Source organism: Sturnira hondurensis, unplaced genomic scaffold (genome assembly GCF_014824575.4).
Source record: "Sturnira hondurensis isolate 20B ecotype Veracruz unplaced genomic scaffold, ASM1482457v3 Scaffold0000880, whole genome shotgun sequence".
Classification (NCBI taxonomy): Eukaryota; Metazoa; Chordata; class Mammalia; order Chiroptera; family Phyllostomidae; genus Sturnira; species Sturnira hondurensis.
This window is the reverse complement of record NW_028073511.1, coordinates 8197992-8342170: the sequence shown is the minus strand read 5'-3', so window position 1 is coordinate 8342170 and position 144179 is coordinate 8197992. Positions and strand designations below refer to the sequence as shown.

At 39.4% G+C, this 144179-nt stretch overlaps 4 protein-coding genes, 1 long non-coding RNA gene and 1 pseudogene across 11 annotated transcripts; 3 read left to right on the top strand and 3 right to left on the bottom strand.

The window, feature by feature from the left end:
- Positions 1-42592: 42592 nt before the first annotated feature.
- Positions 42593-43035, top strand: LOC118993597 (60S ribosomal protein L34-like). Its single transcript, XM_037056093.1, has one exon. It carries the CDS (start codon positions 42632-42634, stop codon positions 42983-42985), a length of 354 nt encoding a protein of 117 aa, XP_036911988.1. The 5' UTR covers positions 42593-42631; the 3' UTR covers positions 42986-43035.
- Positions 43036-50880: 7845 nt separating this feature from the next.
- On the bottom strand, positions 50881-88111 carry MMUT (methylmalonyl-CoA mutase). Of its 3 annotated transcripts, none has more exons than XR_005067649.1 (13): positions 84204-84588; positions 82845-83212; positions 79436-79593; positions 75481-75652; positions 74101-74349; positions 71099-71210; positions 69448-69563; positions 66282-66397; positions 64154-64285; positions 62873-63020; positions 55930-56097; positions 51155-51483; positions 50881-51052 (listed from the first exon to the last, which is right to left on the bottom strand). XR_005067649.1 is itself a non-coding variant. In XM_037054513.1 (13 exons), exons 2-13 carry the CDS (start codon positions 84586-84588, stop codon positions 51355-51357), a joined length of 2253 nt encoding a protein of 750 aa, XP_036910408.1. In that variant the 5' UTR covers positions 84589-84628; positions 88004-88111; the 3' UTR covers positions 51125-51354. The 3 variants fall into 3 exon arrangements, 2 of the variants coding, with proteins under 2 accessions (XP_036910408.1, XP_036910418.1); XM_037054513.1 differs by lacking the exon at positions 50881-51052 and adding an exon at positions 88004-88111 and having other exon boundaries at positions 51125-51483; positions 84204-84628; XM_037054523.1 differs by lacking the exon at positions 50881-51052 and adding an exon at positions 87999-88099 and having other exon boundaries at positions 51125-51483; positions 84204-84628.
- A 129-nt stretch (positions 88112-88240) lies between these two features.
- On the top strand, positions 88241-107758 carry CENPQ (centromere protein Q). Of its 3 annotated transcripts, none has more exons than XM_037054547.1 (9): positions 88241-88323; positions 94268-94375; positions 95325-95379; positions 96411-96537; positions 97133-97201; positions 100086-100215; positions 104004-104123; positions 104260-104337; positions 107404-107758. In XM_037054547.1, exons 2-9 carry the CDS (start codon positions 94274-94276, stop codon positions 107533-107535), a joined length of 813 nt encoding a protein of 270 aa, XP_036910442.1. In that variant the 5' UTR covers positions 88241-88323; positions 94268-94273; the 3' UTR covers positions 107536-107758. The 3 variants fall into 3 exon arrangements, with proteins under 3 accessions (XP_036910442.1, XP_036910451.1, XP_036910432.1); XM_037054556.1 differs by having other exon boundaries at positions 94233-94375; positions 104004-104114; XM_037054537.1 differs by having other exon boundaries at positions 94233-94375.
- On the bottom strand, positions 94689-113493 carry LOC118992592 (uncharacterized). The gene is made up of 4 exons (XR_005067653.1): positions 113143-113493; positions 110735-110743; positions 100437-100443; positions 94689-94699 (listed from the first exon to the last, which is right to left on the bottom strand). It is a non-coding gene; the product is annotated as an uncharacterized LOC118992592 (long non-coding RNA).
- A 524-nt stretch (positions 113494-114017) lies between these two features.
- On the bottom strand, positions 114018-114771 carry LOC118993972 (tropomyosin alpha-3 chain-like; annotated as a pseudogene).
- A 1027-nt stretch (positions 114772-115798) lies between these two features.
- Positions 115799-133565, top strand: GLYATL3 (glycine-N-acyltransferase like 3). 3 transcript variants are annotated; one of them, XM_037054490.1, is made up of 6 exons: positions 115799-115848; positions 120200-120305; positions 124995-125102; positions 125844-125970; positions 128596-128722; positions 131982-133557. In XM_037054490.1, the coding sequence occupies exons 2-6, from the start codon at positions 120228-120230 to the stop codon at positions 132406-132408; spliced, it is 867 nt and encodes a 288-aa protein (XP_036910385.1). In that variant the 5' UTR covers positions 115799-115848; positions 120200-120227; the 3' UTR covers positions 132409-133557. The 3 variants fall into 3 exon arrangements, with proteins under 3 accessions (XP_036910385.1, XP_036910377.1, XP_036910393.1); XM_037054482.1 differs by lacking the exon at positions 115799-115848 and having other exon boundaries at positions 120190-120305; XM_037054498.1 differs by lacking the exons at positions 115799-115848; positions 120200-120305 and adding an exon at positions 120378-120528 and having other exon boundaries at positions 131982-133565.
- The last annotated feature ends 10614 nt before the right edge of the window (positions 133566-144179 follow it).

The following is a 144179-nucleotide window of genomic DNA, read 5'->3' as shown; positions in this document are numbered from 1 at the left end:
GGCAGCTCTCTAATTCAGTTTTGCTGATTCCACAAATCCACCAGGGCAGAAATGCCTATCGTAAAAGACATTCTGTGTAAAAATTCTTGTTATCATGCACTTATCTAGGCAAACATGGAATGTTTTCATTCTAAGAGAGGCCTGGAGAGCTCATTAAAGTAGATATATGTTTACTTGGAGAAAATTAAATTTCTCCCTTGCTGCCTCTAACCAAGAAAATTTTTAAGCCTCCTTTATATGAAAAGCGCTGAGGTACAAACCAGAAAAAAAAGGTCCAGAGATTAGTGGTTCAGCTGTTCTTCACAATCATGGCCCTCAGATATGTCAACTATGTCAACTGTACCATTTGGATTAGGTTTGTAAAGAATAGAGAGGAACTTTTCCAGGCTTGGAAAACATTTGTCAATTAAAGAGGTTTTCTTTCTAATTACTCTCTAAAAACTGGCCAACTTTTTAAAAAAGATTTTATTTATTTATTTTTAGAGAGAGGGGAAGGGAGAAAGACAGAGAGAGAAACATAAATGCATGGTTGCCTCTCAGAGGCCCCCTCCTGGGGACCAGGCCCACAACCCAGGCATGTGCCCTAGACTGGGAATCGAACCAACAACTCTTTGGTCTGCAGGCCTGTGCTCAATCCACTGAGCTACACCAGCCAGGGCAAAACTGGCCAACTTTTTAATGATATGATTTCAATCAATACTTCATAATATTTTGGCAGTTTTATAGACTTCATAATACTTTTGCCTACTTCATAAGGCAAAGTAGTGCCTCATTTGAAACTTATTAAATTATATTTCTGCAAAGCAAAAGAAAATAGAATTTCTTTTAAAAACTTGCCAGCTTTATAGAGTTTTACTGAAATGGCAACTAATCCCTTTTCATAGTTAATATATTCGATCTTATACAACGTACATAGTAATTGTTGTTGAAGTGTTTGTTCCATTATTGTGCATGAAACAATGAAAATATAAGAAATTCTTTGATGTATATTCTATTTTTCTTCTATTCTATTGATAAACTCTAGTGCACAGCTGGCCCCCAGGAATATGGAAAAAGTCCACCACATCCAAAGGTCAACAAGTCAAACTCCAGCATCTCAACAAGAGCTTTTCATACTTGTGGGTCCAGCAAAATACTCAGAGATGAGGCCTACCTGTTGTATATCTGGTGTTAGACAGGCAACTGGGATGATCTGGGGAGCTGAGAACTTTGGGGCCAAATATCTCCCCACTAGAGGTCATTCGCATTAGTGAGCTCAAACTGGTGACTCCAGCTCAAATCTGTGCTTTATTTGGCTGCCAAAGTGTTTTGCTTTGAACTTGAATGCCTGTATGATGACCCCTCTTCTTCATTTTCATACAACACCCACTACTTCTTATTGCCTTCTATCCAAATCCAAACAGTGACCTGCCTCCTGGACTCTCAAAGCAATTAACTTTATGCAGAAGATACTTCATATTTCAAGGACTCTCTGTCATAACCTAAAAGATTAATGATATCTAGCTTTGGCAAGTGTGCAGAAAAAAAGTCATCTTTCTACATTTTAGCTAAGAGAAAGCCTATTTGGAGACAAATGCAGGTTGGTTATTAATAACTATCAAATTTTAAAACTTTGTACAATGGACTTTTTAATTCCAAAGCCAAAAGATTTTTTTTCTAAATACATAAGTACAAAACTTTTATGTGCAACAATGTATCTGGCTACATTATTCAAAGTGGCAAAATCTTAAAAGCAATCTAGATGTGCTTTAATAGGAGAATAGTTATGAAAATTATGATTTAGACTTTATACATGTATGTGTACATATCATGTTATATATTATATATGTGAACATAATGAACACATAAAATAGGTGAGTTTGTGTACTATATCTAATGGCAAGAAAAGCTCTGGAAGCATACTGTTCAGTGAAAGAAACAAGCTGCCGTTGAATGTGCGTAGTATGAAACCATTCTGTAAAAACTAAAAGTAACAGCATATATGCACATATATAAAGTATATGTAAAAAATTCATTTAAAAATGTTGTGATCATTATGTATTTATTACCATTTTATTGTTCATAGTTTTTTTGTAAATATATTTTATTGATTATGCCATTACAGTTGTCCTATTCCCTCCCTTCATTTCCCTCCACCCTGCACACTCCCTCCCCCACCATTCTCCCCCCCTTAGTTTATAACCACGTGTCTCAAGTTCTTTAGATTCTATATTTCCCCTACTATTCTTGCCCTCCCCCCTATCTATTTTCTACCTACCATCTATGCTATTTTCTGTGCCTTCTCCCCCCTTCTCCTCCTCCCACTCTCCTGTTTCTAACCCTCCATGTGATCTTCATTTCTATGGTTCCACTCCTGATCTAGCTGTCCTCTTGGTTTGCTTTTGTTTTAGATGTGGTTGTTAATAACTGTGAGTTTGCTGTCCTTTCACTGTTCATATTTTTCATCTTCTTTTTCTTATATAAGTCCCTTTAGCATTTCATATAATAAGGGCTTGGTGATGATGAACTCCTTGAACTTGACCTTATCTGAGAAGCACTTTATCTGTCCTTCCATTCTAAATGAAAGTTTTGCTGGATAAAGCAATCTTGGCTGTAGGTCTTTGGATTTCATGACTTGGAATACTTCTTTCCAGCCCCTTCTTGCCTGTAAGGTCTCTTTTGAGAAATCCGCTGACAGTCTGATGGGTACTCCTTTGTAGGTGACTGTCCCCTTATCCCTTGCTGCTTCTAGGATTCTCTCCTTCATTTTAGTCTTGGCTAATGTAATTATGATGTGCCTTGGTGTGTTCCTTCTTGGGTCCAACTTCTTTGGGACTCTCTGAGCTTCCTGGATTTCCTGGAAGTCTATTTCCTTTGCCAGACTGGGGAAGTTCTCCTTTATTATTTGTTCAAATAAGTTTTCCACTCGTGGCTGTTTCTTTCCCCCTTCTGGTACCCCTATAATTCGGATGTTGGAATGTTTAAAGATGTCCTGGAGGTTCCTAAGCCTCTCCTCATTGTTTTGAATTCTCATTTCTTCATTCCTTTCTGGTTGGATTTTTCGTTCTTCTTTCTGGTCCATTCCATTGATTTGAGTCCCAGTTTCCTTTCCATCGCTATTGGTTTCCTGGACATCTCCCTTCATTTCAATTAGTTTAGCCTTCATATGTTCCTCTAATTTGTGACTATAATCAACCAGTTTTGTGAGCATCCTGATAAGCAGTGTCTTGAACTGTGCATCTGAGAGGCTGGCTATTTCTTGGTCGCTGAGAGTTATCGGCTCTGGGACTTTGAGTTCTTCTTGCACCATCTTTCGGACTGTTCGTTCCTGTTCAGGATCAGAGCCCTAAGGTGTTCACTAGAGCAGGGCAACTAAGTCGCTGGGTTGTGACATTATATGTGGGGGCGGGGTCAACGAGCAACTATGGCGTCCTGTCTGCCGCCTCCCCCTCGGCCCCCACAGTTGCTGCAGTTGCCACTGTCACTGGGCCCGAGCGTTTCATCCCATTGCACGCGAGTGTGCCACTGCCGTCAGCCCTCGCCCCCTGGGGCCTGTGTGGTCCGTCTCACTGTGTGCGAATGTGCGACCGCGGTCAGTCCGCTCCACACCCTAACTGGGTCCGGGCTGCTTGCCTACCTAGGTCTGAAGATCTTTCTTGCCCGACCCTGCTCCGCTGCTGGCTCTGACCCTCTTACCATCCCCGTTGAATGGTTAGTGGTTGTCAGACTTTCGTATAATTCAATTTTCTGTTTTTTGTTGTGTCTTTGTTCTCCAAACCTTTGTTGTGCTCAAATTTGGTTGTGGGAGAAGGCACAGTGTTTCCACCTATGCCTCCATCTTGGTGGAAGTCCTCTATTGTTCATAGTTTTGATCTTTTTCTTAAATAAGTCCCTTTAACATATCATATAATAATGGTTTGATAATAAGAAACTCCTTTAGTTTTATCTTGTCTGGGAAGAACATTATTTGCCCTTTGATTCTAAATGATAGTTTTGCTGGATAGAGTAATCTAGGTGATACATCCCTGCTTTTCATCACTCTGAATACTTGTTGCCAATCCCTTCTAGCATGCAACATTTCTTTTGAGGAATCAGCTGAAAGTCTTATGAGAACTCCTTTGTAGGTAACTCCCTGCTTTTCTCTTGCTGCTTTTAAGATTCTCTCTTTATTTTTAATCTTTGGCATTTTAATTATAATGTGTCTTGGTGTGGACTTCTTCATATACATCTTGTTTGGGATTCTCTGTGCTTCCTGAACTTGCACGTCTATTTCCTTCACTAAATTAGGGAAGTTTTTTATTAGTTTTTTAAATAGGTTTCTAATTTCTTGCTCTTTCTCTCCTCCTCCTGGCACCCCTATGATGCAAATGTTGGAGCATTTGAAGTTGTTCCAGATACTCTTTACATTATCCTTGATATTTTGGAATCTTTTTTCTTCTTGCTGCACTGATTGGAAGTCTTTCTTCCTTATATTCCAAATCATTACTTTGATTCTTGGTTTCATCGGCTTTACTGTTGATTCCCTGTAAATTGTACTTTATTTCATACTATGTCCTTCATTTCTACCTGGGTCTTTTTTATTCTGTTGAAGTACTCAATGAGTTCCTTGAGCAACCTGACAACCAATATTTTGAACTCTGCATCTGATAGATTGTTTGCCTCCACTTTGTTTAGTTCTTTTTTCTGGTATTTTGTTCTATTATTTCATTTGGGCCATATTTCTTTGTTTCCTCATTTTGGCAGCTTCCCTGTGTTTGTTTCTATGTATGAGGTAGAGCTGCGATGACTCCCTGTCTTGGTAGCATGGCTTAATGTAGCAGATATCCCATAGGGTCCAGTGGCACAACCTCCCCTATCACCCAAGCTGGGTACTTAAGATGCTTTCCCCATGCGTGCTGAGTACTCCCTCCTCTTGTCGATGAGTCTTGATTGTTGTCACCAGGTCAATGAGAGGAATTTACCCAATCCAGATAGTTAGTAGGACTGGCTGGACCCCTAAGTGGCAACCATGCCCCACCATGGCTTGTGGAAGTGTTTGGGTGGTGCTCTGATGTGATCTGTAACCCTCTGGTGAGTGCATAGGCTCTGGGGTTTCCTAGGTGATGCAGGCCAAAGTCAGTGTTCTGTGTTCTGTCTGGGGCCACTTGGTATAAGTATAAAGTGCTCTGAAAATAACTGCTGCTAGTGCCAGGCCTGGGGTCATTCAGTTAGAGGTATAGGGGCTGGGCTCAGCTGTTGCCTGTCTGAGTGGATTTAGGAAGGTCTGAAGCCTGCTCCTAGCTCAGCCCTTCACATGGAAAAGCCACTGTTACCAGGGGGGAGGATTGCTTATGTAGGCCTGTAAGTTGGATGGGATGAACCCTTGGGTAATCATTAGGGCTGGCTTACTGTGTGAGCCTTGTTGGTGGAGATTCAGATATGGTGCCACAACTCTGCGGCTCTGTGTGGGGGAGGGCTCTAAAATGATGCAATGGCTACTGTCTGCAGTTCTGTCTGGGAGGAAGCCGTCCCCCAGCTCTCACCAAAGTGTCTGGTGCCAGACACTTTGATTCCTCCCTGTGTGCTACTGCTACCCTTCCAGATACTACTCTAGTGCTTGAGCCCAAATGGAGTAAGTCTGAGTAACCTCATGTGTAGTGTAAGGACTGTTAAGAGGAGAGGCTGAGAATCCTGCAGTTTCTACTGCCAACCCAACCTCTACTGGTTTTTATAGCCAGAAGTTATGGGGACTTATTTTCCTGGCACTGGAACCCTGGGCTGAGTGGTCTAGTGTGGGACTTGGATGGCTCGCTTCTGAAATATGCCTCCATTTTATATCCACCACACGAGTTTGGGACCAGCTGGTTTTGCAACTCTGTGTCCCCACACCTCAGTCCCTCCTACCTGTCTGGATAAATGGGTCACTTTCATTCCTTAGTTGTTGGACTTCCATACAGCTCAGTTTTCCGATAGTTCTGAATGATGGTTGTTCTATATTTTAGTTGTAATATTGCTATAGTTGTGCAAGGAGGCAAGCTGCTTCCCCCTATGCTTCCATCGTGACCAGAAGTCAAATTAATAAAAACTTAATAATAATTACATTTTGGAAAATAACAGAGTAATTTTTTGAATTTTAATGTATATAATTCTAAGTTGCTTGAATTATTTATAATTAGAAAAAATTAATAAATTTCTATATGATCATAATAATAAAGACAATGGGCTATCTCTGATAAAATAAAGAAAATCTGAAAATAGTCATAGACTTCTGGTTAAGATGACAGCATAGGTCAACATGACTTGTCTCCTTGCACAACCACATCAAAATTACAATTAAATTATAGAGCAACCATCACTCAGAACCATCAAAAATTGAGTTGAATGGAAGTAAAACAACTACAGAATTAAAGAAACCACATCTATTCAGACTTGTAAGAGAGGTGGAGGTGGAACAATATGGTCCCACATCCACATGTGGTAAATAAAAATTTGGCAGGGATATCTCAGGATCCAGGAGTCCCAGCCCCATACCAGGCCCCATAGCCCAGGGTTCCAGTGCCAGGAAGATAAGTCCTCATAACTTCTGGCTGCAAAAAACAGCAGTGACTGAGTCAGTAGAAGAAACATCAGGAGTCCCTAGCGGTTCCTCTTAAAGAACCCACACATGAACTTACTCAGACTCACTCCCTCTGAGCTCCAGCAACAGGGTAGCAGCTTGAAAGGCACCAGTGGCATACAGAAAGAATCACAAGTGTCTGCAACAAAGCAAGAGCTGGGAGATGGCTTTCTCCCAGACATAAAGGCAGCAAGAGCCACAAAGCCAGCAAGTGTGTGCCTTATTTGAGACTCCATCAACCTAGCTAACACTGTTTACCCTACCCTGGAGATACCCTGAGGCTCCATCCCACCCAACCACCAGCTGTTAGCAATGGCTTTTCCACATGAATGGCTGGTCGCAGATCATGTTTCACAGCTTCCTAAGTCCTTTCAAACAAGCAACAGCTAGCCTCAGTGAGTCCCCAGCCCCTGTACCTCTTGCTAAGTGGCCCCAGGCATGGCATTAGCAACAGCCAGCCTAGACTCACAGCTTGCCTTCACCTGGAAATCTCCAAGCCCTGCACAGTAGCATCCATCTCAGATTGCTCCATAGCTCAGGCAGGGTGCCACCAGGCAAAACACTGGAGAGGACTGACCTTGGCCTCCACCACCTGGAAAACCCAAGAGCCTGTGCACCCAGTGCACAACTATAGACCATGCCAGAGCACCACCACCCTTCCCCTGCACAACTCACCTTCCACAGATGGTGGGGGTTGGTGGTCAGTGGCCATAGCCAATCCTTGCAGCTGACTGGCCTGGGTAAATTCCTCCCATTGATCTGCCAACAGCCACCAAGGCTCAACTACAAGAGGAGGGTTTACTCAGCCCTTGTGAATGGAACAACTTGAGTGCCCAGCTTGGGTGATAAGGGTGGCTGTGCCACTGGACCATAGAGGACACCTGTAGGCCATGCTACCAAGACAGGGAGTCATAGCAGCTGAACCTAATACAGAGAAACAAAACCAGGGAAGCAGCCAAAATGAGGAAACAAAGAAAGATGGCCCAAATGAAAAACAGATCAAAATTCCAGAAAAAAGAACTAAACAAAATAGAAATAAGCAATGTATCAGACATCGAAATTAAAACACTGGTTATTTGGACGCTCAAGGAATTTAGTAAGGACCTCAATAGCATAAACAAGACCCAGTCAGAAATGAAGGATACACTAATTGAAATGAAGGACACTGTACAGGGAAACAAGAGTAGGATGAACTAAGCCAAGAATCAAATCAATGATTTGGAACACAAGAAAACAAAAAACAACCAATAAGAACAAGAAGAAAAAAGAATCCAAAAATGAGTACAGTACAAGAAGCCTCTGGGACTACTCCAAGAGGTCTATGTTCACATTATTGGAGGGCCAGAAGGAAAAGAGTAAGAAACTGGAATCTATTTGATAAATAATGAAAGAAAACTTCCATAATTTGGTGAAGGAAATAGACATGCAAATCCAAGAAGCACAGAGAGTCCCAAACCAGATGGATGCAAAGAGGCCCACTCCAAGACACATCATAATTAAAATGTCAAAGGTTAAAGATAAAGAGAGAACTTAAAAGCAGCAAGAGAGAATCAATTAATTACCTACAGGGAAATTCCCATAAGACTGCCAGATGATTTTTTAAAAAGACATTTTATAGGCTAGAAGGGACTGGCAAGAAATATTCAAACTCATGAAAAAGAGGGACCTACAGCCAAGATTGCTCTACCCAGCAAAACTATCATTTAGAATCAATGGGCAGATAGAGAGCTTCCCAAACAAGAAAAACTGAAGGAGTTCATCATCACCAAACCATTATTATATGAAATGTTAAAGAGACTTATTTTTTAAAAAATAAAATAAAATAAAAAATAAAGGAACTTATTTAAGAAAAAGAAGACCAAAACTATGAACAATAAAATGGCAATAGATACATATCTATCAACAATTGAATCTAAAATACAAACTAAGCAAACAAGAAGAACAAAGACAGAATCGTGGTTACAGAGAGAATTTGATACTTGCCAGATGAGAGGGGTTTGTGAGAGAGTGGTGAGGAGGTGAGGGGATTCAGAATTACAAACAGGTAGTTACTGAATAGCCATGGGGGCACAGTATAGAAAATGGAGTCGCCAAAGAACTTGTACGTATGACCCATGGACATGATCAATGGTGTGGGGATGGCCTGAGGGAGTAGAGGGTGCTGGGTAGAGGGGGAGCCAAGGGGAAAAAAATGGGACAACTGTAATAGCACAATCAATAAAATGTAATTTTAAACAATAAATAAATATATAAAAGTAAAAAAAAAAGAAAATTCTTGTCGGAGTACATTACCCATTAACCACCAATATCTTTTTTTATTCTATTTATTGGGGTGACCATGGTTAACAGGATCATATAGATTTCAAGTGTACATTTCTTTGATACAAGCTCTGTATATTCCATTGTGTGGCCACCACCAACCGTCAGGTCATCTTCCATCACCAAATATTGGCCCCCTGTCCTCTGGTAACCACCACAGTTTTATCTTTCTTTGTCTATGAGCTTAAGTTTTATATCCCACATATGAGTGAAATCATGTGACTCTTTGCTTTTTCTGGCTGACTTATTTTGCTTAACATAACGTTCTCAAGGTCCATCCATGTTATCACAAATGGTAATACATCATCTCTTCTTATGAGTAGTATTCCATCGTATATATGTATATTTTCTTCATCCAATCCTCTATTAAAGGATACTTTGGTTGTCTCAATGTCTTGGCTGCCATAAATAATGCTCCAATGACCATAGGGGTATATATATATATCTTTGCAAATGAATGTTTTCAAGTTTCTTGGGCACATTCCCAGAAGAGGGGGTGCTGGGCCATATGGTAACTCTATTCTTAATATATTTAGGACCTGCCAGACTGTTTTCCATTGGAACGGTACCAGTCTACATCCCCAGCAGCAGTGGATGAGGGTCTCCCTTTCCCTGCACCTCTCCAACACTTATTCCATGTCTGGTTGAAAATAGCTATTCCTACAGGTGTGAAGTGGTATCTCGTCATAGTTTTGGTTTGCTTCTCCATAATAGTGAAACTGAACATCTTTTCATATATCTGTTGGTCGTTTGTATGCCTTCTTGGGAAAAGTGTCTGTCCTGGTCCTCTGCCCCTTTATTAACTGGATGGTTTGTTTGGTGTGAATTGTATGAGCTCTTCATATACTTTGGATATTAATCCCTTATCAGATGATAACCCCCTGTTATTTGCAATTATCTTCTCCCATTCGGGGAGTTGCCTTTTGGGGTTTTTTGTCAGTTTCTTTTGCTGTGCAGAAGCTTTTTAGTTTGACTTAGTCCATTTATTTTTGCCTTTACTTCCCTTGCCTTTGAGGTTAGATTCATAAAATGTTCTCCATGACCAAAGTCCATAAGTTTTTTAACATGCTTCTCAGCCCACACTGTCTGTTCCACCCTCCTGAAACACTGCTTAAATCATTACCCCATGCATGCCTCCCCATCTAATTATTATCTGCTAGTTTTTTAGGTCTCACTCAAATACCATCTTTTCACAATAGAATTCTCTAGTCAACCCAGTCATATGCTTTCAGAAAAATCATATTCCATCATAATTCATTTCACTGATTATAATTATATTTTCATTTGGAAAATTAAGTGTTTTTTATCCATATCCTCAAATAAGCTGTGAGGTCTATGAGATCAGGGACCAAATTTATTTGGCTCACCAATATATGTCTAACACCAAGGACAATGTCAGGTATGTGGTAGATAATAAATATATATATATATGTTTTATTTATATATAAAATATAAATAAATCATGAGGAATTTATTGCTTAGCTGCTATCATATGAAAACTTAGGATAAATCTGATTTTTTTATCCTCACCAAGGACATGTTTATTGATTTTAGAAAAGAGAAGGGAGGAAGAGAAAGAAAGAGAGGGAGAGAAACATCAGTTGGCTGCCTCTCGTATGTACCCTCACTGAGAACTGAACCCAAAACATAGGTATGTGCCCTGACAGGAAATTGAACCCATGGCTTTTTGGTTTATGAGACAATGTTCCAACCAACTGAGTCACACTGGCCAGGGCAGGATAAATCTGATTTTAAAAGACACATGAGACAAATGAGAAGAAAATAAGATTTGGGGAGAAAAAGGGATAGAAAGCCTAAAGACTTCAGCTAGTTTGAAATTTCACAGGCTTTGATCATCTAACCCTCATAGATATTCAAAATTATCTCTCTGTATAGAGACTTGGCATAATTTATTCATTCATTTCATTCATTAATACTCATTTGTTAAGCTCTCAGTCTTTTCAGACAGAGAAAATCATTCAAGCAGTCTTAAAGTCATTGAAGTGTTTCTTGTTTAGTTCATCATCAGCTGCGTAAACAGAAAAAACCTCTTTTTTTCTCCTCAGCTTTTAAAACTGTGCATTCCAGTTCTTATGAGCCTCATTTACATTCTCATCTTCTTGGGTTTTCCCACTAATAGCTCTACTCAATCCAAAAGGTGTTTTACTCAGCACGTGTCTGATTTTATTTGCCCAATTTTATCCTTTTTAAAGCTGTTTACTCCGAGATTTTGTTTATCCATTTTCAAACCAACTTTTTATTGCTATTTTCCTGTCCTCGGGTCTCTTTGAGGATTTAAGAAGTTTGTGTCAATAGATAATAGTTAAGTTCTTACCTATTTTCCTGGTCAATCTTAGGAAATGTGGTACCATTTTATAATTATTACATCTCATGTCACTCAGGTCAATGCATGAACTCAGGCAAGGTCACTAGATTCTTCTGAGGCAGAATCTCCCACTAGGCCCACCTCCCAAGTAGAGCTCACCCATATGTCTGGAATGTTGAATGGCTCTACTTATTAAAGAGGATGTGGCCCAAGGGTCCTATTTTCAGAGAATTAGTTTGTGCCCAATGTTCTGAGTTATCCCACTGTTTTAATTTTAGGAATGTGGTAAATGGTAATTCTCATTTTCTATTACTTTGCATGTAGATTCTTTGTCAATAATAATCTTTTGTTTTACAATTGCTGAACTGATTATGTAGGCATCTTATACTTACAAAGCTCTTCATGATTTGTAAAGTCCTTTAACTTCTGACTTGTGTCATAACCTTTCACCTCTGATTTAGTTTGATAGTTCAATTACATAAAGCAATCATGTGATGGGGAACTCCTAGATTTAAGCCCTATACCAACTCTTCTGAGATTTACAATAATGAAATAGTCTTTTCACTTGCAAACCCTTAGAAACTTCAGACTGATTATTTGAAACAAAGAGAAAAAGCTATCAAAACACAAGACACTCCAACAGTGTAAGGAAGCCAAACTCTGATATTGATATTCGGTGCCAAAGGTGATTAAGAAGGATAGATTTGTATTTGGCTGGAATTAATAGTAAGTGCTAACCAAATGAATGTGACTATCTTGACTTTTAGCTCTAGCCCCAGCTATTTTCTTGAATTATATTTGTGATTGTTGTACTTAATTTTTGCCCAAGATTCTGCTTCCACTTGAATGCACTCACTAGCTTGGGTCATAATATCTATTTTTAATATCTCCCTTTCATATCTGAATCCCAAATTTCTCACTTGGCTCATAATGCTTAGTGTGTGATGTGCAGAATAATATAGCACAAGAATACAGTGCTGGTAATATTTTTCCAGGCAATAATTATTTCTTTATCAACACAAAATATGGTACAAAACATGAAAGATTAAAAAATAATCTGGAGAATTCCACCAAGATGGAGGCGTAGGTGGAAACACTGTGCCTTCTCCCACAACCAAGTTTGAATACAACAAAGTTTTAGTAAACCAAAACGCAGCCAAAACACAGAAAATTGAACTACACAAAAGTCTAACAACAATGAACCTTCCAGCCAGACCGGTAAGAGGGGAGGAGCCAGCAACGGAGCAGGGCAGGAAAGATCCTCCAACCCAGGCACACAGGCAGCCGTGGCGCAGACCTCAGGTGTGGGGTAGCAATGGGCGGACCCAGTGAGGGCGCTAGGCAGCAGGCTGACCAAGGTCACACATTCACGCGCAGATAAACCAGCAAAGGAGCAAGCAGTGAGACAGACCATGCAGGACCCAGCAGTGGGAAGCAGCAGAGGGACCACCAATGCCCCTCTTTGACCCTGCCCCCACATACAGCCTCACAATGCAGCAACTGAGTTGCCCTGCCCTGGTGAACACCTAGGGCTCCGATCCTCATACATAACAGGCACAAACAGTCCAAAATATGGCTCAAGAACTCAAAGCCCCAAAGCCGATAACTCTAAGCGACCAAGAAATAGGCAACCTATCAGATGCATAGTGCAAAACACTGGTGATCAGGATGCTCACAGAACTGGTTGATTTTAGTCACAAATTAGAGGAACATATGAAGGCTAAACTAAGTGAAATGAAGGGATATGCACAGGGAACCAATAGTGAAGGAAAGGAAACTGGGAATAAAATCAATCAAGTGGACCAGAAGGAACAAAAAAATGACCAAACAGAAAAGAATGAAGAAACAACAATTCAAAAAAATGAGGAGAGGCTTAGGAGCCTCCAGGACATCTTTAAAATGTTCCAACATCCGAATTATAGGGGTACCAGAAGGGGGAAAGAAAGAGCAACAAGTGGAAAACTTATTTGAACAAATAATAAAGGAGAACTTCCCCAATCTGGCAAAGGAAATAGACTTCCAGGAAATCCAGGAAGCTCAGAGAGTCCCAAAGAAGCTGGACCCAAGAAGGAACACACCAAGGCACATCAGAATTACATTAGCCAATATTAAAATGAAGGAGAGACTTCTAGAAGCAGCAAGAGATAAGGGGACAGTCACCTACAAGGGAGTTCCCATCAGACTGTCAGCTGATTTCTCAAAAGAGACCTTACAGGCAAGAAGGGGCTGGAAAGAAGTATTCCAAGTCATGAAAGGCAGGGACCTACAACCAAGATTGCTCTATCCAGCAAAGCTTTCATTTAGAATGGAAGGGCAGATAAAGTGCTTCTCAGATAAGGTCAAGTTCAAGGAGTTCATCATCACCAAGCCCTTATTCTATGAAATGTTAAAGGGACTTATCTAAGAAAAAGAAGATAAAAAATAGGAACAGTGAATGGACAGCATACTCACAATTATTAACCGCACCTAGAACAAAGCAAAGTGAACAGCTAGATCAGGAGCAGAGCCACAGAAATGGAGATCACATGGAGGGTTAGCAACAGGGGAGTGGGAGGAGGAGAAGAGGGGAGAAGGTACAGAGAATAAATAGCATAGACAGTAGGTAGAAAATAAATAGGGGGGAGGGCAAGAATAGTGTGGGAAATATAGAATCTAAAGAACTTGTGACACATGGACATAAACTAAATGAGGGGAATGGTGGGGGAGGGGTGTGCTGGGTGGAGAGGAATGAAGGAAGGGAATGGGACAATAGTAATGGCATAACCAATAAAATATGTTTTTTAAAAAAGACCGAAGTTGATTAAATTTATACAAGTCAAAGAAAGAAGCCCTGGCTGCTGTGGCTCAGTGGATTGAGTGCTGGCCGGTGAACCAAAGGGTTGCTGGTTCAATTTCCCAGTCAGGGCACATGCCTGGGTTGCAGACCAGGTCCCCAGTAGGGAGTGCACAAGAGGCAACCACACACTGATGTTTTGCTCTCTCTCTCTCTCTCTCCCTCCCATCCTCTCTTTCTCAAGTTAAATAAATAAATAAATCTTAAAAGAAAAAATAGAAAATTTCTAACAATCCTATATCTGTTAAAGAAATTGAATATGTAAATAAAAACCTTTCCACGGAGATGATTCCAGTCCTGATGCTTCACTGGTAAATTCTATATCTAATATTTAGGAAAAAAATAATTTTAATCCTAAACAAGTGCTTACAAAAAATAGAGAAGAAAAAAAATACTTACAAACTCATTGTGTGAAGCCAGAATAATACTGATTTCAACACTTAAAGTGGATATTACAAGAAAAGAAAATGAACAGCAACATTACTCATAACAAAATATTAGAAGTAAACTCCAACAATGTTTATTTAAATAATTACTAAATAAGGTTAGGTAATCCCAAGAAGGGAAAGTTGGTTTAACATTTGAAAATGTTAATCTATGTAAATCACCATATTAACAGAACAAAGGGTAAGAATACTACCTTTGTCACAATACATGTTAAAAAAAGTCTTCAAAAAGCTAGAAAAAGAAGATTCCTCTATCTGGTAGGAAAAAATCCTCAAATAAGTGAGATTTAATGCCAACTAAAGGTAGAAATACTGAAATAATTCTCCCTAGAATCAGAGATAAGATAAAAATGTCTATTTTCCTCAATTTTATTCTGGATGTTGGAGATCGAAATTACCTCTTTTTATGGTTCTAGCTTTTGGTATTCTATCTGACAATAACAAATCTTTCCTTAGTGTATGGTCATAATTTATTTGTGGGCTTTCTTCTACAAGTTTGCTACTTTGGGATATTACATTTAGGTTTATGATCTATTTGGGGTAATTATAAGATATGGATTGAGTTTTGGTTTTTATTTGTTAGGTTTTTGTCTTATTTATTTTGAGGTTCTTTTTAAAGATTAATTTATTCATTTGTTTGTTTATGGATTGATTGATTTTTAGAGAGAGGGGAAGGGGAGGAGAAAGAGAGGGAGAGAAACATAGATCCGTTGCTGGGACTGACCCAGCAACTCAGGCTTGTGCCCTGACCAGGAATCAAACTGGCAACCTTTCACTTTACAAGATAATGCCCAACCAACTGAGCCACACTGGTGAGGGCTCTTTCAGGGCTTTTGTTTTTACGCACAATATCCAATGGCTCCAGCATCATTTGTTTAAAAGGTTGTTCTTTCTCTGTTGAATTGCCTTAACACTTCTGTCAACAATTAATTGGCCCTATATACATAGTTGTATTTCTGGATTCTTCATCTTCTGTTACTAATGTATGAGCAAGAGAGAAGATTTGGGTAAGACCATTGATTTATTAAATTGTTTTTGTTAAACCACATTCTATTGAATACTGTAACATTACATAAAGCCTTGAAATGTAGAAATATGAGTCATTCAAGTATTTTTCACTAAAAAATTTGTTTTGAGTATTCTAGGCCATGTGCTTCTGATAATAAACTTTACAGTCAGCTTGAAGATTTCTAGTAGCAATCCTTCTGGGATTTTTATTTCCAATTTTTATGTGTTTACTCTCTCTCTCTCTTTTCTTATATTTCTTTTTTCTTTTTCCTTCTTTTTTTTCTTATTGAATTGACCAAGACCTACAGTATTGAATAGTATTGAATAAACGTGGTAAAAGTAGACATCCTTGTCTTATTCCAGATCCTCAGGAAAATTATTTTAATATTTCTATATAGAATATGACATCAGCTATAGGTTTTTTTTATAGACTTCTTTTATCAGATTGAGTAATCTGCTTCTTCTTTAGTTAAGGTATCATTCAATTCAAGCACAAGGCTTGACTTTTTCCTTAAAGATCATACTCATGGCACAACTTTACAGGTGATACTAATGGCATAATTTTAATTATTCCACAAAGCCTGTGGGACTGCGTTCACCCCATGGTTTTCGTTGCTGTGCTGCCACAGAGGGCCTCTCCAGTGATTCGTCAGCTCTTTCACCGCTGCCCAGTCTCCTCTGACTGCTGTGTTATTCACGCACCACTGCGATACTTCACTGCCAGATGAAAGAGGGTGTCAAAGGGAAGAAACGAGGCTCTGTCCCTAAAAATCACCTGGACCTTCATTTGAAAAATCAGGAAACTAGCCCTAATAAAACATTATAGAAGACCCAAATTGGACAGCCTCTATATCACCTAGAGCACCTCCCCAGAACAGAAACCTCTTCTACAATTTATTTAAGAGCTAGTTACTCAGCTCTCACCTGGATATATCAGCAAGGGAGAACATACTTGTTAATGATATGCATTATTCTCTCTATATATCTTAAACAATTGCTCATGGTATATTTTATATTTTATTCATTTGTTTTATCTGTGAGGGAATCAAAGAGACTTCAGTGACTTTCCTTGTTTGCTCTCTGGTCTTCAGTGGCCTTTAGAGTTATGTACGATACAAAACAATATTCTCTTTGACATGGAAAACTTTGGGTTGTCAATCAGCACTTTCAACCAAAATATATTGAACTCTCCTGAGCAAAAGGCACAGTCAAGAGAAACAAAAGGAAAAAAGATCAAAGGAGTAGATCCTGGCTTCCAAAGAACCTCCTATTCCAAGCACGACAGGCCAGGAACAAGACAATGGCATTAACAAGATAAGGGCAAGCAAAGAGAATCCCAGGAAAGAAGAGATAGAAACAGACCAGGAAAGACCCTCTTCCATCTCCCACTACTAGGGAGACAGAAAGAATGGTTGCATTTGCCAATAAAAACAAAAGTGATGTGGCAATAAGGTTACTTAGGAAGGAGGGACAACTTGAAGCAACTTTGTTGATTACTTGAACAGCTCTATAAAATAACCGGGGAAAAAATTAGAAAATAAGCTATTTAAATTCAGTGTCTGAAATATCCCTGGTAATCAAAGTCAGGAAAGGGAATTATCTACCTTTATCCCTAAACCCCACTTTCCCCAGGCTCCTTCCTTCCTCCCTCCCTTCCTCCCTTCCTTCCTTCCTTCCTTCCTCCCTCCCTCCCTCCCTCCCTCCCTCCCTCCCTCCCTTCCTTCCTTTCTTGTGATAAGAACCTTTGGTAGAAGATCCACCACTTAAACACAGTCTTTATTGTGAACCACAGGCTCCATGTTGTACAGCAGATCTCTAGAATTTATTCATATTGCACAACTGAAATTTTATATGCATTGAACAACAGCCCAGGTCTTATGAATAAACTTAGCACTTCAGATCTTGCTAGCATGTTTCCTCTCTATTACGTCTAGCAGACCTTAAGCTCACCAGCAGGGAGAGAAGAGCCCTAATGGGAAGGACAGCCCTAATCCTTTGTCCCCACTGACTCCATCTGCTTTGACCTTGAAAGAGAAGCGATCCCTGAAGCATCTAGAAAAGCAGCATCGGGAATACGCAGCTCCACCGAAGACCTTTGCACTCCACGCTGTCTCTCCAGCTCACTCTGCATGGAAATCAGAGTGACTTTATTGAAAGCAGACACATGAGGTGGGAAACTAGAGTGCCCAAAATATATGTGTATAAATGATGTTTCGGTACATAATGTACCTGAAAGACAGAAAAATAATTTTCTTTACAAGAATCTAAACTATCTCTCTCGGGGCATGTTTATGTTATTCATTTTCTCTGTAAAAAATGTTTTGCACAGACTATGAAAAAGAAAACTCCAGACCTGCTTCTGTCTGAATTAGTTTAGAATATAAGCCGGTAGAGTCAGTTCAAGAGAATTTTTTAAGTGGTAGCTTAAAAAGGTCACATGTTCTTTTCACTTTGTTCTTTCTTAAGTGCTTTAGTACAAAGGAGAGTGGAGAAGTGGTAGAGTAAAGAATAATCTTGTCCAATATTTAGGGTTTTATGGCAAAGCTCTAACAACACAGCAGAACTTAAAAGTAACATTTAAAATTCTGGGAACTAAACTGGATGGCACGATGGTGCCATAATAGTCCACAGCCAAACACTGGCGAGAATTACCTCTGTAGAGAGAATAGTGACTTTCCCCTGGAGGGTCTTAAAAAAGGAAACAGAAACACTAAAATTGAGGATGAGAATATCTAAAATTTGGAGTGTTAAATACCCAAAACAAAGGTGCTTAAAAACTGTGGCTCTGGCCCTGACTGGTGTGGCTCAGTGGACCAAGCGCGGACCTGGGAACTGAAAGGTCGCCAATTCAAATCCAGGTAAGGGCACATGCCTGGGTTGTTGGCCAGGTTCTCGGTTGGAGGTATGCAAGAGGCAACCAATTGTACATCGATATTTCTCTCCCTCCCTTCCCCTCTCTCTGAAAATACATAAATAAAAATCTTAAAAAACAAAACAAAACAAAACTGTGGCTCTGGAAAGCAAGTCATGGTCCATTGTTGAAGGAAAGAGTAAGGTTACAGAATGCTGTAATGTGAGCTTTTTACTGACAAATACATGATATATAGATATGGACATAACATATAAATATAGCACACACAAGAAATATAGCTGAAAGTAAATACTATAAGGTGTCAATGGTGCTTAGAGTGGAGTATGATTTCCTTTTGCCTCTGCCTGATAATTAAGGCGGGTCTGCCAAACCCTCCATGTACATAAAGCCTTGCACTGTGTGTACAGCTCCCTAACACACTCAGCATCATACTAGTCAGGGCTGGTCATCTCTTTTCTTCAGTGAACAGAGCAACCTGAAGTCAGGAACAGGATCTTGTATTTCTGGATACCCAATTCCAAAAACAGAAAAGTGATACAGTTAATGTGTCTGTACTTGCCAAACTTAATTATTATAACAACTCTGTAATCTTTATCGCCCCTAATTGTACAGATGAGAAACTGAAGCTTAGAGATATTAACGCAGCTAATGACCTTCAGTTAAGAAGGGCCTGTGCTAAAATTCAAGAGCATATCTGTGTCACACTGCACTAATGTTGGTGTCAAGAATTTGATGTCAATGGATGGAACTGGAAAGCATTATGCTGAGTGAAATAAGCCAGGTGTTGAAGGACAAATACCATATGATCTCACCTCTAACAGGAAGCNACAGGATCTTATATTTCTGGATACCCAATTCCAAAAACAGAAAAGTGATACAGTTAATGTGTCTGTACTTGCCAAACTTAATTATTATAACAACTCTGTAATCTTTATCGCCCCTAATTGTACATATGAGAAACTGAAGCTTAGAGATATTAACGCAGCTAATGACCTTCAGTTAAGAAGGGCCTGTGCTAAAATTCAGGAGCATATCTGTGTCACACTGCACTAATGTTGGTGTCAAGAATTTGATGTCAAATGGAAGAGAGGAAGGAAGATGGACAAGCCATGTAGACTTGAGAAAAGGTTAAAGCTATCATGTTCATCAATAAACAGGATATAGAAAAAAGTATACAGCAAGCAATTATTTTTAATGTTGACAGAAAATATGCCTGCCACAAGCAAGCGTGCTCTCCCTCACTGATACACACAAGTGAGAGCCCAGTAACTAGCTCTTGAGAAAGTTGCAGCAGAGATTTCTGTCCTGGGGAAGATGTTCTTAGGTGATATCAGGGCCTGTCCAACTTTGTTTCCTATCCCATTTTGTTAGGGCCAGTCTCCAGATTTTCTCATAAAGGCCACGTAATTTTTAGGGACAGAGCCTCGTTTCTTCCCTTTGACACCCTCTTTCATCTGTCAGGGAAGCATCACAGTGGTGCGTGAATAAAACAGCAGTCAGAGGAGACTGGGCAGCGGTGAAAGAGCTGACGAATCACTGGAGAGGCCCTCTGTGGCAGCGCAGCAACGAAAACCATGGGGTGAACGCAGTCCCACGGGCTTTGTGGAGTTTCTTAATAATTAAAAGTCATGCCAGTAGTAATACCTATGAGGCATTATGCTTGACATTTATGATATCTTTAATTAAAGAAGATATACCCATTGGTAAATGCTGGGGCATACTAAGGAAGTAGAGCAGGCTCGGGTTATCCAAAATGTGGGTGGAGTAGTTGATTTCTTCTCTGGGACTTACATTTAGAGTAAGTTGGGTAAAACCAGTTACCAAGTACCTCAAGAATGTGGGTATGAATTAGGGAGATATAACAAATATTGCAATTGTCTAAGAACATAGTCGTTGTTGCCCTGACTTGGAGTTAAGTCCTAAAATATGAAGGTTGGAATGAAAAGTGAGAGACTCCAAGTTGTTCATTCTTTGAATATTCTTCAGGCATATGGCTAAAGAAAACTGTTCCATTCAAAGTCTGAAACTTGATCTTCTTTGCTACCCTACAGTTACATGGGCAATAATATTAGAAATACTACTTATACCTGGCTGCTGTAGCTCAGTGGATTGAGTGTGGGCCTGCAAAGGAAAGGGTTGCCGGTTCAATTCCCAGTCAGGGCACATGCCTGGGAAGGTCCCCAGTAGGGGGCACGTGACAGACAACCACACATTATGTTTCTCTCCCTCTCTTTTTCTTTCCCTTCCTCTCTCTCTAAAAATAAATAAATAAAATATTTTTTAAAAAAGAAATACTACTTATATATAGTATTTAACAAAGAGATATACCATTATGTGATGACAATAAATTTTGGCATTTCATAGTAAAACAAAGATCTTAGCTTCTCATAATGTAAATCTATAAAAACTAGCATTTTTTCACCTATTTTATTTTTTCCCTGTTCTCTCATTTCTTACCTAGATTCTTAAAGCCTGTAATCCTACCTACAAGTAGCACAAAACAAATATGTCTGACAGAGTGTAACAGTTATCAGGTTCAAAAAGTTCTGCCAAAATGAGGCAGTGAGGTGCTTCTCTCCTGAGAAGTCTTTTGGGAAACAGTAAAAAGGATTGATTACAGTGATATTCCAGGTACTCTGCACACAAAGATGAACAAATAGCTCTGATCACAAGGAACTTATCACTGATGGAGAGTGAAGACCCACAAATAGCTAAGTTTCATCATACCCATAAATAAAACTTTGAAGTAGGTATACTGAGGGAAACACACAGAGTGTTGTAGGTGCACTGGGAAGCCACCCCTAACTCAGGCCACTGGGGATATGGAAGGGCTTCCGGAATACGACCTGAGTGGAGATGGAGATGTTCAAGATGTTACCCAGGCAACAGGGCAGGGGCTGCGTGAAGTGGAGCAGGGAAGGATGTGCCCAGGCAGAAGTGGTGACACAGAGAAGAGCAAAACAGAGAGAAAGTATGATGGGGAACTAAGGATAGCTCTAAATTGCCAGACTGTAAATTATAATGCAGAGACTGAACTGCTACAGAGCTATAGAGTTAGTCAAGGAATAGATCATAGATGAGAATATTTGCACATAAAGGAGTTTTTCCTTGGAGAGTTACTGAAAGATTTAAAGCAATCAAGCGGTATTTTCAAATAAATTTCAGATGGATCCTTTTGGTAGTCACATGGACAATGTATGTACAAGCTAAGAGTTGCAGGTTGAGTGGGAAATTTTGGGAAGGAGGGATTTGTTTAAAGAAATGCAAAAAAAGGAACCCACAAGGAAGGCCACGGGAATAGGCAGAGAAGTAGCAAGAAAAACTGCAGACAGTTGTTATGACTGTCAAAGGAGCAGAATGTTGTTTTGAAAAGTCAGGAAGATCAATAGTAGCACAGGAAAGACAGCAAGCCCAGAAGGCAATTACTGAAAAATGTCCAGTGGAACTCTNTATAGAGTTAGTCAAGGAATAGATCATAGATGAGAATATTTGCACATAAAGGAGTTTTTCCTTGGAGAGTTACTGAAAGATTTAAAGCAATCAAGCAGTATTTTCAAATAAATTTCAGATGGATCCTTTTGGTAGTCACATGGACAATGTATGTACAAGCTAAGAGTTGCAGGTTGAGTGGGAAATTTTGGGAAGGAGGGATTTCTTCAAAGAAATGCAAAAAAAGGAACCCACAAGGAAGGCCACGGGAATAGGCAGAGAAGTAGCAAGAAAAACTGCAGACAGTTGTTATGACTGTCAAAGAAGCAGAATGTTGTTTTGAAAAGTCAGGAAGATCAATAGTAGTACAGGAAAGACAGCAACCCCAGAAGGCAATTACTTAAAAATGTCCAGTGGAACTCTAATCAGGAAACCAGTAACGCCTTGAATAAGAGCAGTTCGCTTGAGCAGGAAGGGCAGCAGCAGAGTGCCCTGGGTTACGGTGCAAGTGAAAGGAGAGGAAGAACTGGTGATAGAGGGGGATACGATTTGGGGACGTTTGTGTCAGAAGGGAAGAACTATGGAAGGACAGAGAAAGGTCTGTCAGCAAAAGCGTGAATACAGGCCAAGTGAAGCAAGACAGAAGAGGGAAAAGTTAGAGACAGAAAGGAGAAGAGATGACTTAAAAGATCATGCCCCAGGGGGAGGTATGAGAAGATGAGATCTTAAAAGACAGAAGAGGTGACACAAATAAAAGGATTGACCTGATGTCAAAGATCACCTTGGTTTGCCTGTGCTGTTCATCTTTATAAAACAAAATAGTAGGCTGGCATGAGAAAGTAGTGTTAACAGTTTCAAAGAGCATCAGCCTCTTACCGCTAACGTAGCATACCTTTATCTGAAGTCTGAATATGCACCTTCTCTATGGAAATGTACTCACCAAGTTCAATACAAATACACACCCTTGGCCACCGGACCTTTATGAACCCTTGAATCCATGTGCAGTCATCTCCTGTATGAAGAAGGCTCGACATAGTCAGCAAGACTGCGACAAAGGGTCATGTCAGGTGTTCCCTCCTCAAGGGCACTGTTAGAAAGAACAGTCTGTTCTTATTGAATTAGCATTCATTTTCTCAAAACTGTTACTCTCAAGTCATAATATTTTTTTAATTGCCTGAGATGAAAAAACACTTCATTTGGTGAGTTTTGTAAAAGGACCACTCTTTCTAATATCTTCTGTTAATTGAAGATTTTGCTCCTTGTATATATCTTATTCATTTTTTGTCTAGATATGAATATTTTCCTCATTAACAGAAAACACTGATGAGTAATATCCAATTAATAATAGGGGTAAAGGGTAGTATCGTTATTAAAATCGAGTCTCTCCAACTGGTAGATGCATACATCATGCAACCACCAGACACCTCACACCTTCGCTCAGTTCCAGGATAAGGCTAGCCACAAACACACCCCGTGGATACACAGACCACAAATGGCTCTAAATTACACATGATGAAACAGGCCATTTCTATATTTAAACACTCTCTCCACAGACGTCCCAGGCTCCCACTGCTCTGCCTGGAGCAGCGCTGTGGGCTCTGACTGCTGATGCTCCTCAGGCAGACGGTTCGACCCCACCCCGCTCTGCAGCAGCCCAGGGTCATCCTCAGGGAGACACTGGGGAGGCCAAAGGTCACTGGATTTTGGATTCTTCCCTCCTAAGAAGTCTAGTAATAAGCAATGTTCACATATCTTTTTCCTGCCTCAATACCACAACTTTGGGGGGATCTGTAGACTCATTTGAGGTCTTTTTTTTTCTGGGTTACAAGCACTGTCCTAAAGGATTTACATTCAACTCTCACAACAGAGCTATGATGTATTTGTTATTAGTCATATTCTGCAGAGAACAAGGAGGTTTATTTTTACTCAAGCATCTGTAACTAGTTAGAAGCCCAATGACCAGCTAATTAAAGGCAGAGCCAAATAAAACTGGAGATCCTGACTGGCAGGATAGTGCCACTCCCATCAGCAACAGTGGGCTCAAATATCCAATCCCCTGACAGACATCAAATTGAAAATCTCCAAAGAGCATCCTTGGCAGTGATTAAAACCAATGTTTTCAATACTGACAATGAGCCCTTTCTTCTCTGGAGACTGAACAAGCTTCAATGTGAAAATGATCAAACACCGGGGGTGTCTGTCAGGATGAACCTGAGCAATTACTGCAGTACCCCCCAACTCTCTGGCCAATAAATAAACACTGCGCCTACCCTGCTGAAAAGACGGATCCTTTCCCTTGTTCAGGTTTCACTTCAAAATATTTTCCGTCACCTCAGGAATGCTAACACGTCTCACCTGGAGAATACAAATGCCTCAGCAGCTTTGACTGTTTCTTATGGTGACTTCCTTCCCAGACTCCTCAGTGCATGTGTTCTCACAGAATCAGTGCTGCACCAGTGTCAGCTGTTGCTCTGCTGTCTTCTCGGGACCTGGCTGTCTCCATAGCAATAGTCTTTGGCTATTGACCCTTGTCCCGAGTCCAGTTCTCTAGTTTCATCTTTCTCTCTCTCTCTCTGTTTCTGTCTCTCTATCTTCTGGCACAGGAACTGAATTGGTCTCTTTCTTCCTCCTCCCACGGGCGAGGGGAGGTGATGCACAAAGCACATGAAATGTAAGAGTTTCAAATACACTCAACCCACCTCCACAGCAGTGTGTGCCGCACCTGCCAGGCTTTCTTTTCACTTATAGTGACTTCTTTAAATCCTCATCCAGTGAGGTTTATTGATCTCAGAGAGAGAAGGAGGGAGAGAGAGAACAGAAATATCGATGTGAGAGAGGAACATGGATCAGTTAGTTGACTTCAGTACGTGCAACGACCAGGGATCGAACCTGCAACTTAGATGTGTGCCCTGACCAGGAATTGAACCACAGCCTCCTGGCATACCACCTCAGTTGGTTGGAGTTCACCAACCAACTGAGCCACACAGCCCGGACACTTATAGTAACTTCTATGGTGACTTTTTCCCCTCATTTTCCCCATAACTCATCTTTCTGTTATGGCTCAATTAGGAGTCCATAACATTTAGGGTTTTTTCAGGTACAAACAAATACCGGTAAATAAATGTATACAGCTGAATATATAATTCAGTCTGAGGTCAGTTAAATTCCTAGATCCCTAAATATCATCACTACTCTAGACTATTGTTAAATTCTTATGTAAAGTTTGTATCTAGTAGCAATGAGACATCTTTCCATTTTGTAGCCAATACTTTAAAATTTGTTAAAGGCAGGTGTATCCAGCCTGTAAAGAAATGAGACTCAGCAACTCTTCTGTGCGTGTGTTTCTGGATCGCACTGCCTCTTTGGTCAAACTAATACTTCCGGCAAGACAGGATGTTGTGTCCAGAGCACTTAAATATCGGCTCACGGCCAGTCTTCCCACTCTCGCTTTTGGCACCGTGAAACCTCTCACCCAAAGGAATGAGCAAATCATAAGATGATTTTCCTCCAAATATTTCAATTGCTTATCAAAATTCTAGGTCAAACCTAAGGAATTTCATCAATTTATGGGAACTGCGCATGAAATCGAAACATGCTACTTGCTCACCTCGGCCTGTTCACATCTCCTCTGAGCTCACCAGCTTCAATTCAGAAAGGAGCTGTCCCTTAGACTAAATTAGTGGGAGGTACACCCTTATCACCAGCAAGTGTCTCCAGATAACACATGCATCTGAATCCAGTATCAAAGAGGCACATATTTCCTGCTCAGCTTATCACAGGGCATATCACACAACACCTGTGAGTCCATGCAGGTAAATCTCAAGTCCAAGTGGCACTGCAGACCCTGCCCAATTACAAGTGAGACAAAATGGTGTAGTAGAAGGGAAGCAGGTTTTCGAATCAGACAGACCCGAGTCCTCTGAATGCTACATCTGCCTTTTGCGCGCTGGGCTGGGAAAGTTTTCAACTTCTCTCAGTATCAGTGTCATCACCTATAGAAAGGCGATGATTAAGACACACTTCTTACAGTGATCATCAGCATTAAATAAGGTAAAAAGTAAAATGCATCAGCTAGATGCTGACTGAATGCTGATTCCCTGTCAGTGCCCCCATTTGAGTACTTGCCGTCCTCAACATCAACAGGGACATTGTACTGATCTGATAGGACATCTCTTGATCGGATAGGATGAAAATGACCCTTTACTTCTGTAGTGTTCCTCCCAAACACATATATAACCCCACGGCCATCATGAGAAAAATACCGGACAAGTCCCAGTTGAGGGACATTCTTCTGTAGCCCTCAAAACTGTCAAGCATATCAAAAAGAGGGACAGTGAGAAACTGTCACAGTCCTGAGGAGCAGAAGGAGACCTGATAACGAATGCAGTGTGCTGGCCCGGCGGGACCCCAGAAAAGGGAAAAGGCATTCAGTGAAAACTAATGAAATATGAACAAATATGGATTTTAGCTAATGATTCTGTATCCATATGGGTTCATCGGGAGTAACAAGTGTACCTTAGAAGGTGATTAATAATAGAGAAACTATGGGAAAGCTTTGTTTTATCCTTTCAGATTTTTCTATAAATCTAAAACTGCTCTAAAACTAAAAAAAAAAGTTAGGTGACTCACCAGCGCAGGTGGTTGCACATACCTCATAAAGTTAAAAAAATATTTAAAGATGCATTTAAAGAAAACACCTGTAATTTTGAAACAGGGATGTTAAACAAGTTCTCTGAAGCTTTCTCTCTCCTCCTCCAAATTTAATTGCTGAGACCATACTGCCCCTTAGAAGCCGTAAGGCTAGGACGAGAATTTCCCAAGTCCATTGAGAAGGATCCACAACGGAGGAGCATGCCAAGTTTATGCACAAGAAGAAACACGGAAGCCATTACGGAGAAGCAATTCCCAGCAAAGCGGTAAATAGCTCTCATACCATGTGCTGGGTACTGTGCTCGGTACCACATACATTATCTTTGTATATTTGTTATCATAGTATTGATATAGATACTCATATCATTTTGCAGAGGAGGCTTACTTGGTCGCGCATGATCCCACAGCTCACAGGAACCGGAGTCTGGTTCCACACTCCAAATCCCCTGGCCTTAACTGCTGCACATACTGCCTGCCAAGGCCACAGTAATATGATCAGCTTGCCTTTGGGGACCTCCCTCTCTCATTTTGTATACGCCCGTCTCTCCAGGTGTCCAGGAATCTCTCTCGCCCACTAGGCCATCCAGCTACACCTCTTCCTTTCTCCACAAAGAAAAATGTAGCAAGAGAGAGTGAAAGAGTGTGAGGGAAATGAGAAGGGAGAAAGAGAGCTAAGATTCGTGGAGCAGCTGCTATACGCCAAGACACGTAGTAGGTACTTTACTCACTTGACTTACTTAACCTCTCACAGTATTTTCATTAGAACATAATTTCCATGTTTAGGCTCATGGTTACTCAGTGCTCTCACCTCAGCTGTCATAAAGGAGAGCTCTTCCTTTTTACCACTCCGCACACTATTCCATTACTCACGGCTCACCCCTCACCCCATCTGTGCTTGCCTCCGCTGTGTCCTCCCTGTACTTGCTGGCTCCCTACTTCATCTTGTTCTAATCTCCCTGGTTTTTATGTCCCACTGGCCAAAGTTCAAGTGTCCATGTGCTAAGGGGGGTTTATTTGCTTATGTTTGTGTTCTCTCCTCTGAGCGTTAGCAAGTACTGTTCCCTCTGCCCTCCCTGACTTTGTTCAGCTGACTCCCCCTCTATATCGAATCTTTGCTTATTGGTCCATTTGAAGGACAGGCCTTTCCCAACAGCCCTGACTAGACAGAGCCAGCTCATCCCCCTATTTAAAGCAGCCTGTTTTCTTTAGCTGGGGCAGACATATGCATTGTGACTATGCATGCAGCGATGGTTTCATTCACTTTATTTCTGTCCCTGATCTGGACTGCAAGTGCCATGGAGAAATAGGCTATGATCATTTTTTCACATGTACACAGCACAGTGCCTGGCACATATGGCTCAATAAATATTTATTAAGTATAGTTTTTAAGTTAATAAATAGGTATAATCATAAAGAAAAGTTCTTCCTTCCTGAAATATTACTTTACTTTTTTCAAAGACTGGGTTACTACGTATGGGCCTTAAATGAAAGTTATTTATACACGTGCATTATTTTCTTACCTAGCTGTTGAGCTGTGAAGTGGAACAGTTCTGTGATTTTCCTACATAACCTCTATTCCACACACACCCCAAGAGAATCCTACGTGGTAGATGCCAAATGCAGATGGTNTGTACACAGCACAGTGCCTGGCACATATGGCTCAATAAATATTTATTAAGTATAGTTTTTAAGTTAATAAATAGGTATAATCATAAAGAAAAGTTCTTCCTTCCTGAAATATTACTTTACTTTTTTCAAAGACTGGGTTACTACGTATGGGCCTTAAATGAAAGTTATTTATACATGTGCATTATTTTCTTACCTAGCTGTTGAGCTGTGAAGTGGAACAGTTCTGTGATTTTCCTACGTAACCTCTATTCCACACACACCCCAAGAAAATCCTATGTGGTAGATGCCAAATGCAGATGGTAGGTTAGGGGAAGTAAGCTTGTTGAGTTAAGTGGAGCAAAGCTGACGGTGGTGTCACATGCCCTCTAGGTGGCACTGTTTGAACCGGAAAAGAGCATTACTGAAGAGTTATGCCTGAACCCCACGAAATGGCTCCAAATGGTGTACTAGAATCACTGATGATAAACTAGTAGCGTTTCACAGAGTTCAGAAACCGTCTTTCACTCTTCAAATCCCATGCCATAAATAGGCTCCTATTGGCCTAAAAGCGAATGTGGCTCTGTTTGCAAACGGGAGGGAGGAGCGGGGACTGGATGAAAGGCGGGGAAGGTATCAGCCAAAGATCATACCCGCGTGACCCACGGGCACAGACAACTGTGGGGGCGGGGGCTGCGTGGGGGTGGGCAAAGGGGGCGGGGGAAATGGGGACAAGTGTAATAGTGTCAACCATAAAAATAAAGTAAAAAAAAACTGTAAATGACCTCTAAAGTGTTTTTACAGTCTCCCACCTCCCTACCTTTCATGCAGAATGAGACCATGCACACAGATCCCTCCACTTGTCCCTAGAGGGATGTGTCTCGATCAACATCTCCCAGCTGCCGAAAGCAGCGTCTGGCTCAGTCACAGCCCCTTTCCCTGTTCCATCTTGATGATGAAATCCTTGTCTGATGTCCCTCCAGCAAGGTTCAGAAGCATTTCCTCTGTCAAATAAACAATCATCCTATCGTTTTAAGCTAATTTCCGAGGAAAAAAACAGCAGGATTTAATTTAAAGTGTAACAGCATGTTCATCTGGCATTCCTCCGTAATCAGAGAATGAGCTCATTCCCTCTGAATAGCACTCTGGGAGCCCGGCTGGATGTTAAGTAACATCATACTGTCACCAAAAGATTAATGTGTCCAATTATCAGCGATGTCTTGCCCTCGGTAGAGTTAAACTGAAGGGACAGTGCCAGGGCTGGTGGTTTTGTAACCTCAACTCGAAAGTGAATTCTGCTCAGCACAGTATGAATGTCCTGCTTTTTCCCTAGTGCACTGGGGATCTTGGAGCTGAAGATAAGCACAGGGCTTAAGATAGTCAATTCACAAGCATTCATTAGGCAGCTCAATGGGTGATTTCTCACTGTGGAGGAAGAGCTAGGGTCTGGTGCTTCCCTCTCTGACTCAGCACCCTGCCCCACGCCAGGGTTGCTGGGTCTCCACCCTTGCTTTGCCAGTACCCTCGGGTCTGTGGGTTGAGAGGGGAATGATGGTGTGAAGGGGAAGAATTAATACAGAAGCATGCAAACCGAGTGGGAATAAAAGAGGACCAGTGACATTCCTGAGATGGGGTGCTAATCTGTTCACCCAGATTAACAGAAACTGGCAATGGCTTTGAGAATTGAAGTAGAGCGCAAGACTCTTTAGTACTTGAAATATATTCACTTTACCAAAAATCACTTTATATTCTACTGCTAGCACCTGCACTTTATTATTTTTATTTTTTAATTGTATTTTTCCCATTATCATTTAGCCCCTTATACTCCCCTCCCCCCAGCAATCACCACACTGCCCATGACCATGAGTCCTCTTTCCCTTTCACTCCATCTCAGCGCCCCTTAACCCTGCCCTCAGAGCTGTCGGCCTGCTCTCTATCTCAGGTCCGTCTCTATTTCACCTGTCAGTCGGTTTGTTCATCAGATTCCACAGATGCGTGAGATCATATGGCATCTGCACTTTGGATACGATGCCTCTCCCACGCCTACACCGTCAGCCCGGCAGCACTGAAGGGGCTCCACGCCAAAGTGAAAATGTAAAACAGGGCATGATTCATTTAGTTCATGAAACGAAATAGACCTGCCCTTTCACGTATGCTTATAAATATGAACACAAATACATAACACAAAACAATGACTTCCAAAATGTGCATGTTTGTATGGAGTGGCATGGTGAACACTGTCGACTTTCAAGTATCTAGTGTACACACGTCTTTCTACTTGAGGGCCCTCTCAAAGTAGATATGGGGTTCCATCTCTTACCGCCTTAAAAAAAAAAAGAGAGGACTTCCACCAAGATGCAGACATAGGTGGAAACACTGTGCCTTCTCCCACAACCAAGTTTGAATACAACAAAGGTTTGGAGAACAAAGACACAGCCACAAAACAGAAATTGAATTATACGGAAGTCCGACAACCACTAACCATTCAACGGGACGGTAAGAGAGGCGGAGCCAGCAGCAGAGCAGGGTCGGGCAGGAAAGATCCTCAGACCTAGGCGTGAAACTGGCCCGGACCCAGTCAGGGTGTGGGGCGGACTGACCGCGGTCGCACATTCTCGCACAGTGAGATGGACCACGCAGGCCCCAGGGGGCGAGGGCTGACGGCAGTGGCACACTCGCGTGCAGTGGGACGAAACCCATGGGCCTGGTGACGGTGGCAGCTGCCCCACCTGTGGGGGCCAAGGCAGGAGATGGCAGACGGGACACCATTGCTCCTCTCTGACCCTGCCCCCACATACAGCGTCACAACCCAGCGACTGAGTTGCCCTGCTCTGGTGAACACCTAGGGCTCCCATCCTGCTACATAACAGGCACCAACACCCCAAAAGATGGCGCAAGAAGAACTCAAAGTCCCAGAGCTGATAACTCTCAGCAACCGGGAAATTGCCAGCCTCTCAGAAGCACAGTTCAAGACACTGTTTATCAGGATGCTTACAAAACTGGTTGATTATAGTCACAAATTAGAGGAACATATGAAGGCTAAACTAATTGAAATGAAGGGAGATGTCCAGGAAACCAATAGCGATGGAAAGGAAACTGGGACTCAAATCAATGGGATGGACCAGAAGGAAGAACAAAACATCCAACCAAAAAGGAATGAAGAAATGAGAATTCAAAAAAATGAGGAGAGGCTTAGGAACCTCCAGGACATCTTTAAACGTTCCAACATCCGAATTATAGGGGTACCAGAAGGGGGAAAGAAAGAGCCACGAGTGGAAAACTTATTTGAACAAATAATAAAGGAGAACTTCCCCAGTCTGGCAAAGGAAATAGACTTCCAGGAAATCCAGGAAGCTCAGAGAGTCCCAAAGAAGTTGGACCCAAGAAGGAACACACCAAGGCACATCATAATTACATTAGCCAAGACTAAAATGAAGGAGAGAATCCTAGAAGCAGCAAGGGATAAGGGGACAGTCACCTACAAAGGAGTTCCCATCAGACTGTCAGCGGATTTCTCAAAAGAGACCTTACAGGCAAGAAGGGGCTGGAAAGAAGTATTCCAAGTCATGAAATCCAAAGACCTACAGCCAAGATTGCTTTATCCAGCAAAACTTTCATTTAGAATGGAAGGACAGATAAAGTGCTTCTCAGATAAGGTCAAGTTCAAGGAGTTCATCATCACCAAGCCCTTATTATATGAAATGCTAAAGGGACTTATATAAGAAAAAGAAGATGAAAAATATGAACAGTGAAAGGACAGCAAACACACAGTTATTAACAACCACACCTAAAACAAAAGCAAACCAAGAGGACAGCTAGATCAGGAGTGGAACCATAGAAATGAAGAACACATGGAGGGTTAGAAACAGGGGAGTGGGAGGAGGAGAAGGGGGGAGAAGGCACAGAAAATAGCATAGATGGTAGGTAGAAAATAGATAGGGGGAGGGCGAGAATAGTGGGGGTAATATAGAATCTAAAGAACTTGAGACACGTGGTTATAAACTAAGGTGGGGAGAATGGTGGGGGAGGGAGTGTGAGGGTGGAGGGGAATGAAGAGGGGGGAATAGAACAACTGTAATGGCATAATCAATAAAATATATTTTAAAAAAAGAAAGAGAGAGAGATCATCTTTCCAAGCTTTTCGGCAGCTGGGGCATGCCTGTCAAATGGAGTATCAGCCAACAGATAACCTGATTGAGAATCTGAATCTTTGAACTTTGAGAGACTAATGCAAAAATAATTAAGAAGAAAATTAAGACCTCAGTAAAATACTAGCAAACAGAATCAACAAAAAATAAAAAGAATTGTAAACCAAGTACGTCGGCATCTGAAAATCAATGTGCTAGACCATATCAGTAGAATAAAGGCCCCAAACCACGTGGTGATCTCAATAAATGTAGAAGAAAACATTTCACAAAACTCAATACCCCTTCATGATAAAAACACTTGAAAAACTAGAATGAAAAGAAACTTTCTCAAGCTGAAAAGAAACAGCCTAAATGGAAAAGCTAAATTAATATTGTATTCACGGGGAAAGACTTAATGCTTTTGCACTAAGCAGGAAAAAGATGAATACGTCCACTCTTGCCACTTTTATTCAACAATGTATTGGAGCTTCCAGTCAGGGCAATTAGGCAAGTAAATGGAATAAAAATAAACCAGATTGTAAAAGAATAAGTAAAACTTTCTCCATTTTCAGATAACATGATCTTACACATAGGAAATCCTAAGGAATCCACTAAAATCTAATAAACACATTCATCAGATTTGCAAGGTACAAGATTAATGTACAAAAACCAACTGTATTTCTAACAATGAACAGTGAGTGACATTAAGAAAACAGAGCATTGATAATAGCATCATAAAAATAAAGCATTTGAGAATAAATTTAAGATAAGTGTGAAATGTGGCCTCTAAGAGCTATAAAACATCATTGAAAGAAATCGAAGAATTAGTGTTTGCTCAGAGCAGCTGTGGTGAAGTTGAACGCTCAGCCACAGCTGAGTGTCTGAGGATGAAAATGCTGGTGTTAATAAGGACTGGTGTCCTGGTGCCCGGCTTCCAATAATCATGGAGCAAGAGACACTACCAGCAAACTCTTGGTAGGGTAGGATTCCGGCCACGTCATAGCTCCAGAGTCTGCTCTACTCAGGAAGTCTATTTCCTCAGCCCCACCTTAAGCTCAGAGATCTATGTAGTGTCCTCTCAGTAAATTCCTTTTAGTCAGAATCAGTTTCTATTTTTTGTGAGCAAGAACCCTACCTGGGGCAGGTAGTACCACTTAGTTTCCCTCCAGTTATAATGATTTTGGTTTAAAAAGGAAAATTTCTTTTAACTCTAATAGTACAGTTTTTAGAACTTTCTAAGCACCATTGCTTTCCCAATGTTTAATTTATTTCCTCAATAATCTTCAAACTTAATAATGTAGTACTAATCTTATTTTTGTATGTGAGAAAACTAGGACAGGTTGGCCTGCTCTTGGAAATCCAGATCAGCTGGGCACAGATCCTAGGCAGTTTCTACTATCCTAAGCTGCTTCCTGGATTTTCTGTCCTCAAAACACAGAAAGCAGGTTAGCTTGCCTCTGCCTATGGAGGAAGGGCTTGAGGTCAAGTAGACACCACTCCAAACAATATTAAAAGCTCAACAATTACTCCTGAATTACTTATACCAAGTTAATAAAATAGGAAGCAGTCCTTAACAGTTCTGTTTTCCAAAGGTGTTTAATTACAAAGTGTGTAATATTTGTTGGAAATTTTATGATAATAAGAAACTAATCTAATCATGTTTTGTGTGTCTCTGTCTTGTATGTGTGGGTAGCAGATGGACACATATAAATATTCTGTAAATTTCTAGTCATTAACAACAGAAAGATAAGGAGGGGAAAATCATATAAATTTCAAGGCGAAATAGGGGTAGTAAGAGACAGGCAGTTATAGAGAAAATAAGTAGCTCTCGTCTTGGCCACAGAGGAAAAGTCAGGGCTCATGGAAATCCTACCATACTCACTAAGAGCCTATTGCATTCTCAAGTGCCTGAGAGAAAACCATTTTTCCTTTCTGTGTCAGAGATTCCTATCATCTTCTTTTTTTTTAAATTGAAATCATTGGGGTGACATTGGTTCACAAAACCACGCTGGTTTCAATGTACAGCTCAACAAAATATCCTCTGTAAACTGCACCGTGCACCCATGACCCAAAGCAAAGGCCTTCTCCATCCCTGTTTATCCCCTCTTTGCTCACCTGCACCTACCTCCATCAGAATTTCCCTCTGGCTTTCTTTCCCAAATAGCCAAGTAGTACTGCCAAATCCTCCTGAGTGCTGTCCTCTCCTGGTCATTTCTGGTATTACAACTACTCCAACTGTAGCCCACTTAACACTGAGGCAGCTTTTCATTGTTACAAGATGAACTGAAATGACAGAGATGCTGGAAAGGCTAACAGTGTTTGGAACCCACTGCCAACAATCTCCCCTTGATGTCAGTCTTGCCGTTATGCAGATCCAAGTTCACAGTGGGAGGGCATTCTTAAGAGCTCTCTCCCCACCCAACCCCAGGGCACTGGAGATTTCCCGACTGTGGACAAGCTCCTGAGTCAGGCAGTTTTGGCAGACTGGGATTCCATCACAAAAGTGTGTGTTATCACCTGCGTTCCCTGGTTCCACACCCTTCGACTCACGCCCTTGTCCTCCCTCTGCCTAACTGAACAGTATGACTCACTTCAGTAATCATGGGTCTGCACACTAGACAATAAACTACTGAATTTGGCAGCAATGTTAATTATGAGACAGGGAAAGCTGGGCCCTTGGACATCTGAAGTTCCATCAGTCACTTTGGGGAGCTTTTGACGTTAGCAGCTCTGTTCTAAAATCTGAAAGGAGGCCCCAGAGATTCCTGCTGTGGTTGGAAACAGAACCTCCATTTGGGGCACTTCCTGTGGACAATCACAACACCACTAAGCAATTTTGAGGGTCATAAAGCTATTGTCGCCACTAATGGCAGCTAGGTCTCCTGCCATCGATGTGGCCAACCCAGTACAATCACTTGATAAGGGCATTTGTCAGTCATTGAAGCAGTATTTTCTCTTCATGCTGAGACAAGCACTGGCTAGGATAGAATGAGAAAGCAAAACAATGAAGATTATTTAACTGGTAAAAATGTATTCAATGCAATTTATATTACGATTGTAGCCTGATTTTTAAAAATTTGCATGAATTATTTTAGGTGACACAGGTTTTCAATAATAGCATTGGGATTTTCTCAGGATAGTTCCCTTAGAAAGCACATACTCCAAGTATTTCTGAGCATGTGTGCAGTGAGTCTTTCTGAATTTAAATTATTATGTAGCCCTAAATCTGATATACTAACTGCAGGAATGAGAAAGAAGGGAAGAAAGAAGTAGAGAAGAACTGAGCAGTCACCACAATAAAGCAAGTGCTGGGCCGTCCCAGCAAGAGGCTGTGAAGCACAGCATTTCCTGACTGCGTGCGGAGCCACAGTCAGAAGCACTGGCTGGATCGGGTTTCGTTTGCCATGAATCTTTGTATCTTGTCGACAGCATGTCTGCTTTTGATGTAAGTCTGGTTATTTTAGGCCCTGGGCCTCGTGGAGTCCTACTAATGACATGGCCATGTAATCTGAACAATCAGTCTTTGTTTTCCTGGGTTCAGTTTCTTTGCTTTTGCAAGGAGTCTAAGAACACAAGTACCCACTTCACACAAATATGTGATGAAGATAAATATAATTGTAATCAAACAGTAAGTATTTAAGAACCTAACTTGGTCTTGACACGGTGAAAGATACAATAGAATTATGTGTTAGTGTACGGCAAAAGTAGGTTTACAGTTGTTCATATGGGAAATACTATGATGATTAATAAATAATAACACAAGAATAAACTCTGTTTCAAGTATTCACAACTGCAAACCTACTTTTGCCCCGCCCTGTATTAGTTACAATTCACTGGGTGCAACAAACATATTCTAGGCAGCTGAAACTGGTTTAATGGGTAAGACGGTTATTCCCCCCCATGACAAAGTTCTGGAGGCAAGGCCATTCCAGGGTCTATCTAGTCACTTCAACAATAGGATCAGAGACCATGTTCCTTACGGCTTTGCACTCTGCCACTCAGGTTCCCGGCTCTCATTTTTGGCTTTTCTCATTTGGGTAACAAGATAGCCATCACAGCTCCCAGCAAAGCACAAAACAGGGAATTTTATTTTCATGCATTTTTTTAAATCAGGGAGTTTAATATTTCCCAGAAACCATAGAATCTGCTTCCATTCAGGTCTCGGTGGCTAGAATTGGGCTCACTGCCCAAGTTCGAGCTACTGGAGATGAGGCCAAATGAGTATTTAGGCATTTTTAAGCATATTTTGTTGATTATGGTATTACAGTTGTCCCATTTTTTCCTCCCCTTTATTCCTCTCCACTCTGTACCTGCCCACACACCAGCATTTCTCCCCTCCTTAATTCATGTGCCTGGGTCATACATACTAGTTTTTTGGCTTCTCCATTTCCTATACTATTCTTAACTTCCCCCTATTTTGTACCTACTAATTATGCTTCTTATTCCCTGTGCCTTTCCCCCCATTCTTCCCCTGCCCCCTCCCCGCTGATAACCCTCCATGTGATCTCCATTTCTGTGACTCTATTCCTGTTCTAATTCTTTGCTTAGTTCATTTTGGGGTTTAGGTTCATTTTGTTTTTAGGTTCAGTTGTTGATAGTTGTGAGTTGTCATTTTACTGTTCATAGTTTTGATCATCTTCTTCTTCTTAGACCCTTTAACATTTCATATAATAAGGGCTTGGTGATGATGAACTCTTTGAACTTGGCCTTATCTGGGAAGCACTTTATCTGGCCTTCCATTCTAAATGAAAGCTTTGCTGGATAGAGCAATCTTGGATGGAGGTCTTTGGATTTCATGACTTGGAATACTTCTTTCCAACCCCTTCTTGCCTGTAAGGTCTCTTTTGAGAAATCAGCTGACAGTCTGATGGGAAGTCCTTTGTAGGTGACTGTCCCCTTATCTCTTGCTGTGTCTGGGATTCTCTCCTTCATTTTAGTCTTGGCTAATGTAATTATGATGTGCCTTGGTGTGGTCCTCCTTGGGTCCAACTTCTTTGGGATTCTCTGAGCTTCCTGTACTTCATGGAAGTTTATTTTCTTCACAAGATTGGGAAGTTCTCCTTTGTTATTTGTTCAAATAAGTTTTCAATTTCTTGCTTTTCCTCTTCTCCTTCTGGAACCCCTATGATTCAGATGTTGGGATGTGTAAAGTTGTCCCAAAGGTTCCTAAGCCTCTCCCCCTTTTTTTTGTTAAATTCTTGTTTCTTCATTCTGTTCTGGTTGCTTATTTATTTCTATCTTCTGTTCCAAATCGTTGATTACAGTCCCAATTCCCTTCCCTTCACTGTTGGTTCCCTGTATATTTTTATTTTATTTTTTCCTCTATTTTGACCATACTCAATGATTTTCTGTAAGCATCCTGATTACCAATGTTTTGAACTCTGCAGCTGATAGGTTGGCTATCTCTTCATTGCTTAGTTCTATTTTTGAAGTTTTGATATGCTCTATCATTTGATTCGCATTTCTTTGTCTCAGTGTACCTGTTATGTTTTAAGGGGAGAAGCCTTAGGTACTTGCCAGGGTGGGACAACCAACATCTCTGTGTTGTGGTGCTGTGTGTTGGGGAGGGGTCAGAAAGGGAACAATGCTGTGTATTTAACTCTTGGCAGGCTTTCAGTCACTTCTCCTGCTACTCACAAGCAAATTGGGCTCTTCTGGTGCTGATTCCCAGGTGGGTGGGTTTGTTTGCATTCTAGGACCCTGTGGGTTTCTCCAATGACTCTCCTGTGAGGCTGAGAGTTTCTCCTGCCACCACAACCCTCACAGTTTTTGCAGTCAGAGATTTTGAGGCTTTCTTTTCCCGAGCTGGAATGATGGGTTGCTCCGTCTGTCTCACACACAATTGTGGGACCACCCGTTTCTCCAGCTGCCACCTTGGCATGCTTCCTATCTGCTCCAGCTGTCCATCTCCACCCCTCCTATGGGTTTGGATGAATATTTCTTCATTAACTCCTTGGTTGTTGGATTTCCATACAATTCGGTTTTCTGGCAGTTCTGGTTAATTTTGTTTTTTACCTTTTTTTGCCCTTCTTTTGGTTGTGCAAAGAGGCAAAGCATATCTACCTATGCCTCCATCTTGGCCAAAGGTCCAACTAGGTTTTTTTGGTCAAGAAAGTATGAGGGAACTTGTAGGGTAAAGAGAGCTGGTACTTGAGCAAGCAATACAATCTGTCACACAGTATAAGGTACATTTCACACACACAGAAACTCCAACTACTATTAATAACATCACTTTGTGTGGCGATTGAGTTCACAAAGCACTTTCTAGTGAATTACTTCACTTTACCTTCACACTACCTTGCAAATAGATTAAATCACTTCATATTTTTAATGAAGAAAGTGAGCCTCAGTATGGAAAAAGACTAATAATGATGTACAAGTTAAGCCTTCTTTGACTTCCTAAGTCCAGTAGTGTACGAACTTAGAAGTCATGGACATCAGGTAGAACTGAAATGAAGATATTTAGACCAGAATCTGAGTCAGGGAAACTAGGCACTACACAGCCAGATCACTACCAAAAATTAACTCATGGTCTAGGAAAAGAGGAAATGATTGAACAAGGATATAATCACCATATTCTGCCATGTATGATGTGCTCCCATGTATAATGTTCACCCAAATTTTTGGCCCAAACTTTTAGAGAAAAAAAAATTTTGTTTTATTTATTTATTTATTTGTTTATTTTAAGATTTTATTTATTTATCTTTAGAGGGGAAGGGAAGGAGAGAGGGAGAGAAATATCAATGTACGGTTGCCTCTCATGTGTCCCCCGCTGGGAACTGGCCCACAACCCAGGCATGTGCCCTGACTGGGAATCAAACCATGATCCCTTAGTTCACAGGCCTGCGCTCAATCCACTGAACTACACCAGCCCGGGCTAAATTTTTATTTATTTATATTTAGAAATAAAACTGAGTATTGTATTCCAGGGTATTATTTTGCATATAGATATCATTATTGGTTTCTAGAGTTATACATTTAATGCAAAGCGTAAATAAAAGAATTAAAAATATTATATAAATATGGAATTATTACTACCCATGTATAGTGAGCATCCTTATTTTCCCCTCAAAAATTTGAGCAAAAAAGTGCAAATTACACATGGCAAAATACAGTAGCAGCCAATAAATGAGTAAATACTAAGACGGGCAGCTGAGGATTTTAATTCCACAGTATTTATTAGGCACCTACTTACTCTGTTTAGACTTTGGAGAAAATCAATGAGAATCAAACTTAGTCTCTACCTTCTAAGAGCAGAGTCACATAATACCAATTAGTAAATGCTTAGTAGAATACAAAGCTCAATATTCCAGGAATACATGGGGACAGACCAAGCATATAGCCAGACTGTAGGGAGGAGGGAGTACCCTCCCTTCACCCTGAAGAGAGAATAGCAAACAAGAAAAATGTGTGCTACAGGCGGAGGCAAGAAATTAGCAGATATAATAATAGAGACCGGAGTGTAAGGAAGAGTAAAACAGGGACACTAACAGGACAGGTAGAATGTTTGGCAAGGGAGAACTTGATGGATGAGAGAGGGTGGAGAATGGCATCTTGTGTGTGGCATCAAAAATTTCAGTTAGTAATTTTCTTGAAATTAAGAAACCTCTGGCCAAGGGGAGCAATTACAGGGTGCAAAACATGCAAAAGAGGCAGCCAAACAGGAATGGGGCTTTTACACATACCTGGCTCTGTGGCCGAGAGCTGACCCCTAGGAGTTGGACTCTGCTGGGCTGCAGGCCACTCTGCACTGCGGGACCTGCCAATCTGCTCAAACCACGTGCCTCTCACCTTGCACTTACCTTCTGAAAGATGCCTCTGATTGGAGAGCTCTGCTGTCTCCTGTGAAATAAAATCTCCAGGGCAAGCCCTAAACATCATGAGTAAATCATCTTGGAGTTTTGGGAGATTCTTGCCCAAATATCAGGAACACTAGACTCTCTTATTTTGGTCAAGTCTTGCTACTTTACTTATTGTCTCAATAAGGCAGAGAATGAGCGTGGCAGAACTCCCAAAGACAAATAGCCAACCAAAGTGTGTTTCCGAAATAATCCCTCTTTTGTTCCCAATTCAAGGTAGTATTATCGAATAATTATGTTCTTGTACTTCAGAGTTCTAGGCAGTGGAGACTCTCTCTTCGGAGAGGTGAACACAGATAATGCCATCTGAGAGAATGCTTTGGGGACTTTACCTGGTTACTGCTCACCTGGAGCAAGGCCACCTCACTCACTCTTTTATGACCAAGATGAGTGACCAGGCTGGCATACTATCACAGCTGTTCCCTTCAAATCTTGAGCACTGAGAGGAAGCTTCTGTTACTTAATAGAGCAATGAGTATTAGTGCTAAAAAGCATTGAACCAACGATCCCAGTTCTGGGAGTCAATTTGAAACAAGCTTGAAGATAGGTACATGCGCTGAAGCAACCCAAATGTTCATCCATAAAAAGATTGTTCTATAACCACAGTTCTGAATGCCATGGAGAATTTAAAAGAATGAGATAGATCTATTTGTACTAACACAACACATATTAAATTTTTATAAAATGCAATTTGAAGAACCATACATACAGAATTGTGTCAGTTATGTAAAAACATACATAAATTATTCACATATAATGTTTAATAGTGACTATAGCTGAAGACTGGGATAAAAAAAAGGATTTCTTCACACTTTTGGTAAACGTTTCCCTATTGTGCAACTTGAGAGAAAGGTTTCGCATCTGTACATAAGTGGTGACATGCAGGACTGACCCAGAGGGCCATGTCCAAGAGTCGCTTCTCTGAAAACAGAGAGGGCAGCCTGAATGGGAAGACTAGGGAGAGATGGAAGACAGCTAATGGAGAATTTCCTAGGGGAAATAGAAGACACAGGTGAGTTCTGGCCCCAGGGCAGAGCAGAGACTGTGGACAATTTATTCTGTCCTACACTGTCAGCTCAATACAGGCAGCTGAGGGCTTAATCACTGCTCACCACAACTTGCCTGTGGAACTTTCAGAAAGTTACTTCTAAGTGTCAGTTTCCTCATCAGTTAGAAAAGGAGAGGGGAGAGGATGGACTATGGGAAAGGTCACCGTCCTCAGTAAAGTTGAACACGAGGGAGCTGTGCTTGTCCATCCATTTCAGGTCCGTGGCTCCATCTGCTGCTGTGGCCCCATCCACAGCAACCTGAGTGGCCAACTAGATTTTCCTGTATTCTAAAGATACTCAGAGTGTCCTGGGCCTTCTGCACTGTTGTTTCAGTCAGTTCCTTGTATCTCCTGGACTATCCCCCTGTTGGAGGGGGTTACTAAGAGAACGTGACCACCAGTTGACCCGAGAACCCAATTCAGGCACTCGGAGACTCCCCACCCCACCCGATGTCCTTGGAATGTGCATTCTGCCCGCTGTCCCACAGCTGAAGCTGTTTCAAGGGCTCAGCCTCTGGAGAGTGAGATGTTGTTGAGACTGAACAGCGTATGTGCCTGAGCCCAGTAAAGGCCTCTATATAAACTTTTAAGATTCTAGTGGGCAGGTCTATAGATCTAACTTGTCTTATAGCTGCCCAAGAAAAGCCTAGTATGTAAGTTCCCTTGCAATATTACAACTGCCACCTACCAATTGGGACTGAGCTGCCTCTTTCTTCCTGCCCTCCACGGACGGGGGCCAAGTCCAGATTTCACCTGCGAAGTTCCCGAGATTTCAAACCAACATTCCCTGGCCTTCAGATAAATAGAGCAAACCCAGATTTGTAGCCACATGAACTATGTCACACACATGCATTTCAGCACATATTTCAAGGAACACCCCTCCAGGCATCATCTAGTATCTCAGGTAACACTGATTGCCCATCACATATAAAAGTGAAAATTCCCACAGTGTGTGCAGCCGATGGAGAATAGAAGCAGCCTCCTCAGCAGCTAATAAAAGGCCATCTGGAGACACCCTTCAACACTGACAGTACATTTCATTTTTTTAATGCACTAGAGATTGCATGGGAAATTAAGTTTTCTGAAAGCTAGCAAAGTGGCATGTCTGTTGCCTTTCCTTGGGACTTTGTCATTTATATTTATGATATTGTTCTTAAACTGACAAGGTGACTCAAATCAAATCCATTTGCAGAACTTATTTTGAATGTGCTGCTATAGATTTCTATGTCACAAATCCACACCTTGGCAACAGACTAAATAAACATCATACCTTATGTACTAGTGTCCTCTGATACCTATAGTAGTCAAGGTAAAATAGACAATCATTTTTTTTACTTTATCTTAACTGAGTGAAAAATTTTGTTCACTGTCTGATTGCATAACCCATACATTTTTCCCTCTCCCTAAGGGAAGTAAACCTAATATTCTTCAGTGTTTACTCTGACACACAATTTAAATAAAAAAAAACATTCAAGGAGGGAATTAAAGTATTAAGAAGTCTGCTCTTCCGGGGACAGTGTCATTAGGTATTCACAATGGTCCAGCGTTTGACATACCGTCGGAGGCTGTCCTACAACACAGTCTCCAACAAAACGAGGCTGTCCCGAACCCCTGGCAATAGAATTGTTTACCTTTATACCAAAAAGGTTGGGAAAGCACCAAAATCTGCATGTGGCGTGTGCCCAGGCCGACTTCATGGAGTTCGTGCCGTGAGACCTAAAGTTCTAATGAGGTTGTCTAAAACGAAAAAACATGTCAGCAGAGCCTATGGTGGATCCATGTGTGCTAAATGTGTCCGCGACAGGATCAAGCGTGCTTTCGTTATTGAGGAGCAGAAAATTGTTGTGAAAGTACTGAAGGCACAAGCACAGAGTCAGAAAGCTAAATAAAAATGAAGCTTTTTGAGTAATAAAAATGATTAAAAGGCAAAAAAAAAAAAGAAGTCTGAAACTTTGCAGGACAAATAGATAACTTGCCCCACATCCAACATCTGATAAAGGGCCAAAACAGAACTAGACCCTGGATCAGTCTCATGTCCAAGTCCTGGCTCTTTCCACAGTTCACTGGGATTGAGGTGAGACACTACATGCTTCCTGCACAACCATAAAAGCCTAGAGTGGAAGCCTGATCAGGTGGACAGAAAGCAGAAAAGGGAAGTGTATTTCCAAAGCGAAATCAGAATCTTAAAAATAGAAAGCCTTATACCCATCAATACCCACCATCAGGTTGCTTCTGCACCACTTGCACATTTTTGCTACCATTTATAGGACCCATGGCAATGACATAGAGTGAAAATGTTTTCTTTTAGCCCTGCATGCCTGCTTGAGTGCGCACACAGGCAAATACACACCTGTTAAAATACGTTATTGTATTTCATGGAAATGGAGATTTTGACAGCAAAAACACGTCTATACAGAGGAGCATATCCATGCAGCATTCCTTAGCTTGCCATTTTCTGTCCACTCTTGGTTCCCCATGGAAAGCACCGTTCCTGTCGACATCCACAGGAGGTGTTCACGACATGTGTGTTGGGCTCTTTTTGTTCTCGAACCAAACCTGGGCTCTGTGAAGCCATACCAGGGCAATGAAAGCATGAGCTGTACACAGATGATTGAAAAAAAAAAAAGCTTTGCTGCTGATTTTACATTGTTCAGAAAAATCCCATTTTTCTATGCCATAATCTTCCCTTCTCCTCTGCCCCTTCCCCTACTTCTATTATTTATCTTCTATTCATCGATTATTACACACCCTTAGCTCCTTCATAATCTCTCCCAGATTAAAATGGATGTGTGTAAAAAGAGCAGTGAGGATTGTCAACAGTCTCTCAGAGTTATTTATGGTTTACTCGCAATTCTAACTGGAATTAAAGATGCTGTCTACTGTTAAGAGAATTTCCAGCTCCACTGTATATGGAAGAAAGTATATTTGGGACAGAATGTTTGAAATCATACATGTAGATTATTTTCCTCTTGATCTACAAATCTGTCATCTAACTGAATAGAGACATTGATGAGTCAGAAAACTTGACTGAATAAAATGCCACATCCTCCTCAAAATGATGGAGGAAAGACATTTCACAGAATCATTTTCAGTCCACTGAAGACTGATTCATACCCAGCAATTGGCTAATGATTAGATGTTTAAAGAACCCTTAGCTGGATTCCTAGCAAATGGAAGTCTAGAATTATCTCAAATGCCTTCTATAATAAGGTCTGGCATTTTGGAGAACAGAAAGGTCACTTTGACTCTTGAAACAAACAAACAAAAAATCCCTTTCTGCTCCTGGTTCTTTGCTTGATGATCATAATAAGTTCTCTAGTCCTCTAGTCCCCTAGATTTGGGGAGAAATGCCTCTTTGTTTAGGCAAGCCAAAATAGCAAGTGATTGAATTCTCTCACCTGAAAAGGCAGTGAACACAGCTTGTCTTAGTTGTTTGGCCTATTGCAGACACCATCTCCGAGCCATTTTATGAATGATTGCTGCCAATTCAAGCATAGCAGGTCCTTAAATAACACTCGTTCACTCAACCTTGTTTCATTATAAGTTGATGAGGGGAAAAAATCAATTCCTGGCCATGGCCACTGCTCGAGTGGAGTTTCCACACTCTCCCTGTGTCTTTTCTCCAGGTCCAATTTCCTCCCACATTCCACAGATGTGCACATCAGGCAAAGTAACGTGTCCCAGCTGATTAATGTGAGGCAGGCAGGGTGCATGAGAAGCCCTATGGTGGAAGGGCATCCTGTCCAGGGTGTCCAGCTTTGCACCCTGAGCTGCCGGGATGGGCTCCACCACCCACAGCCCTGAACTGAAATAGCAGGTTGGAAAATACTTACCTTGTTTTCATTAACCTGTCTTAAATTGGGTGTATATCACACACTTATTTCAATGTTTAATATTAGATGTGTTTTGGGTCTTTATTTAGAAGTTTGATGATGGTTTAGTGACCAGAAATATGACACAAGAACTTAACTGTAGTTTAAATCAATTAGTCTGTGCTAAAATTGGTTTCATCATACATCGTTTTGCTTTAAGTTGCAGTTTCCAAGAATTTTTTAACAATGTTAAATGCCTAAAAATTTTGTCTTCCCCCCAAACAATGCAATGATTTTCCAGTAATCCGTTAGCAGATTTCTATGTAACCCATAATATACTTAGTACAGTGGCCCTGGGTTTGAGTGTGGGGTTTGCAGTGGGTTGAAAGGAAGGGGTCTATTCTGAGCCACACTGCATTTTTGGTAAGCAGTCATAAAGCGGGCCATCGGCCACAGTTTGAGAAATCCCTCCCCAATCTCAGAAGCCTTGGCCAACCTCAGGCAAAAGACAAGGAAATGGCAAAATTTCTCCGTGTCCCTGCTTTCACTGGCGTTCAAGGAAGCTGCTACCAATCACAAAGGCCTTAGTTACGGAAAGCACATGAGGAAAAATAAAAAGTCGTATAGCTCAGAGTACTTTTAAAGGCGATAATAGAGAATTATTTTTCTACTTCTATAATAGACGAATATCTCCTAGTTGAAATCAGCGAGCTACCTGGAGAAAATCAACTGTAAAAAGAATTCACATGAAGATGTTAATAAATGATAAAATCCATATCCTACATCTCAAGCTTATCATGAATTTCATGCTTCAAGCTCATCTACTGCTCCCGTTTCCCTGATGCTGTTGACTGATGCCTCTGTTACAAATCCTCGTACCTCTGCCCACTTACACTCTGTTGTCATATTAGGCCCCAGGTGTTGGCTCCTCTATGTACCTGTCCTTTCTCCCACAGGAGAAAATCAGCAACTCCATGTGTTCCCACAGCACTATGTGGAGACCTCCTTTACAACACGTCACAGTCTTCTTAGGAATTCATTGTCTGCAAACTGGATACCAGCTGCTTGAGAAGAACCATGTATGCATGTATTATTTTTATTTCCATAGCATCAAATATAATAATTGTGATAGAAAACATTTACTGGTCTTCTACTGCATGTTGCACAGTTCAAAGCAGGTTCCATGCATTGTTAACATTTAATCCTTACAGCCAACATTTTATGTGGGCTCTATCAACACCCTCGTTTAAGAGGCAGAACTGTGGCACAGCGCAAGCAAAGCTGCGACAGTGCGTGGCTACAGAGGCAGCGGCTTTCCGGGCTGTGCAGTGCACAACCTGTGTAGTTACCAGTGGCCTCTCACTCGTGGCTTTTAGAATAAACTTAAATGTTCCATTTGACATTATGCTTTTAGCAGACATACTTGCGATTTTAAAGAATATTTTTACAGGTCTTGATGCCTTTCACCAAAAAAACATGTTAGGGGCAAAAAGGGCCATCTACCTGGAGTCCTTCAAAACTTGCTGTCTAGATAAGCATTCATTCTGACAGAAAATTGTCATTAAAGTTGGTCTGATGACCATGCAGTCTAATGAGAATGACAAAACTAAAGGAGAAAATAGGACAGACTGAGGTCTTATTAAAGACAGTCTAGAAAACAGCAGAATGTCATCCCTGTTACTTTACTCTTCTACCCCTAACAAGGCTCAGTCTAAGCCCCAGTCACAGGAAGAACTGAGTAAGAAAAAGTCTCTTTTGCTATAGACATATTTAATGCTTATTGGCCATGTGAAGCTTTGCTAAAACAATAAAATCTTCTATGTTTTCATTTTCCAAAAGTAATAGCATATTAGAATTTAACAAATGATATTCAGTCAATAAAAATATAACATCATTTCATGGTATTTATCTAAATTAATATTTTGTCCATGACCTTAGAATCAAATTATTAGAATCATCCTGAAAGAAGTCATTAAATTCTGCATGTCTTTTTTATTTTTATTTACTTTTATCCTCACCCGAGGACATTTTCTCATTGCTCTTAGGCAGCAAGGGAGGGAAAAAGGAACTGAAGAGAAACACCGATGGGAGAGAGAAGGATCAACTGGTTGCCTTCAGTATGTGCCGGGATGGGGATCAAACCTGCAACTTAGGTACGTGCCCTTACTGGGAATCAAACCTGCAACCCTTCGATCACAGGACAACGCTCCAACCAACTGAGCCACATAAGCCAGGCTGCATTTCTCTTTTTTTAAAAGGACTTCAGGGGAATATGTGTATCATCTTACGTGTAAATTACTTTTATCACGCCTGACTTCATGGTGAATGGAAGAGAAAGAAGGTCACTGTAGCAGTAAGATGTTTGAATGCAGAGGGAGGAAATAGGCCATGAAGAATTACTAAGAAAATGAGTCAATTTGAATTATGGTTGAACTTACTGAATAATATTCAATAATAATATCATATCCAAGGTCATATTCTAGCTCCATTGCTAATGAACTAACCATTTTAAGACAAATGCAGCTCAGCTCATGAACAGTGATCAACACGGAGCTTCGCTGACCATAGATCATCATTACAAAGGATGACATTAGGTGCATCTGAGCAGATTTTTAAAGAGATGTGCTTTTTCTGAGAGTGTTTATAGCACCTACGAGTCTCTAGGATGGGCATCTTTTCAAACAGTGTTTCAAGGGTATGGAATAATCCTGGACTTAGGGAGACACCTATAGGTAAAATAGAAAAAAGTAAAAGAAGAATCTGAGAACAAGAAAAACTTAGCATTATGTTTAATGAGGAAAATCAAAATGATTTTTCTTCAAAAGTATCTTTAAATGCTCAGAGCATTTTTCACAATGTAAGCACAGATTAGACAATACTTCAATAATAAACATGTAGATATAATTATATAGATTTTTAAAATTTTGTCACCTTTAGCCTACTTGAAAAATCATGCTTTGTATAATGGCCTAAAGGATGATCCATTATTCTTTTTAAAAGAGGCAGAAATGCCCTGAATGGTGTGGTTCAGTGGACTGAATACCAGCCTGCGAACCAAGGGGTTGCTGGTTCAATTCCCAGTCAGGGCATATGCCTGAGTTGTGGACCTGAATTATGGGCCAGGTCCCCAACTGGGGGCACGTGAGAGGCAACTGATGGATGTATCTCTAGCACATCAATGTTTCTCTTCCTCTTTCTCCCTCCCTTCCCCTCTCTCTAAAAATAAAATCTTTTTTTTAAAAAAGAGGCAGAATTAACCTATTAGTAGAAATAATATTAGATCCTTTATTTTTAAAAGGGGGACTTTCTGAGTAGTGCGAAGAGGGTAGGAATGTAAAGGTGCTAGAGGAGGCATGATCGGGTCTGTGGATAGAGCTAGAGTTCTTCACCCCTTCCTCTCTCCTCTCCATCACATGCATCCCCCTCCCTGAAGTGGAAATCAGGAGACTTCATTACTATATCTCTCCTACTTCCGTGCAGATTTTGCTCAGAAAGGGTGCCTCATCACACTTCTCTACTTCCTATACCACTATTATATTTGCATAACACTTACATTTCCAATAAGCTTCAGGGAAAGAATTTTGATGTCTTCAGAGAACCCTAAAGATATCATTCCAGTCTACTTCCAAAGCCAGAAAAGTTTCCAGAGCTCTAGTATTGTCAAAAGATCATTGGAAAACAAGTCCCATAACTTTACCTTTTCCTGCTTTTGACTTTATTCCTGTGTATCGAGTCATAAAATCACTGCACATCCAAAAGGTCCACAAGCTGCTGCTGCCACCGAGGTGAAGAGAGCCCGGAGCCTCAGGGTGTCTGGGCCAAGGCGCCAGTGCTGGTCACGTCCTTTACCACTGGGGCCTCACCATAGTTCTGCCCCCATTCAGTTCCCACACCAAGTATGCCGCCATGATCAACCAGGTCACACCCTACAACTACCCTGTGCCTATCCCATAGGATGGGAACAAGCCTGACATGCCCAGCCATCCCCAGGACTCCCAGGGTCCAAGCTTGGAGTGGCTGAGAAAACTGAACACCTCCACTGACTGGGAGGAAGTCCCCTCCCAAATGCCCCCAATAAAAATGTGAAAACCAGAAAGAAAAAAAAAAGCCCGCAAAAGAACAACCAAAATAGGTGAGGGAACATAGCAGATTCCACACAGCAAATACCTAAAAATCAGGAGCACTTTTTCTGTTAAAGATTAAATCTGAATTCTGTCAATTCAATCTTCCAAAAGAAGATCATATCCTCTCCATCTTAGCCATCTCTGGGAAGCACCTAAGCAGATAAGTGTAATATTATACTTAGAATTTCTCCATTGCATTACTGTAAGTCTCGGAACTCTTGTCTCCAGTCTTGCCCCCATTCAAAGGCATCGTTCCCATAGCTATGGTGCTAAAAACACAAATCTTATCAGATTCTTTCTGTGGTTAAAACCCTTACATAATTCTCTGTCTCTATCTACAGGATAAAGTCCAAATCCCTAACTGTACAAGCCTCTATATGTGACCTGGCCCATCTGCCTTCCCAGCTTTATGCCTTAATGATAGTAATAACAATAATATTAGCAATTAATTCTTATATAACATGGAGCATGCCAAGACTGTCCTAAATACTTTTTACTGTGGTCCAATATACATAGCACTTACCTTATTAACCATTTTTAAGGGAACAGTTCTGTGTTTTAAGTACACTTCCATTGCTGTACAGCCATCACCACTGTCCATCTTGGAGCTCTTTGCCCACTGAACCCCCACACCCACTGAACACTAATTCCCCATTCCTTCCTCTCCCCAGGCCATGGCACCACCATCCTACTTTCTGTCTCTATAAATAGGACTATTCTAGGTACCTCGTGTAACTGAAATCGTATTTGTCCTTTTGTGACTGGCTTATTTCACTTGAACGTCTTCAAGGTTCATCTATGATGTTGTTGCATGTGCCCAATAAGGAAGAATTTCCTTCCTTAGGAAGACTGAATAGTATTCATATTGTAAGTATATACATTTTATTTACCCATTCATCTGTCCCTAGACCCTATGCTGCTATGGAAATAGATGTACAAATATCTGTTTGAGTCCCTGCTTTCAATTTTTTTGGATGTATACCCCAAAGTGGAATTGCTGGGCCATTTGGTAATTGGTTGGGTTTTTGTTTTTGTTTTTTTAATCTTATCATTTTCCACAGCAGCAGCATTGTACATTCTCACCAGCAATGTACAAGGGCTCTGTTGGGTCATTTTATGTGTCAAGCTGAGTGGTCACAGGGTATCTACATTAAGTCCCATTTCTGGGTGTGCCCATTAGGGCGTTTCTAAATGCAACTAGCAGTTGAATTAGTGGACTTAGTAAAGTAGACTGCCCGCCCCAATGTGGCCAGGCATGATCCAATCTGTTGAGGGCCTGAATAGGACAAGGCAAAGGAAGGAGGAATTCATCCCCTTTTTTCCAGCCTCACTGGGATATATACCACAGTCTCCTTTCGTTGTCAGGCCTTCAGACTTAGACTGAATTCTGTCTCTGCCTTTTCCAGATACAGATACTGTAGCCCTTCTACACTCCCAGCTTACATCGTCACTCTGGGGGAAGCCATACTCACAACCAAAGCACTTTCAGCTTAGGGACTACTAAGAGGTGTCCACTCTCCAGGACCTGGAGCCAAGCCCAGCACTAACAAGGTCACACACTCATGCCCAGGAGGAAAGTAGTCAGATCAGAAAAAGCATCCTGCTGTTTCCCTCCTGTTCCAACTTTCGGGTCCAATTTAATACTCCTACCAAAGTAATCCTGATAGAATTTGGCTGAAAACTATAACCACAACATATTATTCTACATTAACACCCCCCATTTTTTCCAAGATAGATGTAATTATTTTATTCATATATGGACTTTACCTTCTGGTACTCAAGTCAGTATAATGCTAAACTGAAAATGGAACTACACAGATTATTTAAAGGTATACTTTAATTCTTAAAATAGAAAGTAAATAGATTTACAAACAGAAATCATGATTTTTTTCCCAGAAAAATCATGTTTTTGAAAATAATACCTATGCCTACAGTTTCTGATAAAGTATTGAGCATGTGTTATTGAGTTTTTGAGGAAATATTTTTTTTAATTTTAACATGAAGACGTTTTATTTCAGTTCTTAAAAATACATAATACAATCTGCCCCTCATAACATGATGTTGATTTTAGGGTTTTTAAATGATTTTTTAAAATTTTACCGTGAAGACTTTTTATTCCAGTTTTAAAAATACATGAGAATAATCTTTCTGAGTGAAGCTGTACTCACACACTTATACAGCATGACAACATCTTATAAGTCAGGTATTTTAACATTAAGCTTTCAGGAAAGCATGTAGCAGGCACTGAATTAAACTGAAAATATCTTCTTTCATGACCACTGAAAGAGTATTTTAGGGAAAAGCTAAAACAAAAACAGGATGTTACATCACTTGCTGCTTCTTTTCCAAACACTTCTCAATATCATCAAGTACTTGAACAGCAGCCTTTGGAATTCGAGTCCCAGGACCAAACACATTGGAAACACCAACTTCAAACAGAAATTCATAATCCTGTTGAAAGAATCAGTTTAATTAATAGAAACAATACTACTTTTAATTTCAATAAAATGAAATAAAAATACAATACTTGCTTCTCTTTCTTCTTCATCCCCAGTGCCCCAGACTTTCTCAACCGGTACACTAGTGGCATTTGCACCGAAAATTCTTCCTTGACTGAAACTGCTAAGAGCCACCAGCACCATCCTTACACTCTGAGTCATTACAAGAACAAAACACGTTCTGCCCATTTTCCAAACACCCCAGTGTGTTGTTCATGGTGAGAGCTGTATGCCCCACAGCTTGAGAAGATCTGAGCCCTAGACCAAAATTGTCTCTCATCTAAATTCTCCCTATGTATCATTATTTGTGTTAAACTTAGTATCATATTATAGCTTTGAGTTTACAAGACCAGTTACATTCTCCAAGGTGTTTTATCTGCATCTAGTGAACAGTTATACTTTGAATTTGGCTTCATGAGTTAGATTTTTATAAATGAAGATTAGCTCATTTTTTAAAAATTCTCTGTTGTTGATGCTGCTGTTTATTAGTTTATTTTAAACATAGTCCAAGTTTGAGTGAAAATATTCCCAGGACACAAATACACATCCAGGCTTTAGGCTGCTTCAATGCTGGAATATTTATAGCTATGACAGGTAGTTTAGGACACGCTTTAAAGCCCTGACCCTCAGTCACTAGCCGGTTATATACGCCAGGACATTCTAGTTTGTGCTTACTGTGGCAGCAGCTTTTCTCTTTTCTCATGAGCTTTTTCTTTCATTGAGGTATAAGTGACATACAACATTATCTCAGTTTCAGGTACATAAACAATGATGTTTGTATATATTACAAAATGATCACCACAGTATGTCCAGCTAACACCCATCATTACACAGAGTTAGAGAATCGTGTGTGTTGAGAACTTTTAAGATTCATTCTCTTAGCAACCTCTTAGTAACAAATATGCAATATAGTATATTATTAGCCACAGTTGCCATGCCACACACTGTATCTCCATATATAAACACACTTATTTACTCATTTACTTATTTTGGCTTATTTATTTTATAACTGGAAGGTTCTTGTACCTTTTGATTCCCCCTTCACCCATTTCACCCACCCTCCACCCTCTGGCAATCACCAGTCTGTTCTTCCACATATAAGTGAGATCATATTGTATTTGTCTTTCTCTGTCTGAGTTGTTTCACTTAGCAGAATACCCTCAAGTGTTGTCACAAATAGCAAGATTTCATTGTTTTCATGGCTGAATAATATTCCATTAGGTGTATGTACCCCATTTTCATGGAGGTGCATGTTTTCATTTTCTTCAGATAAATGCCCAGAAGTGGAATTACAGGATCATATGGTAGTCCTATTTTTTATTATTTTTTAAGAACATCCACACTGATCCACAGTGGCTGTACCAATATACATTCCCACCAAAGTGTACAAGGTTCCCATTTCTCCACATCCTTGCCAACACCTGTTATTTCTTGTCCTTTCACAACAGCTATTCTAACAGGTGTGAGGGGGTATCTCGTGGTTTTGATTTGCATTTAATTGATGACTAATGATGCTGAGTGTCTTTTCAGGTACCTGTTGACCATTTGTATGTTTTCTTTGGAAATATGTCTATTCAGGTACTCCAACCATTTTTTAATCACTCTTTGGTTTTTGCAGTGCCCTTTTTAATAGCACCCATTTTTATTCTAAAAAGTGATCATATTTGGGTGATAAGTTACATCATAATGCTAATTATCCCCCAACTATTTCTTTTATATTCTATTATTTCCTTATAATATTCTCTTAATACTATAATTCTGCAGTGGCACTTAACACATCTTATTGAACTTTTCTCCTTCTAGTCTATGAACTCCTAAGGACAGAGATAATGTCCACTCATCTTTACATCCTCAGCATAAGGCATCTAAGGGCGCTCAAAATATGTCCTTGTTCTTGGGCAGGTGCTCTAGATTTAAGAGTTCCCAAGAAAAATTGCTAAAACATGTAATAACAATTACCTGCAAATTGGGGATGATCAAATTGATATGTTATCTTCTGTTTTTCCTAATAATGCTGTATACCATTTGTTCTGACATCTGAGTTATGGATTTGGGATCGAGGACTCAACTAGGAGAGGCCTGTGACATGTTGCAGCTGCAGAAAGGGTCCTTGGCTTATGTAAGCCTTACATAAGCCTTGTCAAAGGTATTCTGATGAGAGGATAAAATGTCAGAAACAAGGGAATCTGTGTAAAGGGTATGCTGGTGTTCTCTGTACTATCTGCATTTTGTACCTCACCTATTAGTTCGAAATTATTTCTAAATAAAAGGTCATTATTGTACAATGTCCTCCACTGAGCTGGACCAGGCCTGTCACACTGCCTACCTAATGATGGAAGTAGGCACCATGAGGCTGCTAACCTTGCCTGAAATACAATACTTGGATGCTGCTGTCATTTAAAGGGTTAGAAGGTCCTGATGGTAGTTACACGTGCTAGTGAGGCCAAACCACAAGTAGCTAATCAGGCTACAGAAACTACAAGCTGCACAATGGCAGTGGCTGAATCTGTTTGACTGACTACCATATATTAGTGCTATCTAATTTAAAGTCTAAGTGTCTTTCAGTCAAATAATATTTTATATATTTACAGCCAACAAATAACAAGGAAAATGCATGGATATTGACTGCTATAATTATATTATAAAGAATATCCATATTAACACTCAAGTGTGTCATCACAGAAAATGATCCTTAGGTTTCAAATTCATGGGGAAAAGAAGCACAGTAAACACCTACAGATGTTCTAAGTGATTCAAATATCCAGAGAGTTAATATAATTTGTGTGAAATGTATTTCTTGAAAATGGCAGCTTACTCATATAACAGTCCTGTTTTATTCTCAACTCATATTTCAATTCCATTATTTTGTGCTGCCTAATTATTTTGGTTCTTAAATTTTAATATCATGCCCAGGAGCTTAGATATTATAGTCTCTAAAACTGCAATACAGATAGAAGTATTCCACTGATAGATAGCAATAAAGAATAAAATCCCTTCATATTCCCAAGCAGTAAACTATATTTATGGAAAAAAAATAGGCAAGTATGCTAACAAAAGCAATTTTGTGTTGACTATATCACCTATAAGTACTGTGTTGCTAGAAAGGAAAAATAATATGGTTTGTTTACTAGCCCCACATTATTACTAATCTCATAACCTCACACATATGTATTTTCTCATTTCATAAGTATGTAAGGTCACTATTTTATATTCTGAGTTGTAATGGAGGAAAAAAAAACTGTGAACCTGAACAAAAAATCCCATTTCAATGACAGATTCCTGCTATACTGGTGGGGCCTTTGTAGCATTTATAAGTCACTTACTTCCTTGGCAGAGTAGCTCAGTTAGTTAGAGCATCATCCTGATATATACCACGGTTGCAGCTTTAATTCCCAGTCAGGGCACATACAGAAATAAACCAATGAATGCATGTGGAACAACAGATCAATGACTTTCTCTCTCTCTCTCTCAAAATCAGTAAGTAATTTAAAAAACTTACTTGCAGCAATCTCATATATAGTTTTTCTATCTTAATATTTTTTCTATTCTCAATAAAAAATAGAACTTATAGGACTTGATAATTAAAAAGTGGATTATAAACAGACCCAATTTATGTCTTAACTAATTATTTTACTGATAGGTAAGGTAATATGGAAGGTATCCCCCACCTCACTAGTAAATTAACTGACATCACTGATTATTACCAAGCATCCAATTCTCCTTTCCTACCTGCTCCGTATTTTTGTTCCAGAGAATTCATCTCTTCCCCATCCAGCCAAAAATTTTCAGGACAGGCTGATTGATTCCATTTATATATGAAAGATTATATTTTGGGCTAAAATAAAATTGTACTCCAAGGAAATCAGCTTTAGTAAAAACAGGGTTTTATCAGACCATGTTACTGCTACAGGTCTGATTTAGGGCTATACTGAGGGATGGGAACACGGAGGAAGTGGACAAGGTGGCTACTCCAAAACATGAGCAAACACTGCCGACTAGCTAACGTACAGCTTATTATACCTCTGGTTAACATATGCACAGTATGTTTAGGATTCTTCTCTATTCCAGTTGTGAGATTTTATTACTTTATCTTGTTTACTGAATGCAAAGAAAGTAGATCTCAATTTGGGTTACTAGTTTACCAGGAGATAATTCTACACAGAAGCTCTGTAAATTGTTAAATTATACATAATAAGTTATACACAGCTGGAATAGAAAACACCACTGCCCCCTTTTGGACTTTGTAGAACTTAGTAAATTCACCAGAAAATAATTTAGCTCAAAATCTACAACAAACTTCTCTTCAGGAAAGGTGTACAATAAATGAAAGAACTACATACAAGCTATTGTACTCATGATTCCCATCATAATACTAGAAAAATACAGGAGTTGAAAATACCTGTGGTGGTATCACCCCTCCACACATAACAAGAATATCTGGCCGTCCAAGGGCAGTTAGTTGTTTGATGAGCTCGGGAACAAGGGTTCTGTGACCAGCAGCGAGTGTGCTCACGCCCACAGCGTGCACATCTGCGTCCACAGCCTGCTGGGCCACTTCAAGGGGAGTCTAAACAATTAGAAAGTAAAGAGACAAATCATCATTTATTCCAAAAGTGTTTCAAGTGTTATCTACTTAATCTATATTCCAAGATTTTACTCATTAAAAATGTTAAATATAATTTCATATTTCATCATTCTCAAATCATTAACACTAACTCAGCCAATTGATGCAATAAATACCACTGCCATAATTGCTTCTAGTGCTAGAATTTATCAGATTCAAGTTACACTAAAATATATTATCTCTTTACTATAACTTTTTAAAAAATATGTTGTCTTCATTATCAATATGTATTGAGTTGTTGTGAAGTACAAGGCATAACCTGCTGTATAAGACATAATGTGCTGTGAAGTACAAGTATAACCTGCTGTAATATCTATAAAGAAGTGGAAAACTAAACATAAAATGCAACGTTAAAAGTGAGTCTTAGATTTTCAAACAGAATGGGAAAGAGTGAAGCTCCAGGACCTGCATCCCCCCTGGAGACAGCAAATATGGGGACCAAAATAATGTTATAAGAACTCTAGTTTTAACCAGTTTAGGCCACAAAAATCATAAAGAACATTTTCAAGTACTCATTTATTAATTGAGTTACCCAAGATCATATCCACTTTCTGTAATGAGTCCGTGACATTGCTTTCATAATGTACATGTATTAAACCTTTTCATATAAAAGATACCTAAGAGTGCCTCATTGCAAATATAATGTAAATTGAGAAATTTGGGAAGGATAAGGCCACCTCAGAAACTACAGCACAATTAGTGCAAAAAATTATCAAAACTTGTGAATTTTCTAAGTTTGGCAAGATTTTAAGGCTCATAAATTTAATGTGGAAACAAAAGATTCTACACCCTCAGTAATGGAGCCACATTCAAAAAGATCTCTAGGTTAGTCGCACAGCATATAGATCAAATTTTGAATCGGTGAAAAAATGTTAACATACAAAACTAAAACCTTTAAAGAAAATGTGCATACTATTGTCATTGATCTCTGAAAGATAAGAAATTGATTTAAGTATGATTTGTCATTCACATTATCCATGCCACCTAATTTATCAGGTTAAAAAATTCCATTTAAGGACTTCCGCCAAGATGGAGGTGTAGGTGGAAACACTGTGCCTTCTCCCACAACCAAGTTTGAATACAACAAAGGTTTAGTAAACAAAGACACAGCCAAAGAACAGAAAACTGAACTATACGAAGTCTGACAACAACAAACCATTCAACCGGGACCAGTAAGAGAGGTGGAGCCAGCAGTGGAGCAGGGTCAGACAGGAAGGATGCCCCGGCACAGGCAACCCAGGGGACCCAGGCATGCAGGCAGCCAGGGTAGCATCTCGGACCCAGTGAGGGTGCGGGGCAGGTTGAGCGAGGTTGCACATTCGTGCTCACAGATAAACGCAGCAAAGGAGTGAGCAGTGAGATGGACCAAGAGGCCCCTCCAGCCGTGCAGGAAGAGGCAGAGGGGTCCGCCATTGATTTCCTTTGACCCCGCCCCCCAGTGACTGAGTTGCTCCACCCTGGTGAACACCTAGGGCTCTGCCCCTCATAGTAACAGGCACAAACAGACCAAAACATTGTGGCTCAAGAACTTAAAGCCCCAGAGCCAATAACTCTAAGTGACCAAGAAATAGCCAGCCTATCAGATGCACAGTTCAAAACACTGGTGATCAGGATGCTCACAGAACTGGTTGATTTTAGCCACAAATTAGAGGAACAAATGACGGCTAAACTAATTGAAATGAAGGGAAATGCATAGGAAAACAATAGTGATGGAAAGGAAACTAAGACTCAAATCAAGGGAGTGGACCAGAAGGAAGAATGAAATATCCAACCAGAAAAGAATGAAGAACGAAAATTCAAAAAATGAAGAGAGGCTTGGGAACCTCCAGGACATCTTTAAACGTTCCAACATCCGAATTATAGGGGTACCAGAAAGGGAAGAGGAACGGCAAAGAGTGGAAAACTTATGTGAACAAATAAAGGAGAACTTCTCCAATCTGGCAAAGGAAACAGACTTCCAGGAAATCCAGGAAGCTCAGAGAGTCCCAAAGAAGCTGGACCCAAGGAGGAACACACCAAGGAACAGCATAATTACATTAGCCAAGACTAAAATGAAGGAGAGAATCCTAGAAGCAGCAAGGGATAAGGGGACAGTTACCTACAAAGGAGTTCCCATCAGACTGTCAGCGGATTTCTAAAAAGAGACCTTACAGACAAGAAGGGACTGGAAAGAAGTATTCCAAGTCATGAAATCCAAAGACCTACAGCCAAGATTGCTTTATCCAGCAAAGCTTTCATTTAGAATGGAAGGACAGATAAAGTGCTTCTCAGATAACATCAAATTCAAGGAGTTCATCATCACCAAGCCCTTATTATATGAAATGTTAAAGGGACTTATATAAGAAAAAGAAGACGAAAAATAGGAACAGTGAAAGGACAGCAAACTCAGTTACTAACAACCACACCTAAAACAAAAGCAAACCAAGAGGACAGCTACATCAGGAGTGGAACCATAGAAATGAAGATCACATGGAGGGTTAGAAATAGGGGGGTGGGAGGGGGAGAAGGGGGAGAAGGTACAAAAAATAGCATAAACAGTAGGTAGAAAATAGATAGGGGGGAGGGCAAGAATAGTAGGGGAAATAAAGAATCTAAAGAACTTGAGACACGTGGTCATAAACTAAAGGGGGGGAATGGTGGGGGAGGGGGTGTGCAGGGTGGAGGAGAATGAAGGGAGGGAAAAGAACAACTGTAATGGTATAATCAATAAAATACATTTAAAAAATTAAAAAATAAAATTAAAAAATTCCTTTTAAACAATTCAATCCCATGCTTTATACTTATATAAATTAAACTGTACTCTCTATTATCAAATGTTGAAAATTTTAAAACTTCACACCTAATTTTGATTAAATCAGTCATCAAAGAACTGCAGAATAGTACCTTTACCATAGATAATTTTTTAAATGACACATTATTTATGTTAACAAAATAGGTGGTACAAAGGCCAATTATATTTTTATAGAAGGGAATAAACATAGTTGGAAATTTTATAATTGGAAATAAACATACAGTTCTTTGAGAGATTCTTCTAGGTGCCAAAGGCTGAAGACAATTTTTTTAAATATTTTTTATTTAATTCTTGTTCAATTACAGCTTGCTGTCTTATATTCCCAACCCTGCCCGCTCTCCGCCCCATGCTCCCCACCTCCCTCCCATTTCCACCCCCCACCCTTAGTTATTGTCCATGTGGCCTTTATACTTGTTCATATGAGTCCATCCCCTTTTCCCCTATGATTCTCTCCCCTCTCCCCTCTGGATCCTGTCAGCCTGTTCCCTATTTCAGTGTCTTTGGTCATATTTTGCTTGCTTGTTTGTTTTGTTTAGATCCCTGTTAACGGTGATATCATATGGTATTTGGGCTGAAAACAATTTTTAAAAATTACTTTTATTTAGTGAAACTAGACACCAACTTACACCATATACAAAAATAAACTAAAGATGTATAAAAGATTTAAATATAAGTTATAACACCACAAAAGTCCTAGAGGATAACGTAGGCAGGAAAATTTCGGATATGCTATGCAGCAATATTTTCACTGTTATGTACCTGGAGCAAGGAATATAAAGGAAAGGATAAACAAATGGAACTACACCAAATTAAAAAGCTTATTCATGGCTAAAGAAAACATCAGCAAAGTGAAAAGGGAACCAACCGTATGGGAAAATATATTTGCCAATGACACCCCAGACAAGGGTTTGATCTCCAAAAGATACAAAGAACTCACAAGACTCCACTCCAGGAAGACAAACAATCCAATTTAAAAAATGGACAAAGGACCTGAACAGACACTTCTCCAAGGAGGACACAGAGAGGGCCCAGAGACATATGAAAGGATGCTCAGCATCACTAGCCATCAGAGAAATGCAAATTAAAACCACAATGAGATACCACTTCACACCAGTCAGAATGGCCATCATTAACAAGTCAATGAACAACAAATGTTGGAGAGGATGTGGAGAAAAGGGATCCCTAGTATACTATTGGTGGGAATGCAGACAGGTGCAGAATCTGTGGAAAACAGCATCAAATTTCCTCAAAAAACTAAAAATGGAACCGCCATTTGACTCAGCAATTCCAGTGCTGGGATTGTATCCTATGAATACTGAAACACCAATCCAAAAGAACCTATGCACCCCAATGTTCATAGCAGCGTTATTTATAATTGCCAAGTTCTGGAAACAGCCTGTGTCCATCAGCAAAAGAGTGGATCAAAAACTTGTGGTACATTTATACAATGGGATACTATGCAGCAGAAAGAAGAAACTCCTACCCTTCAAGACAACATGGATGGAACTGGAAAGCATTATGCTCTGTGAAATAAGCCGGATGGTGAAAGACAAATACCATATGATCTCACCTGTAAGTGGAACCTAATCAACAAAACAAACAATCAAGCAAAAACAGAACCACAGACATGGATATGAACAAACTAACAGTGACAAGAGGGGAGGTGGGAGAGAGATAACGAGGAAAGAAGGGGAAAGGTCAAGCCAAGGAACATGTATGAAGGACACACAGACAAGGACAAATAGAGGGGAGGATTGAATGTGGGGGGCAAGGTAGGCAGGGGAGAGTTAGGGGGGGGGAATGGGACAACTGTAATTGAACAACAATAAAATGTTGTAATAAAAAATAAATGACACTTTTAACATTAAAAAAATTAAATAAATAAAATAAATAAAATAAAATTACTTTTATTTAAAGCAGTATTTCCTAAAAGCTAACTACTAAATATTGGAAATGCTCTATATTTGTTCCCTATTAAAAAAAAAAACAAAAAACTAAAGTAAAATGGTAGTAGAACATAATTTTAAAAATAGAAAAGTACTCACCTTAAAGAAAACAAGCTAAATATATATAAAAATATGTAAAATCTAAAATATATTTGAGATTCTTAATAAAACCAACCTTAAAGGTGTAAAACACATTTATAATTTACCATCACCATAGAAGGACATTATTTCCAGAAATTTGGGCTCTTTATAGTAACATCTTCTTCTAGACTCTCTAAAGTAATATTTAGAAATTCAAAAAGGGAAAACTCATATGGGAGATTCTACAAAGACTGGGCCTCTTCAAAGGTTCACTTCATTATTGGTAAAAATTCAGTGAGTACTCTTTTAGTCTCATCTAAGGTGTCATATCTACATTATGTAACAGTAGTACTTCCCTCTCCTTGAAAAGCTGCTTCTTCAGTTTCTATCCTACTACTCATCCCATTTCCTTTCACTCTTTTGCTGCTTCCTTCTCTTCTGTGTCCTTTTAATGTTCAAGTTTTCTCATATTGCTACATATAATCTGCATGGAAAATTACATCTATATTCACAATTTTAAATAACATTTACCTAGTGATAAATCTCAAAATCTTTTTTATAACTGAGGCTTCTCTGCTATGCTCCAGACACGTCTATCCAACTTATACAGTCATCTTCATGTGAATGGTCTTCAGCTGGTTCTCTTAAGCCAGCCTGCCTGCCTGGCTATGTGTAAAAAGACCCTTCATCAAATTTTCTTCAAAATCCTAGCTGACTTTTTGTTTGTGCAAAGACACTGATACTTTCTTGGTTAAGCCCTGTACTGTTCCTCATTCAGATTACTGAACATCTCACTGGACTCCTTGCATCTAGTCACAGCTCCTCTCAATCCACTTCAGAAAGTGATTTTACTACAAGTCAGCTTTCTCAAGTATACAGCTGATTGTGACATTCTACCCAAACACATTTGGGATAAAGTTCAAACTACTTAGAATGGCATGCAAAAGCATTCATCATCATCTACACACCATCCCAAGCACTGTATTCTACTGTGACTGAACCTCTTGCAGTTACCTACCTAAAGGCATCATACTCTGCACCTCTGCTCAGCCAACCCTTCTTCTTAGCATGTCCTTCCCTGATTTGTTCTCCAGGCTTCTGACAGGCACAGTTCAAACATAAGGTCCTGAGATTCTGGGACAAGTTCCTTGCCCCAACTTTATTACAGTAATTATTACTATGCTGTGACTGTTGGTAGGTAAGTCTCTGTTACAAACCTGTAACCTCCCTGAAGACAAAAAAAAAATTGTAGCTTATAGAACTCAGAACCTAGTACCTGACATGATCCATAAATATGTGGTAGATAAGCTTTTAATATAAAAGTTATTACAATTTACCCTTCAACCAAGGATTTTTTTGGGAGTGAACAAATAATGCCTCATCACCCTACAGAGAATTTCAGCTTCATTTACTTCCAACAAATTATTTTCATGCTAGGTCTAATATCCTGTGATCAAATAAAATACTGCTGGGGAGTAAAAAAAGAGAAAACCTAATTGAATCAATCTCACTCTTATCCTTGATTTCCCTTTCAAAACACTTTCTACTAATCCAATGTGGGCTATCTTTCCCACAAAATATTAGTCACACCTTAATAAGCAGTGCAATAAGATACTTGAAAGTAAACTTCACAGTTTCATAAGCTTAATAAAAGTTATCGTTTGGAACTAACAATGATTTTTACAAAGTATGACTAACATTAGCATGAGCTATAATTTATTCTTATTTCTGTCCTAATTATTAGATTATATGCATTCAAAAATAAATTAGAAAATTTTCTGAATTCAAATTCTTCTTTTAGCACTTTAAAACATCACCATGCTCTATTATGTTTTTTATTTTTTTTCTAAATGTGATTTATGACACACTTGCTGAAATTCTCCCCAACAATTTTAAGTACCTGAAAAAGAGGACCAATGTCCACATCAAAACCAAGATCAGCAAACCCTGTAGCTATAACTTTTGCTCCTCTGTCATGTCCATCCTGCCCCATTTTTGCCACAAGAAGACGAGGTCTGCGACCTTCACGTTCCATGAATTTATGAACCCTAAACAACATTTAAAAATACAACAGTTATATATTAATTACCCAAAGGATAGGATATAAAAACTATAATTTATTCACGCTAATCTTTCAAGCTTATTTAAAAACACCTAACTTCCTTACTCAAATTTTGTTAACATCTCCATTTTACATTGAAAACTCCATTAAAGCCTGAATGTTCACCATCCCCCCTTAGAAGAACGTTAGAAAGATGGCACAGCCTGTGTGACCGTAACACTGAGAGCATCAAAGTGCAGTAAGATGAGAAAATGACTGCTTTTCAGTTTTAAGCCAGTCTCCAAAGTACATGGAGATACTCAAATATAAACTAAAAATGACTTTCAGAGTTATTTATACCTAGCTGTGACTCACTAGCTGTTTTGACCTGTCCACATACCTCCCTCCACAAGTATGAACTCCTTCAAGCAGACTGCAATGTGGTATCTAATAACAACATGTAATCAAAATACTTGCTTACTTAAATCAGCAAATTGACACTCCACATGAAAAAGTACTATACTTATTTCTGACAAAAGAAAAAATACTCCATTTTGATGACTTTCACCTTGGCTGTTTTGGTATTTATCTCATATATAAGTAGTCACATAAAATTTTTACTGGGCAGTTTATCACAAAGTTTGAGAAAACCAATCATCAGGAAGCTACTTCTTATACTTGTGACACATGATCAATTTATAATGATGTATTTTTCCAAATCACGTTTCTGTCATTACTGCCAGTTCCATGAAGGCTGGTTTTAATTAATGCATATAGATGGCAACCAAATACTTACTTTCAAATAGGAAAATTGTGATTTTATCATTATTTGAGCAATTAAACAATGGAAATAAACTTAAGAAAATATGAAAATAAGAAGAATGAAATTTAAGTGCCTGGAGGATATAAAGCAATATCAATGTCAGTTAAACAAACATCTGTTTGAAATGAGAAACTACTAAAGGAGACTATAGTGAAAGTTAAAAATATTATTTTAGTAAATCTACAGACTAACAAGAAAGCCAAATTAAATATTTTCCAACGGGTATGTGAAAAAAATTAAACTCACAGTAGATTGATTCATGGGAATTGTGTTCACTGAAAAGGTGATATGCTGCTTTAAGAAATGTCACATATTACCTCTTGATAGCAAATGATATCTCTTTACTTTCCCCAAATTCCTGGCGATAGGCTCCGCTCACCATTCGATCATTAGCTTTATGTTCACCAAATACTTTCTTCAGGGCATCTGTGATTTCTCCAACTGTACATCTAAAATATCACAGGGAAGTAAAAATACTTAGTTACCTTAATATTCAACATAATGAGACATGTTTTATTACCTAAGTAAAAAACAGGGTGTCAAAAATCTGAAAAATTGTTTTGCTGCCTCATGAAAGTATCTTTCTTCAGAATACTCATGAAAAAGGATTTTGGATGCCTTTTCAACATTCGTCAACAAAAAAGAAAAAATGACTGGCCTAAAAACTATAGATAGGCATCTAAAGGTTACTGAGTAATTCACCACAGCAATATAAATGTGCAAAGACTAAGATTCCCCTTGATGATTTTTAATAAAAATCATATCTTTTAGCATATCCCATCCATCTGTTTATGCATTCATTCTACATGTACTGAGTACCTAATATGGGCCAACCACTGCTAAGTGCTAGAAATAGACTGATACATAAGAATGAAAAAAACAAATGAAAGCACCTCTTCTATTCTTACAAAGCTTAATATCTACTCAGAGGACACAGATAATACACTAGGCAAATGAATAATACAATAATTTCAAGTGGTAACAAGTACTACAAAGACACTAAAATAGGCAAAAGGGAATGGGTTGGCTGGGAACAGAATTTTAAGGGTATTTAAAATATGAAGACATGATTTTTGAACTAGGCCCTAAATGATGAGAAAGAGAACATAAGGGAAGAGTATTTGAAAAAGGAAACACTACATTCATAGGTTCTGAGAAGCAGAAAAACATGTTCGGTATTCTAATAGAAAGACTGTAGGCACAGCACAGCGAAGGAAGTAGGATAAGACAAGGTCATAGAGGCCGGCAAGAGTCACATACAGCACAACCTTGCAGGCCTTGGGAAGATTAGGTTTTAACTTAACTGAAATTGAGAACAGGCTGACAGTGACCAGAGGGGAGAGGAGAGGGAATTTCAGGGGAAAACGGGAAGGGTTTACAGGAACAAGTGTAAAGAACAAATGGACAAAAACTAAGGGGGGGGTGGAACTGGGAGGAAGATGGGGAGTACTGGGGGGGTGGGCTGGGATGGGAGTAAAAGACAGAAAACTGTACTTGAACGACAATTAAAATAAATAAATTTTTTTAAAAAAGAATTTTAAAAAAGTAATGGTAGTCCATTGGAGGGATTTTTTAAAAGATTTTATTTATTTATTTTTAGAGGGGAAGGGAAAGAGAGAGGGAGAAAAATAGCAATGTGTGGTTGCCTCTCGTGCATCCCCTGCCACCAGGAACTGGCCTGCAACCCAGGCATGTGCCCTGACTGGGAATCGAACTGCGATCCTTTGCTTCCCAGGCCCGTGCTCAATCCACTGAGCTACTCCAGCGAGGGCCCATTAAAGGGATTTTAAGCAGAGAAATCATCTTCTCTTAAGAAATTAAAACTGAAAAAAACAAAAACCCAACCCACATACTATTTACTCTATCCCTTAAGTACTTAAAACATGTTTCTTAAAAGTTCATTATCTTATGCAATAAATAATAAAAGCAAGAATAATTTACTTAGTGACATTATCACATATTGGGAGAAGAGCTTCTGTGAGTCACTCGCTTTTCTCCACATCCTATGAGGCAAAGCACTGATTGCCCTTCACTCTGGACCACCTTTTCAAAGGTATCTCTATAGTAAATAGCCTTGGAAGACAAACATATTGTCTACCTCTGGACCCAGAGAAAGTGTTTATTATCCAACATATTAATGTCTCCATATACATGAGAGTACATCAAACTTCAACTTGCAAATCAGTGATATGGATTCATTACAATAGTATCAAATGTCCTGAGTTCACAGGAAAATACACAAGTACCAATACTCTCCATTCAAAATATATGAATGTTTTAAATGCACAAATGTTTAAGAAAAATAACAATTAACTTTATTTTGGTCTCCGCTATCTTCTTTTAGGCTCACATGGTTTACGGGTTCAACCTTTTGTTTTAGTGCACTCTGAAAAGCGAAATAGTCAACTTTTACTGTTTAGAAATCTCCAAAGTTATTATCATCACCTTGCACGAGCTGCATCCACTGCAAGAGCCAGGATATTCCCATCTCCACTGGCAGCACATTCAGTCAGCGCAGCAAGACACCGTTCAGCCAAAGCAGGATCCCTGCTACATTTGACCTTATCAAAAAGGTCAAAGAAAGGGAGGATTTAAGTGAATAGACCAGAAAATTAGACCCTGGTATACATCATACAGAAACTGTTTCATAATCCTAACCTCAAAGACAAAAGAAAAATATAAAGAGAACAGTATGTATCCTAGGACTGATATTCCTTTTATTCATTTACTCATTCAACAAACATTTAAGGACTTCCACAAATAATACCAAATTTTGTATTACCCTTGATACAGGGTGCAGCCAAGGGGGGTGCCAGAAAAGATTTGGAATGGTGTCCAGAACTCAAAGTGTATAAGAATATTGGAGAAAATATTAAAATGTCCTCGCCCCGCCCCCAGGTGTCAGTTGGGGGAAGGGATGAATGGAGCAGGGCCATTGACAGCTGTTTTGCATAGCAACAGTTTTGCAGCTAACCTCTGGAATGGTCATTTACCGTATCTATAACCTTTAACTGGTTTCATAGATATGTTAAATAGCTGTGGCCAAGTTTTGGGCGAGGGAGGAGTGGCTACTGAGGATGTAACTGGGGGCTGATGCTCAGAGAGAGTGCCTGCGGGAGAGCCATGTGGCTTCAGCAGAGTGCAGACCCCCTCTTGGCCAGGTAAAAGGGAAGACCATGCAGCTTTGCCAGAATGGAGATCCCTGCAGCCAGGTGAAGAAGAAAGATGCGCTTTTGGTGGAGTGTGGCTTTGATAGAAGAGGCCCACGCGAGGCTTTGGGGCGCTTCCTTTGGCCGAGTGGCCTGGAAAGCAGGAGAGACTTTGACTGGAACTTGGTACAAAGAACTCTTGCCAGTGGAAGGTGCCACATGACTTTGGATTAATTGGAGATCTTGCCTGGACAGGCGACACAGCTCACATGCCAGCGACCTAAAAAACGGACATGTGCTCTTTTCCTGATTTATGGTACCTGGAGTTGGGACAGTGGGAGAAGGGAGCACTGTGTGTGTGTGTAGGTGTATACCCTTAAAGACTTTAATATTTTAAGGAAGGCATTAGGCCTGAATAGCATTAAATAAACATTTTGTTTCCTTTTCACAAATCTCTGGCATTGAGAGATGTCTTTCCAATTGGCGGCGGACAGAAGAGCCCAATAGATATTAGTATACTGTCCTTGGGAGGGGCCCCTGTTTTCTGAAGCAGTTTTTGGCATCCCTCGGTGGGCCAAGTATTGCCCTCCTCTCGGACCCTTGTTAGGTAACACCCTGACAAATCATTAACAAGCAGAGAAATATTAAGTAACAGTGCTGACACTTCCAAGTAGTACAGCTACTTAAAGCTTTTCTAATTTATCAAGATACTGAAAACAAATGGCTCTTTTATATGAGGAATTTCAAAGGCACTAAAGGTTAACAGTGACAAGAAAAAAAGAGGTTAAAACTTAAAGCATAGTTTAGTTACATTTTCTTTCCCTGAGCTAATTAACAATGTATCAGTAATAATATGTATATACGTTGGGTTTTTCTTTTTTCGTATTTAAAAATAATCCCAGGCAGAGAAAGAGAGACAGAGATGATGAGAAATACTGTGATAAAGAAGGACAACGAAAAGCATGGTCGAAAACTTTTTTCTTCAAGTCCTACAGATACTATGCTCTGTCAACACCTGTCTAATCAAAGTTACCTAAAATCCAATTTTTTGCAAGTTTTCATCACCTGTAAGTCTAAAACATTATACTACTCAATATGTTGCTAAAATTATTTAGTCCCTATAAGTAGAGGTGCCAGAAAATTTATATTAAAGGTAAGGAAAAAACAAACTCCATTATTAAATTTCTCTCTCTTGCCCAAAATAAGGTCTATCGTTTATTGTAAATGGAACCCCACAAGCTTGAAGGTTTAGAGTCAGTAAGAGCCTCAGGTGTAACAGAGAAAAAGGGTTTCCCAAATATAATAAATATTGAGACTTTTGTAATCGATGGAATTAAAATGCTACTTCCCAAAAGCGTTTTTTAAAAATGACAATGTAAGAGAGGAGTCACTATCTTCTGATGAAAGGTGAAAGAGGAAATATTATCAAACAACTACCATTCCCTCTTAACAGAAAAAAAAATGGTAGTTATGCATTCAACCTAACTGGACAAAATCTGGTAGATTCTTAAAGAACACTTGAACTGAGAGGTAGAAAAAGTTTTATCCTAACAATCACAGGGTAAGTGAACAGAGAAAAGTCATTAAAGAATTTCAAGCACCTGCCTTAGAAAGAGCAGTAATTACAACAGCCAGAGATTAAGAGACCAAGGTGTATATTTCTATACAGTAGAAATATTTTATTTTATTAATATATTTTATCTACTAAAGTAGATAAAACATTAATTTTTACTGTTGTAGCCTATATATTTCTATACTATATACAATATACATACAATATATATACAATATATTGTAATACAAGGGTAATACAATATTCTATACAATAGAAATATATAGGTTACAACAGTAAAAATTAATATGTTTTATCTACTTTAGTATTTCATATACTTTAGATCATCTCAGTGAGAAAGTAAAAGGATAGAAAGTGCTTTAGTTTCAATTAAAATAAATATAGTTCCTTATAAACCGCAGCTTTACTAAAAAGCACTACTAAATACATTTTAATTTTTTAAAAAAGACAGAGTAAATGATTCAGCATAGTATCAGGAACCATGATCTAGTGGAAATAAATTACAGTGAGAAGCCCTGGGTGCAAACACTGACTGTGAACTTTATTTTGTTTTTAACTTAGAGTTACATAATCATCTGTGCCTTAGTTCTAATCTGTAAATGATAAGAGGTATTATTAAAGTGTGATTTTAATACATAAGTTTCTCAGAGGCAGATATCATGATTTAAAACATGAATTTTGGGTGTCAACAGACTTAAATTTGAATCTTGGCTGTTCAGTTATTTATCCAAGTTTCTCAACCTCCCTTATCTTCAGTTTTCCTTATCTTTAAACTGTTGGGAAATAATACCCACCTCATGAGGTTGTTGCAAGGCTTAAGCATGACAATGTAAGGGCTTAGCCAGTGTCCAGAACACTGAAAGCACTCAAACATGATAGCTATTATTACCTTCTTAAGTTTTTCAATCTGCTTGTTACGCACTGAAGTATTATCAATCGACAAAACATCCACAGGTTCCTCTTTTTCCAGCTGGTACTTATTTACTCCAACAATTACTTCAGAACCTGTTAATTTCCCAGAGGAAAATAATTTGTAGATTCTATTCACAAATATATGCCTAAAAGTAATAACCTGATCATCATGTATTTCCTGTATAAGTTTAATATTTTCTAATTTTTTAAATTGACTTTTAGAGAGAAAGGAAGGAAGGGAGCAGGGGAGAGAGAGACAATGATTTGTTGTTTCACTTATTTATTCATTCACTGGTTGATTCTTTCATGTACCCCGAACAGGGATCAAACCCACAACCTTGGTGTATGGGAATAATGCTCTACCCAACTGAGCTACCCAGCCAGGGCCCCTTATAAGTTTAGTATTTTTAAGAAGTTTTCGTAACTCGTAATGAAACTTCAATACAGATCAGCAAATCCCAATATGGGATGCAAGTGGGAGGAGAAAGAAGAGGTATATGTCAGAAACTCTGTAAAGGACAATTTTTATTATTCTCCCAAATGACTGCTCTCCTGAGTTTCTGATAAACCCTCTTCTAACACTTTTACAAAATCAAAGCAGTGATAGCAGCTACCATCTAAGATTTATAGGGTAGAGAATTAACACATAATAGGTTTTCTAATATTTTCTTGAATTCTCTTATGGCTTAATCACATAAAACAAAATATATTTTTAAATCAATAAATGATAACCTAGAATAAAGACATTTCTTTAACATGATAAAGAATACATTTTCACCCTGGTGGTATGGCTCGGTGGACTGAATGCCGGCCTGCAAACCCAAAGGTTGCCAGTTCAGTTCTCAGGCAGGGCACATGCCTGGGCTGTGGGCCAGGTCCCCCACTGGGGGTTTGCAAGGAGCAACCAACTGAAGTACTTCTCACACATTGATGTTTCTCTCCTTCTCTCTCTCCCTGCCTTCCCCCCTCTCTAAAAATAAATATACGAAATCTTTTTAAAAAAGAATATATTTTGCCTCAAACTACCATTTATTAGTCTGTCAAAAGATACCCTGCTACCCCTACCCAAGGTTATATCCCTTATTTCCTTCATTGAACTCATCACAATCTATAATTATTTTTTTACTTACTTATTTACTTGTTAATTTTTTCTCTCTCTCAATAAAATGTAAACTCTTTGAGTGCAGACCATGTCTGTCCTATTTACAGTTTAATGCCCAGAAATAGCACAGTGTCATACACTTAAGACCAAAAATGTGTTGACTGATTGTGAATGACTGAGTGAATGAATGCTCCAATGCACAGCACAATGACCAGTAATCATGTCACCTTCCAAATGCTGGAGATACCCACCCAGACACGTGTACATGCACACAACAGGCATACCTCCAGTCACACTCTGTATACTTTGTCCATGTACTTGTCCATATGCATCCTTGCATGCGAAAATACAAACACTGAGACAGACAAATAGATCGACAGATGGATTTAGATGAGAAATATTTTACCCAAGTTTTCATTTTTCTATTACTTTTGTTTTATTAGCTATATATGTTATTTTCAAGGAGAAATTAATATTTCTCTTTAAATATCGGATTTCACATATGAACTTTTCTACTTTATCTTACCAGAATCTATTCTAGCTTGCCTTCGGGCAGCACATTCTTCAATTCGAAGTTTAGGTATTCCCTCTGCCACAGCTTTGGCCATTCCACCCATTTCTTCAATTTCATTAATGAGCTAACAAGAAAAACAGATTAATAAAATGAGAAGAGAATATAAAAATACTTTTATAAACTATTCAAATTTATGTTACATAATTACTAACATTAAACTATTTTAGTAAGTCCTGGCTAGTGTGGCTCAGTGGACTGAGTGCCAGCTTACGAACCAAAAGGTCGCCGGTTCGATTTCCAGTCAGGGTATATGCCTGGGTTGTTGGTCAGGTCCCAACCAGGGGGTGCATAAGAGGCAACCATGCATTGATGTTTCTCTAACTCCTTCTCCCTCCCTTCCCCTCTCTCTAAAAATAAATAAATAAAATGTCTTTAAAATTTTATTTTAGTGATTAATTTTGTGATTCATAAGAAAATAATTAAGGTAACATCAAGAGCATGAACCAGAAATTCTGCAGAGTTATTAATGCTGTGTATTTATATTTGAAAATTGCTAAGAGAATAGATCATAAAAGTTCTCATACAAAAAAATATGTAACCCTGTGTAATGATGTACATTAACTAAACTTCTCTGGTAATCACTTCACAATATATATATATATATATCGAATCATTGTATTATACACCTAAAACTTATAGAATGTTATATGTCAAATATACCTCAATTTAAAAAAAAGAAATTCTGTGTTTAAAGTTGCTTAGAAGTCAATAGAAAAACTAACAAGTATACTCTGGAAAAATAAAAGCTCTCACTCACGTCTTGGAAGAACTAAAAACACCATCAGTTCTTTATTCTTCATATTTAATTACATAAAGTTTTCATAGTTATTTAAATATGGACTCTTTAAAATAAAATTCTACTTTTGGTTTCAGCAGCAGAGTAATGACATAACTTCATCCTCACTGACACCAGGAACCATCTGCCTTCCATCACAGCCTCATACAAAAGTGGAATGATGGGAAATGGATGGTGGAACAGTCAGCACAGGACTTAGCAGAAAGGAGCAAGGTCAAACACGCTTTCTTCTGAAGAAGTCAAGAAAGAGGAATTTGTATTGGATTCAACAGAAGCCAAATGTAAGACAGGAACCTAAAAAATGGGGACTACTGGAGAATTTGCAACTATCTGCTCCCATTCCGCCAGAAGAAGCAGTTTACTGTGTGCAGGAAATGAACTAGAGATGCAACGCACTATCAAACATCAGAGACGCAGAGAGGCTAGGGTAAGATGACTAAAATAAAAACCTGCATTCTCAATAATAAGACTAAAGACAAAAGGCACACAGAGGAAACACAATACAGGACGTCAAAGAAAACCAAAAACCAAAAAAAGAGAAATTCTGCATTAATGAAATAAAACACTAGGAGGGACAAAAAGGAAAATTAGAAAATAAAAATAAGATCTTGGAAATTTTAAGTAGAAAGGTAAAGTTGACAACTCTCCAAGAAAACAGAACAAAAATTCAAAGATGGATTATAGAACAAATAAGAACACCAGATTATCACCTAAAAGGGTCTTTACCTGCTAATTAGGAGTTCTAGAAAAAGAAATTACAGAAATATGGCAGGAAGAAAGTAATGGAAAAAATACAAGGCAATCTCTGAGAGCTAAAAAACATGAAAAAAAGGGCAAGATGAAAAAGGCCCACCAAAGGTCTAATACATGGAGGAACTATACACACACCAAGGTACAATGACACAAACTTTCAGAAAGACGCTGAATGAGAATGGCATTAGATTTCCAAATGGAAATACTGGAAGCTAGAGTAAAAAACTAAAAAAAAAAAATCAGTAGTTATAAATTTGCTTACCAATTCTCAAATGAAAATAACTTGAACATAATCAGAACATGTATCAAGTACAACAGTAGAATAAATATATTTTCAAACATCCAAACTTTCAAATAATTCATCTCCCATGCACCATTTTAAGAGTTTACTATGAGATATGACTTAATAACAAAAGACAGATCAACACAGATGGACACAGGACTCAGCATACAGATTTAACACAGCAGGGATGAAAGGGATGCCCAGGATGATGGCAAAGGAAAGTGAAATAACAGCAATGGTCCAGAGAGACAGCAGTCTAAAACAAATAGGAACATTAGAGGACTTCAGGAAAAACTGATATTGAGACATAATTGCATTGGTACTATGAGATAAGGGAAAAACAGTATGAGTCAGCTAAAGTACTCAAGTACCAGAGTAGCAAAACAATATGTAATATCTAAAACTGATGGAATTAAACACTATATACATGTACAGCTGACCCATGAATAATGTGGGGATTAGGGACGCCAACACCATTCAGTTGAAAATCTGTGTATAACTTTTGACTCCCCAAAAACTTAATTATACTCATCTCTTGGTATCCAAGGGGCAGGCTTCATTCCAGGACTCCCCACAGATACCAAACTCCTCAGATATTTGAGTCCCTTATATAAGATGGCACAGAGCAATGCATACAGTCAACCCTCTGCATCAGAGTCCCAACCACCCATGCAAAACCAGAAATATGGAGGGCCAACTGCACATTTATTTTTAAAAAGCCATGTTTGAATGGATCTGTGTGGTTCAAACCCATGTTGTTCAAAGGTCTACTGTAATTCTAAAATACGGAGATAAAAACAAAAAGATGTACAGTAACTAACTCGAGGAAGCAGAAAAAAAGCAAGCAGAAGACAAAAAACTACTGCTTTTTTTGTTATAAGCCTTTCAAAGCTATCTTTTTAATTCTTTAACTAAAATACTTTAATACAAATACACCTGTACTTTCAAATTAAGTTTCAGTTCAAATACTAGAAAGTCAAATCTAAAATTCCCCTTTCCCATCAAACACTGTATTAATCTTGATACAAATCTATAAGTGATTTGACTTATAAATCAAGACATCTATAAATCTTTACAAACCTATAAAGCTTGAAAGCAAAGTTTCAAAGGGAAGAAACTGACCTTCAGAGCAGCATCATAAACATCATTTGTGAGAGATTCCATCATATATGAACCTCCCCAAGGATCAGCCACTTTGGGGATCCCAGATTCTTCCTGAATGATGATTTGTGTGTTTCTAGCAATTCGAGCACTTTTCACAGTCGGCAAACCCAAGGCTTCATCAAAAGAATTTGTGTGTAAAGACTGAGTCCCTCCAAAGACTGCTGCCATTGCTTCTATTGTGGTACGAATAATGTTATTGTAAGGATCCTAAAATATTTGATTAAAAAAAAAACAGTTGATATGTATACAGGCTATAAAAGATGAGTGGCTATTGTCGGCCCTTCTGTCACCGTCTACGTTAGGTTTCAGAATACCAAATAAATTTACACGAGTTAGTAAATAATCCAGACTTAGAGTCAAGGTGTCCAGTCTGTGCTTAGTCATTAAATATTGACTTTTATAATCCCTGAAATATTAAATATTTATTGTTTTTATTTACTTTTGTATTCCTTACTCTTCTATAAATAAATCATAAACATATACTTTATCTACTTAGATTATAACATCCTTCACCTCATAATTCACTATCTCCTAATTACTTTGTATACCTGAAGTATCTATCACAAGATATACACAAAACAGGTACTCAGTACATGATTTATGATGTTCTTGGCTGTGATTTGGCCAAATCATCAGACCTTTCTGAACTGTATTTCCTTAGCCGTAAAAATGAAGAGGTTAAAAAAAAAACAATTATTAAAGTCCCTTCAACTGTGAAGTCTGTATTTCTCCATTTATAAGTACATGAAGTTATAGTTAATATGGAGTATATTAGTTATATTCAGTTTAATATGCATAAAAGAAATCTAAGTTTTAAGTTATAAATTATTTTAAAATATAAAAATAATTTAACATATAAAGAGAATGCATGTAAGAAAGACCACCATAAAAATTTTAATAGAATGAAATTAAATTAAAAATAAATTACCCAAACAATGACAGTTTTTAAATGGTCTGTTTACATGCATGCTTATTTAAACATATAACAAAAATATGTACAATCAAATCTAATTAGTTTTATGTTATGAACTGTAACTCTTAAAATTATTTAAGACAATAGTTATTAAATTATGATTTGTACCTGTTTCTCACATTTTTTCCCTTTAAAAATAAAAAACAGCACTAGTTAAGATCTAAGTGATTTTATATTGTTAACCACTAGAGGGAGACAATTTTATTTATTAGTGTAAAAAACAAACGTATAAATTTTCCTTCAGAATAATTATGATTTTCAAATATTAGCATTTAGGTTTTTAGTGTATTTCCTGACTATGTCATGTTGCTTACAAGAAAATATATAGCTTTGTTAAAATTGTACACTTTAAATTATATACATACCTGCTCAGTAAGAGACCATCCTGATGTCTGACAATGTGCTCTTAGAAGAAGGGATTTAGAGTTTTGGGGCTGAAAGAGCTTCTCTATTAAGTGAGCCCAGAGTCTTCTCCCAGCTCTCATTTTTGCTATTTCCATATAGAAGTTCATCCCAATTCCCCAGAAAAAAGATAACCTAGAATAGTAATGTTAAGTCCAGAATTTGGTTGTAATTAACAATATAAAATGAAAAATAAAACTGATTGTGTCACACACTAATGTCAGATTTTAATTTTAAACAACTTATTTAAATTGAAATCAAGCATATATACTTCAGTAAATTTAAACCTAATGTATAAAAGAACAGTTTTAAGCATAATAGGAGAAATAACTGTGATTATTTGCTTCAGGTAAGAATTAATTTACTCTGCCCTGGCTGCTGTGGCTCAGTGGATTGAGCTCCAATCTACAAACCAAAAGGTTCCTGGTTCACTTCCCAGTCAGGGTACATGCCGGGGTTGTGGGCCAAATTCCCCAGTTGGGGGCATACAAGAGGTAACCAATCAATGCATCTCTCGAACATTGATGTTTCTCCACTCTCTTTCTCCCTCCCTTCCACTCTCTCTAAAAATAAATAAATAAAATCTTTTTTTAAACAAGAATTAATTTACTTTATAATTCCTTTTTTTCTTTTTTGGAAAAAGGGCCCTCTTTTATTCTTAAAGAATTTTCTTTCTTTTTATTTTTTTAATGTTTTTTAAAAGAATACCCAAAGGTAGGGGGCACCTACAAAGAAAATAAAACCACAAATTTGCCTCAAATAGCAATTAAATTAAGTTGTTTGTTTGTTTGTTTGTTTGTTTTTTAAAGAATAGCTGTGTATTTGCCAAGGCACATATTTTTCCATCATTCCCAATCCACTGCTCCCTTTTACCTTATATCCTATACACTTTAGGTTACTTGCCCAAGTCTAAAGGCACAAAGGTTGTGCATCCCTATCTAAAACAAGGTTAGCCTTAAGTAAAGAAATTAAAACCTAGTAAAAATTCTTGATATATACTTAGAAGTTCTTAAAACAGCAGTTCTCAAATATTTTGGTCTCAGGCTCCTTTTCATTCTTAAAAATTACTAAAGAAAACCTTTTTATTTGGTTATCTCATTATTTTATACATTAATTCACTTAAAATAAATGTACACACTTCTGGCCAAGATGGAGGCGTAGGTGGAAACACTGTGCCTTCTCGCACAACTAAGTTTAAAAACAACAAAGTTTTAGTACTAAAAACGCAACCAAAACGCAGAAAATTAAACTCTACGGAAGCCCGACAACAAACCGTTCAGCCACACTAGAAAGAGGGGCAGAGCCAGGGGCAGAGCCAGCAGCAGAGTGGGGTTGGAGGGAAAGATCCATCCTCCAGACCGACCCAGGCACACAGGCCACCGTTGGTGAATCCCAGGTGTGGGGTAGCAACAGGCAGACCCAGTGAGGGAGCAAGGCAGCAGGCTGACCATAGCCACACATTCGAGTGCAGATAAACCAGGTGAAGAAGCGAGCAGTGAGACAGACCGCACAGGCCACACTGGCAGGAAGCAGCAGAGGGGACCGCCAGAGCCCCTCTTTGACTCCACCCCCACATACACCATCACAACCCAGTGACCGAGTTGCCCACCCTGGTGAACACCTAGGGCTCTGCCCCTCATAGTAACAGGCACAAACGGACCAAAACATTATGGCTCAAGAACTTAAAGCCCCAGAGCCAATAACTCTAAGTGACCAAGAAATAGCCAACCTATCAGATGCACAGTTCAAAACACTGGTGATCAGGATGCTCACAGAACTGGTTGATTTTAGTCACAAATTAAAGGAACAAATGAAGGCTACACTAAGTGAAATGAAGGGAAATGCACAGGAAACCAATAGTGATGGAATGGAAACTGGGAATAAAATCAATGGAGTGGACCAGGAGGAAGAAAAAAGAATGAAGAAACAAGAATTCCAAAGAAATGAGGAAAGGCTTAGGAAGCTCCAGGACATCTTTAAACGTTCCAGTATCCGAATTAGAGGGGAACCAGAAGGGGAAGAAGAACAGCAACAAGTGGAAAACTTATGTGAACAAATAATAAAGAACTTCCCCAGTCTAGCAAAGGAAAGAGACTTCCAGGAAATCCAGGAAGCTCAGAGAGTCCCAAAGAAGCTGGACCCAAGAAGGAACACACCAAGAGATAAGGGGACAGTTACCTACAAAGGAGTTCCCATCAGGCTGTCAGCGGATTTCTCAAAAGAGACCTTACAGGCAAGAAGGAGCTGGAAAGAAGTATTCCAAGTCATGATATCCAAAGACCTACCGCCAATATTGCTCTATACAGCAAACCTTTCATTTAGAATTGAAGGACAGATAAAGTGCTTCTCAGATAAGATCAAATTCAAGGAGTTTATCATCACCAAGCCCTTATTATATGAAATGTTAAAGAGACTTATCTAAGAAAAAGAAGATGAAAAATATGAACAGTGAAAGGACAGCAAACTCACAGTTATTAACAACCACACCTAAAACAAAAGCAAACCAAGAGGACAGCTAGATCAGGAGTGGAACAATAGAAAAGAAGATCACATGGAGGGTTAGCAACAGGGGAGTGGGAGGAGGAGAAGGGGGGAGAAGGTACAGAGAATAAGGAGCATAGATGGTAGGTCGAAAATAGATAGAGGAGAGGGCAAGAATAGTATGGGAAATGTAGAATCTAAAGAACTTCAGACACATGGACATAAACTAAAGGGGAGGAATGGTGGAGGAGGGGGTGTGCAGGGTGGAGGGGAATGAAGGGGGGAACTGTAGGACAGGACAGTTCCCTGAATAGGACAACTGTAATGGCATAATCAATAAAATATATTTTAAAAAAGAAATAAATGTACAATATGTTAACATAAGTAACATTTTTATAAAAAATAATACTTTTCTAAAACAAAAACATAATAAGGGAGGTAGGCTAGGATGGGAGTAAAAGAGAGAAAATTGTACTTGAAAAATAATTATATAAAAAAATTTAAAAAAACATTATAATAAGTGTAACTCTTTTACAATCTTGCAAACCTCTTTAAAGTGTGGCTTAAGGAAGGTACCCAGAGCCACATATCTGCTTCTACATTCAATGTTACCTCATATATCATATGGTCTCTGAAAAAATCACTGCACACTCGTGAGAGAATGAAAGTGAACATGGCAAAGTCTTAATATAATTATGAAAACCGTTTTGACGTTTAAGACCCAGAAAAGGGTCTTAGTGACTTCAGGAGTCCTTGGCCTACACGTTTGAGAACTGCCGTCATGATAAGTACACAACAATCCCTGGGACAAGGAACATTCACTAGTCTGTAAGCTCTCTGGGGACAGAAATCACGTTCTCACATGCTTTATTCCTAGTGCTTGGCCCAGAGCAAAGCTTAGCAAATTACAGCTCATCAGATTGATTTTGACCTCCAAATAAAAATACTTCGTAAATCTCGTTTCAAGTTTTTTCACACAACTTTATTAACAAGCTGTTTGAAATGAAAATACTTTTAATAGCACTGTGCATTCCAAAACATTTTTAAGTGCAACACATGAAAAAGTAAAATTTAACAGGTGACTTCTATATTTTAAAACAAAAAAATTTAAAAAACAAAAGCAAATCTCTTAAACATTATGTTTACATTTTAATATTATTTGTCAAAATGTGCCAGTTATTTGTGTTCTCTATCAGTAGACAAGACTCCTTTTATTTACCAAGAAGTACAGTCAAATTTAATTCTAATTTTTAATTATAAACATTAAATTAAATAAGTATGGGGTTATTCCCTCATTAACTCTTACATAAACTAATAGAACCTACTACAGCACTAACATATACAAATTCATTTTATTAGTATATTTGCTGTACATTCATAATATGGTCCTATGCATTTTCTTAATGTTCAGGCAATCTCCGATTTTAATTTACTCACCTTGGGGCAAATTCATCAATTGTCAGGCCAGCCTGGAGTCCTGTTCTACAGTACTCCAATCCATCTGCTATAGTATAGGCCAGTTCCAGAATGGCATCAGCTCCTGCTTCCTGCATATGGTATCCACTAATTGAAATTGAATTAAATTTTGGCATGTGCTATATAAAAAAAAACACAACGGTAAATAAAAATATAAAAAGGTTCTATTAGACCTATTTTATAAAAAGCAACATTATTTTAAAATAATGTAGGATGATGCTCAACTGGCTGGGCGTCATCCTACAAAGCAAAAAGTTGCAGGTTCGATTCCCAGTCAGGGCACATGCCTGGGTTGCAGGCCAGTTCCCAGCAGGGGACTCACAAGAGGCAACCATACACTGATATATCGCTCCCTCTCTCCTTCCCTTTCCCTCTAAAGATAAATAAATAAAATCTTCAAAAAAAAAAGAACATGGGCTCTGCAATCAGAGTGCTCAGATTCTAGCTGTCACTTGACCAGCCATGAGACTGACTGCAGGCAAGTTTCCCAACCTTTGTTCCTGGATTTCCTAAAGTATAAAATACAGATAATAATTATACCTTCTTCATGGAGTTGTTGTACACGTAAACACAATGATTCATCTAAACCACCTAGTATTATGTCAGTACACAGCAAGCACTCAAAAAAAAATCTGTTGTTCTAGCACATAGTATGGATTAGCTATATTTTACTTTGCAAATATTTTATGTATTAACTAACCAAAAACGTTTTCAACTTTTTTGTTCCATCACAAAAATAAGGAGATCAAAGTACATGGACTTGAGATACTACTTGAGTATATGTGAAGTTGACAAATAAGCAACGACACAGGTGCTTCTCTGCCAAGAGGAGTTGAGTATTACATTCTTACATCTCGTTAAGAATGATAAAAATACGGGAATATTAAAATATTATTCAGCCGTAAAAAGGAAAGCTATTCTGACACATGCTACAACATGATCCACCTTGAGGACATCATCCTAAGTGAAATAACCCAGTCATAAAAAGATAAGTACTATTATTATTCCATTAATATGAGGTTCTTCAAGCTTTCAAATTCATAGAGATAGAAAGTAGAACTGTGGCTGTGGGAGAAGGTGGGGAAGGAGGGGAGAATGAGAAGCTGTTATTTAACAGGTACAGACTTTCAATTCTGCAACATTGAGTTCTACAGATAAATGGTGGCGATGGTTGCACAACAATGTACTTAATGCCACTGACTATACACTTAAAAAGAGTAAGATGGCAAATTTTATGTATGTTTGCCACAACTAAAAAGTGAGTTTGCAGTTTACAAAGCACTTTAATATAACACTACTTGATCAATATCTGAAACTGGCACTTATCACTTATATGAAGAACTATATAAAGCGATCTTGAACCTGTAGATGACTTCAGGATCTTTTACAAAGTGAAATGTCCAAGTATGTGACAGCAAAGACTGCTACATTCCCCACTCTCCCATAACACCTAAGCCGTAAATCCAGTGTGCCAATGCACGAGGACTACATTTCCAATTTTCTCTCACTACTGGCTGTGTCCATTGAGATATACAAGTAGAAGTTTGGTTTCTTCCTTCTGGAACCACCTTTTATCAAAGGTCCCTCTTTTCACATAAAAACACATGGCCCACCTACTTCCTTAACCATGAGCTGGCACACTAACAATAGAGGAAAAGCCAGAAGAAGGGAGACTGGGACCCTGATGATTCTGGTGGTTCCTGATAGCCCACCTCACAACTTCTTTTACAGGAAAGAGAACTGCCTCCCATTTACTTTAAGCTCTGCTATTTGTGTACTGTGTTTGTCATATGCTGCTAAACGCCATCCTCCTGGCCATACATTCTTAAAATTGAAAAGAGTTGTTGTAGACTGCTCTGCCTGGTTTTAGGAATTGTATCTCAACCCCTTGTGGCTAAGAGTGAGGGACAACCTTTGGAATGCAAGCCACAGGAGACAAAGCTTATCTCTGGTAGCAAATGCTGCCTCAGTTTCCTCTCCCTGCCCCCAAAGCTTGGTCGGAAGTCAATGATGGGTAAGACTCACAGAGGAGGAGCAACCTAAGCCAGACTTAATCACTTGGGAGGCCATCATGGAAGGACTTGGGGGGGGGCTGCAACAAAGAGCGAGCAATAAACCCTTGACCCCAGCTATGTCCTCTGGGAGAAGCACTTCCTGACTCTAATCCACTTAAGCCTGAAAAACTGATGGGGAGGGGTGCAGCTCCTTGTCTTGCTAGAGTGGATCTGAGGAAATGTGGCACAAGAAAGAATTCCTAAAATATCCTGTGAAACCTGCTCTGATAAGAGTGTTTTCATTCATACGTTAAGGGTTTGAGCAGAAAACCCTAAAACTCTGTTCTTGACAGACTCTGACTCATACTAAGCCCTCATATTTCTTTGAAATGTTATCTACTATTTGATCCTTGCCAGCCTGTATTCCTCTCTATTACAACCCAATAAAAGCCCCTAGAGGAGTGAGCTCAAAGCCTTTTTCCCTGAGAAACTGGCCACTGCTCACAGCCTTTCTCCTCTGGGAAAATGGCCACTTCTCCTCCCAAGCAGATCACATCACATCTCAGTCATGTTTACTGTCACCCGTGGCGGCTGGGGGGGACTTTTGAGAAAAGTCGCCCCCACAAAGAGTGACAGAAATGTACATTTCTATTCAATACATTTCATATGGGCAGATGGAATCTATGAAAAAAATAAAACTGCAAAGTGTAAAAGCTAAATATCAAAAGAGGAGAGTATGCAATACTTGCAAGAGTTCTGAAAGAATAGTAATTATAAGAGATGAGAAAGATAAAGGCTTAATGGTGGAGGAGAGATTTGCCCTTTGCTGTATGTACCTGTCAGGTACATACCTGTACCCTTCTTTTCCCACCATTCTGATTGGGAAAGATGAACCTAATTTGGCGTGAAATATTAGGAACCTCATGTGGTTACAGATTTAAGTGATATCTTATAACCCAATTTTTAAAAGAAAGAAACTTATATTTTGGTCCCTATCAGTCTGACACCAGTATCTACTCACAACCAAATCTGAGCTCTAGAGGAAAATGAAGAAGTGTAAATTATGAGCCCTCTGCAATTATAACAATTATCAGAGTAAAAACTTTAACAATAATGAAAATACACTAAATGTCTAGTATCTGGATTCCTATAGGTACTGACAGACCATGTAATTAATACATTGAAAACAAAAACAAAAAACAAAACCCTAACAACACACATACACAAAAACAAAATGAAACAACCCACACCTGACTTACTACTACAACTATTACTCAGACTCGGTTACCAAATTCAAACTAGGTTATGGTATTTTATGGTAAAAACTCCTCCAGTTAAAGAACTACTGCAAAGCGTATAATAGCCACAAAGGATACCTTTGCTGTATACTGGAAGATGTCAGCAATAATTTTCATGGATGGTTCTGGAGGAAAAATATAAGTATTTCTGACCATAAACTCCTTTAGTATATCATTTTGGATTGTACCAGTAAGTTTCTCTTTAGGTACACCTTGCTCTTCTCCAGTTACTATAAAATTTGCAAGGACTGGAATAACTGCTCCATTCATGGTCATGGAAACTGACATTTTTTCTAAAGGAATTCCATCGAAAAGAATGTTGGTATCTTCCACAGTGTCAATTGCAACTCCAGCCATTCCAACATCACCACGAACTCGAGGGTTGTCTGAATCATAGCCACGATGTGTTGCCAGATCAAAGGCAACTGATAATCCCTGTTGACCGGCTAAACATATAGACAAAAGTAATGTAGGGTTAGAGTGTGGCATATAAAATAAACTGATTTGCCTATCACTACTGCTGATTAATCTCATCATAGTATACTTGTATACCATTTTTATACTCCTAAATGACAAAAAAAATTAAATAGCTATTTTATTTACTAGGATAGTCAGCTGTTTCCCATGTGCTAAAATGTACAAATTAAAGTTTCAGGCCTCACTATAAGAATGAAAGAAACAAAAGACCTCACTTATCCCATGTCCATCTGAGGATTTTTTTAAACAATTTTTGATGGAAATAGTTTTAAGATTCATGTAAAGATCTGACTGTTTATATAAAGTTAACAATATTTAGTATTGGTGTGCTCACTTATTTTTGCTCTTTTATTTACTACGGTTATTATAGGATGTCTTGGCTATTCAAATTTTCTGGGAAAATTATGTGAAAAACTAAAATATTCTACACTAAATACAAGTTCAGTCCTCCATAGCCAATATAAACATCCTCAAGTCTATCATACAAACAGTATGATTTTATTGTAGATCAGAAAGATATAGTCAATATGATTTTCAGAGAATTAATGCTGCATACTACTGAATAGGTTTGCACCACATTATTAATTGTTTATTGCTTTCCTTGAGATCATTTAAACCATTTTCTCCTCCAACTCCTATCCTAAAATAATATTTATTGAAAGGTTTTCAAAGGCAAAGCCAATGTCTCTTGTCTTCTTACACCTTCACTTCACCAAATTACCTTTACACAATGTGCATACAACTGTTGTTTGCTTTCAAAAATTTAGGATTTTGTTCTGGCTCACCTATCTTTGGACCAGGGAAGTTGAAAACCACTCATTTTTTCAGAGTTATATTCTAAACTACAAAATTATAAAGTGACTTATCTCCATAAAGATTAACCAGCCTCCCCTCAAAAAAAAACAAGATTAGAAAGTATGTGTTTGATCATAAATATTATATCTCACATTAAAATCTCACCCTTAATATTATCCTTATAGAACTTATTGCTCTCTTCAACAGTACTAAAGCCAGCATACTGGCGGATGGTCCAGGGCCGAAAAGTGTACATGGTGGGATATGGTCCACGTGTGAATGGCTTCATTCCTGGAAGCTCTTCCTGTAAGTCCTTGGTGTCCCTGCTGGAATATAAGGGCTTTACAGAGATCCCTTCTGGGGTGCGCCATATTAGGTCTTCTGGATTTTTGCCTTTCAGCTGCTTTTTAGCCAGGGCAGCCCATTCTGGGTGAAGTGGTTGTTGCTGGTGCAGAAGTCGCTGACATAAAACCCTGGAGCCTGATGACTCTTTTAGTTGCTTCAGGTGATGAGGTGGAAGCAAAAAGAGCCGAGTCTTAACCCTCAACATGATAGAGCATGGAAAACACCCAACAGAGACAAAAACTGACCTAGGAAAAAAGCACAGTATGCATTTATTTACAAGAAAGGCAAAATAGGAGCATTTGGTGAGAAAAGAAAAGGAAGAGGGTATATCAGTATCATTTCATCTCTTCTCCTTTTCTGCTTCCTGTACCTGATATTTAAAATTTTAGTCCCTCTTCTCTAGAACTATAACTGTTCTAGTCCTCTTCCTCAATAGCCTCTAAGATGGTTTTGCTGACCAATCTGAGGCCCCTTTAAGCCATTCTATATGCTAACACCAATGCAAACCTGATGTCACACTTCTCTTAAGCTTTTTCAAAGGTTCTGCATCATATAGATGATACAGCATATAGCCTCTTAATTGATTTTTTTTCCATTCTGCAAGTTGTCATGTAACATTTTATGGCAGGCACTGTGTTGGCTGCTGGATAAAAACATGATAAGCAAATCAAACAGGCAGGTAAAGAGCCCTCCATGACCTGCTTACCTCTCAGAGACTCATCATTCTCTATACTTTTTGTGTTCAATAAATACTGGATTACCTGCAGTCCCCTTCATATCCCAAAGTTCTTTCTTTGACTTGCTCTTGCTCTTCCACCTGCCTACAATGTTCTTCTTTGGCTAATTCTGCTAAGGCTTCATCTCAAATATGCAGGGTTTTCTATGTGTCCCGCACTACTCAAAGAACTTTATACATAGAGTAGCAATTTTAATTTTCACAACACCAAGAGATAGGTACTAATGTTATCCCATTTACAGACAAGGAAACTGAGACCAGAAAAACTTACCATTTGAACCTGGGCAGACCCATTTCAAAGTCCCTGAATTCAAGTCACAGCCTCTCTTTGAACCCACAAGCTTGGCTAAATGGCCTCTCAGTAATCTAAAGAACTCTGTGTCCCTATTTATACATCTATCATCTGCCATATGACAATGTATTAGAACACTATTTTTATGGTTATATAAAATACATTTATTTATGTATATTTGATATTCATATAAAATACATATATACAATCATATATACATCTCTATATACAGGAGTGGGCAATATTAGGCTTACAGTGATGAGTACAAAAACAGTTTATTCTTGTACTATTATTTATTAGTTATTGTATTATTTTCCATACAAACACCTGTAAATGTACTTTCTCCCATTCTTGTATATATGTGTATATATGTCTGCTCTGCTAGTCTATACACTGCTCTGACAATTAGGTCTATATATATTCCTTATAACTAGCACCAGTATTACACGAGGTGTCTAAGTCTCACTAAGTCAAGTTTTATCATTTTACATATGTAGAAATTAAAGTTAAGAGAAATAAATAAAATAGCTTGATCATGCTGTACAGCAAAACAGTATACTGCTCACCTGAATTACTATTTGTTAGAACTTAGCATTTTAAAAGATTTTGAGATGTAAATTTTATTAATACATTCATCATGCCACATTGTTTTATAGTGGATAAGTTAAGAAGTAATATGAACTTAAATTTCTATTTTCTGTACCATTTCTTACCTATTGATTTATTAAAACTTAAAAGAAAATAAGAATTATCAACTTTTGTTAGGGGCTTGTGAAACAAAAGACATAAACCACTGGTTGGATTATTAACTGCTTTAACTACTTTGGAAAACAAGTTGCCAATATGTACAAGAAGTGTCAGAAATGATTATGCCATTCCACTGAGGAACATCACTCCTGGGAAAGTTACTACATGAAATACATGTTCCCTATAGTTTTACTTGTAATAAAACTTAGAAACATCATAAAGCAGGATGCATAAGTAAATTATAGCATAGCTATTAAAATGTATTTTTTAAATTGGCAAAACTAATCTTTAATATTAGAAGTCAGGAGAATAGTTACTTATAGTGGCCAGGCAGAAAGGGAGCAAGAGAGGAGCTTCTGGGGTGGTCATGATCTGAATGCTGATCATTACAGATGCCCTCAGTTTCTGGAAATTAGTCATACTGTACAATTACTGTATGTGCACTTACATGTAAGTATATTATACATAAGTCAAAATTTTAAATATGGTACACAGTTCCTTTAAAAACGAGAGGGTCTAAAAATATTAAGTGAGAGAATCAGGATAAAAAATTGTAAATACCACATGTTAACTGGATAAAAAATGCATCCAATAAAGTCTAATGGAAATACAATAAGAATAATTCCCACCATTTTTAAAAGTTATTATGCTTTTTATTCAGTTAAATACACGGGGTCCATGTCATCTATCTTCTTGCAAGCCATATACTGTATGTTCTAGCTTCAAAGGCAAACAAGAAAAATAATTAAGTTATAACTGAACCACTAGGGTAGTAAAGACATAAAAGGTAACTTGAGAACTGTCTGAAACTAGATTGTAGACAGGAAATATCACACTTATTTCACACAAAATATTCATGGGTCTTTCCTAAACCTGGACAAATGACTGGGAAAAGCCCTACCTAAGTGACCCCCTGAAAATCACACAGGAAATAGCTACAGGCTGGAAACAGACATGGTTTTTTTAGATAAGAACAGAACTATTGCTGACAGTAACAGAAAGTTTCTCAATAGATCCATCAAGAGAGACTTCAAACATTCAAACAAGCAACAAGTTATTTACTTTTACATGTAAACAAGTATTTACTTTTACATGTAAAAGTAAATAACTTTCAAGTGCTGGCTGTTTTCATGTAGGTCCACATTAATACCCCAAGAACTATCCACATCTGATGGTCAGCCAATTTGGGTTGGAGATAACATACAACGTACAACAATAGCATGCAAATTAAACTAAATGTTAGAATAAATAAATAGTAAACATATTGAGAGAAAATCGTCAAGTGATCTGAAACTTTACACACATACACCATCCACGGTTCCGACTTCTGAGAGAGACTGCTCTCTTTCTAAACAGAACTGAGAACAAGCTAGTAACTGAACAATTTTATGTCAATTTAGACCTGTCTTTCTTATTCCACCTCTCACCATTACCTCCACCTGTATATGGAAAGCCACTCTGAGTGTCACCACCTCTTACAAAAACAAAAACAAAAACACCTCATAGTAACAAGTGGAACCAAGGCACCCTTCTGGAATCGGAGGAGAAGTGATCTCCGCCCAGAAGAACCTCAAGGTGCTTTGGTGGCCAGGAAAAATGGCGACATGGACCCCACGCGTTAAAAACACCGTTCATGAAAGTGAGAGGTCAGTGGAGAATCTAAACCTAAAGATAAAGGCAAACAAGAGAGGGATCCCATCGCAGCAGGACGGTAAAAAAAAAAAAAGGAGAAAGGTGGGAGGGTGGAAAGAACAGAGGCTTAGAGGACAGGGGTAAGGGGGAGACAGGAGCCAGAAGAATAAAGGGATTTTTAAAGGGTGACGGGCCCCAAGGTAACAACCGTACTCCACGCCCGGCTCGTCTCGGACTACGGCTTCCAGGGAGCGCCTCCGACCCTCCGCGCTCCCGGGCCCCCTGGTCGGAGCTGAGCCCGGCCCTGAGCGACAGCCGGAGCCAGTCGGAGTTGGGGGCGTAGGCGACGACGCCCTCCGTCCAGCCAATCTCACCGCGCTCTCCTGGACGAGCTGCTGATGACGTCAGGGTTGTGAGGAGACGTCAGCCCGCTGCAGGCGTTGAAAATCCACTTCCGGGTCTCTCGGGCGTTCGATCGTGCGGGCGCGAATTGCTCTGAGCGCGGCTTCTCCGTGGTTGTGGGGGAGTCGTGGGTGAGTAGAGAAAGCGCTTACCCTGCTAGTGGGTCCAGATTGGGGAATGAATTTTGTGACCAAGGCGTTTGTGGCGAACTCCGCGGTCTGCATTTGAGAAGCGTGAGGTGACTCTTCCAAAGGGAGGGAAATCCGAATTGGTCGGTCCTGCGCGCCAACGGGTGGATGAGTTTGATTCGCGAGGTGGGAGTGAAGCCAGGCAGGTTCTCCTCGCCTTTCCCTGAATCTTCCTCAGCCTCGTTCTCCTTCCTTCGCCTCTGCCGCAGCCAGTCCTGGGACGAAGTGCCGCCTTGGAGATTCGCGTCTCTGGCCTTGAGGTTACTTCGGTGGGCGGCGGCGCCCTCCGTTGGCGTCACTGGTCTGTAGGTCAACATTAGTTATACGAGTTTTGCTACACGTCGTGCTCACCTCTTCTGCCCACCCAGAGGTTTAGATGGAGGTACTTGGTTCCCACGAGTTTCTGCCGGTGAGGTATCAAGGCAATTTAGGAGCCTCCCTGTGTCCTACCCGGGGAAGAAGAAATTCTTCGCTGCAGTATGAAGGCCGTCCGCGAACTACCGTTCGGGTTCTGTTCTGCGCGGCCCTCCCACGCGCGGTAAAAGTCTCCAGGGACTTTTCCGGTCCACCGTCAGGCTTTTGCTATTTTCTTTCCAATACTTCATTCTCCTTCCTTTTGGCTCAGTATTTAAAACCTAATGCAAATAGTAACTTTTCTCTGAATACCATATATTCACTCACAGGCCGTTCTGAGATAGCCATTCACTGATTTGTATAACGTCTGTCACATTATGTAAGGTTGTATGTAATAATTGTTTTTATGTCTGTCTGTGTCCACTAGCACTAGGCTATGGTTTCCAGTGGATCTAAAATTTCTATTCTTTTTTTGTATGAGCTATGTCCCAGATATTGTGCTAGATATTTTATGTATTGTGTACAGAATTTTAACTTTACCAAAGCCTTTGGCGTTGGTACTTTTATTAACTCATTTTACCAATGGGGAAAGGGAGCAGATTTTTTTTGCCGAGACTGCACAGCTCCCTAAATGGCAGAGCCAGGACTTGGAACCTGTGCAATTTATCCTCACGCCTGGCTCACTCTTGGCCGTGATTCCCAAACTGGGGTCGTTTCACTGCCAGGGACATTTCATAATGTCTGGAGGCAGTATTGGTTGTCACACTCGAGAAGGTGCTGCTTACATCTAGCAAATGGAGGCCAGGGACACTGCTAAACGCCCTGCAGTGCACGGGACAGCTTCACAACAAAGGATTATCCCATCCCAAATGTTAATAGTGTCGAGGTTGAGAAACGTTTTGCATTGTGGTTTATTGCTTCAAGCAAGTATCAGTGAAAACAGTGCTTCTCAAATTATCTATGAGAAAGGACCCTTTTAAAAAAATTTAACTAGTCACAACTGACACTGTTGTAAATTACAATTAAAAATTCATTACTAGTCAAACCAATATAGTGTGTAATACCGAAAACGAACTGTGATGTAAACTGTAGACTTTGGGTGCTATGATGGGTCAGTGTAGGTTCACAGCTTGAGGCAGATGTGCCACTCTGGTGTGGGATGTTGATTGTGGGGAAGGGTCGGAATGGGAGGTACAGGGGTATATTGGAACTCCCTGTACTTTGTGTTCAATACTGCTGTAAACCTAAGAATGCTCTTTAAAAGCCTATTTTTTAGAAAAAAAATGATTACTAGAAAAATGAGATATGAAAAGAAAAATCACAGCCAATCATTCTATGATCAGTTTCAATATATACGAAATTGTTGAAAATTGCTGTAAAAGTTTCTAAATGAATACTCTCAATTTCTGTACCTAAAAGGACTGTAATAATTTGTGAATCAAACTTGGAGTTGATCTGAATTATATTATTAAATAAATATCAAGAAAAAATGATTAGCAATTAAACTATAAGTGCCAGCTAAAAGTAAGAGACCATAGGAGCCCACAGACTTTTAGAGAGTAATGAAGTGGAGTGGTTAGGAGGCTTTGAGAAGCAGGTGGCTGGTGATCAGAGAGAGTGGGCAAAGACATGAGAGAGAGCTCTGCCAGAGGGTAAAGTGTGTGCCTTAAAGTGTGTTCAGGAAATCATAAATCTAGCCAGTGAGGGAGATGTAAATGGAGTAGCGGGAGAGAAGTATGGAAGCTAGGTAGAGATAGATTGTTAAGGACTTTAAACAGCATTGTAAAGAATGTAGATGTTGTAAGACAGGTGTTGGAGAAAGATTTTTTTTAATTCACTTCTTTGGTTCCAAAATTTGAGATTGGAAACAACTTAGTAGGACTGACTCATGTCTTTTCCACACAGTGTCAGATGCAGCATATTGGCTCAGGTACATGCACCAGGCTGGCAAGTTGGTGCTAACTATTGGTCGGGAGTTCAGCTGGGGCTTTTGCTTCAAGATTCGGTTACTCTCCATGTTGGCCTTCCTCATAGCATGGTAGATGGGTTCCAAGAGCAAATATTCCAAGCAAGACAGGGTTGCAGCTGCCAATCTCTTAGCATTTAGGCCAGTAAACTGGTACAGAGTCGTTTCCGCCATATTCTGCTCAAACAGTTGCAGTGTCACAAGGGGCCATAGACTTCATATGTCACTAATAGGAGTGAAAAGAAATTCCTACCATTTGTAAGCTGCCAAATAACATGAGGGCTAAATTGTGGCCCTTGTTTGCTTCCTCACCTGGATACTCTTTTTCAGTCAACAACCTGAACTGCTGTCTATGACAGCCCCTCCAGGGGAGATCCATAAGGGAAACAACCTATGAATTGGTTTGCAAGTAGGTGGAATACAAGGACATGAATGTCACCTTGAGAGAATTGGGCATTTCAGGAATGCAACTTAGCAGACTGGCTGCAGAGTAAGGTACCATGTTTTTCAAGAGCAGGTGTATTTGAGCTTCTGCTTTTTGAAACTGATCTCACATGTAGTTCCCAAGTGTGATCTTTCAACTGTTTCTTTCCCACTGTTGTCAGTCTTACTGGGGTGGGAAGGACCTGGAAACTTCCTTTTAAAATTTGAAGGAATAGATTTTATCCAGAGCACCCCTTCCATTATGTGTCTAAATCTGCATATATAAACTATATTAATGTAATGAGCCCTGAATTTTTAGAGAAAGAATGGTGATTGACTTATGTATCTAGCTGTATATGCCTAAAATATATACATATTATGTATATATATTGTATGTGTGTGTGTGTCCATGCATACTGTACCTAACTTGTGGCTACTTACTCCTTAAGGCCTAATGCAAGAAAAAATAGCCTATTCTTTGCCTTTTAGCAGAAATGAGTTTGGTGATAAAGGACTATTAGATAGAGAAAAGGATTCATTCTAAATGTTATCATTGACATCCCCAACACCACTTCTGTGCCTTTTTTTTAATCTGTGGGTTTGGGCAGAGGCAGTAGACAGAGGACTGAGCATCCTTCTGTACTCTTGTTAAAATGCACAAAACCCAGACAGAGTTATATACCTTAAATTTTTTAAAATATATTTCTATTGATTATGCCATTATAGTTCTCCCATTTGCCCCCTTCATTTCGCTCCACCCTGCACACCCCCTCCCCCACCATTCCCCCCTTTTAGTTTATGTCCATGTCTCACAAGTTCTTTAGATTCTACATTTCCCATACTATTCTTGCGCTCCCCCTGTCTATTTTCTACCTATCATCTATGCTACCAATTCTCTGTACCTTCTCCCCCCTTCTCCTCCTCCCACTCCCCTGTTGCTAACCCTCCATGTGATCTCCTTTTCTATGGTCCCGCTCCTGATGTAGTTGTCCACTTAGTTTGCTTTTGTTTTACGTGTGATTGTTAATAACTGTGAGTTTGCTGTCTTTTCACTGTTCATATTTTTTATCTTCTTTTTCTTAGATAAGTCCCTTTAACATTTCATATATAAGGGTGTGGTGATGATGAGCTCCTTGAACTTGACCTTATCTGAGAAGCACTTTATCTTTCCTTCCATTCTAAATGAAAGCTTTGCTGGAAAGAGCAATCTTGGATGGAGGTCTTTGGATTTCATGACTTGGAATACTTCTTTCCAGCCCCTTCTTGCCTGTAAGGTCTCTTTTGAGAAATCCACTGACAGTCTGATGGGAATTCCTTTGTAGGCGACTGTCCCCTTATCTCTTGCTGCTTCTAGGATTCTCTCCTTCATTTTAATCTTGGCTGATGCAATTATGATGTGCCTTGGTGTGTTCCTTCTTGGGTCCAACTTCTTTGGGACTCTCTGAGCTTCCTGGATTTCCTGGAAGTCTCTTTCCTTTGTTAGACTGGGGAAGTTCTCCTTTATTATTTGTTCACATAAGATTTCCACTTGTTGCTCTTCCTCTTCCCCTTCTGGTACCCCTATAATTCGCATGTTGGAATATTTAAAGATGTCCTGGAGGCTCCTAAGGCTCTCCTCATTTTTTCGAATTGTTTTTTCATTCTTTTCTGTTTGGTCATTTTTTTTGTTCCTTCTGGTCCACTCGATTGATTTTATTCCCAGTTTCCTTTCCTTCACTATTGGTTCCCTGTGCATTTCCCTTCATTTCACTTAGCCTTCATATGTTACTCTAATTTGTGACTAAAATCAACCAGTTCTGTGAGCATCCTGATCACCAGTGTTTTGAACTGTGCATCTGATAGGTTGGTTATCTCTTGTTCACTTGGAAGTATTGGCTCTGGGGCTTTGAGCTATTCTTCTTGAGCCATAATGTTTCGTCTGTTTGCGCCTGTTAGGTATAAGTGGTGGAGCCTTAGGTGTTCACCAGGGCAGGGTGACCCAGTCCCTGGGATGTGATGCTGTATGTGGGAGCAGGGTCAGAGAGGGGCGATGGCGTTTGCTCTGCTTTCTGTTGGACCTCGGTCCCCTCTGCTGCTTCCCACAAGCAAATTGGGCCCTTGTGGTGCTGGTTCCCGAGTGTGTGGGCTTGTCCACCCTCCAGGACCCTGTGGGTCTCTCCAAGGAACTCTCTGTGAGCCTGGGAGCCTCTCCCAGCACCTCGACCCCTGAAAGTTTTTCCAATTGGTACTTTTAGGCTTTAGTTCCCGTCCCTGGGGCCCTGTGTTGCGCGGTCTGTGTCACTGTTCGTTTTTTCGCATGGTTTGCCTCCGGGTGAATGTTGACAGCGGTCAGCCAGCCACCTTGGGTCTTCACTGGGTCTGCCCGTTGCCACCCCACAACTGGGATCTGCCAGCCGTGGCCTGCGCACCTGGGTTGGTCCGGCCGCTTTTTCCTGTGCTACCCTTCTCCATCATCCGCTGACTCTGCCCCTCTTACCAGTGTGGTTGAATGGTTCGTTGTTGTCGAACATACAGTTTGATTTCTGCCTGTTTTGGTTGCATTTTTCTTACTAAATCCTTGTTGTCTTTGAACTTGGTTGTGCGAGGAGGTACAGTGTTTCCACCTACGCCTCCATCTTGGCCAGAAGTCCAGCTGAAATTTTTTTTATGAGTGAATTTACTACATTCTGAATAAGATAGATTCATGGTATCATTTTAAAAAGCATCTCCTTCTTTCTTTGGCATAAGTTGAATGATAAATTCTTGAGGCTTAAACCAAGGAGACCTGAGTAATACCTGTGAGATAATAGATATCAGAATTATCTGTGGCCTGAGTAAGACAATTGAACTCTTTATATATTCATTTTCTTGCATGTAAACATGGAGATAATGTAATTATATGGGGAAGTATGAAATTAGAGATGCAAAACCATTTTTAAATGATCTTTTAAAGGCATACAAATGGAAAATTTCTAGGAATGAAATTGAATTAAATATCCTTACTTTAATAAGAACCAACGTTGTTTTTAAAATATGCTTAAAAGGCTAATTTGGAACATTTGAGGTAGTCTTTTGAATGGAATACTATGCAAATTTTAAGCATTTTTCTATGTCCTTTTCATCTTTACAGATTTTTTGAAGCACTCTTACAATTGTTCTATTTAGATCAAGATGCCTAGGAAAGCACACAGTTCCAAGAAAAGGTGCCAACAGTTCAAAAGAAACCCACAGAGAAAAACTGGTGGTGAGGAAGTGGACTTACCAGAGAAAGAGGTAGTGAAAATATCTAGCTTATCATCCAGAACTTTTTTTAAGATTTTATTTATTTATGTATTTATTTTAGGGAGGGAAGAGGGAGGAGAAAGAGAAGGAGAGAAACATCAGTGTGTGTGTCAGTTGCCTCTCGCATGCCCCCAACTAAGGACCTGGCCTGAAACCCAGGCATGTGCCCCCATTATGAATCAAATCGGCAGCCTTTCATTCTGTGGGACGACACCCAACCCACTGAGCCACACCAGTCAGGGCTGATCCAGCACTCTATTAAAAATATCATTCATTCTCTACAAAGGAGCATCTGAGAACCAGAGGTCACTTTGACTGCAAGTTATAGTAATTCTTATTATTGTATGGGAGCTATTACAGCATACTTTGTCAGAGTTCTCAGATAAAAATTATTACTTCAATTCTGAAGGTATTGATCCAAGAATTCTTTAAGGAGGAGTGGATGCTGGGCATTGCTAAAGTCTTTAAATGAGAAGACTGGAAATAGAGTATACTAATTCTATGGCATTCGTATGTTAAAAAATGGGAATTTGGCAATTGGTGGAGACTTTTATCACAACCGGGAAAAATTTGTTTGGTGGGAATTAGCTTTTTCCTAACCTAATTTTACCCTCTCTTCTAAAAGCCTCTATTTGTTTTGCAGGTAAAGTATGTAACACTATTTCACTGCTGAAATGAGTAATAATTTTTTTAAGACATTGTTTGATACCATCTGAAATCCTATTATACATTATCACCATTGTCTAGGAATTGCTTTAGTATATTTTTGCCTGTGACAAGTACAGCCTTCTTCTGTAGAAGTGGCAATATACTTTTTTTCTACCTAAGCAGAAGTTACATGGATTTCCTTCAATATACATGACCACTCTATTACCAAAGTAATAGCTTTTTATTTGATGTTTAATTCTCTCTGTTTATGTGCATATGTTTTTCCCTCTAGGTTAGAAACACAGTGAGAAAAAATAAAAATCATCCAAAGCGTCTGTCCTCTGAAGGTATTTCTCTTCTGTATCTTATTTAGACTGTCTTTCTCAAGCTACGTATATTCATGAAAAAATTATCAGCATCTTGTTTATGAGTTCTGCAAAAGATGGTAATAAATAGCAGTATTCTTATTTTTGAAAAAATATGTTTTACTGGTTAGTCAGTTATTTTGACCAACTGAAATTTTATTTACCATACCTAGCAAAATATTGTGTAGGGTTATAAAATTGATAGGAACTAGGAAAAAAGTGTACCACAGCCCAAATTATTACTGATCTGTGATATATAGAAACACTTTCTGATTTCTTTTCAGGACAAGTATGCTTCTGTTCTGCCACCACTGTGTAGATTAATTTGGAACAACTATCTAATTTTATTCACAGTAAATTATTTTAAAGTATTCATCTTTACTTAAATTTCACCTTTTCTTGGAAGAATTCCTACCTTTTTTCACCCAAGACCATTTTACATCATCTGGTTTTATACTTCCATAGAGCACGGTACTTTTGCTTTTATAATACTTTGCATCTTATAATTATTTAACCTCCCTTCTCTCCAAAACAAGTCTTCCTATGAGCCAATAGTGTAATTCCACTGTTTATCCCTTGTAAGAAGAACAATTAACAGTCTACTAAATGCTGACTGTGGTCTGGTTAATCTCTTTTGTTCCAGTTGCCACCCAACATTTAGTAGTTTTCTGGTCTTAACAAACCCTTTAATTAAGGCCATTTCTGAGACCCATATGCTTATGCTGACTCCTAGTCATTGTAGCTTGGTTCTTCATTTAAAATAGTCTTGGTTTTGTATCTGCAGTATCAGTTAATATCATTTTACTTAAGATAACAGTAGATAGCGTATTCATATTCAATACCTGGCGTGTTATGGCTGTGCAATAAGAAAGGAAATTAAACAATTTATAAACCTTTATAATTTTTTGGTTCTCATAATTCCATTAGCTCTTTTAGATAAATTTATACTTCAGTCACTTTTTAAGTAGAAACATGCAACCTTCTAGATTGACCAGAGTCTCTTCTTTTACCAGAAACAGAACGATCACAGCAAACTAGTCTAAAACAGGTAAAGATAGCACTCAGCAGGAGAAAAACATGGCAACCTCTTTCAAAGAATAGCAGAAAGCATTTGCAAACTATGATGGAGACAGTAATAATGTGAGTATGAAATTTCTCCATTTAACTTTTGATTTCTACTTGTATAGACAGTCTTCTTTTAAATGTTATTTATTTTATGGCTTTTATGGCGATAGGGGATTTTTCTCTTGCAGAAGAAGATATATTTGTATTCTTTCAATGGCATTAACCTTAGTAAAAAAAAAAAAGTCTTCATTAATTTTGGAAACTCAGAATTCCATCAGGGAAATTCAAATGAAGTCTGTGTGGCCCAATCTGTAAACTTGAACATGTTCTATCAATAGGAGCCACTTAAAGAAGAAGTTGAGTTTAAATGGACCCTTTACATGGACCTTACCGTGCCAGAGGAGGTACTATACAAAGGAAATCAGGATTCTGCCATCAAGGAGCTGAAATACATCAGAAGAGTCAGACATGAAAATCAAATACAACATACAATATGATAAAAAGAACTTTGATTATACCCCTGTTTAAAATGTATATCGAAGGAAAAGTGATTGATTCAGCCTGGCTAGGAAGGAGAGGCACTCGAAAGAAATCAGAGAGAAAAACTAAATAGATTTTATTAGTTGTGTTACAGACTAACATTTATTCAGTCCTTTTTCTTCTTTTCTAGAGCAATTTTGAGCAACAAAAGTAGAGAAAATGAACAAATTCAATATCATCTCAACTGCCTGAAGAAAAGGTAATGTAATTATGCAATAGAAAATGATTAAAACATATTTAGTAAATCTGATCTGTCTCTGTGTTGCCAGAACAGACATCTGCGGAATGTAAAAGTTTTCATTTGGGATTTTTGCTGTTTTAAAAAGAGGAATAATTTGGGAATGTACATTGTATCCTAAACTTAAGGATAGAGAGTTAAGAGAATCCTAACTATTCTAACTGTTCTGAGTTAAGAGAATTTTTTAAATATTTTATTTATTTTTAGAGAGGGGAAGAGAGGGAGAGAAACATCAATGTGTGGTTGCCTCTCACATGCCCCCTACTGGGGACCCGGCCCCCAACCTAGGCATGTGCCCTGACTGGGAATCGAACCAGCCACCCTTTGGTTGACAGGCTGCCACTCAATCCACTGAGCCACAGTAGCTGGGACTCATTAAGAGAATTTTTCATGAAGAATCTGAAAATCATAAAATGCTTGCTTCCATAATTCACATTTCTGTATTGGGATTTGAAAATCATTTTGTCAGCTTGAACTCCCTTCAATTTCATTTTGAACAATTTAAAGTTAAGAGTTCACCACTCTTATTTATCCTATAGAAAATTTGTCCTGTTGCTCTGTTTTTTCTTAACTTTATATTGTATTACTTTATTTGCACAGGCAGCAAGAGTCTCTTTCCAGGTTATTACTGTTCTTCATCGTGTGGCAAGTTACAAATAGAGATTTCTTTTCATGTGTTTTTAAAAAGTCACACCAGCCCTCACCAGTGTGGCTCTCAGTTGAATGGGGATCATCCCACAATCACTTCCTGGTCAGGGTACATGCCTGGGTTGTGGGCAGGTCCCCAGCTGGGGCATGTGGGAGAGGCGACCAGTCGATATCAGTGTTTCTCTCAAAACTATTGCATTTAAAATAACAATTAAATTTTTTTTAAGTCACACCACTGTCAGTGATTTTCAGTGACTATGTTTTTCTGGTATTTTGCACATTTTCATAGAGGAATGTTCTGGTTCTTACTGATGTACCTAGAAATGTTTGTGGTCTAGCACTTTATTCTTGGGAAGACTAAACACAAATTCTGCTTACTTAAATTGTAATCTGTGAAGAGTGGTAGCAAAGTAGAAGGTGGGATTGGGTGGGTATGGGTGGGAGTTCATAGAGGGAGGTAGAAGACGTTAAAGAAAGACTGCTAGAAGCAGGCCTGTAAACACCTTATAGGAATAACAGCCTAGGCGCTGGCTGGTGTAGCTCAGTGGATTGAGCACAGGCCTGGGAACCAGAGGAATAACAGCCTAATATTAAGGAATGCACTAAAAAGCTAATAAATGAGATGATGTATAATAAAGGTGTAGCTATTTATAGTCTTTTTAATATAGGACAAATAATCATGTCTGGTTTGTAAATGAGAATATAACAGTGCATAGTAGCTGCTGTTCACTGTAATCACCTTGGGTCATCAGAAAAGATTAAATTCTCTCCAACATGTAGGCTGCCTCTTCATCCTGTAGCAACCATGGAGATATAGGGTTCAAAGACTGCCCGTGTCTCTTCATTTTTGCTTTCACGTCTCACTCCCTTTCATTCCCAAAATAACAATACTCAAATACTTTCCCTTTTACTAATGTAGCCATGTGTACAGTCTTAGCAAATTGATTTCACTTGGTTAGCCCCTACAATTTCTAGAGGAACATGCTTTGGGAAAATTGTCTCTGGAAACATAATTATAAATTGGTGGTGTTGCTCTAGCAGGGTGTATTTATTTTATACCTTTAGTTTTATTTGATCTTGAAAGAATCTTGGAAATCTGACCACTATTTAGAACACTTGGAGCAGTGGGTAACCCTTCCACAGAATTGACTTAATATTAACGTTTAGAAAAAAACTGTTCATCGTTGGAAACTTTATTTTAGTTAAGAAATCAAAAGCTTATCTTTCTTGAGAAGATTTATTGCAGACAGGTTTTTATGCTTAAACGTGATGTCCTAATGATGATTTTCTGGATAACAAGTTTATCCTAACAGCATAATAAAAATTATGATTGGTGGGGTTTTAAAAACGGTACACTGCCTACCATTTTTTTACAAAAATTAATCATTTCAATAAGATTCAGGAAGATGTCTTGGGTTCTACTGTTCAAATTAGGTAATAGAACAAAGCACCCCAAAATGTTTCTATTAGGTAGAAGTAACAAAATTTTAACTTGCCTATTATGGAATTCAAGAATTAAATTGTGGGAAGTATATTACTGCTATAAGTGGGGGTAGTGATACATCAGTTTCTGTTGATGCTCTGATAAACCTAATTCATAGGAAGATTTTTTAACTTTAATTTTGAATACTATTCATGTTGATAGTGCCTCAGAACTAAGCACTTTAATCTTAGCGTTTTATTTGCCTTAAAGTGGATGGGGCTCAGTTTTCTTTAATGTCATCAAATTAGATTAGTTAATGAAGTCCTGGTCACGTTCTCTAAAACAACTGAGATTCGGAATCCAGGCTCATAGTTAAGACTTAGAGTGGTACTCATCTCTTACCCAGTAATTCACAATAGGTGGTAGGCTTACGAGCTGAAATAGTCTAGGAAGCATTTAGCAAACACAAGGAAATTTTTATTTTGAAATGCATGTGATTGTTAAATGTGTAAAATAGAAAATCTTCCTTATGAAGGAGCCTAAGTGCTCCCGTGATTTGAAGTAAATCTTGATGAAATGAAAGATGAAATGATGATTTGTCAGGTCTTTTGCGGGGAGACTTACTGCTAAGGTCAGCCACTGTGAATAAAAGATTATAGCCCTTGGGAATATGCGGGCAAAAACGGTGACAAGAGAATTTCAAAACAAAATAAAAATAATACTAATGGTACTCAAAGTGTAAACTAGTAATTGTGGTTTTGTTCTGTCCCTAAGATTGCTTCAACTGTGTGAAACCCTAAAAGTCCCTTCCCCAAAGCTGAAAGATTTAACTAATGTGTCAAGTCTACTGAAAGTGGAAAAGGTGCATCACAGAGCTAATGAGGAAGGTCTGACATCATTGCAGGTATGGGGTTTGAACAGTGAGTCCATAATTAGGGGGAAGGGGAAGAGACCAAAAAGTTCCTAAAATTATGATATTCTGCTAGTAATAAATACTAGATCTTGTATCAGGCGTTTGCACTAAATTCTTTTTTTTTTTAAATCTAAGCTAAACTTTGGGCCTCTAAAGTTGTAAGTATTTCCAATGTATTAGTGATTAGGTATCTGTTTTACTTTTTATCAAACTTTAAAACTGAACTATCGTAGTGTTTTTAATGATCAAACTATAGGAACTCATCACTAAATTCTATTTGAAAACAGTTTCTCATCCTGTATGTGGTACTTTCTTTTCAGAAACACAATCATCATCATTATTGTTATTATCATTATAGCAAATATGTAATGAGGGCTTTCATTGTTCTAGACACTGTTTTAAGCACTTACAGCCTTTAATCCTCACAATGACTTAACGAGGCCTGTGCTATATTTTGCTCATTCTACAAATCTGAAAAAGGCACATACTAACCTTTATAGCTGAACCTTAAACATGCATACCTAGTCAGTCTGACCTCAGACAGACCAAGATTCCTAATTGTTCTCCTTCGGAGTTCATGGTAATAACATTAGCTGTCATCATTAACTTCAGCCTTTCAATTAGTGGATACTCGAACAATTAAGAAAAGCACCTTATCCAGGAGATCACTTCATAGATTATATAAATATCTCACCACTGTGCAGTACACGTGAAACTAATATAAAATAATGTCAGCTGTAATTTTTTTAAAGTGCAGACAAACTAAAGAGAAAGAAGCAACCTTAAGGAGTTTATGAAATAATTTTAAAAACTAAAACAAATCAGTTGGACCATATATATACCTTAGTAATTTCAGAGTTTGTCAGTGTGGTGCTTAGCTCTTTCTTTGTTAGACCTAGCAATTCATTCAGTAAATACAAAGTTCAAATTTTCAGATAATTTATTCCAGCTTTTTCACATATTTAATAATTTAGATGCTATTGGAAGAATTTGTTTCTAAGCAGCAAATCTACAAATATAAAGTAGTAGGATGGTATTTTTTTAGTGATTGCCTGGCTTTCTTCATAGGTGAGATTATGTTTAATTTTCCCCCAGTGTTACTATTTTTCAAGGATATATTTTCAGTACTAGCACTAGTTCTAACAGTTGGATGACATTAGTGTGGGGTTGTTGTGTTTTTTCACCTTTTTCTTTCAGATTTTATTTATTTTTTAGAGGTGGGGGGACATCCATGTGTCAGAGAAACATGGATGCCTCTTGCACTCCCCCCACTGGGACCAAACCTGCAACCTAGGCATGTGCCCTGACCAGGAATCAAACCCCTAACCTTTCGTTTTGCAGGACAGTGCTCAACCACCTGAGCCATGCCCGTCAGGACCTAATTTCAGCTTTATTGAGGAATAATTGACAACATTATAAGATACTTAAAATATGCATCCTGATGACTTTATATATGTATGGATTGTATGTGAAAGGATTCTCCCATCTAGTTAATTAACACATCTATTATCTTCCATAAATATTTTGGGGAGGGATGTGGATAAATTTGTTTAAGTTCTACTCTTAGCAGATTTCAGTTACACAATATGGTGTTATCAGTTATAATCACCATGTTTTCCATTAAATCATTAGGCCTTATTATCCTATAACTAAAAGCTTTTACCCTTTTAACATCCCTTCCCTATTTCCTTTACCAACCCTTCCCTCAGCCTTTGGCAGTCACTCTCCTACTGTTTCTATGAATTTTCTAATTTGAACTAAATGTGCTCTTATAACGCCACCATTACATAGGAAGTTACAGGGGTTTTAGAAGCTCTGTGCCAAAACCAGGGGCGAGACCAAATATGTGTTTCTTACATCGTAGCAGTTTGTGCTTTGCTGTATGTAGTCAGTACTCAATGGAAGCATTGTTGGCATTGTGAGCATAAGAGTTCTTCATTGGCATAAGAGAGTGTCTGAATGAGGAGTTTGTGGAATTGCATTTACTAGTGTTCTCCTATGTGCATTACTTAGAACCACTACTTTTTTCTACTGCAGCCTAGAGTTAGTGTTGGTTGGTGTTGACTTTCCACAACCTGGAAACAGCTCGCACAGGTGTGGGGAATACATGCAATTTGCACACAGGTGTGCCCCAGCAGGGAATCTATTTTTTTTCCTTGTCAACATTATACCAAAATGAAGTTGAATGAAAAAACACTATTCAAGGACCATCTATACTGAAAAATGAAGTTACAGAATTCAGGAAAGAATTAGAAATAAAAGAAAGAGCTGTTGGATATGCAGACTAAATTGCAAGGAGTACTAAAGCAAAGAAACACAACAGGTAATGCTTACAATAAATAGAAGGTAAAATAAGGAGAAAATTTTGAGAATCAAAAAGAAAGATTGGTTTTTAAAGTTTTCTAGAAAAAGTGGCAAATAGAAAAGTTTGGCAAAGAAGATGCAACACAGATATTGTAGGAATACCCAAAGAAAATAATCAAAGCGACAGAACAAATTAATTTTTTAAAATTCTTAGTCTTTATTATAACTCTTCACTCATTGCTCTTATTCATTGCTTTCTACATGAGTTGAATGAAGGACCCTAGAAAGATATGTCTAAATGTTAACTCCTGGAATGTGACCTTATTTGGAAAGGGAATCTCCCAGGTGGATCTCAGGATGAGGTCCTCCTGGCTTATGTTGGGCGAGACCTAATCCAGTGACAAGTGTCTTTTGAGAGATTGAAGTGTCCTTGTAGGAGACACAAACATGAAGGAAAGGGCCTTGTGCAAAAGGGCCGAAATTAGAGTGACGCAACTATCAGGAGTGCTGGCAGCCTCAGCAGCTGGAAGAGGCAAGAAAGGAATCTCCCCTAGAGCCTTCAGAGGGAGCACCGCCCTGCCAACACCTTGATTTGGATTGGGGACATCTGTAGTCCAGAACTGTGAGGCAATAAATTTCTGTTGTTTTAAGCCACCGGGGTTGTTGTAGTTTGTTACAAGAGACATGGAAACTAATACATGTGGTTTGCATCATAGCTATATTTAACAGCAGTCTCTTAATCCAACAACCAATCCATAGGAAATTAGGGCTGAGGAGCAAGTTAAAGTGGTACAGCCACTTTGGAAGATAGCCTGGCACAAAACTAAACATTTTGCCACATGACCCAGGACCATACTGCATATGGATCTTTGCAGCAATATCATTGATGGTTGCCAAAATTTAGGGAAAAAACAAGATGTCCTTCAGTAGGTGAATGGATAAATAAACTGTGGCACCTGTAAACAATGGAATATTATTAAGCATTGAAAAGAAAGGTGCTATCAAGCCCTGAAAAACATGGAGTTAAGTTAAATAAGCCAATCTGAGGCTATATCTGTGCGATTGCTGGACAAGGCAAAACCATGGAAACGACAAAAGAATCAGTGATTGCCATGGGTGTGTGACGGGATAAACATGAACAGACAGAACCCAGTATTTTTAGGCCATCAGTCCATGGCCTGTGTTGGGTTTACACGGGTCTTCCAGAATCTCAGCTTTGGTAAGTTTCCAAGGAAACGTTCTTGTACAAGAGCTATATCCTTTTGTTCCGAGAAATTTTTTCCTTGTAATACATTATGGCCTTGGTAAATTAGTTTCTAGGAAGTCTGTTTTTTGAAAGAAAAAAATATATTTACCAGTTTCTTCTAGCAGTGTTTTAATGTAGAAAATGTTTTTAAAATATGTGTATTAATATTTTTTAGTTTTATTTCATGAAATATTTTATTTGAATCATTAACTTTCTCTTTCTGACTCAGGAAGAAATAGATAAAATAGTGGAGACCACAGAGTCAGTGACTGGGAATATTCAGAGCCTAAAGAACAAAATTCAAATTCTGACAAGTGAAGTGGAAGAAGAAGAGGAGAAGGTAAAACAGGTAATTGTGTAATAATGTATTGCTAGACCCTGGGTATAGTTTTTAATGCTTACATTTTACCAAGACAACTTTTACATGTAATAAACTGAGAGAAATTAGTCTTTTGAAATAATCTAGCTTTCTTTTTCTACTTCAGATGTTTCACATAGATAGTAACAGGGTACTCTCCCTTCCAGAACTTCCTCAGAAGAGTCTCAAAGCACCCACACTTCAGGTAAGTACCAATTGACTACATCAACTATCATTATCAATTGGATATTTAAAAACATTATATATCCTGTTTTTTAAAAAAACAAATGGAATTCATGACATAAATATTCAATTATTTCTCACTTCACAGTAAAGTTTGAACATCTTTCTTTGTCACTTTATGTAGATGTATCTCGTTCTTATCGGTAGCTGTATAGAATTCCATTGTGTGGATGTACCATAATATAATTTGTGAATTACTGATGGGAATAAATAAGTTTTGCAAGTACGTATAATGCTGAGTATACTGTTGTACACCTATTTTTACACATCTGTGTGGTCATATAACTATGGGATTTCTGGCAGTAAATTCTGACAGTTGCTTTTGTTTATGCTTCTAACAGTGGCATATAACTTCACAAAATAGTATTATGTCTTATTTGTAATAGATTATACACACTGGTAACTTGTCCTTGTTCAAAGGACCCTAGTAGATATTATAGTGTAAATGTTTATAGTGGGACTTCCGCCAAGATGGAGGCATAGGTGGAAACACTGTGCCTTCTCCCACAACCAAGTTTGAATACAACAAAGGTTTAGAGAACAAAGATGCAGCGAAAGAACAGAAAATTGAACTATACAGAAGTCCAACAACAACAAACCTTTCAACCGAACTGGTAAGAGGGGCGGAGCCAGCAGCAGAGCCAGGACAGGCAAGAAAGATCCCCCGACCCCAGGTGCCCAGGCAGCTCCTCCTCGCTCTCACCCAGTGAGCGCTCAGGGCAGCGGGCTGGCTGCGGTCACACATTCACGTGTGCAGATAAACCAGCAAAGGAGTGAACAGCGAGACACACCACGCAGGCCCCAGCAGGCGAACCCAGCAGCGGGCTGACCGTGGTCGCACATTCCCGCACAGTGGGACACACCGCGCCCCACAGTGGCGGCGGGAGGCAGCAGAGGGGGCCCGCCATTGCTATACTTTTGCCTGCTGCCACATACGGCGTCACAACCCAGCGACTGACTGGCCCCGCCCTGGTGAACACCTAGGGCTCTGCTCCTCATACATAACAGGCATGAACAGTCCAAAATATGGATCAAGAAGAAATCAAAGCCCTAGAGCCAATAACTCTAAGCGACCAGGAAATAGCGAACCTCTCAGATGCACAATTCAAGACACTGGTGATCAGGATGCTAACAGAACTGGTTGATTTTAGCCACAAATTAGAGTAATATATGAAGGCTAAACTAATTGAAATGAAGGGAAATGCACAGGAAACCAATAGTGATGGAAAGGAAACTGGGACTCAAATCAAGGGAGTGGATCAGAAGGAAGAACAAAACATCCAACCAGAAAAGAATGAAGTTACAAGAATTCAAAAAAATGACAAGAGGCTTAGGAACCTCCAGGACATCTTTAAACGTTCCAGCATCCGAATTATAGGGGTACCAGAAGGGGAAGAGGAACAGCCACAAGTGGAAAACTTATTTGAACAAATAAAAAAGGGGAATTTCTCCAGTCTGGCAAAGGAAATAGACCTCCAGGAAATCCAGGAAGCTCAGAGAGTCCCAAAGAAGTTGGACCCAAGAAGGAACACACCAAGGCACATCATCATTACATTAGCCAAGATTAAAATGAAGGAGAGAATGCTAGAAGCAGCAAGGGATAAGGGGACAGTTACCTACAAAGGAGTTCCCATCAAACTGTCAGCAGATTTCTCAAAAGAGACCTTCCAGGCAAGAAGGGGCTGGAAAGAAGTATTCCAAGTCATGAAATTCAAAGACCTACATCCAAGACTGCTCTATCCAGCAAAGCTTTCATTTAGAATGGAAGGGCAGATAAAGTGCTTCTCAGATAAGATCAAATTCAATGAGTTCATCATCACCAAGCCCTTATTGTGTGAAATGTTAAAGGGACTTACCTAAGAAAAAGAAGATAAAAAACATGAACAGTGAAAGGACAGCAAACTGACAGTTACTAGCAACCACACCTAAAACAAAATCAAACCAAGAGGACAGCTAGATCAGGAGTGGAACCATAGAAATGAAAAACAAGCCCTGGCTGGTGTAGCTCAGTGGATTGAGCACAGGCCTGCGAACCAGAGGATCACAGTTCGATTCCCAGTCAGGGCACATGCCTGGGTTGCAGGCCAGTTCCCTGCAGGCCAACTCCCAGCAGGGGACGCACGAAGGGCACCCATACATTGATGTTTCTCTCCCTCTCTCCTTCCCCTCTAAAGATAAATAAATAAATGAAAAAATTTTAAAAGAATGAAGATCACATGAAGGGTTAGCAACAGGGGAGTAGGAGGAGAAGGGGGGAGAAGACACAGAAAATAAGCAGCATAGACAGTAGGTACAAAATAGACAGGGGGGAGGGCAGGAATAGTAGGGGAAATATAGAATCTAAAGAACTTTGGACATGTGGTCGTAAACTAAAGAGGGGGAATGGGGGGGGAGGGGTGTGCAGGTTAGAGGGGAATGAAGGGGGGAATAGAACAACTGTAATGGTATAATCAAAGTATATTTTAAAAATGTTTATACTGGTATGAAGTTTTTACATTTTCTAAAAAAATAATTTGAAATTTCCCTATCTATAGCTCACTCAGGGTGTAAGTAGCAGAAATGGACAGAGGGGAAACAGAATAATACAGATTTGGGAGAAAGCAGCAGTGAGTTGATAGTTATTACAGTTGAGTGATAGGTACATTACATTTATTATATCACTCTCTAACATACATTTGATATTTTTTATAAGAAGATTAAAAACCAATTGTATGGTTGAAGGTGGCTAAAAGGCACAAACTTCCAGTTGTAAGATAAATAAGTCATAGGGATGTAACATACAGAATGGTAATTAGTTAATAATAACATTGTATTTTTGAAGGTTGCTAAAAGAGTAAATCTTAAGAGATCTCATCTTGTAAAATATTGTAACTATGTGTGGCAATGGCTGTTAACTAGATTTATTGTGGTGCATTTCACAGTATCTGTAAATATTGAATCATTATGTAATATACCTAAAACTAACATGTTATATATCAACTGTCTCAATAAAAAAGGTTTTTTAAGTAATCATACATTGTACCCACAGAAAGAAATTTTGGCACAAATTCCCAACCAGAATGCTCTTCTGAAGGACTTGGATGTTCTCCATAACTCATCTCAAACAAAGAACATGTTAACTTTCATCGAAGAAGCCTATAAGAGATTGGATGCCTCTTAAAGAATATGTTTTAGAATATTTCCACATTTATTTAATGTTTAAAATTCCTAAAACTGTTAACCTATGATGATATTTCAGAGGCTAAGGCTCCTTTGGGATTTATTATTTCCTAATATGGAGTTTAAAATTAGCTTCTGTAGCTCTACCATTAGCATCTAATGTAGCCCTGAAAACTGTTTTTTAGCAGTTGCCAAGTCTAGGAACTCATATTTATGTCGCTGTGTTTCAGTTATTTACCTGAAACCGTAAAATAAGGACAGTTATAATCTAATGATTTATAATGGCCAAATGCAGCTCATTTATTGATTAATGCAGAGGAAATCTGACACTGTGACTTAATATATGTAAAGTGTTATAGTGCCTAGTTCACAAAACTCTGTTTACTATCATTGTTCTTTAGCTGATGACTCGCGTGTTCTGTCTGATGTTCTGGAACTTGAGAAATCCCCAAATGCCTTTACATCTTTACATAACTCTAGACTTTGTGGTGTAGTGAAGATTTGCCAAGTGTCTTTAACTTTGGAGGTAGCAGGAACAGTTCTTAGGTTGGTTTAGTGAGTAAATGCTGAATATTTATTATCCCCTGTCATCAAAATCTTACTTTTATTTTGTAAAATTATTCAAAAGAAACATCTATTCCCTTAAAACAAACACCAAACCAAGAAGACTTCCTAAACCTTTCCTCATTGTGGTATGTATATACATGTGAATAAATGATCACTAAAATAGATCAAAAATCATTTCTAACCAGCTACCATATATTATCTGGATTGCTCTTATCTATTTGTAAAATAAAATAACTGAAATGTAATCACTTTCTGTCTAACCTAGAATTATTTGTCAGTTAATTCAGGTGGTGCCATAAATCTGTTAATATCCCCCAGGCAGAGACCACCAGGAACACAGCTTTCATTAAACACATTTCCGTTTAATGCTCATTGAAGTGAGGGAGAGACCACATGCCATAGGAAACCCCGGGCAGCTCACTAGAAGGGTCAAAAGCAGTTTCCTCTTAGGAAGTAATGGTCAAAGAGGACATTGATGGATTTTAGAGGGAAAGAAAGCCTTCAGTATAGGAAACCTGCACTGTAGCAGTGGACTGCCGTGTTAGGCAAAGCTCCCACTAAAGATTTTACAAAATATCTTAAAACTTAAAAATCTTTACTTGGAAATGTACAGCTTTGTGGTTTTAAAGCGACTAAAGTTTGCTGGTTCTCTCAGAACCTCTGTTTGACAGACTATTGAAAACCAACTAGAATTTTTACTTACCATTGCTGCTGAATGAATGATAGCTCTTCATGCATCAACTGGTCATACTACTCTTCTAGCTTTGAAAAGTACATGATCTTTTGCGAGATCTACAGTATCTTCTGGCAGATAGCAGGCAATTCAAAACATGTGCAACATTTTCTTTAAAGGCTGCTTTTTGGTGCACTCTTTATGAATAATTTAACAGTTAATTGCAAACCCAAATAAAATTAAAATTCTACTGCACGCAGTCCCAGTAATTCAAATGGCCATCTTCCTACGTAGCATCCACACCCACCTGACCTCTCACATGCGCAGTCCGTGCCAACTATGATATAGCTCTCCAGCGAGGGAGGGTAAGTGCCAGCTTACCAGAAACTTCACATTCTGAAAATACTTTGGAATGGAAGAGTGCGCAAAAATGTAGCATATGATAAACAGCATTTCAAATAAACTGCAGAAAAATACTATTCAATAAATGGTCTTGAGAAAACTGCTAACCACACCAGAGGTGCGGACAGAGGGCCAGCAGTTAACATTCCTACTTTAAGCCAAAACAGATTCCAAATAAAGGTAAAACATAAAAATACAAACTTAAATTACCAGTAACAAATAGGTTAAATACAAGTAGTCAATTCTCAAAGGTACATAAATGGCCAATAAGTATTTGAAAGATGCTCAACTTTATAATACTTAAATGCAAAATAAAATGTTTTCACCTATCTGGCTGAAAAATGCAGGAGAATTGGCCTCCAATAATGCTGCCGAGGGAAGGAAGGTAAGTTGGCGTGATTTGTGCGTGCGGAGGGCTCTGGGGCAGGCAGCCTGAACACACAGAACGTTCGTGTACTGTCAGTCATTGAAAATTCTTACTTTCTGGAGCCCTGCAGAAATTTGGAATTTCAGAAAAAACTAATAATGAGTAATGGGGAAAGCTCTGGTGGGCAAATTGGTGCTGCACTCAAAAGAATGAAGCTGACTATTCAACAGAAATAATCTACACTAACTTCAGGCACATTAAAATCTACTCTGGACTACACATATCTTCACCAATGTAGCCTCATATAAAATTATTTGAAAAGTTTTGTGTTGATTCTGATTGTACATTTTATTAAATATTCTTGGCAATTAAAAAATGAAAATCTTATTTTCTCTGAGCCCTCCCATTTCCCCCAAGTCTCAGATGGGCGTGTTTTACGATCGGGTTTTGTTGAAATGTGACCTGCGCTAGAACCTAACATTAAAGGATTTTCTTTTTTCTATTTGCTTGAATAGAATTTCCTGGCATTCTCTATTTACCGAAACTCAAAGCAGGTGCACCTGTCGAAATTCGTATTTGAATCATGCAGTTGGCTTAGTTTCCAAACATAAGTCTAATAAATCCTCTCATGTTTCATTCATTGTCAAAAAATATGCAGCTTTGAGGAAGAAAGGGTGGAGGCGGGAGAAAGCAAGCAAAAGCAGAGAGACATTTAAGTTTCCCAGTTGGACTTTATCAGGTCAAAAGTGACTGGGCTTTTTTTATGCTATAACTAGCTTTCCTTGTTAAGAGTCTCCACTGAATGTAACCCTTCGCTACTAAACCACCATAGAAATGCTTTCTGTTGGCTTCGGTGTTTGCTGTCATTCAAGTCCCTCTGCTGTTATCAAGGCTATGAAATTGTGGCAGCAGCCATATCTAAAGATTGGTTATAATGATCAAACTCGGACAAAGAGGAAAAGGGGGTATTTTCCAAATTGAATAAAACTACTACAGGCTACATTTTTAAAATAAAGTTCACTTCATAGTTTTGGTCTTGTTTTTCTCAGATAAGTCCCTTTAACGTTTCATATATAAGGGCTTGGCGATGATGAACTCCTTTAACTTGACCTCATCTGGAAAGCACTTTATCTGCCCTTCCGTTCTAAAATGACAACAAGCTCCCAAGTATCAAGAGCTGAACCTAAAAACAAAAACAAGCTAAGCAAACAACTAGAACAGGAACACAATCACAGAAATGGAGATCACATGGAGGGTTAGCAACAGGGGAGTGAGAGGGGGAGAAGGGGGGAGAAGGTACCAAGAATAAGTAGCATAAGTGGTAGGTAGAAAATAGACAGGGGGAGGATAAGAATCGTATAGGAAATATAGAAGCCAAAGAACTTAAATGTATGAACTAAAGCAGGGAGAATGAGGGTGGGAGGCAGTGTGCAGGGTGGAAGGGAATAAAAGGGAAATGGGACAACTGTAATAGCATAATAAATAAAATCTTTTTTTAAGTTGCTATACCTTGCACTCTCTGTCCCTAAAAAAGAGATGCACTGCGTTGGGTATCTGTGTTTGGAGCCCATGGGTCACATTTGAAGGTGCTGTTCTGATCATTTACCAAGACCAGAAGGGCAGTGGGCTTTGAGGGTCACCCAGGGCAAAAAAGATAATTGTTCCTATTTCAGCTATTAAAACAAATGTACCTTAGCCAATTTCACCATTTCATACCCCCAAGGAAGTCCTTAAAATGAATGTAGTTTTCAAATGGAACAACAGGACTATAGAACAGTGATGATAAAAATGCCTGGCATTTATTGATGTGTGCTATATGCCAGACACCATGCCCATATTTAACCCTAGTAATAACGTCACAGGGATTAAACCCCATAACTATTGTTTTTTTTACTATTTTTTAATCTTTGCCAGAATATGTTAATTACTCCTCATTTTAAGGAGAGAGGAAGAGAGGCAGAAACATTGATGTGAGAGAACAACGTCCAACAGTCACCTTCTATATGCTCCCCAACCAGGAGTCAAACACACAACCTAGGTATGAGCCCTGACTAGAATCAAACCCGCCAACTTCTGGTGGACAGGGCAACACTCCAACCAACTGGGCATCCTGGCCAGGGCCCTACACTATTCTCGCCGTCCTGCAGATGAAGAATCTGAGACATTGGGAGACTAACTAAAACTGTCTTAGTATCTTCACATAGTAAGTGATAGAACTAGGAGGCAAAAAGAAGTTGTAGTTGACTTCTTAGGAATTTGCTGATAAGCTACAAATACAAAGGGGCTACTGAAGCTGATGAGTAGATCCTATTCCAACAATATACAAACTACATGTATTTTTCTAGGTATAATGGTAATACGTACTATGTACTTGTTCACTTGGGTTCATAGGAGAAAATCTCTTTAAATTTATCTTGTATTAGTAACCTCCTTCCCCCGGCCCCACTTCTTTTTCCTTTAAACCTCAGAATTACAAGTTCAGTATAGTTTAATGGACATATTTCACATTTAATTATCTTCCTGGAAAAGTAATATGGTTTGCCTCGGTCACTTTTCTTCGTGGGAAAAAGCCACTATTTTAATTAGTTCAGATGTTTTACAGAGAGCAAAGAACCTTGAAAACAGGAATAGAAGATGCACCTGGGAAGAGAATGTAGCCTAAATCTGGGAAGACATTTATAAGTCTCTCTGAGTCCATAAATAATAACTTGACTCCTACACTTAAGGTTTTCTGGTATGGTACTTCATATCCAAAACAGATTCTGTTCTACAAAGAACTGCTTCTGTTCACTTTTTAAATCAATTTCCCTCAAACAATATTTACAAAAGCCTTGATTTATTTAGGTCCTTAGGGTATGCCACAGGCATATGTTGCCCTCATTAACATCATTACAAAAAGCTATCAATATACCAAAGTCAAAAACACTCTTATTTTGATGTGCCATAGTTGTCATCCAATAGAAATTTCCCCATCACTTTCAATTACCAATTACCCACTCTATTACTCTTTTTTTTTTTTTGAGGGACTGGTTCTTTAGTTTAAAAAGGCATTTGTCAATTTTTCGGTATCAAAATAGTTGCACTGTTGGTTTCTCTTTCACTCAGTTGGCCCCCAAAGAGACCAAACCAAAGGAAAGGACATTTTTAAGCCAGGAAGCTTCAGGATGTGAACCCAACAGACCTCCCAGAAACCTCCCTGGTAAGGGGGTACTGGGTGAGGAAAGAAACTTAAAGATCAGCACACCTATGGCATTGCCAGTGCTCCCCAACCCCAAAGAAGCAAAGTTTTAAAATAATATAAAATTTAGACAGTTTTGTACATAAACTATTCAAGATTTCTCCAGCACTGAGGCGAAGCACAATGAGATGCCACTTTTAGACACAGCAGCTTCAGACCCAGAAAAGGGGGATGAGATGATTTCATGTGGCTAAATCACTGGCAAAAACATGATTTTCTTTCTTTCAACGTGACAAATAACTGGTCACTTCAACATGATCCATTTTGTGAACCACCGAGAAGGGGGTAGAGATGGGGCAAGGATTGGGTCTCAGAGGTATCACCATTTCCATTTGGTCACTTCTGGTTATTTTTTTAAAACTGCCCCAAAATACCTTAAAGCTGAAACTTGAACATCTTTTTTTTTCTTTTGCTAACTCCTCCTGGAATCACCTTTCCTGTTTGGCTGGACACTGTGCACAAAGCAATGACCCCCTATAGTGGGGTCTTTCTCTGGGCTCTGTTTGGCTCTCAGTAAGGCAGGCCCTTCCCTCTTTCCCTCCTCTATGGAGAAGGCAATATGGATGAAGTTGAAAAATTACCTTTTAAAAGTGAGAAAGGGATTAGACTGCTGCTTGAGAACTGTGGAATTATTTGGAATGTTTTACAAATGGTTGCTACAACAACAAAAAGGTAATTACAAAATGTGCACATCACAACATGATTTCAAAGACACTTTACTGTGCTCACATTCCCTTAAATGTTGTTCCCAAAGGTGCTCAGCCTCTAGCCCCAACAAGAATCTCTGGGAGAGGGAGAGAGGGTTTGGTGAAAAAGACACTAGGGGACAGTGGTGGGGAGGGGGGTGTTGGCGGAGGATAGCAAAAGGAGAAGGCAGCCTTCCAGTTAAAGATCAGCCCTCAGTTTAAAGATTAGCTCCCGACAGGCTGGCCTCAGGCGGAGTCAGGGTCAGAGGGAGGAGCAGCGGCAGGGCAGGACTGGGGTGCTCTACATCTCATTCAGGTCAAGCTGGCCTGATTTCATGTGGCTAAATCACTGGCAAAAACATGATTTTCTTTCTTTCAACGTGACAAATAACTGGTTACTTCAACATGATCCATTTTGTGAACCACCGAGAAGGGGGTAGAGATGGGGCAAGGATTGGGTCTCAGAGGTATCACCATTTCCATTTGGTCACTTCTGGTTATTTTTTTAAAACTGCCCCAAAATACCTTAAAGCTGAAACTTGAACATCTTTCAAAGCCACATGAAATTCAGGTCCAGCATCCTTTGTGTACAGAGTTGTCCTTCTTTGATGCATTTCAGTTTCTCTTCCAAGCCATCAATTGTCTTTTCCAGCTTTGGCTACCGATCTCTCAGCAAACTCAGCATGGGTCTCTGCCTCCTTGAGTTTATCAGTAAGAATATTTATCACTTCCTCATATTTGTCTTCTTTCTGAGAGTACTTTTCTTCAGCAGCACTCAGACACCTCCAGGTCTGCTCCATTGGTCTGATCTGTTCATCCATCTCTCCACCAAGGGACTCTGCCAGCTCAGCTGTATCTCTGTGCACTCCAAATCCCCTTCAATAATCACCAATTTATGAGCCACCTCTTCATACTTCCTATCTGCTTCTTTGAGTTGGATTTCTTGGAGTTCCATTTTTTCTTCATCTTTTAAAGCTAGGTTTTCAATAACCTTCATACCTCCCTTGCTTTCATCAGCAGCTTTCTCAGCTTCCTCCAGCTTTTGCAGTGCATTGGCCAGGCCCTCCTGAGCATGGTCCAGCTCCTCTTCAACCAGCTGGATCCTACGGTTCAAGGAGGCCAGCTTAGCCTCAGCCTGCTCCCAGCTCGCCTTTCTCCCTCCACATCAGGATGGAGGCACTCAGCCCTCTCCTCTGTCTGCATCATGGGCCTGTTGCTGCAGAACGTGGATCTTGCGTTTCACCGCTTTGATGGTGGTGATCTTGGCCATGGTGCCCACCCAGCTCCTGGTCCAGCTCAGCCTCCTGCCTCCTCCACTCAGCGCTCAACTACTATATTACTTAAAACCAGCATCTTTAGGTAAAGAATGCCCTAACCTGCTCAGAGCGGTATGGCTTAGTTTGTTGGACCACAAAGCACAGCAAAAGGTCACTGATTTGATTCTCGGTCAGGGTCAGGGCACATGTGTGGGTTGTGGGTTTGGTCCACAGTCAGGGCAGTAGGAGAAGCAACTGATTGATGTTTCTCTGTCACATTGATGTCTGTCTCCCTCTCTTTCCCTTCCCTTCCCATCTCTCTAAAAATAAATAAATGAAGTCTTTTTTAAAAATATGCTAACCTACCCCTTCATTTGAACTTGACTGTATGAGCATACAGCAGTAAACAGTAGCCTCCCATGTGACTACATTCATATCGAAGCACGCCCCATATGTCTGTAAGACATATGCGCAGTTTACTGTCTGAAGATTCGGGTATCGTGTAGTGCGCTGCGATTCCCGAGTAAGTGCCTACACGATGCTCGGGCTTGCCGCAGTTGGACAGAAGCAAGTAAACTCCGAATGCCTTTTCACTTAAAAGAATGGGTTAAAAGAATTAAAACTCTCAAAAAACACTCTCAGTTTTACAAACATCCTCTTTAGACATTACCCTCTTGGAAATTTAGAGCAGCAAAACCATTCTCTTCAGAATAGATCAAAGTACATAAAGGGTCAATATTTATGTTATTTTATTGCACCCCATTTGCCTGGGTCCCGTTTCTTTTTATTCTCTTCCATGAGATCCTGACAGACAGACAGATCTGTGTCTAGAAAATGTTCATCTACAAAATCAAAATTGCTATTCACCGGTGTTTATGCTGTAAGACTAGATGTAACAGAAAGGAAGAGATGGAGTGGAAATTCTTGTCCTGTATTTGTGATGCGTTTCACCTGACATCAGAAACGCCTCCCGTTCTACAAGTATTTTACCCCTCCCTTCTCTTTCCACTGGGGACTAATTAGGGAAGTAGGCTTGAGGAATAAATTCACCATTCTGGAAGAAAGAGCTGCTGCTTACACAGTGAAAAGACCTACCTCAGTTTCAGCCTAGACTCTCAAAAGCAGGTAAGCATTTCTTCATTAAAATAATAAATTTCAAATCATCAGTTATAATGCAAGAACAAATGGGGGAAATAGAGAAGAGACGAAATTCAACATTGTATAGGAAGAATACATTTAATTAGGTTCAGAGGAAAAGGTATTTTGGGGTTTTGTCTGTGTTTTTGGTTTTCTTATTCTTAAATTTTGATATGGGGAAAATAAGCATAATAAAATATAAAAGTTTTTGCATTATGATATGGACACAACTAGAGAAACAGATAAGACAGGAATCTTTCTAAGCAGAAAATCTGTCATCTGAAAGAATAATTACTAGCATTGGATTGCAGTGCTTAAAGAAATAAACTTTCTTTTCTCATATAAAAAAACCACCATTGTATTGCAAATGGTGTATTACACCATAAAAACAGAGACCTTCTGTTTCATTGACTTATAAGAAGAATCTCTCAGGGTACGTACTATCGTGCTTTCATTGTCTAGTTCCTATTAATAAAATATTTTAGGTGCCTGCTGTGTGCTGACGAATACCTCCCCAAAGAAACTTCAGTTTCTAAAAGTTACATGAGCACGATAATTTTCCTTCACAAAGACTTCAGGTAGTGAGTGTGTTGATAACATTTTGGCTAAAGGATTTACAAACATTTACTTTCCAATTCTAGAACACAATTAATTACAGGGAATTTATAATTCAGTGGTGAGGACTGATATTCTGACTTTCTAATATAATACAATAATGTGTAAAAAAGTATTTTCCTCACCTATGAGAATTTCTGTATTCTGCTTGTGGTCTTTAAAAATTATGTCTTCATTTAATAAAAGAAAATCCTTATGAAATTCATCACTGTTTGCTGAGAGGATTCTCCAGTGTTGTTTATTAATTATAGTATCTTTTCTCTGTGTGAACCATCAGGAGAAATATCCCTGACTTTGATGTCCTCAATATATGTCACCCTGAGTCATTTGTGAGTTGAAATAACTGCTCAGCCTCAAAAGGTATATTGAAGCCAGGAGGATTAAAGGCAAGGAGGAGTTTGAATATTTAGAAGCTAGGGAAGTGGGCTTCATTTAGAGATAGCAGTGAAAAGTCCAGCAAACACTACAGTACAGTCCACAAGGGTATGGGAGACAGAATCACGTAACTCGCCATGGGTATGTCTCTTCACATTAGCTGCCCGAAATGCTTAGAGTGAAAGTAGTTCATTTTCATTATTCACGGTCCTCATACTGAATAAGCTCACAGGAACAACACTGTCTTATTGAATCGTGAACCATTGCTCCTGCAGAAAATACAGGCAGAGTTATTAGGTTCATACAAAGCTCTGGCCACCACGTTGTTATCAGCAGATAAACACATAGCTTGTTGTGTGTATATCTCTGTTTAAGGACGTGTGATTTAATATATATTGTTGATTTATTATCATTGAACTCACAGTCAAAAGCATTATAATGCATGCCTGAAGGAAGCTTATCTAATACACATATCTTCTCCATAAGATACATTATAACTTTTTTGTACAATTAGGAACACTAACCAGTGCTTTAGCGCTATGCTTGGGGGCCATTTTAAACAGGAAAGTCGCCAACAAAAAGCAAAAAATGCAAAAAAGAAAATTCTTAGCACTAAATAGACTGTATAAAGGACCTCTTTACAGTATGAGAACTGGAACAAAAAGTCACCTTTTTCACCCTGGCTGGCGTAGCTCAGTGGATTGAGAGCCAGCCTGAGAACCGCACGATTGCGGTGCAATTCCCAGTCAGGGCACATGCCTGGGTTGCAGGCCGGTTTCCAGCAAGGGGACTCACGAGAGGCAACCATGCATGGATATTTCTCTCCTTCCCTTCACAAAGACTAAAGATAAAAAAATCTCCTTCCCCTCTAAAGATAAAAAAAAAATTTTTTTTTAAATCTAAAAAAATAAAGTCACCTTTTTCAACCTTATCTGAAAATGTGGGCTAATGAGAGACTCAGATTTTTCACTGCCCTGCACATGATCACAAATGCCTGCAAGAGCACTGTCCCTACTGATTTGTGGGGGTACAAATACGTCAGCAAGCAGGTGAACTTACAAATATGGAATCTACATATAAAGAGGACCAAGTTGAGTGTAGGCGTGTTGTTTATGCACTCCGCCTGCCGACCTCATCCTTGCCTCCATGCTGCTCTCGCCTCTGCCTGAATGTTAATTTAAACTGAATTTTTCTTGATATTTTTTACCTGTGTTTATGAGTGGTTTTAGGTCCTTTTGGGAACAAACTGGGCAATCAATCAGCAAATCATCAACACATACTCAGAATTCTTCCTCTTTGTAGTAGCTACAGTGCTGTGTTTTGAGACATGAAAAGATCCCTAGATATTAGATTGACCCAAAAGTTCATTTTTTTTTTCTATAAGATGGCTCTAGTAGTGCTTAGTTATCTTTAACTTCATTTGAGATCATATTGTTACATTGTATTGTGACGGCTGTCATATTAACAAGTGTTTTTTTAAAAACTTAGGAAAATTGGTGAATTGGGGGCTAGCCATTTAGCAGTGAACATAAAAGAAAATACGCAATGTTTTCGGCATATTATACTTTATTACTTCAAGAAAGGTAAAAATGCAACTGAAATGAAAAAAAAAAAAAAAAGGCTTGTGAAGTGTATGGAGAAGGTGCTGTAACTGGGAGAACACGCCAAAAGTGGTTTGCAAAGTTTCATGCTGAGATTTCTCACTGGACAATGTTCCTCGGTCAGGTAGACCAGCTGAAGTTGACAATCAAATCGAGACATTGATTGAGAACAATCAATGTTCTACCACATGGGAGATAGCCAACATACTCAAAATATCCAAGCCAATAAAGTTATTGGTGAAAGTGAAACTGTATCTTTTACTTTATGAAAAAAAAACAAACGGACTTTTTGGCCCACCTAATACATGATCAACTTCCCTTTGAAATACTTTTATTTCATTTTCTCCTAAAAGATACTGAATTAGAATAAGTTAATATGTTTAACATGAGGATCTACTAGGAAATTGAAGTTTTCATTAGCAATGATGTGAGCGAGTGGAATTTTCAGCGGATGCGAGGGTGAAGACATCATGGCTACACCACACCTTTCTTTGTTCAACCCAAACTCTGACATGGATCTTTTCAAAGTGTCTCATGAGGCCCAGACTCTGAGGACTGGGGTCCGGGAGCCTGATTTTCTGATGCCTCCTTGATCCTTAGTTCTCCGCCGACTCCTGCTGAGGACACAGACACCTCCAGGGGCCTACTCACTGAACTGGAGCCTATATGGCTTGGTCATCAGAACCATAAGTTCAGACTCCCATAAAATATACGATAAAGTTTTACAGTGGATTTTAAGTAAATGGCAACCAAGCACCGAGTATTAAAGCCATACAGAGATTCCACACAGGGAAATTGAGTGGCTCTGTCTGGAAAGTGTGTTGTAAGGGAGTAATCCGCCACAGTCCAGAAGCACCAGATTCTCATGTCCAGCTGAGTTACCTTTGTCATCTTAGTGCCTGGCTGGGCAGATTAGGTGGAAAAGCTCTGCTGCACTGAATATAAGGGGGGGAATGTGTTTTTTCTTTAATTTATTCAAGACCTGATTGGAATGTTCGGGGAAATGTCTCCTTGGGGGAGAAAGAGCAGAGGAGATGGAGCCCACAAATCCAGAAATATCATTGCATCTAAATGGATGAAGTTGCATACTATATGTAGGATTTTGTTGTTGTTCCTTAACTTTATCTGACTAAAATGAGCCTCAGCCTTTGCTCACACATGATTCTTCATCTTTAATGCATTAAAAGCTGTTTCTCTCCAAATTGTTCCTCATAACCACCTGATACCTAAGCCACTCAAGTCCTTCCTCTTTGCCCCACATTGTGAAGATTCTTACTCTGCACTTCATATCAGCAATTCAACAACTTAGAATGCCCCTTACTATGTGCCAGGCCCTGTGGGAGGTGCTGAGGGACAGTGGAGCACAAAGCAGACATGAGCCCTTCCCTCATGCCTCTCACAGTCTAGTTCAGAAAGACTTCAGTCAAGGAAAACCCGAATAAATGTACATTTACAATGCTGTTGGATCCTGCAGGAGAAGTTTAGAGTACAATGAGTATGTCTAAGAGGAAGACTGAACCCAGTATAGACACTGAATGTCTTTCCAGGAGAAGGTCACTAACACTTTCTACCTCAATGTGTTCTCTGATTCACCCATCCCAGTTCTTCCCTATCCTCCTCCTCCTTCCCTCTTCTCAGAGAGCGATGGCATTCAGAATTGCAGCCCATGAAAACAGGGCTTCAGAGGTTTCCCTGGGTGAAATATTAACTGGCAACAGTTTAATATATATCTTCAAGTTTCTAATTAGGTTTGGAATTGCTGGAGCTCTGGAGAAGATGTTGGTACTAACCTGTTCTACCAAATTACTGACGCTTGAAAAAATGCTGAAGAGTCACTTTCCTGAATCACTCAAGGTACTAAATTTGAAATTTTATTTCCTAATTGTATTAATTTATGAAAGTAATGTCAGATTGGTGGCTGTTTCCAAGAGGTTTCTGATGGTAAAACTCTGGGGCACTTGTTAAACACACAGTTTTCTGATCCCCACCTGCTAGAGACTGATTCAGGGGATTCTGGATGTGGCCCTGAGAGTTACTTTCTTGACAGTTACTCTAGATGACTCCAAGGAAATTTTAGGTAATGCTGGATTAGATTATTTTTTAAGGTACATTTGAGATGTAAATGTTTTTAAATGGCCGAAGGTTATGGACTGGTGGCATTGTTGGTAAGAACATGGCCTATGTACATAATGGAACTGAAGTTCAGGCATTGTTATCGTTTTTTTTATGTTTACTTCAAAATGTATTTTTGAAGTGTTTTTAGTGGCTTTACTGGTCTTCTAAAAGTCCACGAGGGCTTGCTGATAATTCAGAAGTATTGTGGATGACATCAATCATAGATTACAACTAAGTTTAAGATAGGAAATATATATTTTTAAATATATTTTATTGATTATGCTATTACAGTTGTCTCACTTTCCCCCCTTTATTTCTCTCCACCCTGCACACCCCCTCCCTTTAGTTCATGTCCACGGTGGTACATATAAGTTCTTTGGCTTCTACATTTCCTATACTATTCTTAACCTCCCCTCCTCTATTTTGTACCTACTATTTATGCTACAGAGATATATGTGTAGCATAAATGGTAGCTACAGAATAGTTACCATTTTCTCTCCCCCTCATCCACTAATAACCCTCTCTGTGATCTCCATTTCTGTGCTTCTGTTCCAGTTCTTGTTGTTTGCTTGGTTTTTTGTTTTTTTTGTTTTTTAGGTTCGGTTGCTAATAGCTGTGAGTTTGTGGTCATTTTGCTGATTCTATTTTTTATCTTTTTCTTAGATAAGTCCCCTCAACATTTTATATAATAAGGGCTTGTTGTTGATGAATTCCTCTTACTCGACCTTATCTGAGAAGCACTTCATCTGTCTTTCCATTGTAAATGAAAGCCTTGTTGGATAGAGTAATCTTGGATATACGCCCTTGCCCTTCATGACTTGGAATCCTTCTTTCCAGCCCCTCCTTGCCTGCAAGGTTTCTTTTGAGAAATCAGCTGATAGCCTTATGGGAACTCCTTTGTCTCCTTTTCTCCTGCTGCTTGTAGGATTCTCTCTTTATCTTTAATCTTGGGTAACTTAATGATGATGTGCCTTGGTGTGTTCCTCTTTGGGCCCAACTTCTTTGGGACTCTCTGGGCTTCCTGAACTTCCTGGAAGTCTATTTCCTTCACCAGATTGGGGAAATTTTCCTTCATTATTTGTTCAAATAAGTTTTCAATTTCTTGCTGTTGGTCTTCTCCTTCTGGCACCCCAGTAATTCGGAATTGGAATGTTTCAGGTTGTCCCAGAGAATTCTCAGCCTCTCTTCATTTTTTTGGATTCTTGTTTCTTTGTTCTGATCCAATTGGATATTTATTTCTTCCCCTTGTTCTAAATCATTGCTTTGAATCTGGTTTCCTTCTTATCGCTGTTCGTACCCTGAGTATTTTGCTTTGTTTCATTTTGGGTATCTTTCATTGGTTCTTTCATTTTTTGACCAAGCTCAATCAGTTCTGTGAGCACTTTGATTACCAGGGCTTTAAATTCTCCATCAGATAGGTTGCCAATCTCCTCATCGCTTAGTTCTGAAGTTTTGCTGTTCTCTTTCATTTGGGCCATAGTTCCTTGTCTTTGCACACCTGCTAAGTTGTAAGGGGCAAAGCCTTAGATATTCCCCCGGGCAGGGCAACCCTCTTTGCTGCGCTGGCAGTCTGGGTGTTCTGGTCCGCCTCGCCACAGGTTCTTACCGGACTGCTTGTTCCAGTTGACTTTTGCTTTAATTCCTTGGTTGTTGGAGTTTCATGCAGTTTGATTTTCTGGTGTTTTTGGTTGTTTATTGATTTTAGATTGCTTGTCATCCTCCTTTTGGTTGTGGAAGGAAGCGAAGGGTTTCTACCTATGCCTCCCTCTTGGCTGGAACTCTCGTAGGTTCTTTTATCTCTAAACACATCTATCCGTGAGGCCTCTCCTGGCCTCCCACATCATGACATGGTTCTGCATGAATAAGTTTAAAAATATCTTTCATACTATCTCATTTGACCTTCATAAAAGCTAATATTAATACCTCTGCATTATTCACGCCTCTGAGTAGGCAGATGTTTATGATTTTATAGGTGATGATACTGTCAGTTTGCCATCTCTGCATGCTCAAGTCCAGATTTAAACCCAGGTTTTCAGTTTCCAAATTGTTTGTTGAAATGCTTGCCTCTCACAACACTACTTGAAATAAGAATTGAAGAAATAAAACAGACATAAACACATGCCTTTTCAAATGATCTTCTCTTTAGTAGCTCCTTAGCGTGGTACTCCCCATTTCTCATCTTCCACACAGAGTCTCTCTATGCCCGGGGCTCCTCCTCCTTCTGCAGTTACTGCTCTGTTGTGTGATGCCCGGGTCTGGTCATCTGACAATGCTTTCAAAGTGCGCCTTCAGTTAGACTCTGTCCTTTACAAAACAAAAAAGCGAAAGAAATAATAGTTCTGTTGTTCACCTCCATTCTTTGGTGTTTATGACTATGCATTTTATAATCTCACTCCATTGATAAAGTAACTAAATACCTCTCCAAATTGTGTTCACAAGTTCTAACTGCTCATTCCTCAGCATCTTTACTTTCTTTCCCCTAGGCACTTCCTATCTCCTTCCAACACTCACCCTTTGAATAAATAACTGTTAGAAGGCTTTGGGTTTTTTGAGTCAATGCAAATTCTTTCAGTTGGTTCCAATCTGAATATTAAAAAGAGTTTTTCTTTTTACTCTTTTAAACCTTCCAATCATATTTAAGCTCCATTCTTGAATAAGGACATTTGGTTTCCTTGTATGAAATCATTTTGATAAACTTATTACTCTGTAATATATGTAAGATCAACATCTCCGGCTTTTAATGATTAACGAACAAGCCATGTTAAACAACGATTAGCAAAACAAGCCAGTTAACTTTAATTCTTGGGTTTTCCATAAGTGTGGTCCATGTTGGTGTCAGCCAGATTCAATAGGGAAAAATACCTTTTTGAGAAGATTTGGGGTCCCAGATTGGATAAAACAAAAGAGACATAGAAAATGATCTAGGCATTGACGTGAGTGGTTTAGATTAAATAATAAAGATGATAAAATGTAGGTACTGATGCCCTTATCATTTAAATGTTTTCATTGCAGTGAGACATATACTAAAAGTGCACACAGCACATTTAGACAGTTCAGTGAATTTTCACAAAGTGATTACCCGTGTAACCTCCACTCCATGACAGGACATCACTTAAGAGGCTGTTCCCTGACCCCATGCTCCTTTCTAGCCACGAGCTCTCCCTGCTCCCCCAAGGAACCCTCCTGACTTCTAAAGCCATAATTTCATTTTACGTGGTTTTGAATCACAGTAGCATCTTTCTGTATCCAGCTTATTTTGCTTAACATTGCGTGCTGTTCTATAATCCAGAGTGTGACTATGCCACCGTTGACTCGTTTTCCCACTTTTTATGGACATTTAGGTTGTTTCCAGTTTTTGTCTATAATTTAAACGCTGCTACAAACACTGGCCTACGGCTCAGCTCTCCTCATCTCCACCACTTTCTGCTGTTCTAGACGCACACACACGATGTACAAAAGTTGTTTTCTAGGATAGACATCTTGAAATCTTAGTAGAGAAAAAATTTTATAGGCCACAGAAAGTTCTAATATTACTTTAGTATTATTCAGTCAAAAAGCATTTGATCGGCTCCGGCAGGCCCCATGAAGGTAATAATGAGCAGGATAGAGTTACTACCCTCAGAGAATACTGAGTCTTGATATCATCAAGTCTGCAATACAGGTGTTTGGGGCTTCTGTGGGAGGGAGTGCTATTTCACCATCAAGTGATATTTCATTGTAATCCAGGGCTGAAGGAGTAGGTGAATTTCACAAGTTATTTTTAGATAGTATAATAAACTTCAAAACTAGCTGAGCGTCAAAAATTATCTGTGGAACTTTTAAAAGATGTGTAAGCAATCCTGGCTGGCATAGCTCAGTGGATTGAGTGTGGGCCTGCGAACCAAACGACTGCAGTTTGATTCCCAGTCAGGGCACATGCCTGGGGTGCAGGTCAGTTCCCAGCAGGGGACTCACGAGAGGCAACCATACACTGATTTTTCTCTCCCTCTCTCCTTCCCTTCCCCTCTAAAGATAAATAAATAAAATCTTGAAAAAGAAAGAATCTCAAGCAAAAAACAAGTAAAAACTGTCATTAAAAAATGTGTAAGCCCGAAATGCATACAAGAGATTCTGATTTATTCAATAATATTTATTGCTGACTTACATGCCCAGCACCCACCTAGTAAACCTACTGATTTAGTACTTCCTACTTGGTACTGTGGAAAACTAAGTTAAAGGAGAGTTTTCCTAGGCTTTCACAGACTTTTTTCCAGTTTTCATGGGCACTGATGAAATAACAAAAGGGGAGTTTGTACGTGTGTATTGGGAATAGATGCACAACTTCCCTTCCAGTGGCTGTAACTCTACAGCAAAACAAGACGTGAAAGGGGAACGTGCAACTGCAACAGCTGGGATGCCGTCGCTTTTCTCTCGGGCTCTCTATCACAGGTGTATGGAGCAGTGATGAACATAAATCGTGGGAATCCCTTTCAAAAGGAAGTGGTATTGGATTCATGGCCAGACTTCAAAGCTGTCATCACTAGGCGGCAGAAAGAGGTACAGTTTTGAAAGAGAAAAAAATAAGAGTTGGCACTAACTAGAAAGAAAAGAGCAGGTAAGGGGGTATTATAACCACTGGAGCCATTCACTGCAGCGTACGAAGCTGCATATTTCGCCACAGTATTCTAATGTGACTGGCTTTGGAGGAGCAGACATACGAAAAACCTCTAGTCTAAATGCCCTTAATAAAGTGTATCTTTAGTGTTTAATAATCTCTAGAAACATAAAGCATACAAACTTGCACATACTAGTTTTTCAACTGTTTGATGATTCCTTATGATGGATGACTTTGGCCATGAGTTTGAATGTGGCAGAACTTTGAAAAAGAGAGCATCCGTCCCATTCTGCCTCTGAGACCAAGGAGAGCCTCAAGTGATTGAAGATGTGTTGCCCTGACCACATTAGGAAAGTTCTGAGAGTTCTATTTAATTCTCATAGGTGGGTCCATTGAATTGTACCCTTTCTATTTTTTTCAATAAATAAAATCCTATCAATATGTGAAATAAATGTCTTAAAACCTCCCTAATACTAGAAGAAATAAGCAAAGACACCGAAGTTTCTGTGCTTTCCCTCACTACAGGACATTAGCCACATTGTCACTTAGTCATTGGTTCTAGGTGTCTAATTTTGCTAATGGAAATCATCTAGACATGCACAGTCAATGGTATCTAAGCTATCTAGGATTTCAGTTATCTAGAGGATGTGTTCATGCTGTTTTGATTGTGTCTTCTGACCCAGGCTGAGACAGATTACCTGGACCACTACACTAATGCTCACGCTGTCTTCTACAAGGATGTCAGAGCTTACCGACGGCTGTTGGAAGAACATGATGTTATCAACTGGGACCAAGTTTTTCAAATACAAGGTGAGGTCAAGTGCAAGACAGTAGGTCATCATTAACTCCTTTCTGTCATATATATCAGATAGATATTACATATAGTTTTACATGTACAATATATACATATATATACACACATATGCACAAATACCTATTCATATATTTTGTACATTTATAATTTATGTGTTACACTTTGTAAGAACACTTATTTTTATTCCTAATAGGCTTGGCTTTTAGGGTAGGTAAAAACCATTTAAATAGGGCTGATTTTAAGTGATTTTTTACTGTTCCTCTAATATGGATATCAGTATCAGCATATTTTTCTTATTACTCTTAACCCTTTGCTATTACATACTCTTAAAATAACTCTAATTTAAGTCTAAGTCAGTAGGTAAGCATTTCTTCCTTCTGAAGCAAATAATGCTAGAAAGAGAGAATCAGCTAGTATATATGAGAATCAGCTAGTATATAAGAGAGAATCTGCATAGTATATCCTGAATGATTTAATAAGAAAAGAACATGTGCAAACTCTAAGGAGACAATCTCATGGCCAACAATGCCAGTGGAAGAACTTCAGGCCAAGCTAGAAGCAGATTAAGGGTTTCTGATACTGCGGCAGTTCAGATGGATAGTTCGGCCTCGGGGTACCACTTACTCTTTCAACTTTTTGTGATGTTTTGAGGCTTAATACAGGCAACGAAGTTACTGTTTACAAGCATCCCAGTGAAATCAGTTCTTAATCCTTGACATGAAGGCAGAAATTTGCATGTTAGAAATGTAAAGTTTGCTAATTTTTTTATCCACACACAGCTAAAGACCTCTCAGAAGGAAACCTTGTGTCCATCTACAATGACCAATGCATATTCACAACCCATAGTCTTGGGATGTTGTACAAAATGAATACATTCTAAGGGGTCCTCAATATCTTCACTATTCTTAATCAGAACAGCTCAAAAAATGCTCTTCTCATGGCCTTCCCAAATCCATCCCAAAGCCCATCTACTGCCATGTAAGTGTTCAATCTTTGGAACAAAAGTCGACTGACTGCTGTATGTGTTCCACCTTTTGCCGCAGCACAGGCTCTAGTCGGAGATACTGGCTGGACCGCCCGGATCCCTCAAGCACTAGGTAGTGGAGCTGCTTCGGTGCTGAGTGTCTAGAGCAACAGCGCCCCCTGCGCAGAAATGCCTTTGCCGTTTTTAATCTGAGCGCCATCCATAAACAATATTAAACCGGGGTCAGCCCATTAACCTACTCAGAGGAGCCAACCCCCTTGTGTTTGCCACTCGAGAACAAGAAATGCAAAAGTATGCAGCTCGCCTGAGAGGCCAGGCCCTTTCGCTCACTGTTAGCCTTAAAGACGGGACAGCGCTTGGCTGCTTGAGCACTGGCCTGAAAGTGGCAGAAGCCCTGCCCACTGCTAACCTCGGTCCCATAAGTGTCCTGAATCTGGCTTATCCAATTAGCACTTCCTCCACTTCTAAAGGGATAGGGTGGACAGAGGCAGAACAGTAAGTGGAAATCCCTTTCTTCTGTGAGCAAGGAAAGGATTTGTTAAAAGTGGCAACACATACAGTGGACACAAGCACATGGGCAACAACACTGGGGAGATAATCAGCAAAATCTAGACTACGGAAGTGCTCCCCAACAAACAACTGCATTATTTATTTACTTATCCTTGTCTGAGGATATGTTTATTGATTTGTTAGAAAGAGAAAGAGAGAGAGACATAAGTGTGAAAGAGAAACCTCAATCAGTTGCCTCCCGTATGCACCCTAACTGGGGATCGAACCTTTTGGTGTACAGGACTATGCTACAACTCACATATCACAGTCCCACTCTGGTGCAGTGCCCAGCACAGTGCTTCATGTACAAGGACTGAATAAAGATTTAGAGATGATATAGGACAGCTATGATAAGTGAGTGGGATCCAGGTGAGTTAAGCTCAGGGTAAACAAGTATCACCAACGCTAAGTTTACACCTTGGTATTTCTATAATGAGCATTAAGCCAGGAGACTGGAAGAACATCCTTATGGCTGGTGTGACTCAGTGGATTGAGTGCCAGCCTGCAAACCGAAGGGTCACCAATTCAATTCCCAGTCACGGCACATGCCTGGGCTGTGGCCAGGTCCCAGGTTGGGGGCGTGTGAGGCAACCACACACTGATGTTTCTCTCCCTCTCTTTCTCCCTCCCTTCCCCTCTCTCTAAAAATAAATAAATAAAATCCTTTTAAAAAGAGACAGAGTCCTAAAAGACAGAATTCTTTACCGAATAAATCCAAGCTTTTTCCCTCTTCCAGCGGTATGGTAGAGTATAGACTTTTAGAGCTATAAAATATCTCGTACCTAATCAGTCTGAGAAGACAGAAAAATCAAAATTCCCACAAGAAATTTCAAAACCCTAAGGGATATTCCCACCCAGAAATTCCACGGGACATCATGATCTTGACGGAATTTGAAAATCTCACACTAAGTTTGAAAATCAGGTAGGGAGTGGTTACAATTCATATGTCAATACACGCTGCTTAGGGTAATACATGGTAGCAAACTGGCAATATTAATGACAGTAAGTTTTAAACTACTGCAACAAGTTTCCTTTTTGCCTTTTCCAATAAAATGCCATGGGTTTCATTCTGTCTTCCCACGTACAGGGCTGCAGAGTGAGTTACATGATGTTACCAAAGCCGTTGCCAACTCAAAACAGCTGGATGTGCAGCTTGCTTCCTTCAAGGCTGTTCATTTTTATCCTGAGTCAACTCTGCCAGACACCAGTCTCCTGTAGGTAGCCCTAGTTTATGTATTTGGGGTAGCATTACTGCTATGCAAATACAAAGAGCGGTACCTGGAGTACTTAGTATCACTAAGGAATATTTAAAGTACCTTGAATTTGGCCTATGGACTCTGAATTTGACTCTCTGTGTTTGTCTCTGTGTGTGTGTTTACTCTTTTCCTTTCTGCTGTGTTTGCTAATAATTTCCTGCAAAATCAAATCAGTGTTTTTGACCATAATAATAAATGAACTCAGGAGTTCTGTATTTTCACAGCATGCACAGAAAAAATCATTCCTTGGTATCCTCCTTCCCCAAATAATTCTAAATAACCTCTGTTGTCGGAGCGCCAGGTGCTTATTAGGGTTGTTTTGTTGTCTCAGGGAGGAAGGTATGTAACTGACTCCTGTGGAGCTCTTACAAGCCAGACACTAAATGTCTTAAATACACTACCATTTGAACCTGTTCTACAACTCTATGAAGTAGTACCATTATCATTCCCTCCGTGAACAGTCGAAGTAACACACAGGAGTAAATCGTACAGCCAGGAAATAAACCCCACGAAGTCCGATTCCAGAATTCAGTCCTTCAAAACCTTTGTTGGTTCGTGTCTGCATTTTTTTCTTCTTACTTTGGAGTCCCTGTTCTGCCATTTACTAATTACCTTCCCTACTGCTCAATCTTTCTGAGCCTCAATCAATTTCTTCTTCTTGAAAATTAATCTATAATATCTTCCTTACATGTTTTTCATAAGCAAATGAAACATGATACCTGAAAAGTACTCACCTCCGTGAACATTAGTTTTCTTCACTTGTATGGAATTTGTTGAAAGAATTATTGAAGAAGACTAAACCTAAAGAATAATGGACACCTTAAGTTACATAAAGCAATGGGACTTTTTATTTTATATTTTGTATGAAGGTTTTCAAACACCTATGAAGGTTGGGAGAGGAGTACAACGAACCTTCCCATCAGTACATGGGTTATCCTGTTCCTTCCATACCCCTAAATACTCTTTCCACCCCCTGGAGTATCCTGAAGGACATTTACCAGACATTATCCCATTATTCTTAAACATTCTAATACGTATCTCCAAAAGATAAGGATTCTTAAAAAATTACTACTACCACTTCCGTGACAGGGGTCCCCAAGACCACCACAGGCTCAGTGACCGGCTAGGAAGACTCACAGGACTCAGTATCTACAGTCACGCTATGATTTATTCCAGTGACAAGATACAAATCAAAATCAGCAAAGGGAAAAGGTATACTGGTAAGGTCCAGCGGAAATCAGGCACAAGCTTCCCAGAGTCCTCTCCTAATGGAGTCCCACAGGACAGCTTAATGTCCCCTGCAGTGAATTGTGACAACATGTGTTAGGATTTTGGGGGAGGCACCCCCTGCTTAGTGTACACCAATTTCCTAGACTCCCAGAAGGAAAGCAGGAGCTCAGCATAAACAACATTGATCGTACAAATAGTCAGGCTCAATGAGCCACTCATATCCCTTCTGAGAATGGCAGGACTCTCCGTCCACCACCGCCCCACCCCCGGCCTGCCCCCGCCCTGACACCCGCAGCACTTCAAATTCCCAGACACCATCCAAGGGCCAACCTGGCAAACAGGCTTTTGTACAGACAGTGGCCTCGGGCCTGCTGTGCTGACTTTCTGTACAACCCCTTAAAATTTTGTTACCAGTATTTCTTAAAGTGAAACAACCAGTTAGTGATCACATTTCCCAAATTATCATAATATGTTAGCAGTTCGTTTTGAATAAGTATTTAAATAAGGCTCATACATTGCAACTTGTTAATATCGCTCACGTTCCTTTCTTTTATATTTCTTACATTACTTTTTGTTCAAGAAACCGGGCTATTTGTCCTTTACAATTTTAAAGTTTTCCACAGTCTGTTTACTGTCATATCTGAGATATCACTGTAAAATTTCCCCTGTCCCCAGTCAGGCCTTTTAAAATCAGTTTTTAATTTGAATTGCTCCCTTCTGCATAGGCAGTTACACAATTTGCCTTTAACAAAGTCATTTCCCACACGTGTACACTCTTTATTTTGGGTACCTTGCTCTTCAGGTACAAGCTTGTAGTCTCTAGTGTAACTACAGAAACACTTGGCTTGCTTTAACAATGTTTCTATTTTTTATCTTTCTCAAAAATTTTTATTGTATTTTTCGTATTAACATTTAGTCCCTTTATACCCTCCACTCCACTGGCTCCCACAACCACCACGCTGGCATCCATGTCCATGAGTCCTTTTTCTTTTTGCCTTAGCAATATTTTTATTTGCACTGAAATTCCTGCCTGAGGCTTCATTGCCTTGTTTGCAGTGCATTTTCAAAAATTAAATTAAAAATTACATGAAGCCATTTATGGGTTGTCTCTGTGTGTGTGTGTGTGTGTGTGTGTGTGTAATTTTTTAACCCTGCTTAGTGATCAGGTGACTGTCTCAGTGCCAGAGCACACCGGGTGCCTGGGCTGCAGGCCAACACTGCAGAACCACTAATGAAAAGAAAACACAAGCTTGTAAACAAGACCGTAGCCCAAACGACATTACCAGTCTCTGAGCAGTGACTGGCGATGGCCTTACCACATCAATGACTTCAAGAATTAAACCTGCACCACAGGCTTCAACCAAGTAACCCACTTTGGTTCTTAGAAACTGCACCAATTCTTGTCTTTTTCTTTATCTTAGTGCCGTGGGATGTTAGGCCTTTTCCCAAACCTTTTAGGGGACGGTCTGGAAGAACTAGCATTTTTTGAGCATGTGCATGTGACTGTGATGTTAGGCAATTCATTCTCTGGGCATGGATGCATAAAGATAAAAGGTCTATCCTAAATTCTCAGTCTCTAAATCTCTCTCTCCCCCCACCCAACACACCCCTCTTTAACCAAGAAGAAAATTAAGGGCCCAAGAATCTGATCTTTTCAAGGCTTCAAAGAAGGTGTCAATTGAATCAAGACTTGGAAGTCTGAGAATTGTTTTATGTGCCTTAGTCTATATTGAGGATAATAAGAAATAGGCATGAAATTAGGAAAGGCTTAAATGTGAAATGGGCATTTCATTCAGAAATGGAATCCAGAGAGCTTGTTTGTAAATGGGGAGAGATGAAATCTAATTCATTGAAAAAGTCTTCATATCTCTATGGGCCCTATTTCCGGGATGGTCTCTCAGTTTCAATCCACCTAAAAAGAGAAGTTGTTCAATAACAACTTCATGATCCTGGGCTCACATTTCTTCTCGTGTCATTTTTCTTCTAGAACAAGTTCTCCCCTGCGACTAACCCAGCTGAGTGTTGCTGATGCTGACCTACTCAACCGGACGTGGTCGCGGGGCGGCAACCAACAGTGTCTCCAGTACATAGCCAACCTCATCTCCTGCTTCCCCAGTGTGTGTGTCCGCGATGACAAGGGAAACCCAATTTCTTGGTCTATCACAGACCAGTTTGCCACCATGTGCCATAGCTACACCCTACCAGAGCATCGCAGAAAAGGCTACAGCCGGCTGGTGACCCTCACACTGGCTTGGAAGCTGCACAGCCGGGGATTCCCCTCTCAGGGCAACGTCCTGGATAGCAACACAGCCTCCATCGGCCTCCTGAAGGGTATCGGTGTCGAGTTCTTGCCTTGTCGTTTCCATCGGCTCATTCTCACCCCTGTGGCTTCCTCTGGCCAAGGCCACCTCTAGCCCAGTGAAAGGCCAGTTTTCTTCCTTTCCCTGAAGATACACATACTCCTTAACTGCCAATAAAGAGAACATTAAAACTGGGGTCAGGAGAATCTTAGTTGTTGAAAAGGCCAGGAGAAAACAGACAGGATCAGCCTGAGAGGCCTTACCATTCTCTGTCTCAGGCTTCCACAGCAAATAACTGGGGGACAGGGATGGCTGTGGCTGCAACAACGAATTAGCCTCCTTCAGTATCCACTGCAGAGCAAAGGTTCTGAAGCCTTCTCAGCACAGTGGCAGGAGTGACAGCATGAGAATGAACCATGGGAGCATGTGGCTACAGCTTCATTACTGCTGCCCAGCCCTCTGCTCTGTATTCTGACCACCACGCCAGTCCCCTGCTACCGTCGGCAGCATCCACCTGTGCCCAGGCTGCTGTCTCCCCGAGCTCAGCTCTGATAGCTTCTGACCCAGCTTCTCTGCACACACTCCTGGTTTTTTGGTCTTTAATTGGCGACTCTTCACATCTGCCAATGACTCTGGCCTATACTTCTTCCCTGGGAATATTCAGATGCAGTGGTTCTCAGCTTTTGCTGCATTTAAGAATCACCAGCAGGGCCAGAGACTCAACACAGATGGCTGAGTTGCTCCCCCACAGTCCTCCACTCATTAAGTCTGGGGTAGGGCCTGAGAATGTGCATTTCTAACAAATGCCCACTGCCTACTTCTTGGATGGAGGAATGAAGATAGGGGAGTTTGAAATGCTAGAAATAGATGACGTCAGTGTAGGACTGGACCTTACCTACCCGCTACTCCAGCCTACATGTCTATAATTGGCTTTCTCGTAGGACACTGAGATGCATACACAGATGTGAATATGGACATACAGATGATTACATACACATACATATACTCACATATATAAGCAGTTTTCTTTCATATGTTCCACATGTATATAAACTCAGAATTTTGATAAGATAATAAACTTTAATTCTCACATTACATATGAAGAATGAGGCCCAAGGAAAACAAATGACTTCAAGATGACACAGATCGTCGGTGCTGGGGATGGAGCCAGAATGGTGTCATTTGGGTGTTGATCTTTTTTGCTTTCACTAAATCGTATTTATTTTGTAGAAATGTAAATTATTAAATAATTAAATCAATGCATTCTTAGTCTCAGATCCTTGTTTTTGGCTTTTTGTTTTAACTTTGGATTCCAATCGTTTGTGTATCTGTATCTTCCAAGGACAGGGGTCAGCGACCTCAGGCCGTGTCCTTCCAGCGGCAGTGAAAGCGGGCGCCCGCACAATGGGCGCAGCTGCCTGGTCTGGCTGAAGTTGACGGAGCCACGTAGAAAGTATTGCTTTCTTTTCCCACAGAGGTTCACAGAATTCCACCTACAAAGATAAGGGGAAATCCAAATTGTAGGTGTTTATTCTGAGAAAAGTAAAACTGGCGGAAGGACGGCGTCATTTTAATAAAAAATAAGACTCTTTGGGAGTAAATGTAGGCTCAGGTCACCATGAGCCACTGGTTACCTGGAAACTGCTGCTTGGTGCCAGAGGGAGGAGCACCAAGTAACCAGAGTCCATAAAGCTCTTGGGAGAATCTGGTCGAGTGTCTGCCCCAAGGATGCTCATTATCTCTGGCATTCATTAAGCATGAGTTACTCCTGCCTGCTATATGGCAATAAAATTCTAGCCTTGTTTTCCTCCTCCTAATAATATGCCTACCTTTGGTTTGATGTTTAACTATGTGCTGATAACTTTGCCAAGTAGTAGAGATACATGACTTAATCCCCGTGAAAGAGAAGGTACTGTCTTATTGTGGAAATTCTGGCTCAGAGGTATTATGACTCACCAAAAGTAATGCAGGTTTTAAAGGTGGCCAAGTCAGGATCAGAACCTGGGGTTGTGAGACTCTCACAATGCCTGTACTCTTAGTCATTAGGCTAATTGGCCTTTTAAGCAGCTTGGAACTCTTCCGCAGTAACTACCCGTTTATCTCATTGTTCTCTGAATTTTTCACCTTTGTCTACCCCAGCAATGTACTTCATGTTTTGAAAGATTTTTTCCTGGTATAGCTCAGTGGATTGAGCACAGGCCTGCGAACCAGAGGATCGCGGTTCGATTCCCAGTCAGGGCACATGCCTGGGTTGCAGGCCACTTCCTGGCAGGGGACACACGATACATTGTGTGTCCTCGGCAGAGGCAACCATACACTGATATTTCTCTCCCTCTCTCCTTCCCTTCCCCTCTAAAAATAAATAAGTAAAATATTTTTTTAAAAAAATATTTTTTCCCTACCAAATGGCATCTATAACTTTGTGTTTTTACTCTTCCAGATAACTATGTTAGCTATAATTGCTCTGTTTCAACTCTGTTTCTGACCCTTTTAAAGAATGCATGGAGGAATTTCTGAATAAGGAGAAGGGCAAGGAGAAGAAATACACTCAAGGAGTAGAAGGGGCTGTAGATCAACACAGGGTCTGAGTCAATGCTGATTTAAGTAACTTCTTCAATATAATATATAAGTCAGTGAAGAGTTTTAAGCAACATATTAATTGGTTTGGAAATCAGTTTTGGAAGACTATTGTAATAGTCTAAGCAAGAGACAATACAAGTTCAGCTTGGATTTGAATGCTGACAATGACAGTGACGAGAAGTGAACTGTTTACTAGGGCAACCAGGAGAAAAGGTGTCAGAACTTAGTGGCTGTAGGGTGTGATGAGAGAAATGTGAGAATGACCTTCAGGTTTCTATACTGTGAAGCCTGCAGCCGGTAGTAGTTTTCACTGACATAGGAAACACGGGAACAGCGCCAGGTCTGGGGCAACTGGGAGCAGAGGAAATCCTTTGGTGTGGGGTTGCTGAGTTTTTAAATATACAAATAAGATCAAGTGGGATATCTGAGTGTCAGAGGAGGTGTTTGGTACAGATGTAAATTTAGAGACATAGGCACATAGACGGTAGCAAAGCATGCATGTATTTGGCTGAAGCTGCCTATGACTGGAACTTGAGTAGACAAGCTTTAAGGTAGAGTGAAGGGGAAGGCTCTGGAATGGGACAAGGAGCAGCAGCAGGAAGACAAGAGGAAAGTGGGGAGGTGACTGTCACAAAAGAGAAAGGAGAAAAGCTTCAAGGTGGGCACAGTCAATAGTGTCAAATCACACCGAGGCCAAGAATATATAAGGAATAAAACATTTCCATTGTGCTATGAAATATTTTAAAGACATGTACCAAAAAGAAGCCAGAGACAAAAGTATACACTGTCTGATTTTCTTTTATTTTTTTAATATATATATTTTATTGATTATACCATTACAGTTGTTCTATTCTCCCCCTTCAATCCCCTCCACCCTGCACACTCCCTCCCCCACCATTATCCCCCTTAGTTTATGACCACGTGTCTCAAGTTCTTTAGATTCTATATTTCCCCCACTATTCTCACCCTCCCCCCCTATCTATTTTCTACCTACCATCTATGCTACTTTCTGTACCTTCTCCCCCTTCTCCTCCTCCCACTCCCCTATTCCTAACCCTCCATGTGTTCTTCATTTCTATGGTTCCACTCCTGATCTAGCTGTCCCCTTGGTTTGCTTTTGTTTTAGGTGTGGTTGTTAATAACTGTGAGTTTGCTGTCCTTTCACTGTTAATACTTTTCATCTTCTTTTTCTTATATAAGTCCCTTTAGCATTTCATATAATAAGGGCTTGGTGATGATGAACTCCTTGAACTTGACCTTATCTGAGAAGCACTTTATCTGTCCTTCCATTCTAAATGAAAGCTTTGCTGGATAAAGCAATCTTGGCTGTAGGTCTTTGGATTTCATGACTCGGAATACTTCTTTCCAGCCCCTTCTTGCCTGTAAGGTCTCTTTTGAGAAATCAGCTGACAGTCTGATGGGAGCTCCTTTGTAAGTGATTGTCCCCTTATCTCTTGCTGCTTCTAGGATTCTCTCCTTCATTTTAGTCTTGGCTAATGTAATTATGATGTGCCTTGGTGTGTTCCTCCTTGGGTCCAGCTTCTTTGGGACTCTCTGAGCTTCCTAGATTTCCTGGAAGTCTATTACCTTTGCCAGACTGGGGAAGTTCTCCTTTATTTGCTCACATAAGTTTTCCACTTGTTGCTGTTCCTCTTCCCCTTCTGGTACCCCTATAATTCGGATGTTGGACATTTAAAGATGTCCTGGAGGTTCCTAAGGCTCTCCTCATTTTTTTCAATTCTCGTTCTTCATTCTTTTCTGGTTGGGTGTTTCGTTCTTCCTTCTGGTCCACTCCCTTGATTTGAGTCCCAGTTTCCTTTCCATCACTATTGGTTGTTTCCTGTGCATTTCCCTTCATTTCAATTAGTTTAGTCTTCATATGTTCCTCTAATTTGTGGCTAAAATCAACCAGTTCTGTGAGCATCCTGATCACCAGTATTTTGAACTGTGCATCTGAGAGGCTGGCTATTTCTTGGTCGCTTAGAGTTATCAGCTCTGGGGCTTTGAGTTCTCCTTGAGCCATCTTTTGGACTTTTCGTGCCTGTTACATATCAGGAGTGGAGCCCTAGTTATTCACCAGGGCAGGGCCACTCAGTGGCTGGGTTGTGACACTGTACGTGGGGGTGGGGTGAAAGAGGAGCAATGGCGGTCCCATCTGCCTCCTCCCGCCGCTGCCGCCGCAGCTGCCACCATCACTGGTGCCCTCAGGTTCCATCCCACTTCAGGCAAATGTGCGACCGTGGTCAGCCCTCTGCCACTGGGTTCGCCCACTGGGGCCTGCGCGATCCGTCTCACTGTGTGCAAATGTGTGACCGCGGTCAGTCTGACCTGCACCCTGACTGGGTCCACGCTGCCTGCATGCCTGGGTTGGGGCATCCCTCCTGCCCAAACCTGCTCCCCTGCTGGCTCTGCCTCTCTTACTGGTCCCGGTTGAACGGTGCGTTGTTGTCTGACTTCCGTATAGTTCAATTTCCTGTTCTTTGGCTGTGTCTTTGTTTACTAAACCTTTGTTGTATTCAGACTTGGTTGTGGGAGAAGGCACAGTGTTTCCACCTATGCCTCCATCTTGGCGGAAGTTCTGATTTTCTTCATATAAAGATCAAAACCAGGCAAATCTAATCTACAGCCTGAGACGTCATGAGGTAGCTGCCCTGCCGAAGGGCAGTAACTAGAAGAGAGCATGAGATGTGGCTTCTGGTTTCCAGTCGTATTCTCATTCTTGACCAGGGTGGGTTTTACACATGTGTTCATTTTGGGAAAGCTCATTAGGCTATACAATTATGGTTTATACACCTTTTGGTATGTAAGTTACACTGCAGTGTGAAATATCCATTAGCAGAAAACAGGCCTGGAATCTGAAGTAGGGGAGATTGAATTTTGACCCAACAATTCCAAAATTTATCCTACTGGTATAAAAGCAAGTATATAAATTGTTTGTAGAGACTGAAAATGAACTAGATATTTTTAATAACTCCCTGATTAAATATAGGTAAGCCATTCAATGAAACTCTATGGGACACTGGAAAACCATGATTGCTCATATGGAAAACGTGTGATAATACCAGATGCAAAGAAATACAAAGCAATTACAGAAAAGTTATGCACCATCCATCTAAAATCCAACTGTGAAGAGGTAAATACTTCTGAAAGCAGCCTAATGGCTTTTACTAGGGAGACAGGAGACTCTGGTAAGAGATAGTAAGCACAGTATTTCATGCTGTGGTCACAGCTGGATGTGAGATGATGAAAGGAGTCGGTACAATTAGCATGCTCAGCTCTGGGTGGATGCTGACCAGGTTTTGCAAGTGTCTGTGTATTTTAGCAAGAATGGCTATTCACCGTAAGACCCACTAAGGGGAAAAACACAGGAACAACTGAGAATTCAACCTGCTCAAACTTTGGGAGCAAGATAAGGCAGTACAATTTGGAAGGATATTTATACATCTTCTAAAACAGAATCACATCTAATATTACAAGTTTTGACTCTCTTCATTTTACTTTTTTAATCATCACAAATTTGTTTGGAGATTTGAATTTTGAGAAAGAACAGGAAATCACTATGAATTAAATTTTCTTAAGTTGTCCATGATGATACCTGAAGTTTTGTGTCCCTTGTCCCTCACGTCAGTAACACTAGTGTCAAAGCAAAATGAAAACTCCAAGTAAAACAGCAGATGAAATAGCAGAGCACTAACTGCAAGGATTGTTTCTTCCTTCTAGCCTAGGACGTTTGCATTATAATTATTTCTTAAAGATTTTATTTATTTATCTTTAGAGGGGAAGGGAAGGAGAGAAGGAGAGAAATATCAATGTATGGTCTCTCATGTGTCCCCTTCTGGGAATTGGCCTGCAACCCAGGCATGTGCCCTGACTGGGAATTGAACCGCGATCCTTTGGTTTGCAGGCCTGTGCTCAGTCCACTGAGCTACACCAGCCAGGGCTGCATTAAAATTATTTCAATGGGGATGATGAAAGTAATAAAAGTATAAAATGCAGAAGGAAGAGCTACACTTAACATACTAGTTCCAAGTACGTAATAGCCCAAGTTCTTCAGTCTCTGGTAGGAATCTTAGTACCAGCTATAACACCCAACTGCCATAACACCCTTTGCTTTTTCTGATTTTGACACTTACTGCCCTGGAAGAATGAGACAGAAGGACTCACCTCTCCCAGCTTCTTCTCTTCCTTTTACCTGCTCCTATGTCAGCAGTGCTGGTACCATGTGTATTCCCCGCCCTATTTCAACTCTGCTCCCTTGGTGAGTGAAATTTTCTTCCTGGAGTGAACTTTTTTTCATTCCTCCTTACTCCTGTCCTTGTGATTTTAAAAAATCATGACCCTGGCCAGTGTGGCTCAGTTGGTTGGAGCATTGCCCCCTGTAAATGGAAGGTTACTGGTCAGGGCACACATACCTAGGTTGTGGGTCCAGCCCTGGTCTGGTTGTGTATCACGTCCAAGCTGGGCAAGTATGAGGGCAACCAATCCATCTTTCTCTCTCTCCCTTCCTCTCGGTGGAAGGGCAATGATCTATTCCTGTCAGGACACACACCTATGTTGAGGGTTCCATCCCCGATTGGGGCTCATACAGGAGGCAACTAATCAATGTTACTCTCTCACATTGATGTTTCTCCCTCCCCTCCCTCCTGCTTCCTCTCTCTCTAAAATCAATATAAATATATCCTCAGATGAGGGATATATACACACACACACACATATAATATATATATATATATATACACATAAACACAAACACATATAATTACCAGTAAGCACCGCTAACATCCAGGTATTCCTCATATTGTTCTGTGCAGCTTTCTCTTCTGCTAACAGATGTTTTTCCAAGGCAACATACACTCTAGGTTTTACCCACTATTAGACTATCAGACTTTATCTAGCACCTGCAGTTATCACAGTGAACACCAGATGTCAGGCTTTACTTTTGGATTATTTCCCAAAGAGCGGGCACTTGGATTGTTTCTTGTTTCATCAGAATTTTTGCTACATTTTGCACTATTTCTTTTCAGCAAATTACTGAGCCTGCACAAATTTATCCTAAGGACTTTGAGAAAAATAGGTATGTAAAGATAACAATATAAATTCTGGGAGCAAAAAAACAGGGTAAAAAGAGAGATTAACCCTACCAATATTAAAACATACTATAAAGACTACATCATTTAAAGTCGAGTTATGCTACATAATTACTCAAACAATGAGACAGAAAAAAGGTCAAAATAACAACAATTTCCTAGGACATTTAAAATGAAACCAAAGTAACATTTCAAATCCCTGGGGTAAAGATGGCATTTTAAATAAATGGCAATGAGACAACTGAGTAACAATTTGAAAAAAAAAAATTGGACTCATACCTCACACCTTATACTGGAATAACCTCCAAACTGATCCAAGATACAAATAAATATATACATACAAACTTTTAAAAAGAAAAGATGTTATACAAATAATAGAAGAAAACACAGTCTAGTTTCTTGATAACCTGGGCACAACAAATACCTTTCTAAATTCAGAAATTCCAAATTCAGAAGTAATAAAAAAATTGAGTTTGATAAATAAATATGTGTGCATGTGTGTGATTTTGGACAAAATACCATACCTAGAGTCAAAATACAAATAACAAACTAGGAAAAACTATCTCCAACTTATATCACAAATATGTTTTCTTTAACATATAAAAAGGCACAGGAACAACTGTAAAGGACACATGGACAAAACCAAGGGGGGGTGGAAGCAGGGGAGGGAGGTGGGGATGGTTGGGGTCAGTGAGTGGGGGGGTAAACGCAGACATCTGTACTTGAATAATAATAAAATAATTAAAAATTAAAAATAAAAAGCCCTAAAAATTGGGAGAAAAAAATACCTAAACCCAACAGAAAAACGCCAAAAGACATGGTGAGTTCACAGAAAAACAAAATGGCCCTTAAATATACAAAATGATGCTTAATTTCACTCAAAAGAAAAACTCCATTAAACTTCATGTGACGCCATTTCCCACCTATCAGACTGGCAAGCGTCAAGTTTCCAGGACAGGGGCCACGAAGCTGCGGAAAACAGATCCACTCACACGCTGAGAGTGCAGGTAGGAAAAGTTACAATTCCAGGGAGGGAGAATCTCATAAAGTGCAAATGCACTCGCCCAAGCAATTCTACTTTCAGGAATGTATCCTACACACTCCTCCATAAACATAAGACAAATATCTGCACAAGGCTATTCATGCTGATATTATCTGTAACAGCAAACACTGGGAAACAACCTAACTTCCCATCCTGAAGAATCTGCTTGAATGGACTGTGATACATTCACACAATGGTAGACTTATCGTAAGTAGTAAGGAAGTTTTCTATGATATAATTTGTGATAACTTTCATGACATAAAGTTCTTTTTAAAGCTAGGTGACAAGCATTTGTAAGAAAGAATGAGAAAATTAGTGTCTATCAACATAAATTTCTACTGTTGCAAGCACAGGAAAATTAAACCAGAACTCAATTGCTTTAAAAATTTTTCATTTTTCAGTTACCGATGATATACAATATTCTATTAGTTTCAGGTGTACAACATAGCGATTTAGACATTTACATGACTTACAAAGTGATCACCCTGATAAGTCTAGTACCCATCTGAAACCACAGTTATTTAAATACTATTGATTGTATTCTCTACCATGTACTTTACATCCCTGAGACTGTATAATTGGCTGCTTAATCCCTTCACCTTTTTCATCCATCCCACCAAAGCCCCTCCTATCAGGGGTCCATTTGTGTCTGAGTTTGTTTCTGTTTTGTTCATTTATTTTGTTCTTTAGATTCTATATATGAGTGAAATAATACGGTTTTTGTCTTTCTCTGACTTATTTCACTTAACATAATACCCTTTAGGTCCATCCATGTTGTCACAAGTGGTAAGATTCTTTTTTTTTTTTATGGCTGAGTATGTATGCCCCACACTTGATCCCATTTGTGTATCCATGGGCACTTAGGATGCTTCCCATCTTGGCTGTTGGTGGGATTGGAAATTGGTGCAGCCACTATAGAAAACAGTATAGACGTTCTGGAAAAAATTAAAAACAGAGCTACCCTATGACCCAGCAAATCCACTTCTGCATATCTATCTGAAGAAATCCAAAACACTAATTTGAAAAGATATATGAACACCTATGTTCATTGCAGCATTATTTACAATAGCCAAGATATGAAAGAAACTAATTTTTAAATGACCTTTAAGTAGTGGAGATAGGGATGAAAGTAGAACTTCTCTGAATATATCTTCTTTTTAGAGTTTTGACTTTTAAACAATGTATGAACCTAGGGTTAAAAAATAATACCTTGTCCCTAGTTTTGTTGACTGAAAAAAACCTACAAGTAACAGCACCCAATGATCATTTCTTTATCTTTTTAAAGGTTTTATTTGTTTATTTTTAGAGACAGAGGAAGGAAGGGAGTGGGAGAGAAACACCAATGTGAGAGAGAAACATTGACTGATTGCCTGCAGTGTGCACCCTCTCTCCTACACACCCCATCCACAGATGGAACCTGCAACCTCAGCATGTGCCCTGACCAGAAATCGAACCAGTGACCTCTCCCTTTGTGGGACGACACCCAACCAACTGAGACACACTGGTCAGGGCCAATGAGCATTTCTAATACTCAGATCTTTGTCTCCCAATAACTTTCAAAGAAAATAGGACTCTAGGAGAAAAGGCTAATGCCAGATCTATGACAGGGCAAGGACATCTTGGGCCAGAAAGTAAGAAAATGCTCCAAGAGTAAATGTGGTCACGTCCAAAGGAGACAGAACTGGTGTAACAACCTCCTACCTGCCAAATCTGGTATCAAACATAACGGCATCAAAAATAACGATAATGCCAGGGATTTATAACACGTGGATTTGTTAAAAACACTTGAGCCCAGCCCAGGGTGGTGTGGCTCAGTGGATTGAGTGCCAGCCTGAGAACCAAAGGGTGGAAAGTTCTATCCCCAGTCAGGGTGCATGCCTGGGTTGTGGGCCAGGTCCCCAGGAGGGGGTGCACAAGGGGTGACAACCACACGTTGATGTTTCTCTTCCTCTCCTCCTCCCTCCCATCCTCTTTCTATAAATAAATAAATAAACTCGAGCCCACAGTGATATGAAAATGGGGGATAGGCTGGCAAGTAAAACATCTTTCTTTACAGAACAATGCCTACTAAGGAATGCTGAAGAAATAATAAAATCAGAAAGTTGCTCTTTTGCCCTGGCTGGTGTGGCTCAGTGGACTGAACTCCGGCCTGTGAAACCAAAGGGTCGCTGCTTCAATTCCCTGTCAGGACACACGCCTGGGTTGCAGGCCAGGTCCCCATTTGGGAGTGAACAAGAGGCATCTGATTGATATTTCCCTCCCTCTCTTTCTCCCTCCCTTCTCCTCTCTTTGAAAATAAATCAATAAAGATCTTTAAAAAAGGAAAACTGCTCTTTTGCAATAGCCAATTTAACAGTCACTGTTAAATCCTTCAGGCAAGGATCACTAACGGATGATAAAGTCAATGAATGAACGCTTGTTGGAAATAATTTTCACTCCATGGTTTACTCATTAACTGTAAAGAGTACAATGCACCTTTCCAGTAGAGATGCCTAGTGGTCACCATCTTAACCCAGTGACCGAACCTAGCACGGGCAATAGTAGAACCACCTAGCACTCAGTGCCTTCTGATAGGAGCCAGTGAGAAGTGCACTCTATCACCCGTGTAGAATTCTTCCCGCAAACTACTTAACCTAAATCTAATCATAAGGAAGCAATCAGAAAAATCCAAATGTGGAATATTCTATCAGAAAATTACCCTGAACTCTTCAAAAAATTCAGTGTCATGGGGGGAAAAAAACAGAGATGAGTGCTTCGTTCTGGATTATAAGAGACTGAAGAGACTTAACCAACTGCAAGTCAAGAACATTTATTGAGTTCTGAATCAAAAGATAAAATCTAAAATACACATTTGGGGGACTATTTCAAATGGTTCCTAGTGTATGTGTGTGGAGAGAGATCAAATAGGGTAAAATATTAATATTAGCGAATCTAGGTGAAGGGACCCTGGTGGGTGGCTCCGTTGCCTGCAGCATTGGCTATACACCAGCAAAGGTTGTGGGTTGGACCCCTGGTCAGGGCACATGCCTGGGTTTCAGGTGTGATCCCTGGTTGGGGCCCATCTGGGAGGCAACTGGTCGATGTTTCTCTCTCTCTGTCTCTCTCCCCACTTCCCACCCTGCTCTGCCCCTTCCTCCCTGTAAAATCGATGAAAAATATCTTCAGGAGAGGAGTAA

Excerpts from the sequence above, each read along its gene's own strand:
- LOC118993597 (XM_037056093.1), top strand. The coding sequence starts at position 42,632 with ATGGTCCAGCGTTTGACATACCGTCGGAGGCTGTCCTACAACACAGTC.
- GLYATL3 (XM_037054490.1), top strand. The coding sequence starts at position 120,228 with ATGTTGGTACTAACCTGTTCTACCAAATTACTGACGCTTGAAAAAATG. Across the intron at positions 120,306-124,994 it reads ACTTTCCTGAATCACTCAAG|GTGTATGGAGCAGTGATGAA; the intron begins GTACTAAATTTG and ends TCTCTATCACAG. Across the intron at positions 125,971-128,595 it reads CCAAGTTTTTCAAATACAAG|GGCTGCAGAGTGAGTTACAT; the intron begins GTGAGGTCAAGT and ends TCCCACGTACAG.
- CENPQ (XM_037054547.1), top strand. The coding sequence starts at position 94,274 with ATGCCTAGGAAAGCACACAGTTCCAAGAAAAGGTGCCAACAGTTCAAA. Across the intron at positions 96,538-97,132 it reads ATGATGGAGACAGTAATAAT|AGCAATTTTGAGCAACAAAA; the intron begins GTGAGTATGAAA and ends CTTCTTTTCTAG. Across the intron at positions 104,338-107,403 it reads TCAAAGCACCCACACTTCAG|AAAGAAATTTTGGCACAAAT; the intron begins GTAAGTACCAAT and ends TTGTACCCACAG.
- MMUT (XM_037054513.1), bottom strand. The coding sequence starts at position 84,588 with ATGTTGAGGGTTAAGACTCGGCTCTTTTTGCTTCCACCTCATCACCTG. Across the intron at positions 75,653-79,435 it reads ATTGATGAATTTGCCCCAAG|GTTATCTTTTTTCTGGGGAA; the intron begins GTGAGTAAATTA and ends TTACTATTCTAG. Across the intron at positions 63,021-64,153 it reads ATATCATTTGCTATCAAGAG|GGTTCATAAATTCATGGAAC; the intron begins GTAATATGTGAC and ends AATGTTGTTTAG.